We start from the raw sequence: 144179 nt of genomic DNA, 5'->3' as shown, positions 1-144179 counted from the left end.
TCCTGTCCTGGCCGCTGGGCAGGACCCCCGCGGGTCCTGTTATTGTTTGGAGAGGCATAAAATGGAAGAAGAAGTCCACTCTCACTTCCTGAAAAAGAAGGAAAAAAGGAAAAGGGAAGAGAAAATTCATTTGTCCCTGAGAGGAAAAGGAGGAAAGAAATTTAAAGGAAATTCACTTCTGAAGACTAGGACTGTAGCAAAAGCAGAGTTCTCACCCTGCTTCCAATATCCCTGTTAGGACAATTTCATTGTTTTTCCTAAAGAAAGAATGGGAAATGATTTTAATACTCCAATTCAACTACCTTAACATTTAAATAAATTTTTAGAGGCAGGCTTGGAAACCTAACCATCTAAAGAATTTTTTTTAATGCATTGTATATTAAACAAGCATACAAACAAAAACCTTGCAAAGATGTTTTGTAACTTAATTCACCTTTCTGTCTCTACCCAGATGTTTCATATATGCCTCATCAGCTCAAGCTCGAAATGCCTAAAGACATGACAGCAATGCTTGTGAAGGGTTCTATTGAATGGCTGAAGAATGGTGATCAGACATCAGGAACGTATAGCAGAGGAAAGCAGCTGCTCTGTTTTGGAGCCATGGAAATGCTTTGGAATGGTTTTCGAGGAACAGTCACCAAACCTCCAGGTGAGTGTCAGATACTCAGGGCTGCCCTGACCCCAGACAATAAGAATAATGGAGAGTTGTGGACAATTTCAGAGTTGAGAGTGTGCAGAGAAAATCCCAATAAGGCTACCCTTGGCTAGGTGGCCAAAGTTTTACATGTACCAAAACATATTAAACAAATGTGCACATATACCCTCAGCTTGTGACTCTGGGCAGTAAAACTATTAAATTGCAATATTAGGACTCAAGTATATTCACTTGAACTAATTTAACTTATGTTTCAGATAATGAGTCAGTTAAGTTCCTGGAATTTCACTCCTCTTATTTTTCTTTCTTCTGAATTTAAATCCTAGTTCACCTAAGAGATTTCAGTATTCTGGGAGATCTGATTTGTCTAAAATAGATGTAAAGAGAAGCCCTCTATATTTATAACCAGACCAGAGCATGGTCAGTGGTGAGAGAAACATCCCCATGGTTCAACTCTATAGCCCTGAAGACAGCTAAAAGAGAATTTGGGTTGGTAGGCAGCTATCTGTTGATAGAATGATGCACTTAGAAGATCTTCTGCTTTCCATTTGTAATGTTATCTGTTTGGTTGGTAGCCAGTTTGTTGTTTTTCAGGAAAAATTCTGCAGAGATAAACATATGCTTCCATGTTGCTATTCTTCTGGTTTCTACAATCCAGGACATAGGCCTGCCCACTATTTCATTTATCTCCCTTTGGAGACTCAAAATTGATTTATTAAGTTGAATTAGCTTGGGTTGATGCAAAGAAAAGTCAAAAATTGTGATGGAAAAAGGATTCAAAAATAATGGTGGGGGCTTCCCTGGTGGCGCAGTGGTTGAGAATCTGCCTGCCAATAATGCAGGGGACACGGGTTCGAGCCCTGGTCTGGGAAGATCCCACATGCCGCGGAGCAACTGGGCCCGTGAGCCACAATTACTGAGCCTGCGCTTCTGGAGCCTGTGCTCCGCAACAAGAGAGGCCGCGATAGTGAGAGGCCCGCGCACCGCGATGAAGAGTGGCCCCCGCTTGCCACAACTAGAGAAAGCCCTCGCACAGAAATGAAGACCCAACACAGCCATAAATAAATAAACAAATACTTAAAAAAAAAAAAATAATGGTGGAAAAAGGATTAAACAAATCAAGCAAATCAAGATGGCGGGAGAAAAGGAAAAAAAATAAGAAGTGAAAATGATGATTGATGTTGCTGTTGCTGTTTTAACTGAGAATTTAAAGGCTGCAAAGCATTGAGAAATCAAATTAATGACCTGGAAAATAAACTCAGATTAAGAAATGTCAGATTGGAGGATAATCTTGATGGGGTAGAAGTAGGAGAAACAATGACTGTTCCCCCCCCCTTACCCCCCCCCCCACATAAAACATTGCAAAACTGCTTTGGGTGAATAATTTTTAATTCCTTCCACAAGCCATATCTTAATTTTGCTAAAGCTTGATGCCATGACAGAAATCTGTAGTTTATATGTGAGATGAGAAATTCTTACAGGGAAAAGATAAATATCTTAACTTCCTTTGGCCTCTGATGACGTTTTGTTTCTGTGGAGAAGCTGACAGAGCTACTGGCTTTGATTGTTTATGATTATGTAGGGCTTAAACCAAAGTTGTTAAGGGTACTAAACATTATGAGTCAAATGCTTATCTGGCTAACTCCAATTATCATATTTAAGTCACATACTCCCTTGAACTATTATCTTGATAAGTATCTTTTCAAGATTGTGCTGAATCAAAAGAAATTTTGAATAGTAAAGAGAAAATTATTTTAGAGAGGATGTGAGAGGCAAAACGTTTTCTTTGTTCCTGATCCTACTTGGAGATTCCCAGAAATTGTTCTAGAGTCACAGTGGCTGAATGGCCTTTTTTATTAATGGGACTGGGTGTGGTGCGTAATTATTACGCAAATAATAGATAACAGTTGTTGAACCTCTACTCTATGCCAGACATAGTTCTAAGTGCTTTATATGTATAAATTCAGTTGGTCTGCACTACAATCAAAAGTGGAAGGTATGGGACTTCCCTGGTGGTCCAGTGGTTAAGACTCTGCACTTCCAATGCTGGGGGCACGGGTTCAATCCCTGGTCAGGGAACTAAGATCCCACATGCCATGAGGCACCGCCAAAAAAAAAAAAAAAAAAGTGGTAGGTATGATTAGTGTCCCCATTTTAAAGATGAGAAGAGCGAGCTGCAGAGTTAGATCATTGCCCAGGTCTAACAAAAGAGGCAGGATTCGTATCCAAGTTATCCTGGCTCCACAATCCACCTTTTCAACCACAATACTGTGGTTCTAAGTTATTTAAAGACACTGGGATTTTTAAAATAATCTATTTCTGGCCATGGGTGTAAAAATATATTCATGTATCCCAGGAACAGTTTTGTTAGCAAGAGGAAGTCTCTTTTTTGTTACCCATTCATTTTAAGTCAGTTTAAATACAAAACAAGTCAGAGTTTTGCACTGCCAAAAAAGAGTACAGTAAGATGTGGAGAAAGCCAGAGAAGCACGTGTTCAGAGGGACTTTGTGTTACCTTCCTGGCCTGAATGGGATCAAGGTTGATATTTGCCTTTTTAAAAAAGATGGAGCTAAAATTTAAAGAACTGATTTTTCTTGTTTTAATTCATTTTATTTCTTTTGACATTATGGCCTGTTTAAATTACACAGCAGCTGTGAGTGATAAAAGAAATGCTTCAGCTCAGAGCAGGGAAGAAAGAACATGTTTTAAACCATGGAGTCAGAAGGTGAGAGACTCCCGGGTTACCAGGCGCAGAGCTACTCTCAGAAGAATGGGATGAGTTGGTTACTGCACCCCTCAGCGCAACAGGAAGCGCAGTGTCTCCCAACATGATGGAGCTCTCAATACCACAGCGTTGGAAAGAGCCTTTGTTTTTTTCCACCCAAGGGATCATTTTAAATAGTCTCTCAAGATGGTTGAAGTGGCTATAATCTGGTCAATGTTCCTCAAAGTGTGGAGAGTACCCGTGGAGCAAAACAGAGAAGAGATTGGAAGCAGAGTGGGAGAGACGAGCCCCACTTCCAACCCATCCACTACTACACCCATCACTTTTTTCTTCCTGCCTTGCAAGGTACAATGTTGCTACCAAAGTGCAAGAAAGTGTCTTTGTGAGTTTGAGAGCTCAAACAGGTGAGGGGGAAAGGCACCTAAAGTAACAGTGGTAAGAGTTTAGAAACAATATTAAAAGCCGTGGAATTACATCAAAACTCAGTAGGATGGAATTCCATCAAAAGTACACATCTTGGAGCCCACTCCTTGGAGTCAAAGGAAGGCTTAGCTTAGATCTCTATTTTCTACATTGATATTAGGAAAAAGGTATGGTTTCTTTATTTTTACAGTGTTTCCTGGCTACAGAAAAAAAATTCCTCAAAATTTTGCGTGCAGAGAGATGGATTAAATAACTTTGAGTTATCTCTTTTCCAAAGAGAAGGTGTTCTTGCAATTTTATTAATTAATTTATTTATGATATCATAGGTTAAGCCCATACTTAATGAGAATGCTGATCGATGAAACCATGACCGTATGGCGATTATTACAGTGGACCAAGATTCCAGATTTTGTGCTTGAAGACACGGGCAAAGCAGGTACAAGTTCTCTCAGCAGATATTTTTATTTGTGAAATGGGACAACACTTCTGTTTGCTTTTCAGTGGTGAGAATGAATGCAGTGCATGGTACTGGGCTTGACAACCTGTGAGTAGAGATTTGAGGACTTAGGTGCTGCAATGAGCACGGTATTATTATCACTTGTAATTTTCTAAATTATGGAATTATGCAGAGCGGCTCCGACTGCAGATTGCACGTGAAGCCTCTGAAAGGCATTTTACTTCATGCTTTCTGGGGTGGTAAAATTGTGATCAACTTTATGCAGATCCAAAACAAAGAGTAGAGTTTGGGTTAGATTTCATATGAGACACGAGAGTTTGGATGACCCTCATTTTCAATATAGTCAATAAAATTCCGTTTACAACTGAGATGAAGAATTAAAATTCTACTGAAGATTTACCTTCTTACGAGGTGTAGTCTGTATATATTTTCCAAAATTATGTGCTTTATGATTTTGTCATAAAATTAATGCCCATTCATTCAAATATAGAAAAATAGAAATAAATATGTCTCTCTTAAAGAGTCAAGTACCTTGACCAATTTCACAAGTAGTGGGAATGGAAGCCGAGTTAGGAACCCAGGGAGTCTGATTTCCAAGCCAATGCTATCTTTGCAACGTCACAGTTTAGAGTTTAGCTAATTTAATATTTTGCTTTTTGTTTTCACTTAACATTGTGCCAAAAGCATATTTGATGTAAAACTTTCTTAGGGGGAGGTATAACATTCTATCAAGTACCCCAAGAGTGTTTTTGAACATTTTTAAAAATATCTTGCAAATGTCAGTATTCTGGGTGAAGATCAAGGGTGCTGGAAGGTTCGCACTGTGTGTCCTCACCCAGCTGGAAACACAGGCTTACACAACAGCCTTGCCTTCCTCACACCTGGCTGGGGTTTTGCAGAGTCAGTAGGAGGGGGCGATGACCACAGCTGTCTTTATTTCTAGGAAGTCAGACAATGGCTTAGTAGATTTTACTTGGGAGGGAGAAAGAACATTTAAGAGGAATATTTAAATCATAAGAGAAAGAAATGGAAACTTGTTTCTTGGGGAATCACTGAAGAAAGAAAGGAGAAAAATCCCATCTATCCAGCATGGTTAAAGTGGCCCTTTGCACTTAGATGAGTGTATCAGGGTGTAAATTAGTTGTTTCTATGCCTTAGATCTGAAGGGAATGGAAAAAAGTCAAAAAACAAAACAAAGCAAAGGAAAAAGGATAATTCACCATAATACTCTCAAAAGCCAAAGTTGACTAACACTAGCACCCAGGTTATTCTAAGACGTGGATTTTCTGATGACAGGACTGGGAACCCTCCGTTCCTCCTAGGTGTCCCCTCGACCTCCCGGGAGGCCTTCCGCCCACTGCCACTCTGCTCTCTCCCAGGAAGCTGTTGGCTATTACTTCATCTGCTCTTTTCTGGGCTCCCCAGTTTCCTTCCAGCAGATCACTCCACTCCAGCAAACATACAAATCTTCCTTGTCATGGATGCACGTCCTATGTAGATTTACTCTATAGTTAGTGAAGTACCAGATTCATTTTACAGTTCATAAACTAAGTTTGGATTCATGCTCAACCTCGCTACCAAAGCTTTTGCAGCTAAGAGCTGCAGCTCACATCACTTGCCCTGAGTTGCCCCTACCTCTGCGCCTATCACCCATCAGCGAGATCTATTTTCTCTGCAGAAGCACATGCATTGCCCCATGCTGACAGTCACTGGTTTTAACATTGGCTAATCACCAATACCGTTGTGTTAAGTGAGATTCATAGATGCTGATTGCTTTTATTGCATAAATTACTTCATTATTAAAATCAGGTCATTTGAGTCCCCAAACCATTAACATGAAGGTTATTAACATAATTTCATAAGCTAATAAATCAAGCACAGGAAAAGAATTAAAGGGTTCTTAGTGATAAGTGTTTCTTCAGAGATTAAGGAACACAATTTTCTTATGCATATATTAACATTTTACGAGTGGGTTCTTGCAAGAGCAGTTTTTTCTCTCTGCATACGTGACTCACACTCTGTCTTCTTCATACTTAGCCTCTGAAACTCATTTTCAAAATTAAGGTGGTTTTCTTTTCTCCTTTTCAAAGAACTATAAAGCAATTTTCCTTTTTTGATGATGAATGTGTAAGTATACACAGAAATTTTATTTTTTTAACATCTTTATTGGAGTATAATTGCTTTACAATGGTGTGTTAGTTTCTGTTGTATAACAAAGTGAATCAGCTATAAATGTACCTATATCCCCATATCTCCTCCCTCTTGCATCTCCCTCCCACCCTCCCTAACCCACCCCTCTAGGCGGACACAAAGCACCGAGCTGATCTCCCTGTGCTATGTGGCTGCTTCCCACTAGCTATCTATTTTACATTCGGTAGTGTATATATGTCCGTGCCACTCTCTCACTTTGTCCCAGCTTACCGTTCCCCCTCCCTGTGTCCTCAAGTCCATTCTCTACGTCTGCGTCTTTATTCCTGTCCTGCCCCTGCGTTCTTCAGAAGCTTTTTCTTTTTTTTTTTTTTTTAAGATTCCATATATATGTGTTAGCATACAGTATTTGTTTTTCTCTTTCTGACTTACTTCACTCTGTATGACAGACTCTAGGGCCATCCACCTCACTACAAATAGTTCAATTTCATTTCTCTTTATGGCTGAGTAATATTCCATTGTATATATGTGCCACATCTTCTTTATCCATTCATCTGTTGATGGACACTTAGGTTGCTTCCATGTCCTGGCTATTGTAAATAGTACTGCAATGAACATTGTGGTACATGACTCTTTTTGAATTATGGTTTTCTCAGGGTATATGCCCAGTAATGGGATTGCTGGGTCATATGGTAGTTCTATTTTTAGTTTTTTACGGAACCTCCATACTGTTCTCCATAGTGGCTGTATCAATTCCCACCAATAGTGCAAGAGGGTTCCCTTTTCTCCACACCCTCTCCAGCATTTTATTGTTCGTAGATTTTTTGATGATGGCCATTCTGACTGGTGTGAGGTGATACCTCATTGTAGTTTTGATTTGCATTTCTCTATTGATTAGTGGTGTTGAACATTCTTTCATGTGTTTCTTGGCAATCTGTATATCTTCTTTGGAGAAATGTCTATTTAGGTCTTCTGCCCATTTTTGGATTGGGTTGTTTGTTTTTTTGATATTGAGCTGCATGAGCTGCTTGTAAATTTTGGAGATTAATCCTTTGTCAGTTGCTTCACTTGCAAATATTTTCTCCCATTCTGAGGGTTGTCTTTTCGTCTTGTTTATGGTTTGCTGTGCAAAAGCTTTTAGTTTCATTAGGTCCCATTTGTTTATTTTTGTTTTTATTTCCATTTCTCTAGGAGGTGGGTCAAAAAGGATCTTGCTGTGATTTATGTCATAGAGTGTTCTGCTTAAGTTTTCCTCTAAGACTTTTATAGTGTCTAGCCTTACATTTAGGTCTTTAATCCATTTTGAGATTATTTTTGTGTATGGTGTTAGGGAGTGTTCTAATTTCATTCTTTTACATGTAGCTGTCCAGTTTTCCCAGCACCACTTATTGAAGAGGCTGTCTTTTCCCCATTGTATATTCTTGCCTCCTTTATCAAAGATAAGGTGACCATATGTGCGTGGGTTTATCTCTGGGCTTTCTATCCTGTTTCATTGATCTATATTTCTGTTTCTGTGCCAGTACCATACTGTCTTGATTACTGTAGCTTTGTAGTATAGTCTGAAGTCAGGGAGCCTGATTCCTCCAGCTCCGTTTTTCTTCCTCAAGATTGCTTTGGCTATTCGGGGTCTTTTGTGTTTCCATACAAATTGTGAAATTTTTTGTTCCAGTTCTGTGAAAAATGACATTGGTAGTTTGATAAGGATTGCACTGAATCTGTAGATTGCATTCGGTAGTATACTCATTTTCACAATGTTGATTCTTCCAATCCAAGAACATGGTCTATCTCTCCATCTATTTGTATCATCCTTAATTTCTTTCATCAGTGTCTTATAGTTTTCTGCATACAGGTCTTTTGTCTCCTTAGGTACGTTTATTCCTAGGTATTTTATTCTTTTTGTTGCAATGGTAAATGGGAGTGTTTCCTTAATTTCTCTTTCAGATTTTTCATCATTAGTATATAGGAATGACAGAGATTTCTGTGCATTAATTTTGTATCCTGCTACTTTACCAAATTCATTGATTAGCTCTAGTAGTTTTCTGGTAGAGTCTTTAGGATTCTCTATGTATAGTATCATGTCATCTGCAAACAGTGACAGCTTTACTTCTTCTTTTCTGTTTTGGATTCCTTTTATTTTTTTTTCTTCTGATTGCTGTGGCTAAAACTTCCAAAACTATGTTGAGTAATAGTGGTGAGAGTGGGCAACCTTGTCTTGTTCCTGATCTTAGTAGAAATGGTTTCAGTTTTTCACCATTGAGAACAATGTTGGCTGTGGGTTTTTCATATATGACCTTTATTGTGTTGAGGTAGTCTCCCTCTATGCCTACTTTCTGGAGGGTTTTTATCATAAATGGGTATTGCATTTTGTCAAAAGCATTTTCTGCATCTATTGAGATGATCATATGGTTTTTATCCTTCAGTTTGTTAATATGGTGCATCACATTGATTGATTTGCATATATTGAAGAATCCTTGCATTCCTGGGAAAAACCCCACTTGATCATGGTGTATGATCCTTTTAATGTGCTGTTGGATTCTGTTTGCTAGTATTTTGTTGAGGATTTTTGCATCTATGTTCATCAGTGATATTGGCTTGTAGTACTCTTTCTTTGTGACATATTTGTCTGGTTTTGGTATCAGGGTGATGGTGGCCTTGTAGAATGAGTTTGGGAGTGTTCCTCCCTCTGCTATATTTTGGAAGAGTTTGAGAAGGATAGGTGCTAGCTTTTCTCTAAATGTTTGATAGAATTTGCCTGTGAAGCCATCTGGTCCTGGGCTTTTGTTTTTTTGCAAGATTTTTAATCACAGTCTCAATTTCAGTGCTTGTGATTGGTCTGTTTATATTTTCTATTTCTTCCTGGTTCAGTCTCAGAAGATTGTGCTTTTCTAAGAATTTGTCCATTTCTTCCAGGTTGTCCATTTTATTGGCATAGAGTTGCTTGTAGTAATCTCTCATGATCCTTTGTATTTCTGCAGTGTCAGTTACTTCTTTTTCATTTCTAATTCTATTGATTTGAGTCTTCTCCCTTTTTTTCTTGATGAGTCTGGCTAATTGTTTATCAATTTTGTTTATCTTCTCAAAGAACCAGCTTTTGTTCTTATTGATCTTTGCTATTGTTTCCTTCATTACTTTTTCATTTATTTCTGATCTGATATTTATGATTTCTTTCCTTCTCCTAACTTTGGGGATTTTTGTTCTTCTTTCTCTAATTGCTTCAGGTGTAAGGTTAGGTTGTTTATTTGAGATTTTCCTTGTTTCTTGAGGTAGGATTGTATTGCTATTAACTTCCCTCTTAGAACTGCATCCCATAGTTTTTGGGTCATCGTGTTTTCATTGTCATTTGTTTCTAGGTAACTTTTGATTTCCTCTTTGATTTCTTCAGTGATCTCTTGGTTATTAAGTAGTGTATTGTTTAGCCTCCATGTGTTTGTATTTTTTACAGTGTTTTTCCTGTAATTGATATCTACTCTCATATAGCATTGTGGTCGGAAAAGATACTTGATACAATTTCAATTTTCTTAAATTTATGAAGGCTTGATTTTTGACCCAAGATATGTTCTCTCCTGGAGAATGTTCCATGGGCACTTGACAAGAAAGTGTATTCTGTTGTTTTTGGATGGAATGTGCTATAAATATCAATTAAGTTCATCTTGTTTAATGTATCATTTAAAGCTTGTGTTTCCTTATTTATTTTCATTTTGGATGATCTGTCCATTGGTGAAAGTGGGGTGTTAAAGTCCCCTACTATGATTGTGTTACTGTCGATTTCCCTTTAGTGGCTGTTAGTATTTGCCTTATGTATTGAGGTGCTCCTATGTTGGGTGCATAAATATTTACAATTGTTATACCTTCCTCTTGGATCAATCCCTTGCTCATTATATAGTGTCCTTCTTTGTCTCTTGTAATAGTCTTTATTTTAAAGTCTATTTTGTCTGATGTGAGAATTGCTACCCCAGCTTTCTTTTGATTTCCATTTGCATGGAATACCTTTTTCCATCCCCTCACTTTCAGTCTGTATGTGTCCCTAGGTCTGAAGTGGGTCTCTTGTAGACAGTATATATATATGGGTCTTGTTTTTGTATCCATTCAACCAGTCTATGCCTTTTGGTTGGAGCATTTAATCCATTTACATTTAAGATAATTATTGGTATGTATGTTCCTATTACCATTTTCTTAATTGTTTTGGGTTTGTTATTGTAGGTCTTTTCCTTCTCTTGTGTTTCCTGCCTAGAGAAGTTCCTTTAGCATTTGTTGTAGAGCTGGTCTGGTGGTGCTGAATTCTCTCAGCTTTTGCATGTCTGTAAAGGTTTTAATTTCTCCATCAAATCTGAATGAGATCCTTGCTGGGTAGAGTAATCTTGGTTGTAGGTTTTTCCCCTTCATCACTTTAAATATGTCCTGCCACTCCCTTGTGGCTTGCATAGTTTCTGCTGAAAGATCAGCTGTTAACGTTATGGGGATTCCCTTGTGTGTTATTTGTTGCTTTTCCCTTGCTGCTTTTAATATTTTTTCTTTGAATTTAATTTTTGATAGTTTGATTAATATGTGTCTTGGCATGTTTCTCCTTGGATTTATCCTGTATGGGACTGTCTGCGCTCTCTGGATTTGATTGACTATTTCCTTTCCCATGTTAGGGAAGTTTTCAACTATAATCTCTTCAAATATTTGCTCAGACCCTTTCTTTTTCTCTTCTCCTTCTGGGACCCCTATAATTCAAATGTTGGTGTGTTTAATGCTGTCCCAGAGGTCTCTGAGACTGTCCTCAATTCTTTTCATTCTTTTTTCTTTATTCTGCTCAGCAGCAGTTATTTCCTCTATTTTATCTTCCAGGTTATTTATCTGTTCTTCTGCCTCAGTTATTCTGCTATTGATTCCTTCTAGAGAATTTTTGATTTCATTTATTGTGTTCTTCATCACTGTTTGTTTGCTCTTTTGTTCTTCTAGGTCCTTGTTAAACGTTTCTTGTATTTTCTCTATTGTATTTCCAAAATTTTGGATCATCTTTACTGTCATTACTCTGAATTTGTTTTCAGGTAGACTGCTTATTTCCTCTTCATTTGTTTGGTCTGTTGGGTTTTTACCTTGCTCCTTCATCTGCTGTGTGTTTCTCTGTCTTCTCATTTTGCTTATCTTACTGTGTTTGGGGTCTCCTTTTCGCAGGCTGCAAGTTCGTAGCTCCCATTGTTTTTGGTATCTGCCCCCAGTGGCTAAGGTTGGTTCAGTGGGTTGTGTAGGCTTCCTGGTGGAGGGGACTGGTGCCTATGGATGAGGCTGGATCTTGTCTTTCTGGTGGGCAGGACCATGTCTGGTGGTGTGTTTTGGGGTGTCTGTGACATTATTATGATTTTAAGCAGCCTCTCTGCTAATGGGTGGGGTTGTGTTCCTGTCTTGCTAGTTATTTGGCTTAGGGTGTCCAACAGTGTAGCTTGCTGGTCGTTGAGTGGAGCTGGGTCTTAGTGTTGAGATGGAGATCTCTGGGAGAGCTTTTGCCATTTGATATTACGTGGAGCCGGGAGGTCTCTGGTGGACCAGTGTCCTGAACTCGGCTCTCCCACCTCAGAGGCACAGGTCTGACAGCAGGCGGAGCACCAAGACCCGTCAGCCACACGGCTCTTTCAGGTACACCTTGGATGATGTGGACTCTGAAAATCCAAGTTACAGCCGAGATTCCATTCCCCTGTGGTTACTCATCTGGATCACAGACATGTAGGGCCTGTCTGCCCTGATAGGCCACTTCCAGTATCTTCCCCATAAGCATCTTTGCCATAAACATATAAAGCAATTTTCAACTGAATCCATTAGCCTTCTGTGATATGCACTATCTATAAAATTCTTTTTTCACACTTCTTAGACTGCAAAAGCTTTGGGATGGCGGGGAAAGCAAGGTAGAGTTGGAAGGAAAAATATCTTGGATTAGTCTTAGGTAGTGCAATTTTCATTCTAGGTGAATTTCAAATGTATTTCTAGATTTAAGAGGTTCTAATGAAGTTCTAATTATCTCTCTGATTACAACACATACTGAGGTTAAGCGTTCTTATCAAATGGTGCATTAAAAATGGGTTTTATTCCCAGGCTGGATCTAATAGGGTGAGACACTGGCCTGAACACATAGAAATTGGTTCCCTCATTCATTTCACTTACCAGATTGTGAGAGATTCTGAGGGTCGGAACCATCATTATCCAGTGCAATGATGTTGCCTAGAAACGAAGATATGTTCCAATGTAAGTTAGACTATAATAACTTTATCCTTTGTGCAATTTGTGTAATGTTTTTGGCAGATAGCAACTGATGGATCATAATTGAAATACGTAGACTGTTGTTAGCAAGGCATTACGTGTGATTTTACTGGTGAATTGGGGAGATGGATGGGCCAACATTTCTTTCTAAGAACAAGTGTAGTGATCACACCACACTTTTTCCTCTGTAATCTTCAGTGACTATGAATACTCCCCTGAAGAAAGCACAAACTCCCCTGGACCTCCTCCTGCCCACCTGCTTAAAACCTTTCAACAGCATCTCATTGCTCTTAGGAGAAAAAAACATTTCTCAGCGTGGCCCACAACCCCACATGGTCTAGCCTGCACTTATTGGTCTAGCCTCATCTCAAAGCTGGCTTTGCTATTCTGCTTGCTTTCAGTTCTTCATAAGCACTTTTCCCCTTCCCATCACAGGGCCTTTGCACAGGTTTCCCTATCTGATTATAATGTTCCCTGCTCTCTGAACCCATTAACTTCTATTCATTCTTCAGATCTCAACTGAAGAGCTACTTCCTCCAGGAAGGCTTCCCTGACTTTTGTGATTAGGTCAGATCTTTCCTGGCTGTGATAATACCATGAATGGCTCAATTACATGTTTGTCACAATTGCCATTTTTTAAGTTTTATAGTGTGTTTTTTTCTACTGTAAACATGTTTACATGGTAAAAAAAAATCAAAATGAAATAAAAAGATATATACTGAGCTATCTAGCTTTGATTTCTGTTCTCATTTACCCCACAACCTCTCCTTTTATAGACAAACAGTTTTTTTATTAGTTTCTTATATATCTTTCCAGTATTTCTTTTTTGCAGGGACAAGTACAAATATGTATCTTGTTTCTCCCCTTTTTGACACAAAAAATAACATACTTTATGTGTGTTCTACAACATACTTTTTCTTCCCTAACAATGTACTCTGGAGCTTATTCTATATCAAGACATAAAGAATCTCTCTGCTTTTTACAGCTGCGTAGAATTCTACTGTGAAACTCTTCCACTGTTTCTGGAACCAGTTCCTTATGCTGGCAGTTGGCTTGTTTTCAGTCTTTTACTATTACAAATAATGCTGCAATTAATAACCACATGTGCATGTCTCTGTCTTTTCCACATGTGCAAGTTCTATGTAAATACCCACAAATAGGATTGCTGGGTCAAAGGATAAATGCATCAGTAATTTTGATAGAAATCACCACATTACCCTTCCTGTGGGTTGTACCACTTCCCACCTTCATCAGCAAAACATGAGTGTCCATTTCTCCACCGCTTCACCAGTCGTGTTGTCCAACTTTTGATTGGGAGGTAAGAAATTGTACTCAGGGCAGTTTTAATGTGCCTCTGTCTTATTTTGAGTAAGGTTGAGTATCTTTTCATGTGCTTAAGGGCCATTTATAGTTTTTGTGTGTATGAACTGACTGTTCATGTCTCTTTGCCCATTTTCTGTTGGGCGCTTAATCTTTTCATTCCTGTTATCTAGGTGCTTTTTATTAGTTGATATTAACCATTTACCTGTGATGTATGTTGCAGATATTTTCCCCAGTTTGTCACTTGTCTTATGACTTTCCATATTGTGTTTTTCAGATAGATAATATCTCTCTCCTGCTAAGACACCAGGGAGGGCAAGTCCCACAGGTCTTGGGCTACCACTATGTCCCCGAATCTGTTTCTTCATCTGTAAAAAATGTGAACCTTGTTGTAGGGCCCCTTCACCTCTGAAAGTCTATGATTCCATTTTCTCTTCTTACCTTTTGGTTTATTAAGGTTCCCCTGCCTTCCCCTCTCCTCTGCCAACCCCCCCGCCTCCCCCTCCCTCTGCCTCTCTGCACTTGGGCTCAGGGGTCACACATACCATTGGGAAATGTGGAAACTCACATGGTGTTACCTGAGAAGTGCCTAGAAGGGCTCCCTCCCGCATATATCCCACCTGATTTTCATGTGAAATTTCACCATTAGTGATACATTGTCTTCTCAATTCCCACTAACTTTATTCAGCTCTCTGTTACTTCTTATCTGGACTTAAGCTGGTCTCCAAGTGGCTCTGCCTGGATCACTTCTTTTCACCCTTCAGTCTATGTGCTGCCTCCAGATGACATTTCTTATAGAAGAGCTTTCATCAGGGTACTTTCTAACTTTCTTGTATTGTCCATTTCTTTTATTGTTGAAGTTCCAAGTCCCTTCATGATAAGATCTCAAACTGTACTTTCAGCTGCAAGTCTCATTGTGCCCTCCCTGGTACCTTTCCTTCCATCACGTAGGCTACTCACTGTCGCCCATCTCCATCCTCTTCTCAGGCTGGTCCTTCCATCTGACATGTCCTCCTTTCAACCAGGTCTAATTCTACCTACAAAGTATTACCCATTTCTCATCATCCTCCTCTCAAGCTGGGATTAAACTCTGCTTTCCCAGTGCCCTCATAACAGTTTGAATAAAAGATCATACTGCATGTTTTTCTTGGAAGGAATGTTCATGGCTCTCTACTGGAGTATAACCTCTTTGAGGGTATATTTTTTCATCCTCATAGGGTCTGTAAGTAACAGTCCCTAGGGCATTTATTGCCCAGAATTGAAGCAACGGTCACTGCCAGGAACTTTAATTTTAATTTAATTTGTACAGTACTCCTGGGATGGTAGCAAGTTAGGTAAGAGTTAATTAGTTTAGCAGATTTGGTTTTTTCCTCTTAAATTATGGTTCAGTAAAATATTAGTGTATACCTTTGTGTGTGGGCATGTGTGTGTATGTTTATGTGTGTGCACACACACAAATGCCCACACCATTGCATGCTTATGGAAAGGGAACAGTGTTGAAAGAGAGGAAAGTATATAGAGGTGAGAATAGAGGGGAACTGAAGAGAACATTCTTCACTTTATGGTTTTGCCAAAGAGCAACTGCACTCTTTCCTGAAACAGCCCACCTCTTTGTCCTGCCAAATTATATCTTTCCCATCTCTTTGATTTTGGATAAAATTTATCCATGGAAACTTTTCTAGTTAACCCATAACCACCACACCCCTTGCATCTCTCTGATAGGTTAACACATTCTGCATGGATGTGTTAAGACATTACTGAAACAGTCTAGTGTATCTTGAGGCTATCTTTTATCCATCTTATCGCCTCTTTGTCCTTCCTGAGATAGTACTTCCTAATTTAATCTTACAGCCTTTCCAGAGGAATAGCTCATGACTATTTTAGAGTGAAAGAATTCTGCAGGATATTTGATCTGGGTCAGACTCTAGTGCTCATCTCCATAACCCTCTCATTTAGCTGTGCCCATGGCTGCCTGGATTGAAGACTACATTGTTCCAGCCTCCCTTGCAGCTAGCTGTGGCCACGTGACTAAGTTCCGGTCAGTGAGATGTAAGTAGAAGTGCCACATGTAACTTCCAGAAGTGATTTTTAAAGCAAGAAGGTGCTCCCTTTTAAGCCCTCTCTCCTTTCCAGTGGAGAGGAATGTCAAAATAATGGATGAAGCTTGAGGGACCATCTTAGACTATGAGGTGTGATCCCTATGCTAAAACTGGCAATATAGCAAGATAGAGCCTGCGTCTGTGATGATTTTCTGCTGATGCATTTCTAGATACCTTCCCCCAGTCTTCTTTTATTTATTTATTTAAAAATTATTGATTGATTTATTTGGCTGCACCGGGTCTTAGTTGCAGCACATGGGATCTTTGTTGCCACGTGCAGGATCTTCAGTTGCGGCATGCGAACTCTTAGTTGCAGCATGTGGGATCTAGTTCCCTGACCAGGGATCAAACCCAGGCCCCTGGCATTGGGAGCATGGAGTCTTAGCCACTGGACCACCAGGAAGTCCCCAGGCTTCTTTTACATGAAAGAGAAGTAAGACATTTGCCTTGTGCAGGTCTTCATTATTTAGGGTTCCATTATTCACGGCCAAACCTAATCCTAACTGAATATAGTCATAAAAAAGAGCAAGATCTGGAGAATTAACAACAGGCCTCAAACAAGATTGACATATTAAAATCACTTTGGAGTGATAGTACCTCTCCTTATTTAAGACATTCCCAGGAATTTGAAAGAAAGGAGCAAAAAAATTCCAGGCTGGCATGGTTGCACAAAACAACCTACCCAAGAAGGTTCTTGTTGAGAATGCAGTGACGTGGGCATTACATACAGTAGAGAAACTGAGCTCCAGGAAGGAAAGTGACTCTCCCTAGACCACCCACCTCGTTAGTTAGGTTCTGAACTCTCCTTCCTTGAGGCTCCTAGGCCAGTTCTCTTGCCTCAGCACGTTTTATCTGCAAATTTAATCCACTCTCCATCAGGAAAATTGGTTATACCCTCTGAAACTGGGCTGAAGCGGAGTGGAATATTCATCTTAGCTATAAGGCCATGGGTAATCAAACACTGAGCTTTCATCTACCACCCACAAAAGAGAAGTTTAGCTTTCAAAATGTCTGCAAAAAAAGTTCTTTCAAGTTGTGTCTTTCTGACTGTAGGAAATGAGTCCTGCATGAGATGATACATGATAAAACACTTTGTGTGGGGCTGAGAGGTGCAGTGGAAGCCAATACTCTCCTGTCTTCCCCGTGGAGTTAGAAATCTCTGGGTCCCAGGAGTTGACAGGTGGACCAGTCACAGTTACAGTTACAAAGTTGTGCTTGAGATCATGAAATGGAAACATAAATACGACAAACATTTTCTTTGGTACTAGATGACAATTTCCCAGTGCACAGAGCTCTTCAGAAAACAATATTGCTATTAAAAAAAAAAAAACAATATGCTGTTTCTTTCTACTAAATCTTTCTGCATATTTCTTATTCATTGCAAATTTCTAACACCTGTCTGTGTATAAAGGTGCTAAATCCGAGCTGGATATAACAAATCCTCATATAATGGGAGTTGTGCTTTTTCAAAGGCTTTCCTCCCTGTCGTTTCAGGAAAGTTGCCTATCTTAGAATCTCAGGTTTTTAACACTGACAGAAACCTCTTAGTTCAATATATAAAGAATCCAATCCCGTCATTTATAAATGAGAAACATTGAGGTCCTAAGAGAAGAAAGATTGTGCTACAGACTAGCTCAACTAGCTCTAGGTCACAGAGCTAGTTGAAGTTTTAATAAGTATCTCTTCAACTGCTTTTAAATCTTTGCAGAACTGATTAAAAAGATATATAGGACTTCCTTGGTGGTGCAGTAGTTAAGAATACACCTGCCAATGCAGGGGACACGGGTTCAAGCCCTGGTCCGGGAAGATCCCACATGCTGTGGAGCAACTAAGCCCGTGCGCCACAACTACTGAGCCTGCGCTCTAGAGCCTGCGAGCCACAACTACTGAGCCCGCGTGCCACAACTACTGAAGCGCATGCGCCTAGAGCCCCATGCTCTGCGACAAGAGAAGCCACCGCAATGAGAAGCCCGCGCACTGCAACGAAGAGTAGTCCCTGCTCGCCGCAACTATAGAAAGCCCGTGCACAGCAACGAAAACCCAATGCAACCAAAAAAAAAAAGTTTATTAAAAAAAAACAAAAAACAAATATCTTTTCTTCTGTTTTCCAAGCCACCCAGCAGTCCAGATGAGATCTCAGGTTTGGAATCATAAATATGGGACAACAAAGTACTACAATATACAATTCATCAAATATTTTTCTTTTACCCTGAAAGAACAGAATGTATCATAACCATTTATTCTTTCTCACCTTTGTCGTCAGCTTTCTATGCATGGGTTGAACTGGCTGTTCTTTGCACTGAGGTGTGTGTGTGAAGATGTCATGTATTAACAGCTAATTAGGAGCATTTCAGAGCAGAGGTCGGCCTCGCTAACACAACCAAGTTTCTGTGTCACGGTGGTGCTGGATGCAGCTGCTGCTCTTAGGTGTCAACAAAGAAAGCCCAACACAGTGGAGACGTTAGCCTAGGGCTAGAAGACGCCTTCTGAGAGCAGCCAAAGTCCTCATTTGGAGCCTGCCACGTAGCTGTGTTGGCTGTTGGTCTGAGCAAACTGCTAGCTGCCCAGAGGCCCCTAGTAACCCCCTGCTAGCTCCCAGCACCTCTTATATTTACATGGAACAAACTACAGGCCCCCCAAAGGGGCAGCAAATACTTGTGAAAAGAGCCGTAGTGCTAAGAGAAGGAGACTGAGATTGTAACCACCACTCTGCCTCTAACTGGATGATGTTTCCATCCCATTCGCCTGCATTGTCAAAACAGTAGTTGGACAAGCTTTCAGTCCTCAGAGAGAAGTTATCAGGAAAAAGTAAAACAATTAATGAAATAGCATGCTTTGGGGGAAGGAGGAGAGAGAATGACATATTAATATAACATAACTAGGAGGTAATAAAATCTACATCTTCTATACATGATTTATCTGATTTACTACAGGCAGTATCACTAGTATATAAAATATCAAAGTTCTGTTTGATGCATTCCAGGGAATTCAATATTTTGCCTTCATTGAAATTGATTAGGGTGTGGTACTTTTCACTTTTCATTTCAGACATTTAGAATGAGAAGGAGCTGCTTTTCTAGCTTCAACTTAAGAAAAACAGCTAATGAATTCATCAGTATTTATTCAACAACAACTCAGTTTGCACAGGCCTGTGCTCAGAGATATTGGGATTAAAGCTTGGACCTGCCTGATTCTTGGAGTACGTTTTAGGCAGCATGTAATTCATACAAATGCCCTATTGAGCACCTATTCTAGATGAGGCAAAGAAACCTGTTTTGACATTACTATTTTGAGATGGCCACTTGGTAATTGCCATCTTTACTTCCTTTCTTTTCCTTCATAGGGAACACAAAATTTTCAGAACTCTTGTCACTGTTGTTTAGTGAAAACTAATAGAAACTGATTGTCATACAGAACACAAAGGGTATAATTGGTTTCACAATTACTTAGTGCTCCCAAAAAACAAACCATAGGGACTTCTAGCTAAACACGGCAGATAAAACAAAACAAAACAAAACATGACCGAATCTCCATTCCCTCTCGAAGCCCCACTAAGATGACAGAGAATGAAAAAGCACACATCAATAAGGACCATGGGAACAAAAGAGGAAATAGCACTATTTTGAAAGCCAGAAAGCAGATGGATGGGCAATAACTGACTTACTAGACAGGAGAAAGCTGAATGGCAAGAGCCTGTAAGAAGCAAAGCCAAAAATCAGATTTGATGGAGCAACCGAGGCCCCAAGAGTCTCCGCAGTAGAGGCACCAGCTGCCCCCAAAGGGGTGTGGGCAAGACTGACACCAGGAGGAGTGATTAAAAATCTGTTTAAGGAATACTTGGACCTAGATTCCCTATGGTATCCTGCACTGCCAGTGACTATACCTTCTCAACTCAGTACAAGACTGAAGGTTTATTCTCAAAAGAGGTTGAGTGAGACTGCTCTGAATAAGGGAATACTGGACACAGCTGAGGGCATTCGTGACAAATAGAAACCAGGGAGGCTAAGAGGGGCATCTGCAGACCAACTAGTGGCACCGCCAGCAACATTTGAGCCCCAGAATGCTGCATGTGCACTGGCAGGAGAAAGGAGCCTTCCTCTTTGGGTAAATGGACCAGCCCAGGAGACAGTGGCTACAGGTACTGGGGTAACTGTGGTAAGGGTGATGTCCACATCCTAATCCCTGAAGCCTGTGACTATGTTAGGTTACATGGCAAAGGGGAATTAAGGTAGCAGATGGAATTAAGGTTGCTAATCAGCCAACCACAATAGGGAGAGTGTCCTGGGTTATCCAGGTGGGCCAGTGTCATCACCAGGGTCTTTAGAAGTGGAAGAGAGAAGCAGAAGAGGTCAGAGTGATGTGATATGAAAAAGACTTGACCCACTGTTGCTGGCTTTGAGGAGGGAAGAAGAGGGCCAAAGGTCAAGGAATACAAGTGGCTTCTAGAACCTGGAAAAGGGAAGGAAATGGACTCTTCCCTGGAGGCTCCAGAAAGGAATGCAGCCCTGCCGACAACCTAATTTTAGCCCAGCAAGACGGAATCAGACATTTGACCTCCAGAACTGTAAGATAGTAAATTTGTGTTGCTTTAAGCAGCCAAGTTTGTGGTAATTTGTTACCGTTGCAATAGAAAACTAGTGCAGACACAGACTGTTGGGGGAGCCCAACAAAATACCTGATCACCCTACGGTGAATCTCATTTGTTGCAAATCCCACACATACACTTTCATTCCTCAGACAGGAACTTTTTAGGACTTCTGCCACTAACTTTTTAGGACTTCTCTTGAAAATGGACAGCCAAGGAGTAACAGATATTTGAAGGAAATATCTAACATAAAAGGCAAAGTTCAAAATTAATAAACACCACAGAGGGAAGAGACCATTCAGGGAGCCGAAGAAAATGTAAAAAACAAACAAAACTCTCAGAGAAATAAGAGAAGATATTGCATCCATGAAACAAGAACAGAGTGCTCTTGAAAAGGAACATTCACAAGACTTAAAGCACTCTTAGAATTTAAAAATATAATAGAATAAATAAATATTAAATGGAATGGTAGAGAAATAAAGTTTTAAAAACTCCAAAAGAGAGGTCAATGGCAACCCATCGACATGGATCTCTGTTAAAGATATCAAGAATAGGTCTTACTTTAAGAGATACCAAGTAAAATTTAAAAGAAAACAAGAGGGTAAAATTGATTGCTATGCTCAGAAACACTTGGTAATCCAGGACAAAAGTTAAGTACAACACAACCAAATAAAGAATGATCATCCATGTAACCAACAGAGATATCATTTGTCAAATCTCTTATGCCTGAATAGAAGGGCATATGATAGTCTGTGAAGATAATGCTCATGAACTCCCAAAGCATGGTGTGACGGTTGGCCTGACAGATATGCTGTGGCATATTGTCCTGGCCTCCTGCTGGCCCGCAGGCTTCTCAGTTGGTTTTGCAGGGACAAGATATAAATACAATAAGGAAAGCTTTGATGGTCAGCCTGGTACCTTCACCTGCTATTTGAACTAAAATTTTGCCAGAACTACCACTGGAAATAAAGTTTTTGGGGCTCTGAGGGGAGTTGTGGATGGAGGCTTATCAATGCCTCACAGTACCAAATTGTTCCCTGGTTACAATTCAGAAAGCAGGGAATTCAAAGCAGAAGTACCTCAGAAGCACATTGTGGCTCAGAACATTGCAGATGATATGAGTTACCTTATGGAAGATGAAGAAGATGCTAACAAGAAACAATTCTCTCAATACATAAAGAACAACATAGCTGCAGACATGATGGAGGAGATGTACACGAAAACTATACTACTGTATGAGAGAATCCGGCCTATCAGAAGAAGCCTAAGAAAGAAGTTAAAAAAAAAAAGAGTTGGAACTGTTCCAGAATGTCTCTTGCTCAGAAGAAAGATCAAGTAGCTCAGAAGGCAAGCTGCCTCAGAGCTCAGGAGTGGACCACTGAGAGATAAATCAAACCACAATTTTCTATGAAGATTTTTCAGATAAAGACAGTAAACTTATTGACAAAGCAGCTAAAAACCACCACCACCACCAACAACAAAAACCTTCGTAAAAGTGAAACAAATGAAAACAGTTTTTAAAATAAGAGAAAATAAGATTAAAAAAAATAATCTGTAAAGGATATCCAATAGAAGTCCCACAATAAGTAGAAAAGTTATTAGATTGAGTCAACATGCAATTAGATGAATGAAAAAGGAGCCCCACTGAGATATATCATTGTCTTTTTTTTCCCAGAAGTCCAGTAACAGAGATGATTCTAAAAAATTCTAGAGAAGAAAACCTGATTATGGACAAAGGATCAGGCATCAGAAGGTCTCAGAGGTCTTAAAAATAATATTGGAAGTAGAAAAGCAGTGCCTTAACAATTCTGAAGAAAATAATTTCCACCTTAGAATTTCCATCCACGCTGTTAGGTCTGCAGGTGGGGTAGCATTTCAAACATTCAAAGTCTCAAAAAGTTGCTGCCTATGCACCCTTTTCCAGGAACATACTAGAGAATACCCTCCAAAATAAGGAGAAAGAAAGAGGACACCAGTAGACAAGAAACAGGGCGTTCTACAGAAGAAAGTAGCCAAGGGAACCTCAGAGTGATTACTATGCAACAGGGCCAGAGAAGACCAAGTCCAGATTGAATAGAAGGATGGAGGGCTCCAGAGGGATGACTCCAAGGGGGTGGGGGAAGAAATTGATCATTCATCTGTTGTTCTTAGGAAATGTATACTTACTGCAGAGTTTGGAGCTGAATAACTGGCAAGCACATAGAAAAGCTTTGGCAAACAACTCAAAACAAGACAATTATTTACTCTGAGGATCAGAGCAAAAATCCTCATGTAAGAAAGAAAATATAATCCTCGTTCACTATGAGATCTAGTTACAAGTAAACGTCCATCATTATAATAGGGTCAATATTAAATACTCATTTAACTCTGACTGGTGATATATGATATGTCTATGTAAAGAGAATGGTGGCGAGGGAAAGTACCTATGTGTACATATACTACTTGTGTGTAGTAGATTGCAAAAATGGCCACAATTTTCTTCTCCCTATATCCTTCACGATGAGACTTTATAGTATCTCCCGTCAAGAGGTGGAGTCTATTCCTCTTCTACTCAAATCCAGCTGGCCTTGTGAGAGAATGAAGTGGGAGTACCAGAAAGCCAGTTCTGAGCCTGGGCCTCAGGAAGCTGCATGTGCTTCCACTTGGACCCTCGGGACCCTGCCCATCCTCTGTGTGAACATGCCTGGCCTCACCTGCTAGAGGATGGAAGACCATGTGGAGAATGGAAGAGCCACCCTAGCTGAGGCCACTCTGGTCAGCCAGCCCCCAGCCACCCCAGTAACTGACCACAGCTGACCATGAGCTCAGCCAAGACCAGAATTGCCCAGCCCAGTCCAGTTCAAACGGTTGATCCACAGAATTGTGAGTATGTAAATGGCTGGTTTAAGCCAGTACATTTTGGGATGATTTGTTACACAGCAAAAACGAATTGATACTATGCGTATGTGTGCCTGTATGTCTACAGGAGGATGTTAATGCAGTAAAGTGAAGTTTTTGTGTTCTATAGTGGGAAATCATTACATCTATCTAAATCTGAAAAAGCAAGCAACACAAGAGAAGCAGGTTGTTTAGAAACATGACGACAAAAGCAGTGAATGGATTTTAAAATGGATATCCAAGGAGTGTAAATCAGGGGTCGGGACGGATAGAGGTTTTCATTACAGGCTGTGTAGAACTGTTTGATTTTTAAAAATTAAGTACACATTTCATTTTGATAAAACTGCAAATTAAGCGGAAATAAAAAAGAAAAATAACTAAACTTCCCAGTTATTGGTAGTCAGCTGGTGTAGCGCATCGGCCATTGCCAGCAGTAGTCATGTGTTCAACAAATGCCCCAGCAGCTGGAGGAATTTCCTACTAACACCTTAAGCCACAACCAACCCAGTTTTCCCTTTTGATTAGTATTCAGTCTTCTCGCTTGCATACTTGTGGTTAGTACACAGTGGGAGAATTGAAAAAAAAAGCACATGAAAAGTTAGACGCCGAGCCTCAGACACTGCAGGTGTTCTTCACGTTGGTAGCCTCCATCCTAACAGAGTCAAATAAGGACCACAAACATCAAAACATAATGGAAAACTAGCTGCAACCAAAAGCAGGGCATGGAAGAACTACCCACTAAAAATCATTCTGTGGTAACATTGTTGAATTGGCCTGGGGAAAAGATGGAGCAAATCACCGTGCTCAACACAGCGAAGTGGCACTATGAAATCAAAACACACACAACTGCAGCAACAATATCTATTGTCAGACAATCACCCTCTTCTTCCCTCATAGTATACTTTCTGTGCTTTAAATGTACTTTTTTCTTTGCAATGATTCTTTTTAAGTCTGTTTATAGAATTCTCTTTCCTCTGTTACGTTGGGAGAAAGTAAGTGATATTTTGAGAAGACACAGAAGGTAAAAATAAGATACTAGATACTAAGTGATGTGTTTATTAGTCATAATAGATAGATGCTGTAGTAATGAAAACCCCAAGTCTCTAGGACTTAACATCACAGGCTACATCTTCAAAGTTAGGTCTTCAGAAGAACTCTGGTTATCTAATTCACTCAAGATCCGAGCTGATACACCCTGCCGTGAGCACTTCCTCTCAAAGCTGACCGGAAGTGACACTCATCACTTCTGCTCGTATTTTTTTAGCCGTCTTCACATGGCTGTGTCTAAATTCAAATGGGTGGGAAAATGCAGTTCTACCAAGTACCCAGAAGGAGAACTGGAGTATTTGTGACATATGCCAACTCAATATGCTATTCTCCCTGCTGTTCAACATAGTCATACGTCACCTAGAATATAAATGAGTTATGTGTATTTTTAATCCAAAGTATAGGAACTTTTCCTCGATGTGTTTTACTCTGGAAAATTATTGTGCTTTAGAGGCAGATGATGCATCTGACTAAGGGGGAGGGCCTGGGAGGTTACATGAGGTTTGAAAGTTATGTAAAGTAATGTGGTTTCCTTTTTTTTTTCTTCCTGCGGTTTAATGATGCAGCACAGTATTTGTAGACCAATCCTGGTCTTCCTCAAGTGGTTTCTATGACAAGATAATTTTCTTTCACCCGATCACTAACCAATTTGCTTTTGCTTCCAAGTAGAGCCTTATTTTTGCCTAAATTTTGGAGACTGTGACTATAAGGGCACACCACTTTGTGCCTGTTTAAGAAATAATCGGGGGGCTTCCCTGGTGGCACAGTGGTTAAGAATCCGCCTGCCAATGCAGGGGACACGGGTTCAAGCCCTGGTCTGGGAAGATCCCATGTGCTGCAGAACAACTAAGCCCGTGCACCACAACTACCGAGCCTGCGCTCTAGAGCCCACGAGCCAAAACTCCCGAGCCCGTGGGCCACAACTACTGAAGGCTGTGCACCTAGAGCCTGTGTTCTGCAGCAAGAGAAGCCACCGCAATGAGAAACCCACATGACAAAGAGTAGCCCCCGCGCAGCAACGAAGACCCAACGCAAACAAACAAAAAAATTAATGAATTAATTAATTTTTAAAAAAAGAAATAATCCGAGGTGGCCTGGATGTAAAAATGCTAATGCATGCATGAGAAAACTTTATTTATTTAAATCTCAAAGCAACAGTTGCACTTTGAGAAGGAGAGGTTCAGGTGAGCAGAGCCTGTGGATCTGGAGGAACAAAGTAGAGTTTTCAGATGAGACACTGGAGTGGGGAAGGTGGGGAGTAGGTTTCCATCCCTGGGGACAAAGGAAGGAAACTTATTTTCCTAATGTTTTTTTTTTTTTTTTTTTTAATTTATGGCTGTGTTGGGTCTTTGTTTCTGTGCGAGGGCTCTCTCTAGTTGCGGCAAGCGGGGGCCACTCTTCATCGCGGTGTGCGGGCCTCTCACTATCGCGGCCTCTCTTGTTGCGGAGCACAGGCTCCAGACGCGCAGGCTCAGTAATTGTGGCTCACAGGCCTAGTTGCTCTGCGGCATGTGGGATCTTCCCAGACCAGGGCTCGAACCCGTGTCCCCTGCATTGGCAGGCAGATTCTCAACCACTGCGCCACCAGGGAAGCCCCCTACTGTTATTTTTGAAGAGCTTCAGGGATAAGCACTGGGCTTCTCTCTTGCATCAGGATGGAAATAGAGAAGTAAGGGTTCTAAATATTTAGCCCAAGTCCCCAAACCCTTTGATCCTACAGCTTCAAATATGTCATGCGTCGCATCCAAGTATGGTTACACTTCCTTGCTAAAATCCAAACATCCAGAAAGCTGAAATAATCAGAACTCTTTATTGCCTGGCAGTAAGAAAAAAACACATGGCAAGTAAATCAGTTGAAATCAGGCACACCTTCAAAAGAAAAGCAATTATCAGAATGCTACAGGGTTGGGACTGATTTCAGCCAAATCTCTTAACTTCTCTAAAACATACGGCACATTCAGGCAGAAATAAACTTCGCCGAGATGAACCATTTACCACATGTGGTTCATTTTGAACTCTAAAATCTTTATTATGGAGGGTTCCATCTAGTCAGAATTATAAGCAATAAGTTCTTTAACATGAGACCTAAGGGGATCTGTTGTGAATATTTGTTGTGGATACTCAGACCCATAAGTATGTGCCTTAAACTTCAAACCATCTATTCAGGGGTCTGAGAGAACCCTCTAGTTCTTACTCATGAACATGCTGGTGACATGTGACACCCAGGGGTCTGAAAGAGTGATCTGAGCTGGTCTGCTAAAATCGCCTCCATCTGAGAACCACGGGACTAGACCCCTGCTGTCTTACAGAAATATGATGCAGGACGTTAAGTGTGGGCCTCAGAAGTAATTTTAACTTTTCTAATAGCTACATTAAAGAAAGGTAAAAATAAACTAGCAAAGTAAATTGTAATATTTTTTATTTAACCCAGTATATCCAAAATATTATCATTTCAACAGGTAACAATATAAGAAATTATTCATGAGGTATTTTCCATAGTGTTTTTTTTTTTTTCCCTGCTAAATCTTTGAAATTTTCTGTGTAATTTACACTACAGGACATCTCAATATGGATGAACCTCCCTTCAAGAGCTCAGTAGCTACACGTGGCTAGCGGCTATCTTGTTGGATAACACAGGTCTAGATGGCTGTTAAGGACTTCGTGTTTCTCCCTCCAAAATTTATGTGTTGAAACCTAACCCCCAGTGGACGGTATCAGGAGGTGGATTTGGGATGTAATTATGTTTAGATAAGGTCATGAGGATGGAGTTCCCCGGCCCTCACCCTGCCGTGCTGGGTTAGTGTCCTTATAGGAAGAGACTAGAGCTTGTTCTCTCGGCCATGTGAGGATACAAGGGGAAGACAGCTGTTTGCAAACCAGGAAGAGGGCCCCACCAGACACCAGTTTTGCCAAAGCCTTAATCTTGGACTTCAGCCTCCAGAACTGAGAGAAATAAATGTTGTTTAAGCTCCCCCAGTCATGGTATTCTGTGATAGCAGCCTGAGCAGACTAAGTCAGTGGCTTTGCTTTTTTCCACTATCAGTTTGAATGCCATGGTTCTCTGTCTCTGTAGTTAGAATGTAAGTATTAGAAAGGCAGGGACCAAAACTTATGCTCACAGCCGTAAATCCATTGCCTAGCACAGTGCCTGACGCAAAATCAGCACCTATTCTTAAATGAATATGAGTACATGTATGCACTCTCTGTCAACTGTGTCCTCTGCTTGCTGTGGTGATGGAAACGGCAGATAGAACACAGGCATTTCTGCTTAGTCACTTCATGCCAGTTTTGTGTGGGTACATTTGTACCTAAAGAATTGCCCAATGAGAACTAAAGATATGACTTCTTTGATTTTTCAAAAAAAATTATATTCGGGGGGAGGGTGAAATAGGTAAAGGGAATCAGCTGTATGATGATGGATGGAAACTAAATTCTGGGTGGTGAGCCAGCTGTAGTGTATATAGAAGTAGAAATATAATGTTGTACACGTGAAACTTATATAATGTTATAAACCAGCGTTACCTGAATAAAAAAATAAATTTAAAAATTATATTCAGAATATGTTTACTGTTAAATACATTGTATGAAACAGTAAACATCGTTATTGCCAATTTATCACAATGTTGGGTTAATTCAGATTCTCTACCAAGCATTCTGGAGGAATGGTAAATTTGTAATTTTGCTGTTTTGTTTCATCATATTAGGTTTTTGGATGAATCCTATTCTAACCCTGGTTAATAGAACTGTGTGCAACAAAGAGGGTAAAAGAAACCTCAGTGATGGCCATTCTTCCCTGTAAAGACCTTTTTTTTTTTTTCCATTTAAGAGTACCATTTAGAGAATTAAAACAGGTCGCAGGGTAACACTTGAATATGAGCTAGCATAGCTGGGTCTATTTCTTCCTCGGTACGAATGATCTCTTCTTTGTATGTGTTTTCCTTTGTGTTGTTTCATCTGTGAATCTTCTTTCCCAACAACCGTCTCCAAAAATGCTGATGAAATGATAAGACACCTCCACAGCAAATGATTTTCCTTTAATTCTTTCATTCTAAAACAGAGAGTTTTAGAAATTTTTTAATATCATCTCCTTTCCCAGTCTTCAAGATCATCAAACTTCTTTGGGGTGGGGAGCTTTTTAAAAAGATTAAAGGGACAGAAAATGTAGACAATGGAAATGACAAAAAATATAATAAATAAAGAGGAGTATGAGATTCGGGACATTTCCAAACAGGAAATAAAAAGCAATATGGAAGTGTGTCAGGCAGTTGATTAGTAAACATATGTTATTTTTCTTGAAAAAGAAGTCTTAAAGAACTTCACCTCCAGAGATTATATTTCATTGGCTCTGGTGTGGGTCCTGATCATTGCATGTTTTAAAGTCTCGTGGGTGATTTTGATGATCAACCATAGTTAAGAACCAGTGGTTTAATTTCCTATATAAATTAAAAGTGGGGGTATGTAATAGGGAGATATATCCTAAAATCCATTGTTTTTCTCTTGTGAGACCTTCTCTGGGCAAAGTGAGGTCTTGTCCAGTAGTGGGTCCTGGACATAAATGAGGGTTAATGAGAAATACTTTGAGCTAAAAGTGAAGACAGCTAGGTTTGATTTTGTTACTGACAACCTGTCTTTAAACAAGTCATTTATTCTTGCGATCAGTTTTTCTACCTGCAAAATGGATTTTGCAAGCAATGGCCCTTACTTTATGTTTGTTGAAAATGTGATTTGAAATGTATTTAGGCTGTGGAAGTTACCTTAATTAAAACTGTTATATCAATAATTACTCATTGGTATATAAAACAAAAGATCAGACTTGCTTCTCAGTATTTCCCCCCAAACATTTTCTTGCTACTTTATTCATTGGTGGAAGATCCTTTTTAATGTTCTCATGAGAAATCATCCTAAAACTTAGTCTAAGGATGGAGGCATAGACAAACACAGCAGGATCACAGATACATAACAGAGATAGGCACAAATACACATGGTTTCTCTGATCTCTAGTAAAATCTCAAATTAACACAAAATTAGTTCCAAAAAATTATTTCTTTATTGTTTTATAGTATATTTTCAAATATATGTGTTTTTTTCTTATTTGGATAACATTTCATAATTAATGCATAAAAATTTAAAGCATTTAAGGCATTCTTTTGTTAATATTTTTTAAATGGTAGGGCTAATTTCAATGAGACATAAAAGAAAACTGTGGTTAATAACTAAGTATGAAAACATGGCTAGTTAGAATTAATTTGCATATGTAAACTTAATGTTTATTTTATTCAAATCGAGAAATTTGCATAAAAATGGAAGGGCATTTCTTTTATGTCATGTTTTCATTTTGTTAAAGCTCTGATACTTTATAAATATCCCAATGGCTCCAAGCAGTTATTGTTCTGATATTACAGGGTGTTATAGTGATAGCTCAAATTTTGTGGTGAATTCATTTTCGTGGAAAGCCAGTATTATATACTCCATCAAGTGTGTTTAGGATCTATCTTCAGAGAAGATAGATAGAAAAAACACATACTTACGTATCTATGTAAAATCAGAATGATCTAGAAAGATGGAAGGTAGTATCAGCCAGCATTGGGCTGTCTTGCCAAGAGGATACTCCTCTGATTGGTTTATCACTCATGAGAAGAGGCGCACACGTGGAAGCCATCTCAGATCGAAGCCAGCACATATGCCTCTTGTAAAATACCACCCTCTGAGGCAGTGGAGAAAAGCTCTTTATTCCCATCCCCACCCCATTTCCTGCAACTTGTGAAGTCACAGAATTTGGGGAAATAGTGACGCTTCCTGGCCTAGATTTAGCACCATCTGGGAACTAGAATGAGCTGCCTGGTGCTGCTGCCACCACCGCTTTCATCTGCCACATTCTCGGAAATTCATCACCCATAGGGTGATTCTAGCCAACGCAAGTCACTCTCATCCACGGGGAAGAGAAAGAAAGACTAGGAAGTGAGTCCTGCCCAAGACATCCTCCTGGCTGCTTCTATGTGCTACCACATCCTGTAAAAAGGCCTTAGGCTGACTTCCAAGGCCACCAGTGATTTGGCTCCACCCTGCCCGCTTCTCTCCACTGCCAAATTGGTCTCAGTGATCTCTGAACAGACTCCTGTCTGCCTCTGTCCTTACTGAGATTGCTGCTCTTCCCTGTTATCCTTCCAGGGGGCAGCCCAAGTCTCAAATCTCCGACAAGTCTCCCCTGATTCCTCCAGCTCACACTACAGTTCCTCCCTTCTGACCTTACAATTTTGTCTGTAACAAGTAAATTAGAACCTAATTACATGCTAGGATGTATTGTCTTTTGACTGTTTCATGTGTTAATTTTAGTTCCCCAATTAAATTGTAAGCTCCAGAGGATAACTTTTGTGTCTAATGTCTATTTGCTAAACTCTCACTTTCCCTTTCTTCTGGTAACCATCGGAGTTCTAAGTCCTTAATAGGTGTTCAATAATTCATAGCATCTTAGAGTTGGGACTTTTAAATCCAGATAATAGATGGGCAAATAAACTCTGCTGTATTAGAGAAATAACCACTTCCATAATGCTTTGCCCTCTTCCTTCCTCCCTTCCTTCCTTCCCTCCCTCCCTCCTCCAGTCTTTCCTTTCTTTTTTCCTTCCTCCTTCCCTCCCTCCTTCCCTTGCTTCCACGTTTATGCTGAGTTGAAATCTCTCCACCTTTAACTTTTATTAATTTATTCATTCAACCAAGATTCTCGAGCACCTACTGGGAGGTGGACCTTGCCAGGCTCTGGGGATATAAAGGTGACTATGACCTGGCTTAGTCTCCTGGGAAAGGCAAACCAGTGAACACAGGGCAATGTGAAAAGAATTATGCTGGAGGGAGGTTTAAAGTTGCTGAGACAGCACCTACCTCCCCCCCTGAGGTCACAGCTTTGCAGTCTTGCAAGGTCAAAACAGATCATTACTAAGGTTTAACCAGCATTGATTCAATTGTGAAGACCTACTACAGATTCTTAGCAGGGAAATGGCTAAGGCTGACTTAAAATCATACAAGGAAGTTTGCAAATTATGTACCAGTTGTTTTTGCATCATTTTCTTGATAGAAGCGGCAATCTGGGAGATGTTGTTTTGTCACCAACTTCTGCAATTTCTAAGATATTTTATCCCTTCCTGGGTTATCATAAAGAGTAGAGGTAATGTATGTAAAGTATCTACTGCTGCAGTAATGACAATTATGAGTAAAATAAATTTAGTATTATTAAGGGCTTACTATTACTATTGGATACTATTAGATATTCGCAGAGATAGATGCTATTTTAAGCTATTTATCATATTAGCACTTTTAATTCTCACAAAATCCCAATGTACTACTATTACGGCTGATTTATAAGTGAGAAACTGAGATTTAGAAGGTTAAGGAAGGTCACTCACTTACTACGTGGCAAAGCTGGGATTCAAAACTGGGCAGTCTGGTGCCAGAGCCCAGCACTCTGGCTTTTGCTACTATTGTCTGTAGGGCCAGTAGAACAGACATTTAAAATAGAAACTGTCTTAGGAAATTCGGTACACATGCTCTTGGTAGTTTCCAGTGGGTGGGCTAAGGAGAAGGGACAGAGGATCACGTGTGAACGTGTAAGAGGGGCGAAGTGGGGATTAAGAGGACAGCTATTGGGCTAGCACCGTCTGTCATGTACTCCAGCCCTCTTGCCCTTGCTCACCCATGGCCACCAACTCACACACAAACTCCTGGGGCCTACTTGAGCTCCTAGGCAACGCCATTTCTCTTCCACCCCGCTGGTCTGCTATCAAACTTCCAGATTTCGCTTGCCTGGCTTTTAGAAACCAGGGTTCCTTTCTTGTTTTTTAATTCTGCCATCTTTACAGCGAACACACAGCAGTTTGGGAATTCTGTCTTCCCCCTCCACACTTTCATCTTCAATTTCAACCAGGAACAGAAATAGATTCATTAGATAATAAAAGCTAATAGCATGTTATTCCCAAACACCATTGTTTAAAGTAAAAATTACAGTTGTCCCTTGGTATCCACAGGGGACTTGTTCCAGCACCCATGCAGATACCCAAATCCAAGGATGCTCAAGTCCCTTGTATAAAATGGTGTAGTATTTGCATATAACTTTTACACATCTTCCCTTAATACTTTAAATCATCTCTAGATTACTTATAATACCAAATACAATGTAAATGCTATGTAAATAATTGTAAATACAATGCATATAATTTTTAGCACATGGCAAATTCAAGTTTTGCTCTTTCGGAACTTTCTGGAATTTTTTATTTTGCATATTTTCCATCCAAGTCTAGTTGAATCTTGGGATGCGGAACCCACGGATATGAAGGGGCTACCATACTCTTTTATTTTAGTAAAACCCCAGCTTCAGGGTACCGCTGAGGACTGGCTGCCAGAACAGAGGTGAAGAAGCTTCGGGGGCTTCTGGAAAGTGGAGCTGTGGGGTGGGCCTTAGGTGAAGATGAGGAGGCCATTGCAGGTGGGGTGGAAGAGAAAGGAGCGTCTGGTTTCTCTCTCACTCTCCTCCCTTCGCCCCTTACTTTTATCTATTCTGATGTCATAGACGCTGCCCTTGCCCAGCCGGGTGAGATAAGGGGTCATGCCTGACAGTAGCAGCCAGAGGCTGGCGAGGGCAAGGGGCCGGGCGGCTGCTCTAGGTCTGCTTATGTGCAAGGAACAGATAAAAACTAACTGGCCCAGTGAATTGCACTGGCCTGCATTTTTCTTTTTTTTAACAAAATTCAAATGCCCCATTTTAACGTTTAGAAATTACACATACAATGCAGAATCACTGTAGGAAAATCAGGATGACTGTTAATCTAGACAGCACTTTTTCTGATCTTTTTTTTTTTTTTTAGTTAATTAATTAATTTATTTTTTAAATTTTTTTTTTTGGCTGTGTTGGGTCTTCGCTTCTGTGCGTGGGCTTTCTCAAGTTGTGGCAAGTGGGGGCCACTCTTCATCGCAGTGCGCGGGCCTCTCACTATCGCGGCCTCTCTTGTTGCGGAGCACAAGCTCCAGACGCGCAGGCTCAGTAGTTGTGGCTCACAGGCCCAGTTGCTCCGCGGCATGTGGGGTCCTCCCAGACCAGGGCTCGAACCCGTGTCCCCTGCATTGGCAGGCAGACTGTCAACCACTGCGCCACCAGGGAAGCCCTCTGATCTCTTTTTGTTACATCCAAATAGTGGAATCTGTGGTCATCTCCGCTGCCCACTCATCATTTGTGGTTTTATGCTAACTTCAGATTTGAGGGATAATCTTAGATTTATTTATTTATTTATTTTTAAAATAAATTTATTTATTCATTCATTCATTCATTCATTCATTGGCTGCATTGGGTCTTTGTTGCTGCACGCGGGCTTTCTCTAGTTGCGGTGAGCGGGGGCTACTCTTCGTTGCGGTGCACGGGCTTCTCATTGCGGTGGCTTCTCTTCGTTGCTGAGCACGACCTCTAGGCGCACGGGCTTCAGTAATTGTGGCATGCCAGCTCAGTAGTTGGGGCTCGCGGGCTCAGTAGTTGTGGCACGCGGGCTCAGTAGTTGGGGCTCGCAGGCTCTAGAGCGCAGGCTCAGTCGTTGTGGTGCACGGGCTTAGTTGCTCCGTGGCGTGTGGGATTTTCCCGGACCAGGGCTCGAACCCGTGTCCCCCACATTGGCAGGAGGATTCTTAACCACTGCGCCACCAGGGAAGTCCCATAATCTTAGATTTAGATCGCCCTGGGTTCATGAATATAAAGGACTTGAATAACTCCTTTACTCCTAGTCCAGGCTAGAAACAGAAAGTAGAATAAAATCTATCAAAATAAAAATAACAAGGCAAGACCAACTTTCAGAACCAGGATTTTAGTTTTTTCAATTGAATGTATTCACAGCCCAGTTTCTTTCTTTCTTTCCCTTCCCCCTCCCTCCCTCCCCTCCCTTCCTTCCTTCCCTCTTTCTCTATCCCCCTCCCCCCCATCTCTCTCCAGCAATGATTTTGCCAACCTGTAGAGAAACGAGTTGTCTCAGGAGCATTAAATATTATAACTGATAACAGTGAACTATGAACAGGGAGTTGGGCCAGAATTTCATACAGCTGAAAAATAATTCCATGGAGGGCTAGATAATGTGAGGACAGAGGAATCCTGAAGTGATAATGGGAATTGTGTTCAGGTAACCTTGAATCTCAGAGAGCGGCTTGCAAGGAAAGTCTGAAGCTGATGACTGCCTTTTATGTGGAGAGAAAGGGAAAAGGGATTGATTTACTGCACAAAGTTCACTCATTCCTTGGCCGGCCACTGGGCAGAGTTTTGGGGGACAGGACACCTCGGGACTGGAGTTTTGGGGATTCCATACACCACATCTGTATTGTGCTAGGTGCCATGGTGGATAAACACTAGAGCTTGCCTTCTTCTTAAGGAATCATAGTGCCCCCAAAGTGCCTTCTGGTTCTTGGTTTGCCAAGTAAATGTGTAGAACTGTATCCTGTGAATGTGAAGATGGGGAGGGAAATCAACAAGGGACCTAAATTCTAAGCCACATGCCCAAAGGAAATGGTCTAGAGGCAGAATAATACAAAATTAACAATCACAGAGACCACTTTAAGGGGAAGTTCCTCCCCTGGTTCCTTTATTTGTGTATTCCACAGCTGCTTTCCCATTGCTCAAAAGGTAATTAAGAGGTGATAATGATATGTATCCCCCTTATCAAAGTCATTAACACATTATTATTGTTGTGAGCAGGCTAGCTATTGCTTGGTCCGTGGAGATGCCACTTTAGGAGAAGAGTCTTTATTGCTCTACCAGAGATTTCTGCTGTGATGAAGAAATTACAGTTTGGGGATGAATTAGCAGGTTACATTCTCTGTGACTCTTGAGTGTCTGATTTCCCCAAACCTTGTGGGTTTCTGAGAACCCCCAAGGCCATTCTGACTCTCAATTTAACCGACAGCTTTCCTCCTTTCCAAGCTGTTCTCTGCCAATCAGGGATGGAACTACCTCCTATCCATCAAATTGCACATCTATTGTAGTTGAAGATTTGGCTCAAACCCCCCTATCCTTGGTGCCTTCTCTGAATCTATACTCAGATAAAGACTCGACAAATTCTCCTAACATCAGTTGGTTTCCCTGCTTTGGTGAGCAAGTGCTACCATGTACAGATTCACTCAGACTGCAGTAAAGTTTTGTAATTATGTAATCTCTTAAACATCTTGGGAAAATGTGGGAGTATCTGCTTATGGAGCTTCTCACATTTTAAAGATATCTACAGATTGGAGAGGAGAAGGGGCAAATGCATTCAGATTGGTTCTGAAATCTCCTAGGCTTTGTTAGATTAGAAAATGGTCTGTATGATTTTTCTCAGATTTTCTCAGATTTGTGTTTAAATTGTACGATCCTTAAGGGCAGAAGTGTATCCGATTTGTTGATCATAAACCTCCTTAGAACCAGAGTTACGGCAGCTTAAAAATAACTTCAGATGTATCCAAATAAATGTATATATTTTAAGAGTCAAATATTACTAAAGTGCTTTAAAAAATAAAGACAAAACCCACAGTTATTCTCCTGCCCCACCCCCTTTACCACTAGTCCCTGCAGGTAGCTACTTTAAATTAATTTTAGCAGTTTCTTCTGGTATTTACTTCCATACTTCTAAGTCATATATGTGTCTGACTAGATCATTATTTAGTGACTGTTACAGTTGGGGAGGACTTAAGTCTCCTATCCCACAACACTGCTTCCTCTTGTTCCCTTTTTCGGTTAAATCAATATTCAGGATTTATATTATTATAACTGTAAAAATAATATTCACTACTGAGCTAACATTACACTATAATTACCTTTCCTTTCTTGTACAACGTTTTGTTTTTCTTGGAGTTAATAATTGCCTTGTTTTTTCCATCAGCCTGGCTTTGTATTTAACTATCCCCAACTTTCAACAGTATCCCCCAAACTTTCCACATAGTAATATAGAACAGGGAATCTATCAGAGTCTAAATACCTCCTTTCTGGGACCCTTGACGTCTTTTTTCCAACCTAGACTGGTTGTTCTCTTGGGCTCCTCTACCACTGTTCTCCCAGGACTTCCGCTGCTGTCATCTTGTTGATTCTCTTCACCTCCTTCCTGTGCTGGAGCCTCTCCTTCTTGGTTCCTTCCTGGTTTTCCTCTTTCTTGCTTTTCTCCCTCATTTTGGTGGCACACCCTTCCTGAGAAAGGGTGCATGTGAGGTAAATTTACTGAGAGCTTTCCTGCCTGAAAATATCTTTATTCTACCCTTGCATTTGTTTGATAGTTTGGCTGAAATTTGAATTCTAGGTTAAAAATAATTCTCACTCTGAATTTAAAGGCATTGCACCATTATCGTCTAGCTTCCAATGTTTCCATTCACAAGTCTAATGTCATTCCGATCCCCCCATGATTTTTATGTGAGTGTTGTGTAGTTCTGTAGTTCTGAAATTTCAAAATGATATGCCTTGGTTGTGTCTTATTGTGTTGGTCATTAAGTGGTCCTTTTAATCTCAAATTCCGCATCCTTTTGGATCTTTTAATCTAAAGATCCATATCCTTCAGGTCTATGAAATTTTCTTGTAGTGTTTCTTCAATAGTTTGTTTCTCCCTATTCCCCAACCCCCCTGATTTCTCCTGTGGAACTCTTATTGGTCAGTTATTGACCCTTCTGGATTAATCTCACGTTTTCTTATCTTTTCGCTCACAAATGCCTGCTTTATCTTTTTGTTTTGCGTTCTGGAAGACTTTACCTACTTTGTCTCCCAAACTTTCTACTGATATTTTAAAAATATCAGGGCCCATATTTTTAATTTCTAGGGAATTTTTCGTGTTCTAGGATTGTTCCATTTTTTATAGCACCTGTGCTATTTTATAGATGCAATATGTTTTTTTAACCTCTCTGTGGATGTTCATCGTACTTTATTTGAAGTGTTCTTCTAATCCCTGCATTGTCTCTCTTCCCTCTGATTTTCTTGTTTTCTGTTTGCTGGTTTTGTCTCTCATGTTGGAGGTTGTCCCTCAAATCTTGTGATCCTTGGCTACAAGGGAATCGCATGTGAACTGAATGCTCTGTGTGTATGTAAGGCTCACCAACTGAGGGATTCACTATAGAATGATGGGGCAGTAAGCCAACAATTTTATTAGTGTATCCCTGAATTCTACAGGTCTTTTCCTTAAGCCCTTTAATTTCTCAACAGTAGGACTTTCCAAAGCTCTTTCTGGGGATTATAAACCTGGCTGTGGCCTTCTGGGTGGTAGGTGGGAGGAGGCTAGAAGAGTTTGGTGATGAGACTTTTGCTAATGGCCCCTGTTTCTCTGTCTTCTGTGCCTTGGGTCCCTGGTCCTGAGCCTGTTTGGTTCAATTTTTTGAGAGAATAAGTTACCTGTCTCTGGAGGTGGGAGGTAGGTGATGATGAGACCTAAGGAGCTAGCTGCCTTATGTTGACTTTCAGTCACCCTTGACCTCATGCCTGTATCTTCTGCATGCCCCACACCTCCAGTTCCTGAGCCTTCCCAGAGTTCAGAAGGATGGTTAGCTTGTTCCTCATGGGGTTACATAGAATCCAGCCTTTTCTGTTCTGCTTAAACTGTTATCATTCCTCTAGTAGTTTTCATTATAGCAGATATTCGTTGCCATCCTCATCCACTGATGTCCTCTTTGCTGTTGTATTTCTTGTGGGTTTATACTTTTGTATTCTTTTACTGATATGTGAGTGGGTTTCCAGGAGGAAGTGGAGATAAATATATATGTATGTATTCAGTGTCTCACATTTAGTTGGATATGAATTTTGTAACTTGATTGATGATTACTTCTGAGTTATAGCTTATTTTTAAGGAATGTCAGACCTTATATTGATAAATGAAATCAGAGTGGGAATTTAAATATCATATTAACATAGCATTTATTTCAAGGTTAATACATGCAGACCCAGTCTTCCCTTATAAATTAAACAATATGTGAAAGTTGGATGTGCTAACTAGGTTAGACCAGGACCAGGGTTTGTTTATTCGGTTTTGTATCAACCATTCTCCTAGGAGTTAGTTAGCCCACAGACTTTTTTTTTTAATTTATTTATTTTCATTTTATTTATTTTTGGCTGCATTGGGTCTTTGTTGCTGCACTCAGGCTTTCTCCAGTTGTGGCGAGCGGGGGCTACTCTTCGTTATGGTGCACGGGCTTCTCATTGCAGTGGCTTCTCTTTTTGCGGAGCATGGGCTCTAGGTGCACAGGCTTCAGTAGTTGTGGCACGTGGGCTCAGTAGTTGTGGCTCCTGGGCTCTAGAGCGCAGGCTCAGTAGTTGTGGCACACGGGCTTAGTTGCTCTGCGGCATGTGGGATCTTCCCAGACCAGGGATCGAACCTGTGTCCCCTGCATTGGCAGGTGGATTCTTAACCACTGCACCACCAGGGAAGCCCAGCCCACAGATCTTTAACGAATAAACTTAAAAACAACAACAACAACAACAATGAACTAATACAGCTGCAGTTTTCTTCTTTTCTTCACTAAACATTTTAATGATCAAGTAAGTGCAATAAACTTCTGTATGAGCTGGAAATATCATGATGAAGGAAAAAGAGTCCTTAGCCTGGAGAGCTTCCCAGTCTAGCAAAAGAGACTGTCAAGAAAACAGATAAACATTAGGCAATGTAATTCATCTTAGTTTAGAAATATGCACCCAATGCAATGGGAGTACCATTTCCCCCTAAAGATGATAAAAATGCCTAGGTCAGTTTTTCTTGATACTCTTTATGTAGGATCCAAGGCTCTGGCTAGTGTGAAGGTTGGAAATGAGTCCATATAGCTATGTGCTCTATCCTAGATATATAGCTATATATGATAGATGATAGATCAGATAAATAGACAGATAAACAGATAGCTAGACGCTATATTTTAGCAGGCCCTGTACCCTAGAGGAGCATCACCAGAGATGGATAGAAGCTCTAAACACATCTTCTCCTCATCATGGAGAGACTCCCCAGGTTATGCCCTTCAGAGTTGATCCAGTGGTGTGTATGGGTTCAGAAATGCTCCTCAGTGCTGACAAGAATCCTAGGTAGGCCTTGGAAGTGATGGTATTATTACAATAATCATATCATTGTTATTATTTCTAAACATGTCTGTGATTAATCTTTGAGGGCAGGTTGAAGGTCTTCTTCATTTCAGGAGGCCCTGTGGTGCAGTGCAAAGAATATGGTCTTTTGCAGGGGAGCTGGGTTTGAATTCCACATATTGGCTGTGTGACTTTCATCAATTACTCAGTCTTGCTATACACCTAAACTTACTGCTATATCAGATTGAGATAATAATACCTAACTCCCAGATTGGTTGTATTAAATGAACAAAGCCAGATAAAGGGTTATGGGCATTTCTTGATGGGAAGTAGGTGAGGTGCAGAATAAATGGTAGATATTATTTTTTCTTCCTTCGCCATCAGGGGGTGAACCTCTCAAATGGAGAGACCATATGCTCTCTTACATGTAGCCCCACCCTTCATGCAATGCTGGGCATGAAGTTGGCACTTAATGCATATTTAATGAATGAATGAATAAATCAAAGAATGTTTGGATTATACGAGTTGAGATTATTTTCCTGACATATGAATCATCATCATTTGCTATTTTCTTCCTTTAGAATGTATTTTCTTAACTATTTGCTGATCCTAATAAACCACTGTTCTTTTCTGAGCTCCTGGATTACTGGTTCTCTAGTGCTGCAAATAAAGCTAAGTGCTAAGTGCTGCTAAGTGCTAAGAGCTAAGTGCTAAGAGCTGCAAATAGAGCTAAGGAACACTAACATTATTTTTAAATGTCCAAATAGCACTTCAAATCCAATACCGTGGTGGTTCGGAATGAAAAGAGGCAACAGATTGTCTCCATTCTTCATTTAAAAGACCCTTTGGCAATCACTTCCTTTGGCAGGTCTGCAGATAAGAGTCTTTGGCTGTGAGAATCTGCAATGAGAATAAAGGGCGAGAGGAGATGGTGTGATGAAGAGTTCATGTGTCTTTTTTTTTTTTAATTTTATCATGTGTCTTTTCATACACTGGTAGCTTTCATCCACAGAGCTGGAGTGGGGCATTTCCTGTCAAATCTTCCATTCACTCTTCCATTCATGAATGCAGGAGCAATGTTTGGCTAAACAGCCTTCATCATTTTCTAGCTTGGGCAATTACATTATATTAGGGCAATTTATTTTTAAAAAGTTCTAGCCTCAGGGTCATCCTTACTGCAGCAATCTGGGCAGCATCTGCTTTTGGTCTTTGTGGGGTCTAGGGCTCCTTGGCAGCCGGCATCTTGGACCATCGTAGAACCTCCCACCTTCTATAATTGGCATCACGCAATTTAGCTCTGAGTTGGGTCAGCTTTGTCCTCCCAGTTATTGTTAGAAGTCCTTTGTGTGCCGAAACCATGCCTTCCCCATTTCTTTCCCACTGTGCTTGGCACACGCCTTGCTCCGAAGGGATCTACCAGCCAGCGGCCTCTTGTGTTAGTGTTTCCTTGAACTCTGCAACATCTGACTCCGTGAAACACCTTTTTAGATTAAACTCTTTTACAAGGACTTCTTTGAGCTTACGCTTTTTGATTCACCAATATTATTGCTGATCATGTCTCTTTCATTTCTTTCCCCAGGGGAATCTCATTTACTTCCAGGGCTCTAATTATGACTTTTATGATAATGACAGCTAACCTACACACTCATCTCCACCTCTTAGGAAATTCACAATCAATACACCTAAAATGGAATTTATTACCTTTTTGCACAAATCAGTATTCCTCTCTTTTGAAATTTATTTTATTCTACTTTGTATTTATTTAGTTATTTTAGTATGTTTCACTTGATTTTAAACTCTCTCTCTCTCTCTCCGGCTATACCTGTAGATTTAAATGTATGTCTATATGGATATCTCTATGTATATTTATCTCTATACCCCTCTATCACTTGGCCTCTGTAGATGCCTAATGAGTGTTCGATGGTTTGTCTTGCTTCACTGTTCTGGCCTTTATATTTAACTCAGGTTAGGTCAGAAGGGCAGTGCTTTGAGCTGAAGATCCTTCCAATCCATGGGAAGGAACAGATCCAGTGTGTTCTCCAGAGATGATTATAGGGCTTCAGAGCAGGAAAATTAAAAATTAAGTCATAAGGACATAAATACACAACATTTTTAAAAAGTTGATTTTATAAAGGAAATCATTAGGCCATGACAGTGCCATATCAACTCAACAGGAGTGTGTAAATTAGCTCAAGGTTGGATTTTTGAGGCATCTGGGACTTGAGATTAGAAGAATTTTGTGCAATATTATAGGAGACATGACTTAAATCATCTTTTTCAGAATAGTCTTGGAGAATACAAGTTTTCTTTATTTCCAAGAGATTTCAGGTGTGGTCCTTGAAACACAAGGATAGATAGGGAGGTTGTCCTTTAAGTTCAAGAGTTATACAGACTCATCTTATCACAAGCACATGGTGGTAAGACCACAGAACACATCATCTCCAGTGGATGCTGTCACTTCCCCGCCTAGATGAGATGGAAAAAGCCCACTGAACTTGCTAGGCCGAAGGCAGGTTAGACCATCAGAGTGGTTCACGGCCGTAGAACCTTCCCAGTGAATCTCTCCTCTTGCCTGCAACCATCTCTTGTGGTGCTTCAGATTCCCCTGTGTTTCATATGCCCAAACATCCCAACCAGGCACAGACTTACAAGTGAGGGAATTGGAATCGTCCATTTCCATTCTGAAGTGTCTCCCTGGAGCCTCCATTCTGGTCTCTGTTTAGACTGGACCTCAAAACGCTAAATGTGCTTTTTCTCCGCTAGACACTTGGAAAAGGAGCTGTGAAATTTACAGTGCAATTCATATCACGGCAAGAATATTTTAAAACAGTGGTTTACGGTGTTTAAGCAAGCTTATTAGTCAGCAGGGATTTCTGCTGATGGCCCCTGGGATATCGAGTTAAGAATAGCTGGCTACATGTCAGTGTGTTGGGCTTTGAAATGCTTTGGTTTCTTGGGCCACGTTATCGCAGACTTCACCGCATTTTCAAACAACACACATAATAAATGACGTCTCCAAGAATCCCTGTACAGCTTACCTGGATCCCTCTCCCCTTGTTTTGCACTCACTCCATCGTCTGTTGCTTACATTTCAAAGCCTGCTGGAGACTGTTTTTCATCTAGCTCACTAGAGAGGAGTAGTTTTTCATGAAGAATTGGGTTGTTGAAGTGGTTGTAATTCTTCTTCCAACAATCTTGGCACCGGAGTCAATTTAAAAATGTATACATTTAGCTGGGTTGCTTTGGCTTGCCCTGTTTACGATGGTGGATTTTGGGTGAATTCTCAGGCCTGTGCATGAATTCATATGCCTCAGTGCTTTGTATTAAAACTAGCGTTTGCGTCTACAAAGTCTCCAGTTAGATGCAATAATATTTAATTTAGTTGGGGAAATTAGAAACAACAGAACTTCACACATGACATTGAAATCAGAGTATCTGAAGATACTCGTCTTCAGGCAGTGTTTCTACAAGCAGTCCTATGTGACGGTAACACTGCCACATGGTTAAGTAAAAAGGCTGATGGACTTATAGATCTTTTGAGTTCAGTTAGCACAGAGTGCATTTCTCTGCTTCTTTGAGACTCATGCTGTCTGTAACCAGACATAATTAAAAGATTAGAGAGACATTTAGAAATGTGAAGCTGGTCACTTTTTAATCAGGGAGATTGATTTTTCCAATCCCAATGTGAAGGTGGAATTTTAAATAATTTATAGGGTAGAAATCAGTGGCTTGTCACAACTTGGCTGAAAGAATAAAGGCAAGGGGAAAAGAGGGACTTAATTTTTTCTTCTTCTTGAACTGCCTTACAGAAAGGAGCATAAAAGGGAGTGAGCCATGATTTGGTTGTTATGGATGAGATGTTTCCCAGCCTCTGTATCTCTGCTGGAAGAATGAAGATTAGTTTGGTTCCTTCCCACCCTCCTTCCTTTTCTCCCTGTGGCCGGAGGTCTGGACAAATTCTCTTGACTACTCAGCAACATTTCTCTTTTATCCTGCAGATACCAGTCAGGTTCCAATCGGGTTTAAACCAGAGTCTCCTAAAGAGGGATTGTGACTGCAGTACAGTGATGCCTCCATTAGCCAAGAGGGGCATTCCAGGGACACGTATTATCAGAAACTAAACAATCAGAGTCAGAATATAGGAGGGTTAAACGGAGGGCTCCACGGGGCTACGTCAGGGCACATCTGGCATTAAAAGAAAAAGAGTCATCCGATAGTAATGTAGGTTCCAGTAATATGTGCAAGAAGATATTAAAAATGTGTTTCAGAAACCTGGGTGTTAAGGTTGATTGATTGATTGTCCAACACCAGAAGAAAGCTTGCAGGGAGCAGATAGCTAGCAGAGGCTGTTCTTTTAAGGGTATGGATTGTTCAGGAAGGATTGAAAAATACTTCTACTCCCAGGTTGGCCAAGTTGGTAGGTCTTCCCTAAGTCAGGGGGTGTCAGGTAACAGAGGTTCACTGCTGGTCCCTTCTGAGCATGCACTGATCATGACACCTCTCCTCTTTCCCAGATGAGTTTTCAAGACCAAATCAGACTTACCTTCAGACAAAGCAGTAGGCTTAGTGAAATTTTCAAATTTGGTTTGCCCTCTCTCAAGATTTCTCTGCTGCTTTTAAAGTCTAGAGTGGCTTTGCCAAAGTGGAAGGTGGAATGGAGAAATCCTTTTATTCCCCAAGTACCCTATGAAGTCGTGGTTGCTGTGGATGAGTTGCTATTAAAGTGCATTGATCGGTAACGGGAAGTAAGTGATGGCAGTTCCTTCTGTGCCAGCTCTTAGTCACCTGCTCTTGCTCTTGGGAAAGGAGGGGGTGGGATGGAGAAGAAGGTGAATAGGTGAGGGCTAAAGAGTGCACACTGTGCTGGAGGGGCGGTGGGAGGGAATTACTCTCATCAGAGGGAAGGAAATACGGAAGAAGCTAGAGAAGAAGATGGCTTCTCATGGCATCTGTCTGCCATGAATTTGGCTGGAACAGTTAGAAGCTGGGAACTAAGACATTCTTGCCCTCATCAAGATCCATCAATTGAGTGATTTATTTATAGGAAATTGCCTCCCATAGAACTTACTGATTAGAGGTATCACTGAAACAGGGGCCCAGAGCTTCTTAAAACGAATTGGCTAAGATTCCTAACCTTCTCCTTCTGGCTTCTGAGATGGTGATGAATAGATTAAATGTAGAGGCCAAAAACCAACGCGCCAAATAGCAGACTGTGGGGTTGGATGTAACGATGAATTTCTGAAGATGAACAACATTCAGCGCCTCTTTTTGCCTTCGTGCTCTATATCCATGCATTCCTGTTCCTGTGCAAGATGTAACTAGAAATTACTACATGACAGTTCTGTCATTTCTACAATCCTGGCTACTCACCTATAACCCTAAAGCAGGGATTTTCAACTGCAGCACAATTGATATTTCAGGTTAGATCGTTCTTTTCTGGAAGAGGCTTCCATGCGCCTTGAAGGATGTTTAGCAGCATCCCTGGCCTCTACCCATTCAATGCCAGTAACACCCGCTCCCATCCCCTACTTGTGACAAACAAAAAGGTCTCCAGATATTGCCACTAACCCCTGGGAGGATGGGGCAAAACTGCCCACAGCTGAGAATCACTGTCTTAATCAAAACCTATAATCTATATTGAATTAGTAGGCCAATTACAAATCAGGTTGAATCTTCACTTATTTATTAAGCTTTCCTACAAATACATAATAAATAATAAGACCACATTAGGCATGAGCCTGTGGGTTTGAGCCATACTGGAAATCATTCTCTCATAATCACTACCTACCCTGTTTACACCAGTGTTGCAATACAATCCTTAATAAGGCTCTCCGCACACAAAGTTGTACGTTACCACCTTCATTTCAACTCTCTTCCCCTTTGCCTCTCTTTGTAATTCCCCACCACCACCCTCTTAACCACCAACTGACTTAAATACGATACCTCTTTGAAGAATGTTTTCCAAAAGGCAATGTGTACTGTAAACAAATGATTCACTCGCAGTGGAGTTCCAGGCAGCAGGGCTCAGGTGGCCTGGGAGGGGGTTCTGCATGGGAGCCTCTCCCCCGTCCTTAAATCCTACCAGGCAGCAGCCCCCCAGCCCCTCTCTTTGTACGGTTAGCTCTGCCAGGGCGGATTATGTTATGAGTGTCCACTGACAACTGGCAATAGCAGCCAGGGGTTTTGGTAGCTTTGCTAGGAAACAGATCTGGTTTTGCTGTGAAGGATATTGTCTTAAAGGAAATGGAAGCTTTTTGCCCCAGGAAAGGAATAAATGCAATCAACAGTTCTTACAGGGATCCTGGTCCAAGCAGTTTTGGTCAGGTTCGGTGTGTCAGCAAATTGAACAAAAGTGTTACCACTGTAGATTATGAAATGCAGAGTCTAACTTTAATAAGGTAACCAGTAAATGTGGGAGTTCTGGGTCAATAATGGGGAATTCTGGGTGAGTGAGAACCAAAGAAAAATTAGTAAGACAGACCAACCAACAACAACCTGCAGGGTTACCATAAAGAACTCTTCACTTGAAAACTAAATGAGAACAGGCAGTATAATTTCTATCTGTGAAACTGAGGGCAATCATCAGTTAGATCCCTTAAACTATAGCTTAATTAATTAAGAAAGAATATCCTGTAACCTGCCTTCACTGACTAATTGTTCTTGCAAATTGCATACCCTCCTAGCTTCACATAGCTTAGGCAATATATATCACACGACTCCTTTAACTGCCCCCTATAGATAACACTTCTGACGTAGGGATCGCCGTGGTAATGGTTGATCAAGTTGTTTTTCAGGAACTAACTTGGAGTCAGCTGCTGTCCAGTTCGAATCTGAGCCAATTAAAACTGGCTGGGACCACCAACCCGCCAACTGGGCATGCGCAAGTGTCCGCTCAGTAACCTTTTGACGTCAGAGGGTCACAAACTCCACCCTCAGACATGCTAACGCCTCCATTTCCTGAACATGCATCCCATGAAAAAGCGTGTAATTCAGACAGGCCTGTGTAGAGCAGCGATTACCTCACCTTTTTCTGTACCTCCAAACACCTTATACTCTCCAGCCACAAATACCCCAAGCCCCTCGCCTTGGTGAGGCAGATTTGAGACTTGTTCTCCCGTCTCCTAGTTCGGCTGCCTCACGAGTAAACCCTTTCTCTGCTGCAAACCTCAGTGCTCAGTGTCTGGCTTGCTGCAAGTCGGGCAAATGAGTTTGGTTCGGTAACATGTGCACTAGCGTAGTGTTGCAAATGATGTTTGATCACCAGGTACATGTTGGGGGGGCGGATTCCTGTCCTAAGGGTCTTCTAGCACTTAGGCCAGCTGGAGGGGGGAGTGGGCATTTGGGGCCACTGATACCTGGTCTGTCTGAAGATGGAGCCCTGAATAACAACCAGTCCCTCTGACAGCAAAAGTTGGTCTATTCCTTACCTTTCCGCTAGCTGAAGAGAGTGAAAAAGAAATGATCTTGCTGGTTAAAAAATCTCATGCTAAAAAAAAAAAAAAATCTCATGCTATATATTTTGAAAAGTTTCTCCAATTACTGGAAACACAAGTGTTCATTCAAAATAATAAAATGGAACAAAACAAGATGGGATAAACTCAGAGGCAATCCACCCCGTGCTTCTAGCTTTCTTGAACTGGGATACAGTTCCTGTTAAGAACACAACATCCCTGAAATCTGTAGAGCAGAGCAGGCAGGGCAGCAGCAAGCTGTGATCCACGACTGTCCAGTCTCTCCTGCTTAAATCAGCTCCTATCTGTCTTTGGAGATATGCCACCTTTCCTGTCTGTACACATGTGTTGACTCTTTCCTGAACCATTTTGAGATGTCTGGTGAAAACTGGATCTGGCATGTAAATGCTTGCTGCGTTTCCAAGCTCTGTAACAACTGCTTCCCTCCCCACATAAATGATCTGCTCAGCATAAGGCTCAGGGCTGTCTGTTTCTTACTTGACTTTCAAACATTGGGTAACTCACTCCTAGGTGATCTCATTCAGTGTCAGGGTTTAAATACCATCTGTTTGCTGATGTCTCCCAACTTGCTATGTCCTCTAATCCAGAATTTCACCTGAACTCCTGCTCCTTATTTCAGGATCACAACTGGGATGTCTCTTGGGCATCTCAAACCTCACATGTTCAGAACCTTGACCCCTGATTCCCATCCAGCAAACCTGTTCTTCCTGCAGTCTTCCGCATCTCAGCAAATGTCAACTCCACTCTTCCCCACGATCAGGCCAAAACCTTGGTATCATCCCATCCCTCATTACCCACATCTAATCCATCACAAAACTGTTGGTTCCACCTTCAGAGAACATCAATCCAGGATCAAGTCATTTCCTGCCGCCCCTACGTCTGTATCTGGCCCAAGCCCCGCCTTGTCTCTCGCCTGGTTAAACGCAACAGCTTCCTAACTCATCTTCCTGCTTCCCCTCTTGTGCCCTTTCATCTGCTTTCTCAGCACAGCAGCTAGAGGAGCCCTGTTTAAATTGCTGCTCTGCTTAGGATCGTCCAGAGTCCTCCCGTCTTAGAGTCAAGCCCGTGTCTTACGGACGAAAGGCCACACTGATGCTCCCGGTCGCATTTCCTGCCCCTCTTCCTCTTACCCACTGTGTTCCAGACCTACTGTCCTCCTTGTTTTTCCTTAAGCCCGCCAAGAATTCTTCTGCATCTGAGTCTCTGCACTTGCTATGACTGGCCTGGACTGCTGTTTCCCTAGACAGCAACCCGACTTCCACCCTCACTAACTTTGGGTTTCTGCTCAAATATCAGCTTACTAGTGGGGGAGTCCTTGACCCGACTGTCTAAAGCTGCACTTGGACCTTTGCTCCCCACATACACCTCTCTACCCCCTTACCTATCTTATTTTTCTCCATGGCATTTATCACTTATACTTGTATACTTACTTGTATCCTTTGTCTCTCCTACGAGGATGTAAGGTCTATGAGGGCGGGACTTCATTTTGTTCACGGCTGTGTCCCTAGGGCCTGTACCAGTGACTAATACCTTCTAGTACACGTTTGTGGAATGAATGTCACCTTTTAATTCCATTTAAATGTTACTTTTGTAGGAAGCCTTCCATGATCCTCTAAGTCTCTGTGAACCGTCCCACAGCTGTCTGTGCTTTCCCTGTTACACTACTTCTCGCACTGCAGGGTGATTTTTCATGGTTAATTTATTAAAAACTCCTGTAAGAGCTGTATCTTTTTCACTGATGAATCCCCAATAGTTGCAAAGTGGTTAGCATATCATTGACACTCATATCATATTTGTTAAATTGAATGCAACTTATATATATATTTATATGCATATATAGTATACATAATGAGATTGGATTATAATTTGAGTGAAAACTCACATAATATAGAATTAACTGTTTTAAAGTATACAGTTCAGTGGTGTTTCATACATTCACCATGTTGTGCAGTCATCACCTCTATCCAGTTTCTAAGCATTTTCATCACCCCAAGAGGAAACCCCACCCCCATTAAGCAGTCCACCACCACCTCCCCCTCGACTCCCTCCCTCACTCCAGCCCCTGGCAACTACTCATCTTCTTTCTGTCTCTATGGATTTACCTATTCTGGATATTTCACATAAATGGAACCCTACAATATGGGATTTGTTTTTGTCAGTGAGGTTTCAATATATGTGACTTAGAAAGTCTTTAGTAAAGCAAGACTGTTTTTAATCCTATTGGCATGTGTAGCAATAGGTCTAACCTGTATCTCTTTCTTCCTTTCAAGTACATACCACCTTGAAATGGCTAAATAAATGAATGTGAAACACTTTCTTCCAAGGTTATCACTGTTATTTTACCAGAAGCCTTTTCTAGTGCAATGGCCAACCCTTCAAGCCTTCATCTTTCTCCGGCTCCCGCATCCTGTGTCTTTTATTCCATTCTCCCCCCACCCCCATAGTTTACTGTCTTCTCTCCCACCTCTTTCTTGATGCCTGCTGGGATGAAAGTATTGGCGGTAAAAGGCTAAAGCTGAGGGGAACTGATGAAAGTCCACAAAATCATGAAAGGTAGAGAAAATCTGTGTAAGAACTTGTTCCCCAAATCTCAGAATCTTTTTGAAGCTTAAAGGAGCTAGTTTAAGGGAAAAATAGAAAAGAGGTTCTATCTTATGTAGTAGATTGAATACATACAGAACTTGTTATCCCGGTGAAAAGATAAATAGCTTTAGGGTTTAGACAAATATACAGACAATAAATCAATAATAGGCTGTTGAGAGGAAGCTGGGGAGAGGAGTTCACATCCAAGGGCAATTTCATTCCCTCCCACAAATGCCCCCTCACGGGGGCAGGACTGGGCTGATGGGCCCCGGGTGGGCCCCATGGTGACAGGGTTAACTGGAGCCTCCTGAACTGATCAAGTAGACTGTCTCTTCCTCAGAAATCTTCCTGGAATTGCAGTCGGCTTCAGATTTTCAGAGGCAAATTGCACAAACCATCAGTTAACTGGCCCTTGGGTTGGACATTAACATATCTCTGACTTTGGGCTATTTCAGAACTTGGAGGTGAGAGGGTGACAGGGGAAAAGAAAGGCATGGAAACCAATACATTATTTTCCTTGTTACCAAGAATGGATTCAAATTTTATCTTGGAGGAGGCAAAAGCAAAGGTTTTGGATTACTTTAGGTTTTCAGTAGCCCGGTTAATTACCATGGAACACTTGAGAATTAGATGAATAGTTTCAAAATTTTACATTTGATTAAACACCTTATTGAAGAAACAACACTTCTCTTTTATGCTTTGACATCAGCTTGTTTTTACTTTTAGACTTTTTAGTAATTTGGGGAGGGGGCCATATCAGCTTGAACGTATTGTATATAATTCAGTCTATCGTAATATTCCAATGCAATGGTCTGAAACCGATTTGGTCCCAAAATACTGCATTTTTTCTAGACTAATGTTAATATGTATGGTTTAAACTGGGGTATGACAAAGTTTCTCTGAAACAAATAAATGAACAGTAACCAAATATTGTTTCCTTTTGCCAGTGAAAATAGCTGGCTCAATGGATGGGCCAAAGAGAGCTAAAAGCAATGCGGTGAGATTTCTTTTCAAAAGCTTAGGCCTCTGAAATAGGGGACTAGAAAAACTCACAGGAGTTTTGACCTCTGAAAATGAGGGTGTGCTTTTCTTTCAAAAAGAATCTGGTGAAATTTAGCGTAAAAGTGAAAATAACGTCATGGCTTCAGGCATGATGCAGAGATTATTAATCTGGGAACAAAGGGCACTTGGCCAGTTAAAATAGTAATGATTTTAAGTAAGGACTACAACTTTCCCAGCAATGGCTGAAGCCCAATTAGGTCTTTCCAACTGGACTTGTAGTACCTTCTTCCAGATTATGCGGTTTGGCATAATACAGAATGAGTAAACATTCTTAGATGGGGAAAATATAATCAAAAGAAAATAATATCGTAGAGTAGCTTGCCCTGAGCCAGTATTAATGAGTGGGGAGGGTGCATTTGCTAGTTAAAGAGTATATGCTAAAGCCTAGGGGTAGGAGGTCCCTTGAAAAGAGATGACAAATCAGAAGACAAATGTTTTCAATTTGTGTGGTTTCCAGTAGGAAATAACTGATCAACTCACATGTGTTTGTTTAGGACCTACTTCATGTCTAGCCCTGTGCTGGGGATTGTTGGGTCTGCAGGAACTTAGCTCATTTGGGATCCTTGCGTCCCTCCTCCTCCTCCTCATCAACACAGCCACCGTGAAATGAAATACGCATCAGGTACTGTGAATTTGTTATTTCGTTGAATGTTGGCAAATCCCCTGCACAGGAGATATTATCTTGCCTATTTCACAAATAGGAAAACTCATGTTCAAAGAGATTAGAAAACTTGCCCAAGGTCTTTTATCAGTGGCAGAGTCCAAATCCAAACTTCTACATTTTCAATATCTATAAATCTTATTTGAATGTACTGAATTTTTTTAAATGTACGTTAAATCTGGTTAGTTTTAGTTCTTGATTATCTGGAGGAAGTTTTAGTTCAAAGCAAAGTTGAAATTTCCTTTTTCCACAAAACAGCTTAGTTTTCCAACTATTTCCACATAACTATATTATCAGTATGTGCGACAGCTATTTAAGTCGTTTTGAAAGTCCCCTTTGGAGCTTTAAAATTATTTTTAATGTACATACATATTAATGGAAAGGAACAGACCTTTTGTTCCCCCAAAGACGTTCCCTAATAAACAAATACAGCACATCTGAAATTATTTTGCTTTTATCTTGGCTAAAGTTTATTTAAGGGACCTACATTTTTTTAGGGACATTTAATTCACATACCATTAAATTCACTCTTTTAAAGCATACAATTCAGTGGTTTTGAATATACTCACAAAGATGTGCGACCACCACATTCTCACTGTTCCAGAAAGAAACCCTAGCCTATTAATGGTCACTCCCCATTCCGCCTTCACTCAGTCTCTGGCAACCACTAATCTATTTTCTCTTTTTTTTAACTTTTAATTTTTTTAATTTTATTGGAGTATAGTTGATTTACAACGTTGTGTTAGTTTCAGGTGACAGCAAAGTAATTCAGTTATACATATATTCATTCTTTTTCAGATTCTTTACCCATATAGTTTATCACAGAATATTGAGTTCCATGTGCTTTACAGTCAGTCCTTGTTGATTATCTATTTTATATATAGTAGTGTGTGTATGCTAATCCCAAACTCCTAATTTATCCCTCCCCGCCATGTTTCCCCTTTGGTAACTAAGTTTGTTTTTGCAATCTGTGAGTCTGTTTCTGTTTTATAAATAAGTTCATTAGTATCATTTTATTAAAATTAGATTCCACATATGAGTGATATCACATGATATTTGTCTTTCTCTGTCTGACTTACTTCACTTAGTATTATAATTCCTAGGTCCATCCACGTTGCTGCAAATAGCATTATTTCATTCTTTTTTATGGCTAATATTCCCTTGTATATATGTACCACCTCTTCTTTATCCATTCCTCTGTCGATGGACATTTAGGTAGCTTCCATGTCTTGGCTATTGTAAACAGTGCTGCAATGAACAGTGGGGTACCACAAATCTATTTTCTGTCTCTATAGATTTGCCTGTTCTGGACATTTCATATAAATGGAATCATACAATACGTGATCTTTCATGTTTGACTTTTTTCATGTAGTGTAATGTTTTCAAGGTTTGTCTGTGGTGTAGATGTATCAGTAATTAATTCCTTTTTATGGCTGCATAATATTCTATTGTATGGGTATACCACATTTTGTTTATACATTCGTCAGTTGATAAACATTTGGTTTGTTTCCACTTTTTGACTATTATGATAATACTTCTATGAACACTCATGAAAATGTTTTTGTGTGGAAATACGTTTTCAGTTCTCTTGCATATATACAAGAATAAAATGGCTGGGTTGTATGGTAATTAAGTTTAACTCTTTCCTATAGCAACTGCACCATTTTACTTTCCTATCAGTAAGGTAAGAGGTTCTAATTTCTCTGCATTATACCTAATACTTGTTATTGTCTTTTAAATTTTTTAAATTATAGCTATTCTAGAAGGTGTGAGGTGGTATCTCTTCAAGGTTTTGATTTGCATTTCCCTAATAACTAATGATATTGAGCATCTTTACCTGTTGGCCATTGTATATCTTGTCTGGGAAAATATCTATTCAGGTTCTTTGCCTATTTTTTAATTGGGCTGTTTGTCTTTTTGTTGTTGAGTTTTAAGAGTTCTTTATATATTCTGGATACTAGACCTTTATCAGATATATGATTTACAAATATTTTTTCCTATTCTGTGGATTGTCTTTGAACTTTCTTGATACTGTCATTTGAAGTGCAAAAATTTAAAATTAATTTTTTTCTGTTTGTGCGTTTGGTATCATGTCTAAGAAATCATTGTCTAATGACAGATCAAAAAGACATATCTTTGTTTTCTTCTTGGAATTTTATAGTTTGCTCTTACATTTAGGTCTTTAATCTAGTTTTATATGTGGTGTGAGGTAGGGTTCCAATTTCAGTTTGTTTTTCCATTGCTAAAATGAAATGTCTGGGCAGAATAGCAGAGTGATTAAAAGCTCAGGCTCTAGCATCTAATTGCTGAGATTTAAATTCCTTTTCTTCAGTTACTAGTTGTATGATCTTAAGAAAGCACCCTATTTTCTCTACGCTTCATCTTTCTCACGTAAAGAGGGATAGAGTAGTAACTGTTCATTAGTCTGCATTAAAATTCAAATCATAGAATTGTCATAAGAATTGAGTCTGTGCATTTAAGGTGCTGATGGATGGTAAGCACTGACAGATAATAAGTTATCATCATCTCTGGCTCCATGAACTCTCTTTACATTTAGGATTATCTCAGCATCTCCTCTAGGTATAAGTTTTCAATGGCAGACTTGATAAGTGTCTCATCAAGAACAAGACTTAGATAGATTTTAATATACCTCAAATGATCCAACAGGGTTGGATGTGGGCTGAATTTATAGTTGTAGCTCACCACAAAAAGAAGCAAAGTATTTGGAGAAAGGCATTTCCAATCTTTTACAGAGCTTCACACAAATAAAGAGACTAAAGCAAGGCAAATGTACTAGTTTGCTAGGGCTGCTGTAACCAAGTACTACAAATGGATGGTTTAAACAACAGAAATTTATTTTTTCACGGTTCTGGAGGCTGGACATTTGTCTCCAGTTTCCTCTTTTATCCTTTTTGGTGGCCCTGCCCACCACAGCCCCCCCTGGGGGGCCAGTCCTCTCATCCGGCTAGCATCAATTTGATCACACAGAAAAAGCCTAATTCCTGCCATCGTGCAAGCAACTTAAAATGTTACCTGTCGATCCAATAATGGACTTCTTACGCAGGTAGTACCACCAAACTATGAACTATTTGACTCCCAACAGGAGGAAGATCTGAAAGCCCAACTTATTTACAAAAAAGGCTGCCAGCCCTGATTTGACCTTCAGTACCCTGCCAGGAGCATGTCTTCTGCTACCATTTGTCCCATGGATCCCCGCAAAACTAAGCTTCGTGCTGCAGGGCCTTGGCGGGGGGGGGCCTTCTGACCTGTCTCTGCTGGGCCCCCCCCACGTGAGTGGGTTCCAGTAAGAACCAGAAGTTACTTCTTCTAGGCATGGTACATTTTGATGCAGAAGCAAAGGCAACGATTAACTCTAAAACTGATGTATTTGTTGTGATATTTGCAACAAGCCAGTGAAGGCAGTGCATTGGAGAGGAACACGTTTTGCTAACTCTCTAATCTTTTCAAGTAGGGAACAAACTGCCTTCAGAGCACCATCAGTCCTACTGAGATGAAAGGTCCTTAATTTGGTAGTTTGTAGAAAATATTTACCAGGAAACTTTCAGTTCACATAACAAGAAGCTTCTAGGTAATTTAGAGTTACTTGTTTTCTAATGTGAACTCAGTATTCTTAAAAAGACAAGGCAAGGGTTAGTGCTTCCTGGGATTTGGCTTCAAGTAAATTAATACACGATTGCTGCCTTCGACAAGGGACACAGGCATGGGGTAAAAGTGTTGCCTTAGGGAGACTTTTGTCAAATGGATAATTCAAAAAAGTCATTCCTTTTGAGCTTGGAGTCATTAACTCCTCTAGTTACCAACTGTGAGAGTTATGTTTGAGCTTGTCTTGAAAATTACTTTAGAAAAGGAATAGACAAGGGGCTGTTGACTTGGCTGCCACTTTATTTACACGTCTTAAGCAAGAAGCTGCATATACTTGTTTTAAGATCCATTTGGAATCCTACTGGCACTCTCCAGTTATCTCATAGAAGAGTCTCGTCTGTGTTAGAATCAGCCCCTGCTACAGTGCGGGTCAGACTCAAAAGTTGTTACAGACCCTAGATAACTCATTCCTTTTTCTTTTTAATTCAGGAAAAGTAATATTCAAATACTTGTTCTTACATACTCAATCATTTGAGCAGATCAACTCAAAGGAAACTCTTTTAGGACAAGCTCACTGTCCGGTACTTTGTTCAGAAAGTGAAAGCTCATCAAAGTGCTGTCAGTTCTGTTGGTTCTTAGTCAATGGGATGAACACGAGGAAAGGAGAGGGAATTCCAACTATCATAGTATTAGGGGTGTGGGGTAGGTATTTTAGTTTCTTAGGGCTGCTGTAACAGAGTACACAGACAGGGTGGCTTAAGTAACAGAAATGTATTGTCTCACATGTTTGGAGGCTGGGAAGTCTAAAATCAAGGTGTCAGCAGGGTTGGTTCCTTCTGAGGGCTGTGAGGGAAGGATCTATTCCCAGCCTCTCCTTGGCTCATAGACGGCCATCTTCTCCCTACGTCTTCCTTCTATAAGTGCTCTGTGTCCAAATTTCTCCCTTTATAAAGACACAGACCATATTGGATTAGGGCCCATCCTAATGACCTCATTTGAACTTGCTTACCTCTGTAAAGACCCTATCTCCAAATAAGTTCACATTTTAAGGTATTAGGTGTTAGAACATCAACATATGAATTTGGCTGGGAGGGGGATGAAATTCAGCCCATAATGTGGGGGAAGTGTGGCATCAGTGAAAACCCGTGTAAGGAGCACCCACTGCTGGTTTCTGGTAGCCTCACTGATACGCTCAGTGCAAAAACAAATGCTTTCAGTGTCTCAAAAACAAACCTCCTAGAAGCAGTCAGATTAAGTTCACTGTGTTCTATTAACCAATACACAGAAGTGCCCAGGACCTTTTGGAGAGATTTTCACCACAAGGTATATAAACCATTAAAAGACTCGGTATTTGAAGGAACATCGTTTTAATTATCAGTGACTTTAACTTATATGTTCATACCTCACTCACTGATTTTTTTTTTTTTTTTTTTAATTTTATAGCTACTTTATTTATTTATTTATTTATTTTTTTTGGCTGTGTTGGGTCTTCAGTTCGTGCGAGGGCTTTCTCTGGTTACGGCAAGTGGGGGCCACTCTTCATCGCGGTACGGGGACCGCTCTTCATCGCGGTGCGCGGGCCTTTCACTATCGCGGCCCCTCCCGTTGCGGGGCACAGGCTCCAGACGCGCAGGCTCAGCAGCTGTGGCTCACGGGCCTAGCCGCTCCGCGGCATGTGGGATCCTCCCAGACCAGGGCTCGAACCCGCGTCCCCTGCATTAGCAGGCAGACTCCCAACCACTGCGCCACCAGGGAAGCCCTGATTTTTCATTCTGAATAACTGAGGTTCCTGTATTTAAAATTTTGCTGTAGCCTATTTCATTCTCATCCAGAGGATGCCTAGGACAATGTGTCTTTAGCATGGAGTAATGAAGACAATTTTAATGACACTTTTGTTAAGACTGATATATCTGCCTCTTAAAATAGGGATTACTTTGGACAGGTGACTTAATCTCTCTGTGCTTCTCTTTCGTTGTCTGTAACATAGCTTAGTAATAGAGCTGAAGAGTCAGATGAGATAATGGCAGGTAAGCTCTTAGTTTGGGACCTGGCACATAGTAGATGCTCAATAAATCATAGCTGCTCCAACTTTATTATAGTTTGTATCTTTATAAACCAAGATTGTGGATCAGAGGCCAGGTCTTCAGTGTCGACAGGCTGAGAGCAGGTGGGGAGGGCCACCTATCATGAAGGGGAGCTTCCTGAGTCGGAGGGGGTACTTTAAAAGCTGGGTGATGCTGAGGAGAGGGAAATGATAAAAGGTTGTGATGTGACCCGCACTCCCAACATCCTGCACGTCTCTATAAAGTGCACACATCACAGTATCACTGATATGACTGGACTTCCTGTGGAAGTTAGCATGAAATGGTGGTTGGCACCAATCTGGTATTAGAGTACAGGGTTGAGACAAAAAGTCAGAAGGGAGGAGAAAAAGAGGAATCCATGAGTAAATAAGAGCTGAAATTCAGAGTATTCAACCCTTTAATCCCCTACAAATAAATAAATGATTGAGTGAAGCCCATGTTGTTTATGATAAGATGTATCTATTGATAGAAAATGAGAAAACTCTCCTCAATCTTGTTGCTTTCAATATTCTCTAGAATAATCAATCCCTTACTTAATTATCAATTTTCCTTCTATTCTCTTGGCTTTCTTCGGTTCTCTTGGTTGTTTGGGTTTTCATCCATAAAATTAGTCTCCCTGTGTAACTTTCTCCCATACAGTGTATGCAACTATACCTATTACTTTCCTTATATTTCTGGCTGCTTTCAATCACTTTTAGTCCAACTGGGGAGATATTGCTTAATGGTGAAGTTCACCCTGATCAGCAGACAATTCAAGACCACCCAGAATGTTCCTCTAAACCATTTTTCCAGCCTCATTTACCATCATTCCTTACATCAAACCCTTTAATCAGGGCAAATAAGTGACTTACTGTTCCCCCTGAGTTCCCATTTTACATGCTGTTGTTTTTTTCTCCCTGGAATAATCCTATTTCTTTCCATCTCTTCTTCACCCTTTCCTCCCCACTTCCCACCCAATGCACACACACAAAACTGGAGCCTCCGACTTCCAGCTCAAAAAACACCACCCCTGCCCTCCCAAGAAGAAATAATTCCACTGGTTCTTCCATGGTATTTCCTTCAGATGCCATCCCACACCTCATCTAACAGTATTTTCAGTCTTATTCTTAATGATTTGCATGGTGAGACTGAAGGTCCCCACTCCCCGGAGCCTAGCTCACTGCCTGACATAGAGGGGCAACTCGATACAGGTTTTAATAGAGGGAGAAATGAAGGGATGGGAGTGAATAGTAACAGGGAAAATCCCAAACATCAAATAATCCCAAAGTAATCTATATATGACTTTGGAATGTATTTTATACACACATTCAGAGAACATCAAACACAAAACTTCAAACACAGCAATGAAGCCAGCCTGTACAGATCCCAGTTGGGTGGGGTGGCCTGGAAAAAGGGTGGGAATCCTAACAGGAAGGGAGGAACATCTCACCAGGCAACTGCCCTTTGCCAGCCTCAGTGGCTTATCTAGAAATCAGAGAGACTCCACATGACTTAGCGCTCAAGGGTATAGGGCTGGGTAATTAATAAATGACTGTAATGCCTTTGGAAATGGAAGTGCTATGCAAATGCTAAATGATAATGGAAAACAATCATCTTCCATTATCTTCTTTAAAGATGTCAGTGACATACTCTTAAATCTAAAGTGGGTTCAAGAAACAGCAGTTAGTTTAACAGGGAGGTGCACCAAATGATCATGCAAACCCATTCAGCTTCCTAAAGGCAATTATAGTGCTGACCATCAGCCCTGAAAACAAATTACAGTAGCTAATGACAGGGAACGGTAATTAGAATGTTTTTAGAAAATTACTTGGAAACAAAATTGTCAACAAAGACCACTCAAATATAGCTGTAAACAGCTTAAATAACAGAATATTGCAGTGGCCTAGGCCCCAACTGACATGAAGAAGATGTTAAACACATTCCGGGTCCCAAATCACTGTCTTCCAAGTGCTTATGTACATTGTTTTTAACCTCAGTCTTTCTGGGTCATTCTAAATGAGGTGGAGAGCCAAGTGCCCTTGAACATTCTGCTGTTTAGTAAAGTCTTATCCGGGTTCACTCATATATTCTGGATAAGTCTCCCTTTCCCCTCTCCTTTGCAGTCTTTGTTATCTTTGGCATTCGTTTTTGAAAAACATGCGCCTCACTTGGAACAAATCCATTAAAGCAAACAACCTTAAAACTTTCCCAACAGACCCCACTGCTGCAATCCGCAGGTGGCCCCGATCCTGGGGAACCCAGCTCCCAGGGGTTACAATGCTTGCAGAGATCCTGGGGAAAGAGTTTCTTTTTAGCTATAATAGAATCTGACATTTACATATCTCAATTTTAATTCCCTGCAGACTAGTGCAGCTCAAGCCTGTGATAAGCAAGTGGGGGGATGGAGTATAGAGGAAAAAAAACAGGCATGGGTAGAGGAGGGTATGGAACGGGAGACAAAGGACACCCTGCAAGCCTTGAAATTGAAACATGTTCTCATCCTGTTTCATTAGTAACAGAGCAAAACCACAGAAATTTGAGGAGGGAACTGCTTCTATAAAAAGTTGCCACTTTTTTCTTTTTTCCAGAAAAGCTCAAGTTTAACTCCTCATTTATTGCCTGTAATGGAAGACTGAGCAATTCCTTGCAGTTGTGTGTATCTGTGTGTGTTTTAAGGCAAAACAAGTACCAAAAATATTTTTTAATAAGAAACCATACTCAGTGGAATTCTTTCTGAAATGTGTATTCCACATGCTTCTCTGACTAGACAGCATCCCAAAGAGGGTAAGTGTCCTGCAATTGAGGGCTCCAATGTCATTATTAGAGCCAACTGCCATAGAAAATGCTGGAATATAGTTATGCTTGGCACCTAATATTAAATCATTTTCAAAATGTTTTAGTCCACTTTGGGGTGGTTTTCTCTACCTCTGGACTTTACTGTCAGGCTGGCAGATGTCACCATCCACTTTTCAATTTCCTGCTTCTCACATGCTATGGCCTAAAACTCTAACTTGTTAGAATTGTGGCAGGAATGAATCTTGCTGGCTTTTAGTAGGAGCCTGTGAGTTAAGTGACATTCACTGCTTGCTAGAATCCTTTTTACTTTTATCTGCCTCCTGACCACATTCCAAAGACTTGAGCTGACTGTATAAATGGGGTACCACTGAAATTAATAAAAGGTGCTAATTATAGCACAGAATTTAGGCATCTGATAGAGATTTATATGAGATACCCAGATTACACATAACTTTTGTTCAATTTTCTGGCTTTTAATTTCATATTTTCAGGATGATACAATATGTTAACATCCTATTTATTTTTAATTAATTTAATTTGTAAAATTTCCACTAATAGGATGAATATAATTCTATTACAGAGAATTTGTTATACAGAGAAAATAAACAACAACCCCAAAACCTGTAGTTCCTATCACCCTAACACTACCATGCTTTGCACTTTGGTGTACTTCTTTTGACATACATGCTTTTCCTATGCATGCTTTTGCAAACATACTTATACTGACATTTGCTGTACAAGTTTACATCCTAGATTTTTTTTTAATTTATTGAAGTATAGTTGATTTACAATGATTCAGGTGTACAGCAAAGTGATTCAGTTATACATGCACATATGTACTTATTCTTTTTCAGATTCTTTTCCATTATAGGTTATTACAAGATAGTGAATATAGTTCCCTCTGATACACAGTAGGTCCTTGTTGTCTATTTTATGTATAGTAGTTTGTATCTGTTAATCCAGGATTCCCAATTTATCCCTCACCCCTTTCCCTTTGGTATTTCTGTTTTGTAAATAAGTTTATTTGTACCATTTTTTTTTTTTAGATTCCACATATAGGTGATACCATATGATATTTTGTCTTTCTCTGACTTCACTTAGTATGATAATCTCTAGGTCCATCCATGTTGCTACATTCTTTTTTATGGTTGAGTGATATTCCATTACATATCTATAGATAGATAGATAGATAGATGTATATATATCTTTTTTATCCATTCATCTGTCGATGGACATTTAGGTTGCTTCCATGTCTTGGCTCTTGTAAATAGTGCTATGAACTATTTACAAAAGATATGTGCATCTTTTCAAATTAGAGTTTTCATCTTTTCCAGATATATGCCCAGGAGTGGGATTGCTGGATTGTATGCTAAACTCTATTTTTAGTTTTTTAAGGAATCTCTATACTGTTCTCCATAGTGGCTGCACCAATTTACATTCCCACCAACAGTGTAGGAGGGTTCCCTTTTCTCCACACCCTCTCCAGTATTTATTGCTTGTAGACTTTTTGATGGCGGCCATTCTGACTGGTGTGAGGTGATACCTCATTGTAGTTTTGATTTGTATTTCTCTGATAATTAGTGATGTTAAGCATCTTTTCATGTGCCTGTTGGCCATCTGTATGTCTTTCTTGGAGAAATGTCTACTTAGGTTTTCTACCCATTCTTTGATTGGGTTGTTTTGTTTTTTTGATATTGAGCTGTATAAGCTGTTTGTATACTTTGGAAATGAAGCCCTTGTCAGTCACATTGTTTGCAAATATTTTCTTGCATTCTATAGGTTTTCTTTTAGTTTTGTTTATGGTTTCCTTTGCTGTGCAAAAGCTTTTAAGTTTAATTAGGTCCCATTTGTTTATTTTTGCTTTTGTTTCCATTACTCTAGGAGAGGGATCCAAAGAAATATTGCTGTGATTTATGTCAAAGAGTGTTCTGTGTTTTCCTCTAGGAGTATAGTATCCAGTCTTACATTTAGGTCTTTAATCCATTTTGAGTTTATTTTTGTATATGGTATTAAAGAATGTTCTAGTTTCATCTTTTACATGTAGCTGTTCAGTTTTCCCAGCACCACTTATTGAAGAGACTGTCTTTTCTCCGTTGTATATTCTTGCCTCCTTTGTCATAGGTTAATTGACCATAGGTGCGTGGGTTTATTTCTGGGCTTTCTATCCTGTTCCATTGATCTATGTGTCTGTTTTCATGCCAGTACCATACTGTTTTGATGACTGTAGCCTCGTAGTATAGTCTGAGGTCAGAGAGCCTGATTCCTCCAGCTCCACTCTTCTTTTGCAAGATAGTTTTGGCTATTCAGGGTCTTTTGTGTTTCTGTACAAATTTAAAATTTTTTGTTCTAGTTCCATTGATAATTTGATAGGGATTGCACTGAATCTGTAGATTGACTTAAGTAGTATAGTCATTCTGACAATACTGGTTCTTCCAATGCAAGAACACTGTATGTCTTTCCATCTGTGTCATCTTTGATTTCTTTCATCAGCATCTTATGGTTTTTGGAGTACAGGTCTTTTGCCTCCTTTGGTAGATTTATTCCTAGGTAATTTTATTCTTTTTGATGTGGTAAATGGGATTGTTTCTTTCTCTTTCTGATCTTTTGTTCTTAGTGTATAGAAATGCAACAGATTTGTGTATATTAATTTAGTATCCTGCAGCTTTACCGAATTCACTAATGAGCTCCAGTAGTTTTCTGGTGGAGTCTTTAGGATTTTCTATGTGTAGCATCATGTCATCTGCAAACAATGACAGTTTTACTTCTTCCTTTCCAATTTGGATTCCTTTTATTTATTTATTTTCTGATTGCTGTGGCTAGGACTTCCAAAACTATGTTGAATAAAAGTGATGAGAGTAGACATCCTTGTCTTGTTCCTGCTCTTAGAGGAAATGCTTTCAGCTTTTCACCATTATGATATTAGCTGTGGGTTTGTCATATATGGTCTTTATTATGTTGAGGTAGGTTCTGTCTATACCCACTCTCTGGAGAGTTTTTATCATAAATGGGTGTTGAATTTTATCAAAAAGCCTTTTCTGCATCAATTGAGATGATCATATGCTTTTTATTCTTCTATTTGTTAATGTGGTATATCACATTGTTTGATTTGCAGATATTGAAAAATACTTGCATCCCTGGGATAAATCTAAATTTTGTAGTGTATGAGCCTTTTAAAAAATTTTTATTTTATTCAAATATAGTTGATTTACAATTTTGTATTAATTTCTGTTGTACACCAAAGTGATTCAGTTATATTTACATTCTTTTTCATATTCTTTTCCATATTCTTTTCCATTATGGTTTATCACAGGACATTGAATATAGTTCCCTGTGCTACACAGTAGGACCTTGTTGTTTATCCATTTTAAATGTAATAGCTTGCATCTACCAACCCCAAACTCCCAGTCCATCCCTCTCCCCCCCGCCCAACCAGCTGGCAGCCACAAGTCTGTTCTCTATGTCTGTCTGTTTCTGTTTTGTAGATAGGTCCATTTGTGCCATATTTTAGATTCCACATATAAGTGATATCATATGGTATTTGTCTATTTCTCTTACTTCGCTTAGTATGATAATCTCTAGGTCCATCCATGTTGCTGCAAATGGCATTATTTCATTCTTTTTAATGCTGAGAGTAATATTCCATTGTATATAAGTACCACATCTCTTTCTTTATCCATTCATTTGTTGATGGACATTTAAGTTGTTTCTGTGTCTTGGCTACCATAAATAGTGCTGTTATAAATATAGGGGGTGCATGTTTTAATCTTTTTGAATTACGGTTTTGTCTGGATATATGCCCAGGAGTGGGATTGCTGGATCATATGGTTATTCTACTTCTAGTTTTTTGAGGAACCTCCATACTGTTTTCCATAGTGGCTGCACCAATTTACATTCCCAGCAGTGTAAGTGGGTTCCCTTTCCTGGATGAGCCTTTTAATTGATTGTTGGATTCAGTTTGTTAGTATTTTGTTGAGGATTTTGCATCTGTGTTCATCAGTGATATATTGGCCTGTAATTTTCTTTTTTTGTGGTACTGTCTGGTTTTGGTATCAGGGTGATGGTGGCCTCATAGAATGAGTTCAGAAGTGTACCTCTGCCTGCAATTTTTAAAAATAATTTCAGAAACAGGTGTTAACTCTTTTTAAAATATTTGGTAGAATTCACCTGTGAAGCTATCTGGTCTTAGATTTTTGTTTGTTGGGAGTTTTTAAATTACTGATGAAATTTCAGTACTGGTGACTGGTCAGTTCATATTTTCTATTTCTTCCTGGTTCAATCTTAGGAGACTGTACCTTTCTAAGAATTTGTCCATTTCTTCTAGGTTGTCCATTTTATTGGCATAGAGCTGATCACAGTAGTCTCTTATGATCCTTTGTATTTCTACATCCTGTTTTTAAAATGTACTATCTCATAACTATTTTCCTTGTTGCTATATATGTATACATCTTCATGGTTATCCTTTTAATGACAACAGATTATTCCACTGAGTAGCTATATAATCATTAACTTAAATATTTTTTTATTATTGAAACTTTAGATTATTTTCAATTTTTTACTATTATAATAACCCTGCCATAAACACCTTCCTGAACACAGCTTTTGCTTGATTGATTGATTGACTTGGGATTTTATCCTTAAGAGTCTCAGAAGTAAAATTACTTAGAAAAAAGACTATGACAACTTAGAACCACGTCTTAGAAAAGGAAATTTTTGGATGGGTATTGGTAACCATGGACAGCAACTGAGAGCAACTCCAAACAAGGTGGCATGAATCCCAGAGATGAGAGGTATTGGGCTAGGGAAGTGTGTTTCACAGCGCTGCTGTTACACTTCTCAAGTATACATACTGCTCTACAATGGTAACAAAGGCTTTGGAATGTTTTAAATAAGATAATGTGAAAAGCATACTTGAATCATTGTTGAAATGTGGCAGCTATGTGGAGAAATCTGTATCATAGCAGCAGTACACCTGTGTTCAGGTTGATTCATGGGAGGGAAAAAGGGAAAGAACTAGGTTGAGAGAATTCTTACATAAGGTAAGAGTTCTTTCTGGATGAACACTTAAGGCTAATGAGCAATTTCCTTATACTTTTGTCTTTACTGGATGCCACATGAATGCACTGGGACGATTTTGGCAAGTAACAGAAGATCCAAATAAAAGCCTAAACAGGAAGGGGTTTATTATTTCACATAACAAAAATCCATAAGGAATAATATTAATAATAATTTATTCAAGAAATAACATTAAGGACTAAGTCCCAGGTATTATGCTATGCTCTTAACATGTATTAACTCATTTATTCCCTTTTATAAAGCTCATGATGTGTCCCCACCTTGAGATGAGGCAACTGAGGCATGGAAAGTTTAATTATTATTAAAGTTTACACAAATATTAGGTGTAAGATCCAGAATTTAAACCCAAGCTGTCCAGCTCCAGATCCTACTCGTTTAACTATTCTAATAGGACTCTTCTCAAATAGTTAATTCATTGGTTCTATAATTTCATAAATGATAGAAAACACAAATTCAAGCATACCACTTGATTTACAGTTGGTGTACATTCTGATTGGTTGGTGCCTGTAGTGTACTGGTTTTAACTATTTGCTCTATCACCCCTGGACCTAGGTAATTTCCAGCTTTCTACTTTGCCATCTTTATCACATTGACAGTGTCTTCCTTCATGGTTGAGAGAAGTTCATTAATTTGAAGAATCACAGGTATGATGATGTCCAGCAAAGATGAGTTAGACATTTTCTTTCTCTTTCTCTTAGAATTTATTACTTAGCTTCTTAAAAGGTATAACATACATACACAAATCTTAAACGGTCAGAGGATTTAATTCTTTTCTGGAAGGCAGAGAGCCAACACAAATTGACCTGAAACTATCCTAAGGGTGGATCCTAGGCTTTGTTAGGCTTGATCTTTTCATGGTTTGTTCTGACTCTCATAGTAGAGTCGTCTGGGGTCTCAACAACATTAGGGGCCTTCAATCATGTTGGGCCTCAAATTTCAACCTCTGTTTTCTCATCCTCTATGGAAATGCCAAACCTGAACTTTTTCCAGGCCAGAGAGATCATCTCTGTGCTGGCTGTCACTTTCTGCTCCGCCTTCACTCCCCACACCATTAATGTGTAGAATTAGAGCATCTTGATGGAGAAAAAAAAAATGCAGGGCTTCTTTCAGTTGGTCTCCTCTCTCTCCAGAAATTTGGCCAAGCAAGTCCTATTTGCCTTCACTGTTCTTTTATGGCTTTCAATGGATGGTTTAAATATTTTGTTCAGCCTTCATAAGGAGGGGAAAGTCTAACCAGAATACCCTCAGCAGAATACCTCTTGAGTCCCAATGGCAGGGATTTCCTAAGTGAGTCAGTGACAAGGGGAAGAGACCATCGTATATAGTTTAGACCAACTTGGGCACATGGGACATCTAAGCCAAACTGAGACTCTGTCAGAAAAAATGAGGGGATCTGGGATTCCAGACTGTCTACTTACATGATGATGGCTTTCCTTACAAGGACTATCATATGTTGGGATTATATGGGGCTCTCCACAATCTTAATCTTCTCCAGATAAACCCACCTTCTGATATAGAAGCTTCTTCTCTGCTTTGATTCTATTAGTTTACAAGCTCCTCTGGACTGGTGCTCTGCCTCTCTTTGTATCCCAAATATAAAATATGGCTAAAATCTAGATAAGGGAGGTTCCATTATGACTCATTTGATTTTAAATGCAAGTTTCATATATGAAACCAAAATAACATTAAAAATTGTGTTACAACGCATCACAAAACATGAAAATAATAATTTCCTCCTCAATACCAATAACTCCAAAAGCTATTTTAAAAATTTCTATGGGAAGTTTATATTATAGAAACCTATATAAATTATTTACAATTGGTTATATGTATACTTTTGTTTTTAAAAAGTAGTTAGTTTCCTGGACAAGATGGTGGAGTAGAAGGAACTTGAGCTCACCTCCTCTCACGAGCATCCCAAAGTCACAACTAACCACTGAACGAGACTGGAACCTACCAAAAAAGATATCCTATATCCAAAGACATAAGAAACCACAGCAAGACAGTGGGAGGGGCACACTTGTGATATAATCCCATATCCCCCAGATGGGCGACCCACAGACTGGAGAATAATTATATTGCAAAAGTTCTCCCACAGGAGTGAGATTTCTGAGCCCCACATCAGGCTCCCCAGCCTGGGGGTGTCTGGCATTGGGAGAAGGAGCCCCCAGAGCATTTGGCTTTGAAGGCCAGCAGGGCTTCATTACAGGAGCTCCACAGGACTGGGGGAAACAGAGACTCCACTCTTGGAGGGTGCACACAAGGTCTCGTGTGCACCAGGACCCAGGGAAAAAGCAGTGATTTCATAGGAGCCTGGGCCAGACCTACCTACTGGTCTTAGAGGACCTCCTGGGGAGGCAGGGGGTGGCTGTGGCTCTCTCTGGGGTCATAAAAGCTGGTGGCAGACATATCAGGGAGTGTTCATCTACTGAACTCTTGTTGGAGGCAGAGGGCCTGAGATAATATTGGAAGAGATAATAGCTGAAAACTTCCCTAACATAGGAAAGTAAACAGCCACCCAAGTCCAGGAAGTGCCGGGTGTCCCATACAGGATTAACCCAAGGAGGAACACGCCAAGACACAAAGTAATCAAACTGCCAAAAATTAAAGAGAAAATATTAAAAGCAACAAGGGGAAAGCAACAAATATCATACAATGGAATCCCAATAAGGTTATCAGCTGATTTTTCAAAAGAAACTCTGCAGGCCAGAAGGGAGTGGCATGATACATTTAAAGTGATGAAAGGGAAAAACCTACAATAAAGAATACTCTACCCAGCAAGGTAGATTTGATGGAGAAATCAAAAGCTTTACAGACAAGCAAAAGCTAAGAGAATTCAGCACCACCAAACTGGCTTTACAACAAATGCTAAAGGAGCTTTTCTAGGTGGAAAGAAAAGGCCACAACTAGAAACAAGAAAATTACAAACTGGGAAAGCTCACCAGAAATGGCAAACATACAGTAAAGGTAGGAAATCATCCATACACAAATATGATATCAAAACCAGTAATCATTAGAGGAGGAGAGTAAAAATACAGGATATTTAAAATGCATTTGAAATTAAGAGACCAGCAACTTAAAACAATCGTGTGTATATACATATGCGTATGTATATACATATATATATACACATATATATATGTGTGTGTATATATAGAGGTGTGTGTGTATGTATATGTGTGTGTGTGTGTGTGTGTGTGTGTGTGTGTGTATATATATATATATATGCTGCTATATCGAAACCTCATGGGAACCGCAAAACAAAAATCTATAATAGATATACACAGAAAAAAGAAAAAGGAATCCAAAAACAACACTAAAGATATCATCAAATCACAAGAGAACAAAAGAGGAAGAAAAAAGACCTACAAAAACAAATCCAAAACAATTAACAAAATGGCAATAAGACCAGACATACCAATAATCACCTTAAATGTAAACAGATTAAATGCTCCTACCAAAAGACACAGACTGGCTGAATGGATACAAAAACAAGACCCATATGTATGCTGTTTACAAGAGACCCCACTTCAGATCTAGAGACACATAAAGATTGAAAGTGAGAGGATGGAAAAAGGTATTCCGTGCAAATGGAAATCAAAAGAAAATGGAGTAGCAATACTCATATCAGACGAAATAGACTCTAAAATAAAGACTGTTACAAGAAACAAAGAAGGACATATTATCCCTTGATAATGATCAAGGGATCAATCCAAGAAGATAAACAATTGTAAATATATATGCACCCAACATAGGAGCAACTCAATATATAAGGCAAATATTAACAGACATAAAATAAGAAATTGACAGTAACACAGTAATAGTGGGGGACTTTAACACCCCACTTACATCAATGGACATATCATCCAAATAGAAAATCAATAAGGAAACACAGACCTTAAATGACACATTTCACCAGATGGACTTAATTGATATTTATAGAGCATTCCATCTGAAAGCAGCAGAATACACATTCTTTTCAAGTGCACACAGAACATTCTCCCAGGATAGATCACATGCTAACACACAAAGCAAGCCTCAGTAAATTCAGGAAAATTAAAATCATATCAAGCATCTTTTCTGACCACAACACTACGAGATTAGAAATCAACTACAAGAAAAGAAACTACAAAAACACAGACACATGGAGGATACTATGTTTTAAAATATGCTAGTAAACAACCAATGGGTCACTGAAGAAATCAAAGAGGAAATTTAAAAATTACCTAGAGACAAATAAAAACGAAAACACGACAATCCAAAATGTATGGGATGCAGCAAAAGCAGTTCAACGAGGGAAGCTTATAGCAATACAAGCTTACCTCAGGAAACAAGAAGAATATCAAATAAACAACCTAACCTTACACATAAAGCAACTAGAGAAAGAAGAACAAACAAAACCCAAAGTTACTAGAAGGAAAGAAATCATAAAGCTCAGAGCAGAAATACATGAAATAGAGATGAGGAAAACAATAGATCAATGAAAATAAAAGTTGGTTCTTTGAAAAGATAAATAAAATTGATAAACCTTTAGCCAGACTCATCAAAAAAAAAAAACAACAGAGTGCTGAAATCAATAAAATTAGAAATGAAAAAGGAGAAGTTACAACTAACACCACAGAAATACAAAGGGCCATAGGAGACTACTACAAGCAACTATATGCCAATAAAATGGACAACCTAGAAAAAAATGGACAGATTCTTAAAAAGGTACAGCCTCCCAAGACTGAACCAGGAAGAAATAGAAAATATGAACAGACCAATCACCAGTACTGAAATTGAAACTGTGATTTAAAAACTTCCAACAAACAAAAGTCCAGGACTAGATGGCTTCATAGGTGAATTCTATCAAATATTTAGAGAAGAGTTAACACCTTTCTGAAACTATTCCAAAAAATTACAAAGGAAGGAACGCTCCCAAACTCATTCTATGAGGCCGCCACCACCCTGATACCAAAACCAGACAAAGATAGCACAAAAAAGAAAATTACAGGCCAATATCACTGATGAACACAGACGCAAAAATTCTCAACAAAATACTAGCAAACCGAATTCAACAACACATTAAAAGGATCATACACCAGGATCAAGTGGGATTTATCCCAGGGATGCAAGGATTTTTCAATATCTGTAAATCAGTGCAATACACATCAACAAATTGAAGAATAAAAACCATATGATCATCTCAATAGATGCAGAAAAAGCTTTTGATAAAATTCAACACCGATTATGATAAAAAGTTTACAGAAATTGGGCATAGAGGGGACATACCTCAACATAATAAAGGCCATAAATCACAAACCTACAGCTAACATTATACAGATGAAAAGCTGAAAGCATTTCCTTTAAGATCAGGAATAAGACAAGGATACCCATTCTTCCTACTTTTATTCAACATGGTTTTGCAAGTCCTAGCCCCAGAGATCAGACAACAGAAAGAAATAAAAAGAATCCAAATTGGAAAAGAAGTAAAACTGTCACTGTTTGCAGATGACATGATACTATACATAGAAAATGCTAAAGATGCTACAGGAAAACTACTAGAGCTTATCAATGAATTCAGTAAAGTTGCAGGATACAAAATTAACACACAGAAATCTCTTACATTGCTATACACTAACAAAAGATCAGAAAGAGAAATTAAGGAAACAATCTTATTCACCATTACATCAAAAAGAATAAGATACACAGGAATAAACCTACCCAAGGAGGCAAAAGACCTACTCTGAAAACTATAAGACACTGATGAAAGAAATTAAAGATGACACAAACAGTTGGAAAGATATACTGTGTTTTTGGATAGGAAGAATCAATATTGTCAAAACTATATGACCATACTCCCCAAGGCAACCTACATGTTCAATGCAATCACGATCCAATTACCAATGGTATTTTTTGCAGAACTGGAACAAAAAATTTTTTAATTTGTATGGAAACACAGAAGACCCCAAAAAGCCAAAACAATCTTGAAAAAGAAATACAGAGCTGGAGGAATCAGGCTCCATGACTTCAGACTACAAAGCTATAGTAATCAAGACAGTATGGTACTGGCACAAAAACAGAAATATAGATCAATGGAGCAGGATAGAAAGTCCAGACATAAACCCACGCACCTATGGTTAACCTATGACAAAGAAGGCAAGGATATACAATGGAGAAAAGACAGTCTCTTCAATAAGTGGTGCTGGGAAAACTGGACAGCTACATGTAAAAGAATGAAATTAGAACATTCTCTAACACCATACATACTCAAAAATACCCCTCAAAATGAATTAAAGACCTAAGTGTAAGACCAGATACTATATAACTCCTAAAGGAAAACACAGGCAGAACACTCTTTGACATAAGTCACAGCAATATTTCTTTGTATCCATCTCCTAGAGTAATGGAAACAAAAGCAAAAATAAACAAATGAGATCTAATTAAACTTAAAAACTTTTGCGCAGCAAAGGAAGCCATAAACAAAATGAAAAAACCTATGGAATGGGAGAAGATATTTGCAAACTAGGACAGACAACAGATTAATCTCCAAACAGCTCATACAGCTCAATATCAAGAAAAAAAAATCAATCAAAATATGGCCAGAAGATATAAAGACATTTCTCCAAAAAAGACATACAGATGGCCAAAAGGCACATGAAAAGATGCTCAACACCGCCAGTTATTAGAGAAATGCAAATCAATACTACAATGAGGTATCACCTCACACCCGTCAGAATGGCTATCATCAAAAGGTCTACAAATAAGTTCTTGAGAGAGTGTGGAGAAAAGAGACCACTCCTACACTGTTGGTGGGAATGTAAACTGGTATAGCCACTATGAAGAACAGCATGGAGATTCCTTAAAAAACTACAAATATAGCTACTATATGATCTGGCAATACCACTCCTGGGTATATATCTGGAGAAAACCATAATTCGAAAAGATACATGCACCCAAATGTTCATTGCAGCACTATTTACAATAAAGACATGGAAGCAACCTAAATGTCCATCAACAGATGAATGCATAAAGAAGATGTGGTATATATACACAATAGAATATTACTCAGCCATAAAAAGACTGAAATAATGCCATTTGCAGCAACATGGATGGACCTAGAGATTATCATACTAAATGAAATAAGCCAGAGAAAGACAAATATCATATGATATCACTTATATGTGGAATATAAAAACTGATACAAGTGAACTTATGTACAAAACAGAAATAGACTCACAGACATAGAAAACAAATTTATGGTTATCAAAGTGGAGGGGGGAGGATAAATTAGGAGTTTGGGATTAACATATACACACTCCTATATGTAACAGATAACCAACAAGAAACTATTGTATAGCAGAGGGAACTATACTCCATATTTTGTAATAACCTATAAGGGAAAATAATCTAAAAAAGAATTATATATATATATACACACACACATATATATGTGTGTGTGTATATATAAATATGTGTATGTATGTATGTATGTATATATATATATATATATATATATATATATATATATATATATATATATATATAGTGAATCACTTTGCTGTACACCTGAAACACAACATTGTAAAATCAACTATACTTCAATTTTAAAAGAAGTACTTGGCCATTATAGGATGTCTGGAAAATTACAGAAATGCACAAAGAAGAAAACAAAATTAACTTCAATCTCACCATCTTGGGATATACCTTGTTAACTTTTGGAGAATATCCATATGACATTTTTTCCCTTGTCTCTGTGTGTGTGTGCACACAATTAAAATAGTTTTAACACTGTGGGCATTTTATACACTTTGAAAACAAACTCTTTGTTTAAATCTTTATTGATTTTTTTTTCTTGAAGATATAGACAAAAACTACAGTATTAGATTATCTGAATATTAGGGCTTTTCATATAATAAACACGTTGTAAAAGTGATAATTCCTTGATACTATTTTGACAGTGTTTTTCTCCATTTAAATCATATGATCACACATCCTGGGAGTTTTGAAGAAAAAAATAAAATAAAATTTTATGAGAGTCAGGTCACAATGAAAACAAACAAGGAATTCAAGAATAATATGTGGGGCTTCCCTGGTGGCGCAGTTGTTGAGAATCTGCCTGCCAATGCAGGGGACACAGGTTCGAGCCCTGGTCTGGGAAGATCCCACATGCCGCGGAGCAACTGGGCCCATGAGCCACAACTACTGAGCCTGCACTCCGCAACAAGAGAGGCCGCGATAGTGAGAGGCCCGTGCACCGCGATGAAGAGTGGCCCCCACTCGCCGCAACTAGAGAAAACCCTCGCACAGAAACAAAGACCCAACACAGCCAAAAAATAAATTTAAAAAAAAGAAAGAAAGAAAAACATTTTAAAAAAAAGAATAATATGTGGAGTTTCACACTGTCATGCTTATGACTTCACAGCAAACCTTTGAGATCAAATCGTGACATTTCCAGACTGAGAATCCAGAGCTCTAAACCCTCCTCCTGTTCTATTTCGCTAATATCTGAAGAATGTTGGTGGTCTCATAAGGGAAACCTGGATAGAGAGAGGAAATAGACAACATCAGGGAATATCCTAGGAAACGAAAAACATGATCTCCTTTCTACCAGAAAATGTAGCTGCTCAGCCAAATTAGTCTTTGCTTGTGCAAACCAGTTATTGGGGTGGGAAAAGAAAATATTAAAACTTTATTTTTATTTCTTCATTTAAAAAATTTATATTTTCTGTATATATCATATATATTAATACAGTAGGATATATGCATACTTTATAAATTAGTATGTATATGTATATTGGGGTTAACTAAAATTTGTGTATATTTACACAAAAAATATAAAATACAAAATATTTTTGTGATAGGAGTACACAATTAAAACATTTAGAGATCACCATTTATCATCCTTCAAAATCACTTCTTTATTGGAGTCTGAGATTTTAAGTGCTGGAGAATCATATATATCCTCAATGGAAAATACACTGTTTAAAAATTTTATGTATGTTTTTTAACAACTGAACTAATTACTGAATGGAGTCAAAGGAAGAGGACCTTCTTTCCCAACCCCTTTGCTCTGCTAATGGAGAACAGATTCATTCACTCGTTCAGCATGTATTGAGTGCCACTCTTTGGAGAGCACCATCCTGGGCACAGTGAAGGGGACAGAAAGGATTAAGACATGGTCCAGATGATAATCTATCATTCAAGGAGAAGTAAGGAGGGAGCTCTTAGTTCAGATTGGGGATACTGGGAAGACGGTTTCCAAGGGGGAGAGATTTCCATAGGCAAGGAAGTGCCAGGCAGTCATAGATGAGGAACCGAGCAGAGCCGTGGAAGTGCAGAAAGTATTTGGTCTGTCACAGAAAGCCAGTCATTCAAAGAGACAGGATCTCAGGGTACTCAGAGTGGTAGAAAGAGTTGTAGACTGGCCTGGAAAGGAGACTATTAACAGTTCTTGGAAACTGTGCTGAGTCTGAGCAAAAAGCCCGGTAAAACCATATTACCATCCCCATTTTTATACTCAGAGAAGCCTGGTCACAAGGTTGGTATAGACCAGAACTGGCTTCCAAGCTAACGTTCTTTTCACTTTTCATTTATAACTCTTAGCCATATAAAAAGAAAAATGCACCACCTCCTAGATTCATGAAAATAAAAACAAAAATAAACAAATGAGAACTAATTAAACTTAAAAGCTTTTGCACAGCATAGGAAACCATAAACAAAATGAAAAGAAAACCCACAGAATGGGAGAAAATATTTGCAAACAAAGCAACCGACAAGGGATTAATCTCCAAAATATACAAACAGCTCATGCAGCTCAATATCAAAAAAACAAACCACCCAATCAAAAAATGGGTGGAAGATCTAAATAGACATTTATCCAAAGAAGACATACAAATGACCAAGTGGCACATGAAAAGATGCTCAACATCACTAATTATTAGAGAAATGCAAATCAAAACTACAATGAGGTATCACCTCACACCAGTTAGAATGGCCACCATCAAAAAATCTACAAACAATAAATGCTAGATAGGGTATGGAGAAAAGGGAACCCTCCTACACTGTTGGTGGGAATGTAAATTGGTACAGCCACTATGGAGAACAGCATGGAGATTCCTAAAAAAACTAAAAACAGAGCTACCATATGATCCAGCAATCCCACTACTGGGCATATATCTGGAGAAAACTGTAATTCGAAAGGATACATGCACCCCAATGTTCATTGCAGCACTATTTACAATAGCCAGGACATGGAAGCAACCTAAATGTCCATCAACAGAGGAATGGATAAAGATGTGGTACATATATATAATGGAATATTACTCAGCCATAAAAAAGAACAAAATAATGCCATTTGCAGTGACATGGATGGACCTAGAGATGGTCATATGAGTGAAGTAAGTCAGACCGAGAAAGACAAATATCATATGATACTGCTTATATGTGGAATCTAAAGAAATGGTACAAATGAACCTATTTACAAAACAGAAGTTGAGTCACAGATGTAGAAAACAGACTTGTGGTTACCAAGGGAGAAGGGGGGAGGGATAAATGGAGAGATTGGGATTGACATATACACACTACTATATATAGGATAACAACTAAGAACCTACTGAATAGCACACGGAACTCTCTTCAGTACTCCGTAATGACCTATATGGGAATAGAATCTAAAAAAGAGTGGACATATGTGTATGTATAACTGACTCACTTTGCTGTACAGCAGAAACTAACATTGTAAATCAACTATAGTCCAATTAAAAAAAAAAGAAAAATGCAGTATGAAACGCTTTTCTGCTTTATTGCTTAATTGTCATGTGGGTTTAGTAGAGGTAAGTTGAAACACCTAATAAGACTGTACAGCCCTTTTCTCCTTTTATAATATCAGTCCTTTTAAGTCAATATGTTTGAAAACTTGCTGTAGCGCTCACAACGGCAGTCATTAAAGCATGAATGACGGAGACCGAAACCTCTGTACTTCTATATCCCCAATGTCTGACATAGTGCCTGGGCCCTAGCAGGTACCTAACAAATAAGAAGGAAATAAAACCAGGTTTTCTATTTTCATTTTAAAGTCCATTAAATTTTATTTCAATCAAGGAAGTTGATTAGGGAAGCATGCACACAAATACATCTGCAATCGATTTACGTCCCTTAACTGTGGATTTGGAATTTTATTTATGAAAACTAGGGTTTTTAAATTTCCAGTTGACAACTACCTAATTGTAGTATTGGACAGAGCACAGTGACGGAAAGTATACAGGACTTACGAGTTAGACAAATTCAGGTAAAATCTTGGTTCTATGCTTTAGTTAACCATGGATTAGACTTTATTTAACCTTAGATAATTTCTGTAAGTTTCAGTGTTCTCCTCCGTGACATCAGAATATTAATACTGTTTTGCAGGGTTGTTGGAAGGATGAGAGGTATAAACTATGTATATATATTAAGTCTCTGTCAAATAGTAGGCACTGAGTAAGTTGTTGCTATTACTGTTATTTTCTATTTTAATTTTTAAAAACTCTGTTATACTTCCTGACAAATAGTCATTTTGTTGGATGGAATTCCAAGCTTGTGAAATCTGCAAATATGTTCTACAGCCATGTAATTTTTTCAACTTGTGTACATTAAATTTAAATACACACTAATCCTGGGTAGCTTCAGCTCAGTTGTTTCCTATCTGTGAAAATATCACCATTTATTTAATAACATGTCAGAATACGGTTAAGGCAGCCTACAGAATAGTAGTGAAATTGGGTTTAAACAAATCTGTTTATATTTAATTCTCTCCACTTACTGATAGAATGACAAGTTTTATTAGAAAATAATCAGCGTGTGGATCTCTTTTTTCCTACATTCTCTCCACCTGCACTACATAGACCCTCTTAATCTCAGTGATTCTTGTTGAGTTGGGTTCTTAACAGATAACAATGAATTTTAAGCATGGTGTTTACCGCACTCTTCATTCTCTGGGGAAATTGATTTGATGGGAACAACAGATTTGGAGTTCCAACCTGGGGCAATGTGGAAAATTTACAGAAAAAATAGATAACTCGGCAGAGTAAACAATATCTTTAGAGAACTTATCATCCCCTCTCCAGAAAAGGCTAGCAGAGTGATTCTCTTGCTATGTATCTTATTTTGCTAGAGACATAAATCTCAGTTATAAAATCAGTTGAGGACTCTGCTGTGCAACTTTATAAAACACATGCTTGTGACAGGACTTCCCTGGTAGTCCAGTGGGTAAAACTCTGCACTCCCAATACAGGGGACCCGGGTTCGATCCCTGGTCAGGGAACTAGATCCCACTTGCATGCCACAACTAAGATTCCACATGCCGCAACTAAGAATCCACATGCCACAACTAAGTAGTCTGCATGCTGCAACTAAAAAAGGTCCCGCATGCCACAATGGAGATCCCACGTGCCACAACTAAGACCCTGCGAAGCCAAATAAATAAATAAATAATAAATTAATTAATCAATTAAAAAACCAAAAGCAAGCAAACAAAACAAACCACATGCTTGTGTCTTAAAGCTCCTACATACCCAGAGCATCCTACTCATTCCCATTCCCTCAGGAATTTTTCTTTAGAGGCTTGAGACGTGAGTTAATAGGGTTCACGATCTCCATTCTGTTTTTCCCGTAAGCAGGTCTCCTAAGAGTATTAATTTACGCATTCTACTTCAGTAGAGACTTTCACACTAAAAATGTCCAATTATTACCCACATAATTTTTGTCACTTATTAGTGAAGTCTCAGTTGTCAAGTCCCCCTTCACCTGAGAAGTTCGCAGGAGATGCGTTCCAACTTCTCCACAGGCATCCTGCTGAAATTCAGCACTCTGCAAATTCTGTGTGCAAATCTCAACCTGTAGCAAACAGTACCTTTTAACCTTCCACTTCTTCAATAAAGACAAGTTGCGTCCTGCTTGGTAGTAGATATTTGTTCAATTCTAACAGTCCAATCTCCTTCTGCCTTTTTATCAGCCATACAAATTCCCCAAATTGTTTGCTTTTCTAGTCAAAAGCAATTAAAAAAAAAAAAAAAGGAAACATCCCATATGGTAATGAGCTCTTATTTTGTGGCCAGAGTCCAGAGGTCTTTACAGAGGGTCCCTTGTAGTTTGCTGGGCCTCAGCCAGCCTCCATGGAGGAAAAGCAGAGTGGGAGGACTCTCGGCCTCTTCCCTGCTTTCCTGCTGCAGTGGAACAGGCAGCCTTAGGTCAAGGCGTGGGCCCTACAGAACTCCACATGAGAACCCTGATTTGGGCCCATTCTCCAGTGAATCCCTTGATTTATGAGAGGTTTTCCCTGACCTTATATAGGGCGATTAAGAATAGGTCCAGAGAGAAAGTAGAACAGTGATTGCCAGGGAGTGGGGGGAGAGAGAATGGGGAGTCATTGTTTAACGGGTACAGAGTTTCAGTGTTATAAGGTGAAAAGAGTTCTGGATGGTGAGGATGGTTGCACAACATTATGAATATGTTTAATACCACTGAGCGTATACTTAAAATTACTTAAGGTGGTACATTTTATGTTATGTGTATTTTACCACAATTTTTTAAAGTGGGGAAAAAAGAGTAAGTCCAGAGATATCACCCCACCTTTAAAGGAAACAGGCTCAGTGCACCTTCAGAGTCGGAGCCAGGACAGCGCTGGCTCAAATGCCCTCTTGATCATTCTCATGATAGTCTCCTCAGGTGGCAGCTCTTGGCCTCCAGCCATTGGTCAGACTCTCAGCAGGAGTCATTACCTCTTTCCTCCTGGGGGACCCTCTGTGCAGCTCACGTTTGAGGGTTGGAGAGAAGAGCCGCAGGGTGGCTTGGTGACTCCAAGTCCCCACTGCTTCTCTCTGGGCTTTGTTGGACTGGCTCAGCCTCACTCCTCTCTGTGTCCAGGCCTCCATTTTCAACACAATTTGGAAACTGCTCTATCTTGGGGAACTTTCATTTCAGATGGTTTTCTACTGAGGGTGAAGGTGAGATAAGTGCTTTGATGCTCTAAAAATTCAAGTACCCCAAACTCCAAAGCTTTTGTCACCCCATGACTTTTTCCCTAAAGAGCCTCTCCTCGCAAACATGCCAAGGGAGAGAATAGCTCTGACTTGAACTGCAAGTTCTCTCCCTCCCAAGAAGAAAGGCCTCCTGAGATCAGATCTTTCAGGCTTCTGCTTCATACCTTTCCATGGTTTCATGTAATTTCCTACACTCTTCCCATCCTCCTTCTCTGCTTTATTTTTAACCTTAGCACACTCATGACTGCCTGATGTACTATGTAGTTGGAAAATGTATCTTATTATCCGTCTGCCTTTTAAAACATAAACCCCATGATGTCAAATCTTCCATCCTTTTTGTTCGTTCCTGTATCTCTGGCACCTAGAATAGTGCATGGTTACATACTCTGTGCTCGGTGGACATTTGTTGAGTAAATGTGAAGAAGGAACAGACTGAGGGCAGACCCAGGGCCATTTACTGCCATCCTGACTACCCTCAGCCAAGGAAACCCAGCTCATCCTTTCTCAGGGGCCACATGGTTCTCAGTGACGGCACCTCTACAGTTGATCACAGGTGCCCCACAGACTCTGGTTGTGCCCCTGAAAGCCTGAAATCTGATGGATCCCCTTTTTCATTGGTCAATGACCTGGTAAAGGGTGAATAGTGAGGGGGCTCTTTGTAGGCGTAAACTGAGTATCTCAAGCCTCATCCTTCTGTGGAGACAAAGGAGATTATATATACATTGAAATATAAATCTAAGCGCTCTCAGCTCCCATCCCCTGTAATTGCAGGCCCTCGACACACCTCCCTCTCTGTATTTCTGCCATGTTCTTCCACACCAACTTGGCCAAGGCACCTGCCCACCATCTCTGCTGCCGGTGCCCTCTTGAGAAAGGTCCTCAGGATGCCAACCACCTGAACCACTTGGGGGTCTCCTCTCCTCAGGCCTGGAGCTGCTCTGTGGGCTCTGGGGGAGTGAGGGGAGGAGGGCAAGCAACTCTGCATCTGTCTCAAGTCTTCAGTGACGACAGTTGCTTTGGGGTCTGGGTCTGCGGGTTTTATGGGCAACTTCCAGGCTGGTGGGGGAGTTGGGAACTTGCTCCCTTTTCTTCTCCTTCCAGGTGCTTCCGCAAAATAAACACCCCTCGACTCCCGCACCCAACACAGATGTCTCTGCAAACGGATTCTAGGGATTGGGCAGCTGGAGTCGTCACCCACGGGCCAGAAGTTTCCAGCCTCTGTCCTAACAGGACCCCCTGTAGCTCATCCTCATTCTATTTAGAGGGTCCCCTAGGGTGCCAGCCCACCCTCTGTTTCTGACTCAAGTTCACATGCTGTGGCTCAGGAGACAGTTCTTACTCTCCCCTGCTGGGAACACAATACCAGTTATCTTGAGGGTTTCTGGGAAAATCTGCTGCAGGTTTCTGTGCACAAACCACATCTTTCTTTCTTTATACACATGCTTCTCGTTGAACGAAGCACAAACCAGCACAGCCCTAATGGATTTAGGGCCACTTGCCCTAAATTCAAAAATTAGTATTCTTGCACATCACAAGTAAGAGTTCCCTGGTAGAGAAAAAAATATCATTCTGAAGTCATCCTCATAATTCAAAATTATGCCCTTTTCATATCTTTTCCATGCTTTTAAACCTCTCCCTTGCTCCACACAAAGCCTTGATCAATTTGTGACACTACAGGCCTTGGGTTTGAAAAATACGGATTTTTAACAAACTAATGTACATCCTTCGAAAGGGAATATGCTGTTTTCAGCATCTTTTAATGATCTGGTTGTAGCTAAAAGACGCCTGTTAGATGTCACCAGTGGAAAATATTATTGTCTAAAGTAACCAAAGTTTGGTGCCCACCTCTGAATCATGAAGGACGATGGTCCTAGAGTTATAAAGAAATCCTCATGTGAGCTTCACATGGCTGCTCCCGGGACCATGAGGCCTTAAGGCCGCTCCCAGACCCCACCTCACTCTGCCACTGTCTCCGTGCCTTGGACTTGCTGAGTCTCCTGTTACTCTGCACCGTGGCTTTGCACACTCACCCTACTTTGCTATCCCTTTAGGACAAACAGGAGTTTGCTTAAGCTCCCAGCTCATGCTTCTCTTTAAAAATGGCTCAAAGCTGAAAAAAACACTGAGGAGCAACCGTTCTCCGAGGAAGAAGAAAATATGGAGGGTTTGTCGCTGCCAGGAAAAGCGGCACTAAACTTTCACCCGGAATTATATACTATCCTTTCCCAAAGGCTGTTTTTAAACACCCCGGCTGGTTCTCACATAGCAACAAGACAGTCCGCCCAAATGGGGTCGTGGGCAGCTTCTCAATCTCTTCTCCAGGAACCTGCAGGCCTCAGGCCAGTTCCAGGTGAAGTTCTTTGCTAGATAGTGGCCTGGTCTGCTGTCTTTCGGGCTCAATTCAAAGTCCACAATTCTTATAAATAAAGGTTTCTTGTGGAAAGGGTGTTTTAAGGTTGCTGCTTTGAGAGTCTGTTTTTCCAGAAAATGTGAACTGTTTTTATTATCAAATGTCTTTTAGCCCTGTGACCTGAAACAAAGTATCACAAAGGTTTGAATGTCATAAACTTATAAACAAAAAAACCTGCCTACGCCAGCATTTTAATAAGTGAAAATGTCAATTTGTAATTAAGGCTCAAATTTTCAATCGCCTAAGTGGCTGACACTGATTCTACTTGGAATCACTGTTGATCTATTTATCCTGGAATAAATGCAATGCCATTATGTCTTGGTGACAACAGAAATAAGCTTTGGCCAGGTCTGTGCATAGTTTGGGGATGATGAAAATAAGTTTTGAAAGGCAATGGGCATTGCTGATTATAGATTTTTATTAGGAACAGATGTAGGGCTATGGCTTTGAGTGGTAGACAAACTGTTATTGAAACAAGCAGCTAAGAACCATAATATCTTCTTTTTTAGGACAGAGAAATATTAACAAATTGAATTCATCATCTTTTTCTTCAAGGAGTCACCTAACCATCAAAAACAAACTCTAAGATATTTATTTATGCATATGTTGAACAGTGTACAACAAATGGGAGGACTGTTTTTGTTAACATATCTCCAGGCTGAGGCAGCGGTTTAGAAAGTAACTATAAAGATTCCTTTACCACTGTGCTTCAGATCACTTCAATCTAAATTTGTTTATAGCTGCCCCTTTCTAACAGTTTCATCCTCTTAGGGCGTTGCAATACCAGTGCTAAGTTACATACTGTATGATCATTTTGTGTATTGCAGGCCTATTTCCCTCTTCCTTTAAGAATAAAGTGAGCATTCTGGATTACTTGCTGCTCAGTTTGGGGCTGGGTCAGCTAAGGGAGAGACTTTAGCCATTACAGATTATTTCCATGTCTCTCTGCCCGCCTCTTTTGTCCCAAGTCATATATTGAGACCCCCCCGCCTTTCATTTAATAACACTTCCCAGAAATGTCAAATGATGCTTCCAATCACATACCATTGGCCAGAACTTATTCACATGTCCACACTTAGCTTCAAAGGAGTCTGGGAAATGGAGATTTATTCTGAGTGGCCATGGGCCAAGTTAAAGAATCAGGGTTCAACTTTGTAGAAGTGAAACAGGCTGGGACCTGGGACCCTTTGCTGCAGTGCTGCAATGCTTTCACCTGGACAGATGTCTCCTTGAGTACTAAAAATAACTGTGTACATGTGCAGTTGGGGCAAATTCTGGACAACAGATACAAAAAAACCCCAAAAGCCCAACTGCCATTTCTGAAAAGCTGGGAACAAAAGCAGAGGGTTGGGAGCAAAAGCAGGGTACTGTGCATGTGCCCTGCACACACCACCACCAAAGGGGTGGGCAAACCACCTAAGCCACGCCTCCAGCCAGACCCCTGGACACATCCCTACCCTCACCCCATACAAGGAACCAGCTCGCCTCCCCCCTCAGCAAGCGAGCAAGCAAGGGAACCTGTGGTTTGTTCTCACTCCCCCCTGCTGCAGCAGGGTCCCCAGTAAAGCCTTGCCTGAATTTCTTGTCTGGCCTCTGATCAATTTCTATTGATTAAGGAGGCCAGGAACCCTGGTCGGTAACAGAAGAAGGGAAAATGGATATTGGGATAACTAGTAGACTATACCAATGTCTTGTACCAATTTACACACCTATCATCAGGGTATGAGAGTTCCTTTTCTTACATGTTTTCATTAAAATTTGGTATTGTCAGACACTGATTTTTGTTAATCTGATAGGTACTCGTTTATTTTAAAAAAACTTTTATACCCATAACGTACTGCCATTCCCTCCCCCTCCCAGACAACCGATCTAATATATTTAATATATATCTGTTTATATTCTGCAGGATGGGTAGTATTTGGTATGTATCTACTTTTAATTCTGTAGTTCATAAAATGTTTGCATTATATGCCTTTTTTCACTAAGCACTGTGTTTTCAAGGTCTTGCTATGTGTGCAGCTATTCTATTGCTCAGACTGCTACATGATATTCTGTGATTTTCACCCACACATCTTACTCGTCCATCCTCTCATTGATGGACACTCAGGTTGTCTCTAATTCCCCAACATCACTTATGCCTCACAGCAAGCCTGTGTGACAAGTATTATCGTTCCAATTTTACAGATGAGAAAACTGAGGTTCAAGGAAGTTAAAAAAATTTGCCCCCCAAAATTATGAGTGGTAGATTAAAGTCTTATATGTTAGGTTAATTTTCCTGAAGCTGATCATTGTATTGGGATAATATAAGAGATGTTCGTATACTTAGGAAATATACATTGAAAGATTTAGGTGTAAGGGGGCATAATGCCAACAGCTTAACCTGAAGTGACTCAGAAAAATATGCATATAGAGAGAGAATGATAAAGCAAATGAGGCAAAACGTTAATAATTGGAGAATCTGGGTAAAGAGTATATAAGAGTTCTTTCTACTATTTTCCCAACATTTTTGTAAGTTTGAAAATGTTTCCAAATTAAAATGTTCTTAACCATCCCCCCCCAAAAAATAAAGTTTTCTCCTCAGTTTAAAAAAAGATTTGCCCCAAGTCCACAAAAACTGTCATATAGATCAATGGAACAGAATAGAGAGCCTAGAAATAAACCCACACACCTATGGTCAATTAATCTTTGACAAAGCAGGCAAGAATATACAATGAGGAAAAGAGAGTGTCTTCAGCAAGTGGTGTTGGGAAAGTTGGACAGCCGCATGTAAACCAGTGAAGTTAGAACACTCCCTCACACCCTACACAAAAATAAACTCAAAATGGCTTAAGCACTTAAATATAAGACATGACACCATAAAACTCCTAGAAAAGAATATAGGCAAAACATTCTCTGACATAAATCGTACCAAAGTTTTCTTAGGTAAGTCTCCCAAGGCAATAGAAATAAGAGCAAAAATAAACAAACGGGACCCAATCAAACTTACAAGCTTTTGCACAGCCAAGGAAACCATAAGCAAAATGAAAAGACAGCCTATGGACTGGGGGAAAATATTTGCAAATGATGCAGCCAACAAGGGCTTAACTTCCAAAATATACAAACAGTTCATACAGCTCAATATCAAAAAAAAAAAAAACCAATCAAAAAATGGGCAGAAGACCTAAACAGACATTTCTCCAAAGAAGACATACAGATGGCCAATAGGCACATGAAAAGATGCTCAACATCACTGATTATTAGAGAAATGCAAATCAAAACTACAATGAGGTACCACCTCACACCAGTCAGGATGGCCATCATTAAGAAGTCTACAAGTAACAAATGCTGGAGAGGGTGTGGAGAAAAGGGAACCCTCCCACACTGTTGGTAGGAATGTAAACTGGTGCAGCCACTATGGAGAACAGTATGGAGGTTCCTCAAAAAACTAAAAATAGAGTTGCCATATGATCCAGCAATCCCACTCCTGGGCATATATCCAGACAAAACTATAATTTGAAAAGATACATGCACCTCTATGTTCATAGCAGCACTAGTTACAATAGCCAAAACATGGAAACAACCTAAATGTCCATCCACAGATGAATGGATAAGGAGAGTGTGGTTTTTGTATGTATATGTATGTATGTATACACACATAATGGAATACCACTCAGCCATAAAAAAGAACAAAATTTTCCTATTTGCAGCAACATGGATGGACCTAGAGATTATCATACTAAGTGAAGTAAGTCAGAAAGAGACAAATACTGTATGATATCACTTATATGTGGAATCTAAAATATGACACAAATGAACTTACCTACAAAACAGAAACAGACTCACAGACATAGAGAACAGACTTGTGGTTGCCAAGAGGGAGGGGGTGTAGGAGGGATCAGTGGGAGTTTGGGGTTGGCAGATGTAAACTATTAAATATAGGATGGATAAACAACAAGGTCCTGCTGGTATAGCACAGGGAACTATATTCAATATCCTGTAATAAACCATAGTAGAAAAGAATATGAAAAAAGAATGAAAAAATTTTTAATTAAAAAATAATTGCCCCAAGTCCCATAGCTAATGTACCCTACAGCCTTAGGCTAATGGTCTCTAGAAAGAGTGCCAGAGAAAATCCACTTGTAAGTATAAAAGGTAAGCGTCTGGTGTAATTTCAGAGATTCCAGGTAAGCCTTTCTGCTCCAAAATCTCTCTTCCAACTAGCTCCAATGATGCCTCAAAGTTAAAAGCAGAGATTCCTTTCTTTGACCTAATGATATCTCTCTGATGAGAATCTTAATAGATTGTAAACCTCATTGGTTATTTAGGCCTTGTGATTCACTAAGTTTTCAGCCCCTTTTCAGAGGTAAAGGACTAGGTAGCTGTTTGGCTCTTGAGGGCTTAGAGGGCAGTGTATCAGTTGGGACTGTACTCAGCTGTGAATATATAAAGACAGTGGCCTCAACAGATAGGAGTTCAGTTATCCAAGTGGTTCTCAAAGGCTGGTCTCTGACCCGCAGAATCAGCAGCACCTGGGAACTTGTTTCAGGCCCCACCCCAGACCTTCTGAATCAGATACTCTGGGGGAGGGGCCCAGAAACCTGCGTTTTAATGAGCCCTCCAGATGATTAAGATGCCCACTGGAGTATGGGAACCACAGGCGTTATCCTCTCTTACAGGAAGCCCGGGGTTGAGCAGGCGGGGCTGGTACCCTGGCTCAGCAATGCAGAGGAGGCCGACTACTTCTCTCCCCCGGCTCCGACATCTTCAGCATCTTCGGCATGTGACTTTCATCTTCCTGGGAGCAAGATGTACTCTATATGCCGTATCTGCATGCCAGGTAGGGAAAAATGGGTGAATCCAGAATGGGTGGGGCCTCTATCTTTCCCAGACATCCTCTGCTGGTATCTCCTTGACAATAAATGACACACAGCCATGCCCGGATGCTACAGAGTCTTGCTGTAAATGTGTGTTAACTGTGTACATTGCCGTTGTCCCCTTGCCCCGAAGCTGGGATTCTGTTAATAAGAGGAACAGGGGGATGGATGCTGTGTGCAGGGAAATTGGCAGGTTCTGCTACTGGCACTTAAAAGCAGAGATGGGAGACACCAAAGTAGAGCAGTAAGTGGTCAAGATGGCCTTAACCTGTGTCATAATTGTTCTGGAGGCTGGCTTAATATGGAGAGAAGAGGTCACCACCCTCTACAAGCTGGTACACTGGAGAGAGATTGCTATTTCACCTTGAATGAACAACAGTCATTTGGGTTTGTGGCCATCAGTCCCCTCTTGTCCTCAGAGATCAAGAGATGTTCCATAATTCACAGTAACTAAATCTGAAACCCTAGCCTCAGCACCAAGAATGCATTCTGTCCTGCAAAAACTACACAAGCGATTAGCAGCGGGACAGAAACAGATTAAGAAAGGCTTGTTATGATGAGTTTGTTTACATGAGCTCCCTGCAGCCCAGGAGAGGGGATGATCATTTATTTTTGCTTCTCGGCCTTGAGCCTGTTTTTTTTCCTTGAGTATCTCTGCCTGTTGACTTACTCTCCAGCTTGGGGAGTTTTTCACTTACTTTCTAGGTGTACTTGGGAACAAGCCCCCTGATTGGGGAAAAAAAAATAATTATCTTTATTTTAGTCCTCTCAGGGCCATCGTTTGAAAAAGGAAAGCCAGAGCTGCCTCTTCTTAAGCCTGGGGGAGGCTGCAAAGTGCAAGAGAGATGCTTTACCCAGAAGTCCTCAGGCAGGCTTGCTTCCTCCAGCCTTCTGCCTGGGACGGCCAGGGCCGCCACAGCTCACTGGGGACCTTTCATGTTTCCCTGCTCCTGTGAGTGGGTTGTGCCCATCAACACTACAGGTGGGTCCCGTGCAAGTGCCAAACGAGCAGCTGCACAGCCCAGGGACTTTGAGCTGTTTGCAGCTCTCCTCTCTTTGTATCCCTGCCAACTCGCACACACCTGGGACCACACCAGCTGCCTACCTACTGCAGCCCCCTTTCCCCCATGTGACCTAATCCTCACGACACCTGCTCCTCTCCAGGGCTTCGAGACCCATCCCCTCCTTGCCTCAGTAAGGCCTGGGGAGGTCTGAACAAGACCTAGGTTTTTCATGCCTAGAGCAGTCAGCTCCCACTAATTTCATGGCAAATTAGGAGGGATTAAGGTTTACAGTGAAGAAAGGCTGGAGCTGACAGTTAATCAGCTTGGTCATTTGGGGATCTAATTAAATTGGACCTGAGACCTCGGCTCTAAAATGGAATCAAATTCTCTCTTTGGCATGATGTGTGTTTTGGACCAAGATTACAAACACACACTGTCCCCATCTTCCTTCTTTGCCTATAGATGTTGGTTTGCAATTTTAAAACACAGCAAGGGGTGAGGCAAGTACTACAGTTTGGGTTGTTGAAGTGGATGCAGGGCTTCAGTTCAGCAAAGTCATTTTGTCTTTCTTTTGTCTAAGAAGTCTCTTGGATGCTGGGGGCAATAAGTCTGTATAATCTCAGATCTGTGTCCTCATGGAGGTCAAAATCCAGTAAAGGGTATGGAAATGCTATAAATATAAATGTGACTATCTAGCACTAGAAGTATTAGAAGCTATAGAAACTATCAATTCTGACTGGGGACGGGCAATGGCTTTACAGAGGAAGTGACATTTGAGCTGACTTTTGAAAGATGGGTGGTAGTTTTGTACTTTCTTCGCATAGACACTGGGGAGTGACCTACCGTCAGGATCTTTTAATTGTGTCTGACATTGTTTCGTACCATTATTGCTCCTAACATTCTGGGCATGACTACAGTCCAAGGCTAAAAGTGGCAATCACCTTTGGAAACTGCCAACAAACATGAATAACTTTTCTGGGGCCAGCTTTTCTCGAGGAAGTAATAAATGTACCCTTGTGGCCAATGACAAGTCAGCATGAACGTCTCTTTCTGGCTCCCTCACTGCCTCGTGACTTTGGGCAGGAAACATATCAATTCATTGCCCTTACAAATGTGATTTCTTTACGATGGTTTGAATTAATCAACAGATGAGTTGTAAGCACTCACTATGTGCTTGGTACTATTCATTGCCACTTCTCTTAGTCACAAAAGTGCAGAAAAGATGAAAAATGGGGAAGAGAAAGCATGCTAATGGCAATATAAGTAAAGAAACAGCCTTGCTATTCTGAAACAGAATATCATTCTCAGAAACCACTGTAGTGGCCACTAAAGGTTTTATATAGTTTGCGAGGTTTAGAATTCTACTAAGTTTTCTAGTAACTTCTAGTAACTTTTAGCCGCCACCCCAGTGCTCCCTCGGTTAGAGATCATTCACCACGGCAGACTGACAGGCATCAGCTGGTCCTCTTTTTGGGAACACAGAAGGTTGCATTTCTTTAGCTCCTTGAGTGTAGGCATGGCCATATATCTTGGTTTTACCAATGGAAAGTGAGCGGACATGGCATTTCATATCTGAGTCAAATCATCTAACCACCGGTCCTCAGTTACAGGACCCTCTTCTCCTTCCTCAGTGTCATGGAAACCTACTTCCATAAGGAGGCATCTTGCTGAGCCATCGAAGGAGGATAGCTTCCCTGAAGAGTCACAGAGACCTGCAGTGGCCTTTGCTTAAGTGGAAAAAAAAACTGTAGTTTCTTTTTGAAAGCCAGTGAGACTTAGGGATGGCTTGGTACTGCAGCATAACCTAGCCTCTCCTAACTTATGAGACAATGATTAACCATTATTAACTGTGTTAACATGTAAGAGATTGGAGCAGATTAGACCACACACACCCTAGGTAGGATTGACACACAGGAGTCACCTCAAGGTTTTTATTTCTCTGTATGCTAAGACCGTTTATATACAGACCTGCAGCACATCACATAAATGATCTCACTTTAATCCTTACAATAGCACTATGTGATAGATATTACTACCCACATTGCACAGGTGAGAGGACCAAGAATCACAGAGTTCAAGTAACTTAGCCAAGATCACATAAAAGTGGTCAATGTGAAGCCCAAGTTCTTTCCTTTATCCTTGCCACCTCTCAGGTTGCTTATCTAGATCATTCCCTCCTGATTGTATTATTTTATCCATATTCACATAAATCTGAAGTCCACATGGACCAGGTAATTAGCTTCCCTCTTTTTAATGGTCTCTACCCTAAATCTGTCTTGAATTCTGAATCAAGTGTCTGATGATGTCAGTTGTCAAAGAAACCAGAGAGGAGAATGTGGACAGAATGTTGTAATCTATCCCAACTTCTGGAAAAAAGCAAACCAGACAATTAGCCAATGAAGTCATTATTATGTTTGAAAACAAGAAAGATTTTTATGTAATACACAGATGAAACAAACCAAAAAAAATTTTAAAGCTCTAAAAAGGTTGTCCACTGTTTTTCCAGAAAAGGTGACCATAACCCAACCAAGGCATGTGTAAACACTCCTCCACTGTCAGTAATCTCCAATAAAGTTTTCACAATTTCATGTAGTAATTTGTTTTGCTAGTACCCCTGACTATGGGTAAGCTCCCCAGTTCCCCCATATTTCCATATGGCTTGCAGTCCAGCATCGGGTTGTACACAGGACAGAGTGAGGCTCTATGAGGGCGGGGACCATGATGATCCCATTAACTGATAGATCTCAGTGCCTAGTTTGATACCCAGCAGGCAGTAAGCCATTAGAGACATTTGGTAAACAAATAGATGAAGTTAAACAACCCATGACCACTGACAAAGATGACAAAATAAATACAGAAATTAGAATGTGGTTTTACCAAAATGAAAGAAAGTTTTGCTTTAGCCAGGGACATGAAAGACCGTCGCCTAAGATCTGCTTGTGCGACCATAACTAAGTTGCATGGGTTTATTTGAGGTCTAAATTCAGAAATGGAAAATGATACCTCCCTGTACATTTAAGCTGAAAACCTTAGATTTTTCTGTTTCATGCATATTAATTTAATATTAATAAGAATTCTATTACTATTCTGAACATATTCCTTTGGTAAAGGATGAAATTTAAACTGGGGGCTTTTGCGTTCCTGGGGTGCACTTCTGGTGACCCCAGAGCGGCCAGTGTGCAGGTCTGACAGACAAGAAGGAGTCAGCAGAATCTGCGAGGGGCCGTGGGGTGGACCGTGCAGAAGCGGTGAAAAGTGGATGCCTGGCTGCAGATAAAGCAAGTGCTCATTCCACAATTTTCTCTTCTTCAGCTGGGATAAAGCCATCATAATTTGTTTCATAAGAACACTTTTCCATGAGCTTTCAGTGTATATAAAAGATCCTGGGAAAAATCCAATCTTGGGAGACGGAGACAAGATGGTGGAGTAGAAGGACGTGGGCTCACCTCTTCTCACAAAAACAACAGAATCACAACTAACTGCTGAACAACCATCAACAAAAAGATGCTGGAACCTACCAAAAATGATACCCTACATACAAAGACAAAAAAGAAACCACAATGAGACAGCAGGAGGGCTGCAACTGCAATAAACTCAAATCCCATACCCGCTGGGTGGGCAACCAACAAACTGGAAAATAATTATATCACAGAAGTTCTCCCACAGGAGTGAAAATTCTGAGCCCCACATCGGGCTACCCAGCCTGGGGGTGTGGCAATGGGAGGAGGAGCCCCCCAGAGAGTCTGGCTTTGACGGCCCATGGGGTTTGATTGCAGGAATTCCACAGGTCTGGGGGAAAAAGTAACTCCACTCTTGGAGGGCACACACAAGGTCTCGTGTGCACCAGCACCCAGGGCAGAAGCAGTGGCCTCATAAGAGCCTGGCCAGACCTACCTGCTAGTTTTGGAGTGTCTCCTGTGGAGGTGGGGGTGGGGGCAGCTTTTGCCCACTGCAGGGACAAAGTCACTGGCGGTGGTAGCTCTGGGGAGTACTCACTGGCATAAGCCCTCTTGGAGGCCACCATTTTATCCCCAAGACCTGGCCCCACCCTACAGCCTGCAGGCTCCAGTGCTGGGACACGTCAGGCCAAACAACCAAAAGAGTGGGAACACAGCCCCACCCATCAGCAGACAGGATGCTTAAAGTCTTTCTGAACACACAGCTGCCCACTAAACACACTGCTTGACACGGCCCCGCCAACCAGAGGGGCAAGACACAGCTCCACTCACCAGTGGGCAGGAACTAGTCCCTCCTACCAGGAAGCCTTCACAAGCCCCTTAGACAGCCCCATTCACCAGGGGGCACACAGCAGAAGCCAGAAGAACTACAACCCTGCAGCCTGCGGAACGGAAATAGCAATCACAGAAAGTTAGACAAAATGAGACGGCAGAGGAATATTTCCCAGATGAAAGAACAAGATAAAACCCCAGAAGAACAACTAAAAGAAGTGGAGATAGGCAATCTACCCAAAAAAGAATTCAGAGTAATGACAGTAAAGATGACCCAAGATCTCAGAAAAACAGTGGAGGCACAGATCGAGAAGATACAAGAAATGTTTAACAAAGACCTAAAAGAACAAAAGAACAAACCAACAGAGATGAACAATACAATAACTGAGATGAAAAATACACTAGAAGGAATCAATAGCAGATTGAGGCAGAACGGATAAGTGAGGTGGAAGACAGAATGGTGGAAATCACTGGTGCGGAACAGAATAAAGAATGAAAAGAAATGAGGACAGTCTAAGAGACCTCTGGGACAACTCTAAATGTACCAACATTCGCATTATAGAGGTCCCAGGAGGAGAAGAGAGAAAGAAAGGACCTGAGAAAATATTTGAAGAGATAATAGCTGAAAACTTCCCTAACATGGGAAAGGAAATACTCAGCCAAGTCCAGGAAGTAGAGAGAGTCCCAGTCAGGATAAACCCAAGGAGGAACGTGCCGAAACACACAGTAATCAAACTGACAAAAATTAAAGGCAAAGAAAAAACATTAAAAGCCACAAGGGAAAAGCAACAGATAACAAATAAGGCAATTCCCAAAAGGTTATCAGCTGATTTTGCAGCAGAAACTCTGCAAGCCAGAAGGGAGTGGCACGATATATTTAAGCAGTGAAAGGGAAAAATCTGCAACCAAGAATACTCTACATAGCAAGGCTCTCATTCAGATTTGATGGAAAACTCAAAAGCTTTACAGACAAGCAAAAGCTAAGAGAATTCAGCACCACCAGACCAGTGTTACAACAAATGCTAAAGGAAATTCTCTAGATGGAAAAGAAAAGGCCACAACTAGAAAGAAGAAAATTACAAATGGAAAAGCTCATTGGTAAAGGCAAACATACAGTAAAGGTTGGAAATCATCCTCACACAAATATGATATCAAAACCAGCAACTGTGAGGAGGGCATAAATGCAGGATATTGGAAATGCATTTGAAATTAAAAGGCCAGCAACTTAAAACAAACTTTTTTATATACAGACTGCTGTACCAAAACCTCATGTTAACCACAAATCGAAAATCTACAATAGATACACACAAAAAACAAAAAGGGATCCAAACACAACACTAAATTTAGTCATCAAATCAGAAAAGAGAACAAAAGAGGAAGGGAAGAAAAAGTACCTACAAAAACAAATTCAAAACAATTTTTTTTAAATGGCAATAAGAACATACATTTCAATAATTACCTTAAACATAAACAGATTAAATGCTCCAACCAGAAGACAAAGACTGGCTGAATGGATACAAAGACAAGACCCATGTATATGCTGACCCAATTCAGACCTAGGGACACATACAGACTGAAAGTGAGAGGATGGAAAAAGGTATTCCATGCAAATGGAAATCAAAAGAAAGCTGGAGTACCAATACTCATATCAGACAAAATAGACTTTAAAATAAAGACTGTTGCAAGAAACAAAGAAGGACACTATATAATGATCAAGTGATCAATCAAAGAAGAAGATATAACCATTGAAACTATATATGCACCCAACATAGGAGTACCTCAATATATAAGGCAAACACTAATAGCCAGAAAGGGAGAAATCAACAGTAACACAATAATAGTGGGGGACTTTAACACCCCACTTTCATCAATGTATATATCATCCAGATGGAAAATCTGTAAAGAAACACAGGGCTTAAATGACACACTACACCAGATGGACTTAACTGATATTTATAAAGCATTCCATCCAAAGGCAGCAGGATACACATTCTTTTCATGTACACATGGAACATTCTCCAGGATTGACCACATGCTGGGCCACAAAACAAGCCTCGGTAAATTTAAGAAAATTGAAATCATATCAAGCATCTTTTCCAACCACAATGCTATGAGATTAGAAATCAAATGCAAGAAAAAAAACTCTAAAAAACACAAACAGGTGGAGGCTAAACAATATGCTACTAAATAACCAATTGATCACTGAAGAAATCAAAGAGGAGATAAAAAAATACCTAGAGACAAATGAAAACAAGAGCACAATGGTCTAAAACATATGGGAAGTGGCAAAAGCAGTTCTAAGAGCGAAGTGTACAGCAATACAATCTTACATGAGGAAACAAGAAAACTCACAAATAAACAACCTAACCTTACACATAAAGCAACCAGAGAAAGAACAAAACCCAAAGTTGGCAGAAGGAAAGAAATCATAAAGATCAGAGCAGAAATAAATGAAAAAGAAACAAAGAAAACAATAGAAAAGGTCAATGAAACTGAAAGTTCATTGGTTCTCTGAAAAGATAAACAAATTTGATAAACCTTCAACCAGACTCATCAAGAAAAAAAGGGAAAGGGCTCAAATCAATAAAATTAGAAACAGGGCTTCCCCGGTGGTGCAGTGGTTGAGATTCTGCCTGCCGATGCAGGGGACACGGGTTCGAGCCCTGGTCTGGGAAGATCCCACATGCCGCGGAGCGACTGGGCCCGTGAGCCACAATTGCTGAGCCTGCGCGTCTGGAGCCTGTGCTCCGCAACAAGAGAGGCCGCGATGGTGAGAGGCCCGCGCACCGCGATGAAGAGTGGCCCCCGCTTGCCGCAACTGGAGAAAGCTCTCGCACAGAAACAAAAACCCAACACAGCCAAAAATAAATAAATAAATAAATAAATAAATAATTCCCATTAAAAAAAATAATAATAATAAATAAAATTAGAAACAAAAAAGGAAAAGTTACAGTGGACTTCACAGAAATACAAAGAATCATAAGAGACTAATACTGGCAACTATATGGCAATAAAATGGACAATCTGGAAGAAATGGACAAATTCTTACAAAGGTGCAATCTCCCAAGACCAAACCAGGAAGAAATAGAAAATATGGACAGACCAATCACCAGTACTGAAATTGAAACTGTGATTAAAAATCTTCTAGCAAATAAAAGTCCAGGACTAGATGGCTTCATAGGTGAATTCTATCAAACATTTAGAGAAGAGTTAATACCTATCCTTCTGAAACTATTCCAAAAAATTGCAGAGGAAGGAATACTCCCAAACTCAGTCTATGAGGCCACCATCACCCTGATACCAAAGCCAGACAAAAAATAGCAGAAAAATAGAAAATTACAGGTCAATATCACTGATGAACACAGACCCCAAAATCCTCAACAGAATACTAGCAATCTGAATTCAACAATACATTAAAAGGATCATACAGCAGCATCAAGTGGGATTTATACCAAGGATGCAAGGATTTTTCAATATCCACATATCAATTTGTTGATGTGGTGTGATACACCACATCAACAAATTGAAGAGTAAAAACCATATGATCATCTCAGTAGATGCAGAAAAAGCCTTTGATAAAATTCAACACCCATTTATAATAAAAACTCTCCAGCGGGGTCTGGGCAAGATGGCAGAAGAGTAAGACGTGGAGATCACCTTGCTTCCCACAGATACAGTAGAAATATATCTACACGTGGAACTGCTCCTACAGAACACCCCCTGAACACTGGCAGAAGACGTCAGACCTCCCAAAAGGCAAGAAAATCCCCACGTACTTGGGTAGGGCAAAAGAAAAAATAAATAACAGAGACAAAAGAATAGGGACGGGACCTGCACCAGTGGGAGGGAGCTGTGAAGGAGGAAAGGTTTCCAAACACTAGGAAGCCCCTTCGCGGGCAGAGACTGCGGGTGGCAAAGGGGGGAAGCTTCAGAGCCACGGAGGGGAGCGCAGCCACAGGGGTGCGGAGGGCAAAGCAGAGAGATTCCCGCACAGAGGATCGGCACCGACCAGCACTCACCAGCCCGAGAGGCTTGTCTGCTCACCCGCCGGGGCAGCCGGGGGCTGGGAGCTGAGGCTCGGGCTTTGGTGCTAGCCGGGAGGGAGTCCGGGAAAGAGTCTGCAGCTGCCGAAGAGGCAAGAGACTTTTTCTTGCCTCTTTGTTTCGCGGCACGAAAGCAGAGGGGATTCAGAGTGCCGCCTAAACGAGCTCCAGAAACGGGCGCGAGCCGCAGCTATCAGCGCGGACCCCAGAGGTGGGCGCGAGCCGCGGCTTTCAGCGCGGACCCCAGAGACGGGCAGGAGACGCTAAGGCTGCTGCTGCTGCCACCAAGAAGCCTGTGTGCGAGCACAGGTCACTCTCCACACCGACCCTCCCGGGAGCCGGTGCAGCCCACCACTGCCAGGCTCCCGTGATCCGGGGACAACTTCCCCGGGAGAACGCACGGCGCGCCTCAGGCTGGTGCAACGTCACGCCGGCCTCTGCCACCGCAGGCTCGCCCAGCATCCGTGCCCCTCCCTCCCCGCGGCCTGAGTGAGCCAGAGCCCCCGAAGCAGCTGCTCCTTTAACCCTGTTCTGTCTGGGTGGGGAACAGACGCCCTCAGGCGACCTACATGCAGAGGCGGGTCCAAATCCAAAGCTGAACCCTGGGAGCTGTATGAACAAAGAAGAGAAAGGGAAATCTCTCCCAGCAGCCTCAGAAGCAGTGGATTAAAGCTCCACAAACAACTTGATGTGCCTGCATCTGTTGAATACCTGAATAGACAACGAATCATCCCAAATTCAGGAGGGGGACTTTGGGAGCAGGAGATATTAATTTTTCCCCTTTTCCTTTTTTTGTGAGTGTATATGTGTATGCTTCTGGGTGAGATTTTGTCTGTATAGCTTTGTTTTCACCATTAGTCCTAGGGTTAGGTCCGTCCGTTTTTTTTTTTTTTTTTTTTCACTTAAAAAAATTTTTTTTCCTAATAAATGTTTTCTTAATAATTTTTTCCTTATTTTCTATTTTTAGAAATTAAAAAAATTTTTTAATAAGTTTTTTCATATTTTTTATTTTAAAAAAATTAAAAATTTTTCTTAATAAATTTTTTCTTAATAATTTTTTTCTTATTTTTTATTATAAAAAATTAATAAATCTATTTTTAAAAATTAAAAAATTTTTTTCTTAATAAATTTATTCTTAATTTTTTTCTTATTTTTTATTATAATAGCTTTATTTTATTTTATTTTATCCTCTTTCTTTCTTTCTTTCTTTCTATTTTTTTCTCCCTTTTATTCTGAGCCATGTGGATGAAAGGCTCTTGGTGCTCCAGCCAGGCATCAGGGCTGTACCTCTGAGGTGGGAGAGCCAACTTCAGGACACTGGTCCACAAGAGACCTCCCAGCTCCACGTAATACCAAACGGCGAAAATCTCTCAGAGATCTCCATCTCAACATCAAGACCCAGCTTCATTCAACGACCAGCAAGCTACAGCGCTGGACACCCTATGCCAAACAACTAGCAAGACAGGAACACAGCCCCATCCATTAGCAGAGAGGCTGCCTAAAATCATAATAAGGCCACAGACACCCCAAAACACACCACCAGACGTGGACGTGCCCACCAGAAAGACAAGATCCAACCTCATCCACCAGAACACAGGCACTAGTCCCCTCCACCAGGAAGCCTACACAACCCACTGAACGAACCTTAGCCACTGGGGACAGATACCAAAAACAACGGGAACTATGAACCTGCAGCCTGTGAAAAGGAGACCCCAACCACAGTAAGATAAGCAAAATGAGAAGACAAAAAAACACACAGCAGGTGAAGGAGCAGGGTCAAAACACACCAGACCTAACAAATGAAGAGGAAATAGGTAGTCTACCTGAAAAAGAATTCAGAATAATGATAGTAAAGATGATCCAAAATCTTGGAAATAGAATAGACAAAATGCAAGAAACATTTAACAAGGACGTAGAAGAACTAAAGAGGAACCAAGCAACGATGAAAAACACAATAAATGAAATTAAAAATACTCTAGACGGGATCAATAGCAGAATAACTGAGGCAGAAGAACGGATAAGTGACCTGGAAGATAAAATAGTGGAAATAATTACTGCAGAGCAGAATAAAGAAAAAAGAATGAAAAGAACTGAGGACAGTCTCAGAGACCTCTGGGACAACATTAAATGCACCAACATTCGAATTATAGGGGTCCCAGAAGAAGAAGAGAAAAAGGGACTGAGAAAATATGTGAAGAGATTATAGTTGAAAACTTCCCTAATACGGGAAAGGAAATAGTTAATCAAGTCCTGGAAGCACAGAGAGTCCCATACAGGATAAGTCCAAGGAGAAACACGCCAAGACACATATTAATCAAACTATCAAAAATTAAATATAAAGAAAACATATTAAAAGCAGCAAGGGAAAAACAACAAATAACACACAAGGGAATCCCCATAAGGGTAACAGCTGATCTTTCAGCAGAAACTCTGCAAGCCAGAAGGGACTGGCAGGATATACTTAAAGTGATGAAGGAGAAAAACCTACAACCAAGGTTACTCTACCCAGCAAGGATCTCATTCAGATTTGATGGAGAAATTAAAACCTTTACAGACAAGCAAAAGCTGAGAGAGTTCAGCACCACCAAACCAGCTTTACAACAAATGCTAAAGGAACTTCTCTAAGCAAGAAACACAAGAGAAGGAAAACACCTACAATAACAAACCCAAAATATTTAAGAAAATGGGAATAGGAACATACATATCGATAATTACCTTAAATGTAAATGGATTAAATGCTCCCACCAAAAGACACAGACTGGCTGAATGGATACAAAAACAAGACCCATATATATGCTGTCTACAAGAGACCCACTTCAGACCCAGAGACACATACAGACTGAAAGTGAGGGGATGGAAAAAGATGTTCCATGCACATGGAAATCAAAAGAAAGCTGAAGTAGCAATTCTCATATCAGACAAAATAGACTTTAAAATAAAGACTATTATAAGAGACAAAGAAGGACACTAGGGCTTCCCTGGTGGCGCAGTGGTTGAGAGTCTGCCTGCTAATGCAGGGGACGCGGGTTCGGGCCCTGGTCTGGGAGGATCCCACATGCCGCGGAGCGGCTGGGCCCGTGAGCCACGGTTGCTGAGCCTGCGCGTCTGGAGCCTGTGCCCCGTGACGGGAGGGGCCGCGATGGAGAGAGGCCCGCGCACCGCGATGAAGAGCGGTCCCCGCACCGCGATGAAGAGCGGTCCCCGCACCGCGATGAAGAGCGGTCCCCGCACCGCGATGAAGAGTGGCCCCCGCTTGCCGCAACTGGAGAAAGCCCTCGCACGAACCGAGGACCCAACACAGCCAAAAATAAATAAATAAATAAAATAAATAAATAAGAAAATCCTTTAAAAAAAAAAAAAAAAAAAAAAAAAAAAAAAAAAAAAAAAGAAGGACACTATATAATGATCAAGGGATCGATCCAAGAGGAAGGTATAACAATTGTAAATATTTATGCACCCAACATAGGAGCACCTCAATACATAAGGCAAATACTAACAGCCATAAAAGGGGAAATCGACAGTAACACAATCATAGTAGGGGACTTTAACACCCCACTTTCACCAATGGACAGATCATCCAAAATGAAAATAAATAAGGAAACACAAGCTTTAAATGATACATTAAACAAGATGGACTTAACTGAGATTTATAGGACATTCCACCCAAAAACAACAGAATACACATTTTTCTCAAGTGCTCATGGAACATTCTCCAGGATAGATCATATCTTGGGTCACAAATCATGCCTTGGTAAATTTAAGAAAATTGAAATCGTATCAAGTATCTTTTCCGACCACAACGCTATGAGACTAGATATCAATTACAGGAAAAGATCTGTAAAAAATACAAACACATGGAGGCTACACAATACACTACTTAATAACGAAGTGATCACTGAAGAAATCAAAGGGGAAATCAAAAAATACCTAGAAACAAATGACAATGGAGACACGACGACCCAAAACCTATGGGATGCAGCAAAAGCAGTTCTAAGAGGGAAGTTTATAGCAATACAAGCCTACATCAAGAAACAGGAAACATCTCGAATAAACAACCTAACCTTGCACCTAAAGCAATTAGAGAAAGAAGAGCAAAAAAGCCCCAAAGCTAGCAGAAGGAAAGAAATCATAAAGATCAGATCAGAAATAAATGAAAAAGAAATGAAGGAAACAATAGCAAAAATCAATGAAACTAAAAGCTGGTTCTTCGAGAAGATAAACAAAATTGATAAACCATTATCCAGACTCATCAAGAGAAAAAAGGAGAAGACTCAAATCAATAGAATTAGAAATGAAAAAGGAGAAGTAACCACTGACACTGCAGAAATACAAACAATCGTGAGAGATTACTACAGGCAACTCTATGCCAATAAAGTGGACAACCTGGAAGAAATGGACAGATTCTTAGAAATGCACAACCTGCCGAGACTGAACCAGGAAGAAATAGAAAATATGAACAGACCAATCACAAGCACTGAAATTGAAACTGTGATTAAAAATCTTCCAACAAACAAAAGCCCAGGACCAGATGGCTTCACAGGTGAATTCTATCAAACATTTAGAGAAGAGCTAACACCTATCCTTCTCAAACTCTTCCAAAATATTGCATAGGGAGGAACACTCCCCAACTCATTCTACGAGGCCACCATCACCCTGATACCAAAACCAGACAAAGATGTCACAAAGAAAGAAAACTACAGGCCAATATCACTGATGAACATAGATGCAAAAATCCTCAACAAAATACTAGCAAACAGAATCCAACAGCACATTAAAAGGATCATACACCATGATCAAGTGGGGTTTATTCCAGGAATGCAAGGATTCTTCAATATACGCAAATCAATCAACGTGATACATCATATTAACAAATTGAAGGAGAAAAACCATATGATCATCTCAATAGATGCAGAGAAAGCTTTTGACAAAATTCAACACCCATTTATGATAAAAGCCCTGCAGAAAGTAGGCATAGAGGGAACTTTCCTCAACATAATAAAGGCTATATGACAAACCCACAGCCAACATTGTCCTCAATGGTGAAAAACTGAAACCATTTCCACTAAGATCAAGAAAAAGACAAGGTTGCCCACTCTCACCACTATTATTCAACATAGTTTTGGAAGTGTTAGCCACAGCAATCAGAGAAGACAAAGAAATAAAAGGAATCCAAATCGGAAAAGAAGAAGTAAAGCTGTCACTGTTTGCAGATGACATGATACTATACATAGAGAATCCTAAAGATGCTACCAGAAAACTACTAGAGCTAATCAATGAATTTGGTAAAGTAGCAGGATACAAAATTAATGCACAGAAATCTCTTGCATTTCTATACACTAATGACGAAAAATCTGAAAGTGAAATTAAGAAAACACTCCCGTTTACCATTGCAACAAAAAAATAAAATATCTACAAATAAACCTACCTAAGGAGACAAAAGACCTGTATGCAGAAAATTATAAGACACTAATGAAAGAAATTAAAGATGGTACAAATAGATGGAGAGATATACCATGTTCTTGGATTGGAAGAATCAACATTGTGAAAATGACTCTACTACCCAAAGCAATCTACAGATTCAATGCAATCCCTATCAAACTACCACTGACATTTTTCACAGAACTAGAACAAAAAATTTCACAATTTGTGTGGAGACACAAAAGACCCCAAATAGCCAAAGCAATCTTGAGAACAAAAAATGGAGCTGGAGGAATCAGGCTCCCTGACTTCAGACTATATTACAAAGCTACAGTAATCAAGACAGTATGGTACTGGCACAAAAACTATAGATATATAGATCAATGGAACAGGATAGAAAGCCCAGAGATAAACCCACACACATATGGTCACCTTATCTTCGATAAAGGAGGCAAGCATATACAGTGGAGAAAAGACAGCCTCTTCAATAAGTAGTGCTGGGAAAACTGGACAGCTACATGTAAAAGTATGAAATTAGAACACTCCCTGACACCATACACAAAAATAAACTCAAAATGGATTAAAGACCTAAGTGTAAGGCCAGACACTATCAAACTCTTAGAGGAAAACATAGGCAGAACACTCTATGACATAAATCACAGCAAGATCCTTTTTGACCCAGCCCCTAGAGAAATGGAAATAAAAACACGAATAAACAAATGGGACCTAATGAAACTTAAAAGCTTTTGCACAGCAAAGGAAACCATAAACAAGACCAAAAGACAACCCTCAGAATGGGAGAAAATATTTGCAAATGAAGCAACTGACAAAGGATTAATCTCCAAGATTTACAAGCAGCTCATGCATCTCAATAACAAAAAAACGAACAACCCAATCCAAAAATGGGCAGAAGACCTAGACATTTCTCCAAAGAAGATATACTGATGGCCAACAGACACATGAAAGAATGTTCAACATCATTAATCATTAGAGAAATGCAAATCAAAACTACAATGAGGTATCATCTCACACCAGTCAGAATGGCCATCATCAAAAAATCTACAAACAATAAATGCTGGAGAGGGTGTGGAGAAAAGGGAACCCTGTTGCACTGTTGGTGGGAATGTAAATTGATACAGCCACTATGGAGAACAGTATGGAGGTTCCTTAAAAAACTAAAAATAGAACTACCATACGACCCAGCAATCCCACTACTGGGCATATACCCTGAGAAAACCATAATTCAAAAAGAGTCATGTACCAAAATATTCATTGCAGCTCTATTTACAATAGCCAGGACATGGAAACAACCTAAGTGTCCATCATCAGATGAATGGATAAAGAAGATGTGGCACATATATACAATGAAATATTACTCAGCCATAAAAAGAAATGAAATGGAGGTATTTGTAATGAGGTGGATGGAGTTAGAGTCTGTCATACAGAGTGAAGTAAGTCAGAAAGAGAAAAACAAATACAGTATGCTAACACATATATATGGAATCTAAGGAAAAAAAAAAAAGGTCATGAAGAACCTAGTGGCAAGACGGGAATAAAGACACAGACCTACTAGAGAATGGACTTGAGGATATGGGGAGGGGGAAGGGTGAGATGTGACAGGGTGAGAGAGTGTCATGGACATATATACACTACCAAATGTAAAATAGATAGTTAGTGGGAAGCAGCCGCATAGCACGGGGAGATCATCTCGGTGCTTTGTGACCACCTAGAGGGGTGGGATAGGGAGGTTGGGAGGGAGGGAGATGCAAGAGGGAAGAGATATGGGAACATATGTATATGCATAACTGATTCACTTTGTTATAAAGCAGAAACTAACACACCATAGTAAAGCAATTATACTCCAATAAAGATGTTTAAAAAAAAAAAAACTCTCCAGAAAGTTGCCATAGAAAGAACATAGCTCAACATAATAAAGGCCATATATGAAAAACCTACAGCTAACATCATACTCACAGATGCAAAGCTGAAAGCATTTCCTCTAAGATCAGGAACAAGACAAGGATGTCCACTCTCACCACTTTTATTCAACATAGTTTTGAAAGTCCTAGCCATGGCAGAGAAGAAAAAGAAACAAAAGGAATCCAAATTGGAAAAGAAGAAGTAAAACTGTCATTGTTTGCAGACAACATGATACTATACATAGAAAATCCTAAAGATGCTACCAGAAAACTACTAGAGCTCATCAATGAATTTGGTAAAGTGACAGTATACAAACTTAATACACAGAAATCTGTTGCATTTCTATACACTAACAATGAAAGATGAGAAGGAGAAATTAAAGAAACAACCTCATTTACCATCGCATCAAAAAGAATAAAATACCTAGGAATGAACCTACCTAAGGAGGCAAAAGACCTGTACTCTGAAAACTATAAGACACTGATGAAAGAAATCAAAGATGACACAAACAGATGGAAAGATATACCACGTTCTTGGATTGGAAGAATCAATACTGTTAAAATGACTATATTACCCAAGGCAATCTACAGATTCAATGCAATCCCTGTCAAAATACCAATGGCATTTTTCACAGAACTAGAATTTTAAAATCTTAAAATTTGTATGGAGACACAAAAGACCCCGAATAGACAAAGCAATGTTGAGAAAGAAAAATGGAGCTGGAGCAATCAGGCTCCCTGACTTCAGACTATACTACAAAGCTACAGTCATCAAAACAGTATGCTACTGGCACAAAAACAGACACATAGATCAATGGAACAGGATAGAAAGCCCAGAAATAAACCCGTGCACCTACGGTCAATAAATCTATGACAAAAGAGGCAAGAATATACAATGGAGAAAAGACAGTCTCCTCAATAAATGGTGCTGGGAAAACTGGACAGCTACATGTAAAAAAATGAAATTAGAACACTCTTTAACACCATACACAAAAATAAACTCAAAATGGATTAAAGACCTAAATGTAAGACTGGATACTATAAAACTCTTAGAGGAAAACATAGGCAGAACACTCTTTGACATAAGTCACAGCAATATCTTTTTTGATCTGTCTCCTAGAGTAATGGAAATAAAAACAAAAATAAATAAGTGGAACCTAATTAAACTCAAAATTTTTGCATAGCAAAGGTAGCCATAAATAAAATGAAAAGATAACCCACATAATGGGAAAAAATATTTGCAAACGATGTGACCTGCAAGGGATTAATCTCCAAAATTTACAAACAGTTCATGCAGCTAAATATCAAAAAAACAAACTACCCAATAAAAAAACGGGCAAAAATCTAATAGACATTTCTTCAAAGAAGACATACCGATGGCCAAGAGGCACATGAAAAGATGCTCAACACCGATGATTACTAGAGAAATGCAAATCAACCTACAATGAGGTTATCACCTCATACCAGTCAGAATGGCCATCATCAAAAAGTCTACAAGCAGTAAATGCTGGAGAGGGTGTGGAGGAAAGGGAACCCTCCTGCACTGTTGGTGGGGATGTAAATTGGTACAGCCACTATGGACAACAGTACTGAGGTTCCTTAAAAAACTACAAGTAGAGCTACCATATGATCCAGCAATCCTACTGCTGGGCATGTATCTGGAGAAAAACATGGTTCAAAAGGATACATGCACCCCAATGTTCATTGCAGTGCTGTTTACAATAGCCAAGACATGGAAGCCACCTAAATGTCCATCAACAGATGAATGGATAAAGAAGATGTGGTACATATACAATGGAATATTATTCAGCAATTAAAAAGAATGAAATAATGTCATTTCCGGCAACATGGATGGACCTGGAGATTATCATACCAAGTGAAATAAGTCAGACAGAGAAGACAAATATCATGTGATTTTGCTTATATGCAATATCTAAAAAAATGATACAAATGGACTTATTTACAAAACAGAAACACACTCACAGACTTAGTGAATGAATTTATGGTTACCAGGTGGAGAAGGGTGGGAGGGAGGGATAGACTGGGAGTTTGGGACATGTACACAATGCTATATTTAAAATAGATAACCAACAAGGACCTACCATATAGCACAAGGAACTCTGCTCAATATTCTGTAATAACCTAAATGGGAAAAGAATTTGAAAAAGAATAGATACATGTAAATGCGTAACTGAATCCCTTTGCTGTACACCTGAAACTAACTCAATATTGTTAATCAACTATACTCCAATGAAAACTAAAAATTTTTTTTAAAAAGTGGGGGCTTTTGAGAAGTTTGATTGGGGATGTGCTAGCATCTAGACTTGGCTTTTACAAGTGGAAACAAATACTCAATTGAGTAATTAGTGGACATACCCTGCAAAGCAAGGTGCCAAAGTAGCAAGAGGCTGTTTGAAGAAGTGCACATTCCTCTTTTAAGTGTAATCATCTGCTGGCTCAACATAACCCACTGGGCCACTGGACTGTTAGAAGTATCCATGGCTTTAAAAAACAAACAGTTCCTTATTTGGTAAGTCTAATTTCAATGTAGGTGTCATCATTCCATAGTGAAGGTAAAAGATAAAAGTCTCCAGAGAGATTTTTATCAAGTATAAATAGACCCATGTAGTAGATATTACAAAGATGCAAGATAGAGCATACACATACAAATGCACGCCATGAGCATCCAACTCTAGGAATCTACAGCTTGCTGTGAATATGCTGGCTTTCTTTTGCGTTAAGTCAACTCTGAACCCATAGCTCAATTTCCTTTCCTCTCTGCAGTTAGTCATTAACACGTAGTTTTAAGGAGAGGTTTAAATAAATGCTTTGTCCACTAGAATCATACATAATGGGATTGTGGTTAAGCGACACGCATGTGTAACCAGCTCATGAGTTCCTTGCAGGCAGAGTCCACATATGACTACACTTGACCCTTGAACAATGTGGTGGGTTAGAAGTGTTGACCCCCCATACCCCACTACCCACCAGTCAAAAATCCACATACTGCTATCTCTGCCTCAAAACAAAGGAATTGATAAAATGATTCACCCACGGGCAAGAAGCTGAAACTGTTTGGATAGAATCAGGACTCAAACCCCAGTTCTTTTGATGCCACATACTGGGATCTCTCATCAAACACAAACTTTTCCCCACACTTAGTTCATTTAAAAATCTGTAAAATGAACGTACAGGTGCTCTATTTATTGAAAAAAAAATCAGCTTATAAGTGGACCCACACAGTTCAAACCCATGTTGTTCAAGGGTCAACTGTAGTTTTAAAAAATCCTTACAGCACTTGGCCTGGCATTACATTGGTGTCTAGCACATGTCTGTCAAGCAAGCCCAGTATATACAGATCTTCCTCAAATTATTATGAGGTTACATCCAGATAAATCAGTTCTAAGTTGAAAACATCATATGTCAAAAATGTATTTAATACTCCTAACCTACAGAACATCATAGCTTATCCTTAAATGTGCTCAGAACACATTAGCCTACAGCTGGACAAAGTCATCTAACACAAAGCCTATTTTATGCTAGTGTTGAATATCTCATGTAATGTATGGAATACTGTATTGAAAGTGGTAAACAGAACAGTTGTCTGGGTACAGAATAATTGTATGTCTATCAGTTGTTCACCTTCATGATCGTGAGGCTGACCATGAGCTGTGGCTTGCTGCTGCTGCCCACCATCACGAGAGTATTGTACCACATACTGCTAGCCTGGGGAAATGATCAAAATTCAAAGTACAGTGCTACTGAATGCATACCACTTTCATGTAGTAGGCAAGAACAAATCTGACTCCATATTGGATCTGTTTCTTTTACTTTCACTTTTGTATTCTGTTGCTTTTGCTACAAGTTAAGAATGTTCCCTATAACCTGAAATATACAAGAGAGCTCATTCTCAAGTCTCTGACCTTTAAAGGTATAAAACTTTTCTGTTCATATAAAGATAAAAAGTTGCAGAACAGAGAATAACATTTGTCTTGTTGGAGGTTTACAGGAACTTCATGACCTGACCTAGGGATAGATGCAAGAACAAAGGGTTCTTATATCCAGAAGTTTGCAACAATCAGCCACACCCTCTTCCCTTTTGGTATAAAAGCAGCCTTAAATCTAACTTGGTTAGATGGTTCTTTGGGACACTAGTCTGCCATCTTCTCAGTCTGCTGGCTTTCCGAATAAAGTCACTATTCCTTGCCCCAATAACTCGTCTCTCAATTTGTTGGCCTGTAGTACAGTGAGCAGTATGGGCTTGGACTCAGTAACATTCATACCACCATAAAGTTGTAAATCATCAGTCTAACCATTGTAAGTTGCGGACCATCTGTACTTGTATCCCATAATAAGGCTAAGTTTATATTTGTGCAAACCCCACAACACATAAGTTGCTGTTCACACTTTATTATTCTTATTAAAGACTTCATTTTTTTTTTTTTAGAGCAGCGTTAGGTTCACAGCAAAACTGAGAGAAGAGTACAGCAATTTTCCGTATACCTCCACACGTGCATAGCCTCCCCCATTATCAACATCCCCTGCCAGAGAGGTTCATTTGTTCCAACTGATGAACCTACATTGATACATCATAACCCCTCAAGGTCCATAGTTTACTTTAGGGTTCACTCTTGGTGTTGTACACTCTATGGGTTCGGGCTGTCAACTTTTTGATAAAAGCAAAATCAAAAGTTTTCATTTAAGATTAATTTAGTTTGGTTTTAGACTCATTTTAAAAGTCCCGGGCTTCCCTGGTGGCGCAGTGGTTGAGAATCTGCCTGCCAATGCAGGAGACACGGTTTCGAGCCCTGGTCTGGGAGGATCCCACACGCCGCGGAGCAGCTGGGCCCGTGAGCCACAATTACTGAGCCTGCGCGTCTGGAGCCTGTGCTCTGCAACAGGAGAGGCCGCGATAGTGAGAGGCCCGCGCACCGTGATGAGGAGTGGCCCCCGCTTGCCGCAACTGGAGAGAGCCCTCGCACAGAAACGAAGATCCAACACAGCCATTAATAAATAAATAAAGCACACCTAGTATAGTGTAATTTAAAAAAAATTGATTTTAAAAGTCCCATTAGAATTTTTTAAATTTCAAAATAATCATAAATTTACAGAAGAATTAGAGCAACAGTACAAAGAACTTTTCTTTTATGAACCATTTGAGGGTAAATGCTGCTCAGATGCCCCATTACCCTGAATATTCTAGTGTGGATTTTTTCATACTATTTTGGACATTCTCCTACCTGACACAATACAACCATCAAAGTCAGGAAATTAACATTGATACACTGCTTCCCTCTAATCCTCAGAGCCTATTCAAGGTTCTTCCATCGTCTTATCAATGTCCAACTTTATAGCTAAAAGATCTAGAGTCACACGGTGCCTTTAGTGATCACCCATCTTCACTTTTCTTCTGTCAGAAACAGTTCCTCAATCTTTCTCTGGTTTTCATGAGCCTGACGTGCTTCTGAAGTGTACAGGACAGTTTACTTTGTAGAATATCCCTCCACGTGGATTTATCAGCTACTGTCTCATGATTAGATTCAGGTTATGCAAGTTTGGCAGGAATAACACAGAGGCAGCACTCTGTTCTCTTTGCATCCTGATAGGTGGTGTATGATTACACCTTGTCCCCTTACAGGCATTGCTCAGTTTGATTGCTTAAGGTGATGTTTGCCAAGCTTCTCCACTGCAGTTACTCTTTTTTCCCTTCTTAGTAAGTATTTTGTGGGGTGATATTTTGTAACCATGTAAATATACCATTCCTCATTTGAGTTTTACTTTATTTATTAATAATGTAAGGATTCATTATTTCCTATTTTAGTTGCTCTGTTAAATCTATTTACATAATTATTTAACTTAATGCTCAACTTATCCCACATTTGGCCGGCCACAATAGGAGTCTGTTCAAGCTGACTTCTGTGCTTTTTTACATGACATCATTTTTTGAGCACTTCCTTAGTTTCTGGCACAAAAAATGTGTTTCAGGCTCATGTTGTACTTCATCTGACCTGACCATGGAATTGACCATTTCTCCAAGGAGCTCTGGTTCCATTTAGTGGAGAGGCCAAGATCTGGACCCTAATTGTGTTTATTTCCCAGACACTGTCAGTGGACAGAGCTAGGGAATATATATACAGATACGTGTTTACACATACATTTAAGTCTATATTTCTATATCTATCTATATATTGGAAATCCTGAGTTCATGCTAATTTCTCCACTCCCAATCCAACCCCACAGGTTAATTCTAGTTTTCTTCCATTATACTTCCCTTCTCTGGTAGTGAGGAACATGATACTATGGATGGAACTATATCCCCCCCCAAATTTATACATTGAAGCTCTAATCCCAAATATGATGGTATTTGAAGATAATGCCTTTGGGAGGTAATTGGCTTAGATGAGTTCATGAAGGCAGGACCCTTGTGATGGATTTCTTCCTTTTATAGGAAGAGGAAGAGACGCCAGAGCCCTCTGCCATGTGAGGACACAGAAGCCAGCTATATGAGAGCCAGGAAGAAACCTGCACCAGAACTGGACCATTCTAGCATCCTGACCTCAGATGTTCAGCCTCCAGAACCATAAGAAAATAAAGTTCTGTTGTGTAAGCCACTCAGTCTAACATATTTTGTTATGGCTGCCTGAGCAGACTAATACACGTGGTTTCCGTCACTCTTAATATACTTATTTGATCAATCTCCTTCATTTGGGGTCCAACCTTCCACACTTGGCTACCCTTTCCTCTATGCGGACACCCCACTTGGGCTCCAATTTCCCATTCTGGGCCATCCTGTCTCCCTCTCTCCCCACACCATGAACTTCTACTTTCCTCTACTTCATCTAATGGCTTTGGGACTGAGTTACACAGGAAGAGAAGGAAATGATTTTGTTTAGTTCCCCAAGATCTCACTTGATTATTTGGAGAGATGTGTTTTTATCAAGCACAAGTCTGAAAAGTTCATTATAATCATAAATTCGAAGCTAGAAGGAAACTTAAAGATAATCTAACTCAACCACCTGATTTCATTTAGTAACTAATTTCTAGGGATAATTTTTCTTATTCTGACTAATGAGAAATTAAGTCTTATAAAGGAAAACTTTTGCATTAATGAAACTATGATTATAAAAATGCTTCTGGTGTCAAAACCACTGCTTTAAAGAACCTCCTTTTTATTTATAGAAGCTCCATGGTTACCCGGAATGATGGAAGAACTGATGCTATATAACATTTTTGAAGTAATCCATGGCTATTAATGTCATTTCTTCATGTCATTCAAAGTATTTATCCTGCCTCTCCTTTGCATTTCCAGTAGAGGGACTTGGAGAAGCAGATGAACAATTGAGACTTAGCAGGAAAGTCTAGGTAACACAGTGATCACACATAAGTGTTTTAGGGATGAGGGCAGAGTGGGAAGTAAACCAAGAGTAAATAGAGATAATCAAGACAGTATGGTACTGGCACAAAAACAGAAATATAGGTCAATGGAACAGGATAGAAAGCCCAAAGATAAACCCATGCACCTTTGGTCAATAAATCTATGACAAAAGAGGCAAGAATATACAATGGAGAAAAGAAAGTCTCTTCAATAAATGGTGCTGGGAAAACTGGAGAGCTACATGTAAAAGAATGAAATTAGAACACTCCCTAACACCATACACAAAAAATAAACTCAAAATGGATTAAAGACCTAAATGTAAGGCCAGACACTGTAAAACTCTTGGAGGAAAACATAGGCAGAACACTCTTTGACATAAATTGCAGCAAGATCTTTTTTGACCCACCTCGTAATGAAAATAAAAATAAAAATAAACAAATGGGAACTAATTAAACTTAAAAGCTTTTGCACAGCAAAGGAAACCATAAGCAAGACCAAAAGACAACCCTCAGAATGGGAGAAAATATTTGCGAACGAAGCAACTAACAAGGGATTAATCTCCAAAATATACAAGCAATGCATGCAGCTCAATATCAAAAAAACAACCAACCCAATCAAAAAATGGGGAGAAGAGACTTCCCTGGTGGTCCAGTGGTAAAGAATCCGCATTCCAATGCAGGAGATGCGGGTTCGATTCCTGGTCGGGGAACTAAGATCCCACATGCTGTGGGGCAACTATGCCCATGAGCCACAACTCCTGAGCTTCTGCACCTCAACTAGAGAGCCCAAGTGCTGCAAACTACAGAGCCTACATGCTCTGGAGCCCACACGCCCTGAAGTCCACGTGCCACAACTAGAGAGAGAAAACCCACAAGCCACAACTAGAGAGAAACCTGCGCGCCACAACGAAAGATCCCGCATGTCCCAACAAGGATCCTGCGTACTGCAACTAAGACCCAATGCAGCCAAAAAAAAGAAAGAAAAGGGCAGAAGACCTAAATAGACATTTATCCAAAGAAGACATACAGATTGCCAAGAGGCACATGAAAAGATGCTCAACATCACTAATTATTAGAGAAATGCAAATCCAGGGCTTCCCTGGTGGCGCAGTGGTTGAGAATCTGCCTGCTAATGCAGGGGACACGGGTTCGAGCCCTGGTCTGGGAAGATCCCACATGCCACGGAGCAGCTGGGCCCGTGAGCCACAATTGCTGAGCCTGCGCGTCTGGAGCCTGTGCCCCGCGACGGGAGGGGCCGCGATAGAGAAAGGCCCGCGCACCGCGATGAAGAGCGGTCCCCGCACCGCGATGAAGAGTGGCCCCCGCTTGCCGCAACTGGAGAAAGCCCTCGCACGAACCGAAGACCCAACACAGCCAAAAATAAATAAATAAATAAGAAAATCCTTTAAAAAAAAAAAAAAAAAAAAAAGAAATGCAAATCCAAACCGCTATGAGGTATCACCTCCCACCAGGCAGAATGGCCATCATCAAAAAATCTGCAAAAAATAAATGCTGGAGAGGGTATGGAGAAAAGGGAACCCTCTTGCACTGTTGGTGGGAATGTAAATGGATACAGCCACTATGGAGAACAGTAAGGAGGGTCCTTAAAAAACTAAAAATAGAACTACCATATGATCCAGCAATCCCACCCCTGGGCATATACCCAGAGAAAACCATAATTCCAAAAGATACATGCACCCCAATGTTCACTGCAGCACTATTTATAATAGCCAGGACATGGAAGCAACCTAAATGTCCATCAACAGAGGAATGGATAAAGAAGATGTGGAACATGTATACAATGGAATATTCCTCAGCTATAAGAAGGAACGAAATTGTGCCATTTGCAAAGACATGGATGGACCTAGAGATGGTCATACAGAATGAAATAAGTCAGAAAGAGAAAAATGTCATATATTAACACATACACGTGGAATCTAGAAAAATGGTACAGATGAACCTATCTGCAAAGCAGAAATAGAGACACAGACATAGAGAACAAACATATGGACACCAAGGGGGGAAAAGGGGGGGTGGTGGAATGAATTGGGAGATTGGGATTGACATATATACACTACTATGTATAAGATAGATAACTAATGAGAACCTACTGTATAGCAGAGGAAACTCTACTCAGTGCTCTGTGGTGACCTAAATGGGAAGGAAACCCAAAAAGGAGGTGATATACGTATACATATAGCTGATTCACTTTGCTGTACAGCAGAAACTAACACAACATTGTAAAGCAACTACACTCCAATAAAACTTTTTTAAAAAAGAGTAAACACAGAAAAGTAACCAAGGAACCAGTGCCTTCATGAGCGTGCATTGATTGGGGAAGGGAGGAACTTATAAAAGTGCAGTGGGAGAACAGAGTCTGCCTTGAGAAGCTGAATGGATTTGACTCTTTGGCCACATGAAATCTTTTAGATAATGAATTTCAGATAGCATTGAGGTCAATTGCAAATAGTAGAAAACCCAGCAATAGTGGCTTAAAGGAAATAGGGGTGGATTTTTCTTATCAGAAGTTTGGAGGTTAGTGGTAGCTGGAAGTGGTTCAATTGCTCAAAAAGGTAGGACCAATGTCTGTGTGATTCTCTTGGCCTTTCCCTCATGGTTTCAAGATGGCTACTGTAGCACCAGGCATCACATCTGCATTTAAGACAGGAAGAAAGGAAAAGGGTATCACAAGACATATTTGTCATGTTTTATCAGGACAACAAAAGTTTATCCAGAGCCTTGCTTCATCACCACCCGCAGCATATATTCATTTGCTGAATATTAACCTGAAATTTTGCAGCATTATTTCTATCTACAAAGGAAGTTGGGAAAGTGACTGGTTAACTTTCCAAGATTCTATAGTGGAGACAGAAAGGGAAAAAGTGATAGGAATGGGTGTTGGGTCTATCAATCTATGTGTCTTCCACAAGAAGTCTGATCAGTTATTTTTATCATTTAGATGACAAAAGAAGTTTCAGTTGGATGCAGAAAAAAGTTTTTAGCCCTTAGTCAAGTTATTAAGGCAGACAGCAATGTCTCTATCCTTCAAGATCTTGAAGTTGAGAGATATTCATTACCACGTATCTTAGAAGATTTAGACATTCTGTTGCCTGAAGCCTGGAGATTGGATCAGGTGATCTCATTAGGTCTATGATGATTTGATTCACTATTTCAAAGCTGTACATTCCCTACCTTTCAAAGCGCTGTGAAATACCAAAAAAAATACAAGGACACCCTTCTCCCCCTCCATCTACTTCACTGGAAAACTTCCAACAACACTTCGCTTTTAGAGGTTCTAAGGTTAATACAGTTCCTCTTATTCAAAACTAGTTTCAGGTATGTCAAGGAAAAAAAAAAAAGAGAGAACTGGATAAATGAGGCATAAGTAAAAGATCAGGAAATCAAGATATTTGGATAAAACTAAAAATTGATCTGAGATCGTATTAGGGAGATGTGAAGCCATTACTTGAATATGATGTGGGCACTTTAGAGTCATAAAACTTCCCTCGACATAATATCATATAAAATTATGTGTTATGCTTACTTTTTAAGTAAACACATTTGTAAATCACTTGGCAAACATGTCAAGAGCCCATGGTTTATTTCTGCTTCAATACTACACTGTAGTCTTGGCTATACCAAGTTCCGTCATGGCAACAACTAACCTTTTTTTCCAGACAATCCTCATACCCTGGAGCAGAGAAGACAATGCCCCATTGTGAACTTACACAAGATTTGCAAATATGGTGCAATTTTGGTGTACCAGTGGCCTGAAGTTCACAAACCCACTGAAGATTCCAGCAAGTCTATACTTGTCAGCCGGAAAGCATGAGGAAGACTGGGGCAAAGTCCCTTTTCTTAACCATGTTTCAAGATGATCTAAAAGACACTTTCTGATATTGAGCTGCATGAGCTGCTTGTACATTTTGGAGATTAATCCTTTGTCAGTTGTATACATATAGCTGATTCACTTTGTTATACAGCAGAAACTAACACAACATTGTAAAGCAATTATACTCCAATAAAGATGTTAAAAAAAAATAAAAAATAAAAAAAAAAAAGCACTTTCTTCCCCTCCAGTCTCTTAAACGACCAGAACGAGAGTTGGTATTGATTTCACAATAACCAAACAAATCATCTCTTTCATACACATTTATTTTTATGCCATTGCTAGATTAATTTAAGGTAACTTATTCGCCTCTGGTGCTTCTGTAGAGCTTTGATAGCTGAAAGCCCTTGTTGTTTTCACCAGGCTCCAGACTCCACGTAGGTGCACCATATGTATCTCAAATTCATTTCATCCAATTCAACAGATTTTTTATCAAGCATCTACTAATGAACTGGTGTTCTAAGTGTTGGAGGGACATGCTACTCCGTGAACCCTCACAACATTACAAGGTAGTTATTATTTACATTGTAAAAATTAAGAAACTAAGGGCCCAGAGAGAGTAAATAACTTCTCAAGGTCACACAGCCAGTCCATGGCAAAGCTGGCTTGAAAGGCAAGTCCGTTTCACTCCCTATTCCATGCTTTCCACCCAGTATCTTGCTGCCTTCCTGCTATCAACTGGCCTTATCATAAAAGACCCGTCATTAGAAATGCATGAAATCTTTTTTGCGACTACAATTCCTGAACGTTTACAATTATTCTGCCAAAAGAGTTAACGTTCATGGTATGAGAATGGAAAGGGGGACTCTGCCTTTGAATTGGGTCTGAAAGTTTTCACTCAGTCCTTTCCTCCCCAAACCACTCATCTTCAAAATTTGATTTCAGAAGCCTTGAAGTTGTATGGAATGCTAATTCATGCTTCCGGGAATTGTCCTGGCAGGCTAGCCTTAGACTGGGCATCAGGTGAATCCTGGTCAGAATATCCTCAGAGAGGTGAGCAGAGAACCTGAGTCTGCAGTCAGGAGCTGAGTTTTGGATCTGCTTGCTCACCATCTGGATGACTTTAAGTTGTTTCAATTCTCTATGCTCCAAGTTCAGGGTCATAAGAAACAAATGAGATAACACAGCTGAGAGTGGTTTGAAAATTGGAAAGTAATATATAAAGAATGGCCATTATCCTAACTCACAAAGCAGAAGGGACTGAAAATTAAAGGTAGCACAGAAGAGCACATCAGCTTAACTCTACAACGCTTCTAATAAAGCATCATTTAATTATCAGCCTCCAAGGAGGGATAATGAAATTAAACGTTGTCCATCACAGCTCCTTTGTTACTGGTATCTGGGGCATGAAATTCTGAAGAGCATTCGTTCTTCTTGAACATAAATGCAACCGTGGTCAAGAGTGGCTCCTTCCTGCCTCACCAATCTTCTAAAAACCAAGAAAGGTAACTAGTGGGGTATCAATTACAGCTTCTGAATGGCAAGTTCAGAGTATAGCAGAGGAAAGCAGGCAGCTGATTTCCATCCGGTTGATGGACCCCGAATCAGCTCCACGTGCCCATGGGTGAGAATCACAGAGGCAGGTTGTAAAATGTCCTGAGCACCGCGATGAAGAGTGGCCCCCGCTCGCCACAACTGGAGAAAGCCCTCGCACAGAAACGAAGACCCAACACAGCCAAAAATAAATAAATAAATAAATAAATTTAAAATGTCCTGAGGCCTCAAGAAGGAAAGAGAATCAAAATGATTTGTGTTGGCCTCAAGCCCTCTGGAAAAGTGGATGGTAAGTATTCTGATCCACTTTTCAAACTCAGAGGTGGGTACATCACCCTGGGGGGTCCATTCTCCCACCTTCCCAAAGCACCTCCACAGAACCCGGGTCCTCCTGTCGACAGATGAGTGGATGAAGAAGATGTGGCCCATATATACAATGGAATATTACTCAGCCATGCAAAGGAACGAAATTGAGTTATTTGTAACAAGGTGGATGGACCTAGAGTCTGTCATACAGAGTGAAGTCAGAAAGAGAAAAACAAATACCGTGTGCTAACGTACATATATGGAATCTAAAAAAAAAACAAAAAAACAGTACTGATGAACCTAGTGGCGGGGCAGGAATAAAGACACAGATGTAGAGAACGGACTTGAAGACACGGAGCGGGAAGGGGAAGCTGGGACGAAGTGAGAGAGTAGCATTGACATACATACAGTACCAAATGTAAAAGAGATAGCTAGTGGGGAGCTGCTGCATAGCACAGGGAGATCAGCTCGGTGCTTTGGGACCCCCTAGAGGGGTGGGATAGGGAGGGTGGGAGGGAGGCTCAAGAGGGAGGGGATATGGGGTATATGTACACATATGGCTGATTCACTTTGTTATACAGCATAAACTAACACAACATTGTAAAGCAATTATACTCCAATAAAGAGAAAAAAAACCCAAAAAACCCTGCCTCTTCTGTCTTCCGTTCCTTCATCAGCTACTCCAGTTTTCCAACCAGCTCACCTGTCTCCGGGATTTACGTTGCTGTTTCTAACCTTCTTTTAACTCCGACTTGGAGAGATCAGCCCTTAGTCAAAAGCACAGACAGTGTCTTATAGAGACTGCTCTAGAAAGATGGAGCTGTGTAATGCAAAAACAAAACAAAACAAAACAAAACAGAACCTGGCCAGGAGAAGAGGCACTGGGCTTCGGTTCTTGCAGGCTAGGTCTCCTTGGGTAAGAGCTTTAACTTCCCTGAGTCTCCGTTTCCACATCTATAAGAGTGGGAATTATCCCTGCTTGTTTGGTCCATAGAAATCAAATGAGATGTTTGTGGAAATGCTCGAAAACACTACGAATATAAATGGTCCCGTTCTTCCCCTGGTGATCTTGTGACAAATGCAGTCATTCAGCACATGATTATTGAGGATTTATGATGGGCCACACTGGGCTGGGCCCTGGAGATACAACAGAAAATCTAGCATGTTCCCTGACCTTGGGGAGCTTACCTGGGGGTGGGGTACAGCAGCGTAAACAAGCAATTAAAATACACTCTGCCACATCTCATAAGTGGACAGCAGAGGGGTGCCCAGCTCAGGCTGAAGGGCTTTGCAGGGAGAGGGATAACACAGGAGCTAAATCTCGAAGGATGATAAGAGAATTCGCTAGGAAAAGAAGGGAGTCAAGGTCATTCCAGGCGGAAAAGCAGCATGTACAATTGTAGGCAAGACAAATGAGAGCAGGGCAAGGTTAGAGCATAGCAAGTATTTCAGTAGAGCTGGTGCCGGAGGTGAGGGGAGCAGGAGCGGTGACACTGGGGATTCAGGAAGGAGGTCCGCCTTGGAGGGCATGCTGCGTGCTCTGATGATGACATTTATAGAGTACTCACCAGGTGCCAGGTACTCCTCTAGTGTATCTCATGTATCACCACTTTTAATTCTCCCAATCACCCCAAGAAGTCAGTCCTATTATTACCCATTGCTTAGAGAAGAGGAAATTGAAGCTCGGAGAAGTTAAGTAACTTGCTCAAGGTCATACAACTGGCAAGGGTGCCAAGGAGTTGGGTTTTTAATTTCTTGACAGTCTGCATAACTGATAAAGTGCATGTCACTTGCTCATGTGGGAATTTATGTTGTTTGCTTAAATACTTAATGATTAACTATCACTTGGGCTTATCAATAAAGTAATCCAGTAATTGAAGTCTTCTGAGATGGGGAAGATTATAAATGGAAATTTATACTTAATGATCAATTAGCTTGGCTAATTTTGCTTTTCCCCCTTTCCCTAACAACCCTTTGTGAGAGATAAATAGAAGAATCAGTGGACTTGAAAAATACAGAAACTTATAAGACACGGGATATACAAAAAGCCTTCAACTGGACCCTTTTTTTTAGTCATTGCATTTCTAGGAATTTATACTAAGCAGATCATCAGGCATACTAAGTTATACATACAAGAAGTGTACCCGAGACTTGGGTACCATATCATCTTTCCAAACAATATTAAGGCTAGTATATCACCACCAGCTAGAGTTGGTGGGATGCTTAGTTATTTTCCGAGTTCTAGTTTTCCTCTTGCAGCCCTTGGGGTTGTGGAGAATCCTTGGGCTTAAGCAGTTGAAGAATCTAGGGAAGGCAGTTCCAAGAAGTTTTACTCTCTAGGCTTGCATGCATTTTGTCACGGCCAGAGCCTCTGCTAATGACACCACAACCCTCTGGATCCACCTCAGCCACAGGAATGTAGAGTATTCCCCAGGCAATCCCACAGTCCCCCATTCAAAGTTCTGCACCTCCAGGATGCCACCACCAGCTTGATGCCACCACAGCCTCCTGATGGTTGCCTCCTCCTGAGGAATCCACCCCTCATTCTGAATCTTGGAATAGTCCACCTTTTGCTTCCGGTCTGGCCCTTTTCCCTCTTGACTCTAGAAGTTCAAAGCCTCCAACGCTTTCCTATGTAGGACTCTCAGTTGACTCATCTCCCTGAACACACACTTTTGAAAACACAAGGGCCTACTGACTTGCCCCTAGGGACCAAGGAAAGTATAGATAACCATGACTCAAAGGCCTATGCAGGTCCTTGGGAAGAGGAGGAAAGAAAGACCTTGGTTGCTTCTGAATGTATTCTGCCACGTTAAACTTTTAATGTTTCCAATTACATCTATAATAGTAGAAATCTGGAAAAATTTAAATGTCCCACTAAAAGGATTGTATATTGGAATAATATACAGCAATTAAAGGGGTCTGTTCTTGATATACTCATTTTTTAAAAGGTTACAAAGCAGGATATGCAATTTAAGTCCAATCTTTATAATTTATTTACACACACACAATTGTATCATATAGACAATCAATGCTTGTCTTAAGAGGAGTGGGATTATTGTTGAGGTTTATTTTGCTTCTTACGCTTCTGTGCATTTTCCCAATTTCTTTCATATATTTGCATTATTTTTGTAACGAGACTCACTGCACCATACAATGATGGGATGTGTATGTGTGTGTGGCAACGGCCCTTTTTCTGGAGTACTTAACGCACTGGAGTGAGGTAGTAAGCTCTCTTGATAGATTACTGGCTAGGAATAAGAGTTAACTTGAAAAGGGAATAACAATTTAAAAAACAACGTTTAAATACAGAAAGGGTAGCACAAAAACTTTCAAAATATATCAGGATAATGTACTACAGTATTTTTTAAAGTTCCTTTTCCTTCTCCTTTAGATATCTAATAAGTGACACAAATAGATATTTTTATTTTGGCCAAAATCAGCTCTTGGGCAATGTGCCACTCTCAGAATCAGGCCTGATATTTGAATATCTGTGTTGGACGGTGGATCTTTTATTAATTCACTGTGTGATGGGGAACAAGTTAATAACTCCTCTTGACTTGAATTTCTTCATCTTCCATTTTTACTCTGTTATTTAACAAATGCTTCTACAGCATCTCCTCTGTGCCAGCACTCTCCTAAGAGTTCTGCGAATATTAACTAAGTTAATCCTAGTTCCTACCTTCCAAGGAGGGCACTTTTTAAAATATTATTTATTTTATTTTATTTATTTTTGGCTGCGTTAGGTCTTTGTTGCTGTGTGCGGGCTTTCTCTAGTTGTGGTCAGCGGGGGCTACTCTTTATTGCAGTGCACGGGCTTCTCATTGCGGTGGCTTCTCTTGTTGCAGAGCACAGGCTCTAGGTGCACGGGCTCAGTAGTTGTGGCTCATGGGCTTAGTTGCTCTGCGGCATGTGGGATCTTCCTGGACCACGGCTCGAACCCGTGTCCCCTGCATTGGCAGGTGGATTCTTAACCACCGTGCCACCAGGGAAGCCCAAGGAGGGCACTATTATCCCTAACTTTACGTATGAGGAAACTGAAAACCAGAGGGGTTAAAAACTCAAAGTTCACACAGATGGTAAAGCAACAAAATCAGGATTCAAATCCCGGCTGACTGGCTCCAGACTCGGCTATGTTAGCCCCTGTGTTTTATGCTGGACTAAATGACATTTAACACGTCTATCATTTACTGTGTGTAAAACACCCACAGCCCTGGGCATATTCCCTCTCCATGCTTCCCAAATCTCTTTTTGACCCCTGAATTTTCTTTTGGAAGTCCAATTTTTAAAAAATCATACATACTCTAGGATTTATTTTATGAAACAGGGACTCTCCTACTGCCAGGTATTAATTTTTTAACTTATCTGTTTTCAACTCACATCTTCAGTACCGAATATCGTAGTCAGTGCAGTGAAAGAGAGATCATGTCTTTAAGTAGCTCAATAAAATGGCGACTTTGGGTCCATAGCCTCTAATGCACCAATCCTGCCCAGCCCCCTATCTAATTCAGTTAGCTGCTGGCTTTCTGGCTAGGTCAAGTACAAAAAACCCGTTTAAGTAGCCCCAGCTCACCGCAACTGGAGAGAGCCCTCGCACAGAAACGAAGACCCAACACAGCCAAAAATAAATAAATAAATTTATTTTAAAAAAACCCGTTTACCTCTTTAATATGTCAGTAGAGAGAATCATTAATCATTTTCACTTTTTTTTTTTTTTACCCACAGAATGTTCTATACATAAATACAAAATGGAACTTTGATACTTTCTGAATTTACTAACTTTCAAAAACTTTGGGGATTAAAAACCTCAATTAGAGAATGAGCTTCCTAGATTTGAGTGAGCCAACAGCCTTTTTCCCTTTGTACTAACAGTAAAGACTGACTTGTCCACGAACACAATAACGGCCAACCAATCAGGTTTCGGGGGGGACTGAGCCTCCAAAAGCGAGCTCAGGTTCAGGCTTGACCACCATGGGCAGGGTCTGGGCAAGAGTACAGACAGAGGCCTCCACACCATCTCTAAATACTTAAAAGGTACAAATAAAGCCAACATGTTGTTAAAGAAAATAAATTCTACTCTCTTACCTTGACAAATCCTCCTTCCCAAGACCGGAACGGAACGTGGGGTTCATTCCCTGCTCCGGGTTTCTAGGCCAGAATGTGGCGGCGGTACAGGCAGCAGCCTCTGGCCTGACCAGCACCTCTGCCCACTTCCAGTGCTTTCTTGCGTTAGGAAAGGCGTCTCCCACGTGTGTGGACGCTCCAGCCCACCTTGTTACCCAACCAGACTTGGGTCCTCTCACCCACGCGCAGTGAAGCCAAGTTACTGACGCCTGGTTGTGGTGAAGGAATGTGCAGCGTTTACTGCAGGGCACCAAGCGAGGCGTCCAAGACAGCTAGTGCTCAAAACACGCAACTCCTCCGTGGGTTTCAGCAAAGTATCTTTAAAGGCCAGGTGAGGGAGGGGCGTCCCAGGGTACGTGATCAGCTCGTGCACAATTCTCTGATTGGTTGATGGTGAGGTAACAGGCGTCACAGGGGTTAACGTGATCAATCCTTAGGCCCCAGTAGGCGTGAGGGCTACGTGCTCATGGTCATCAAGCAGTTAATGTCTTCCACGTGGTGGGGGTTTTCTCATCTGTAAAACAACTCAAGAAACGTGCATCAGATACTGTTACCTGGGCACTTGAGAGAGGAGCTTCAGCAGAGGATATGGGGGAGGGGTCTCTCCCGGGAAGGCCCCACAGGGTCCTGCTCGGTTACACCCTGAGGCTGCTCCCCAGCGGCCTCCTCTGCCCGCCTCTCAAGCCTAGGAGTACAGACACTGGCAGCATCCTTCATCCTCAGCCGCGGATGTTTACACAGGGATGCTTATGCAGGAATTCAGGATTCCAGGAAGCATGCTCTAGGAGCGAGGGGAAGCGCAGGCTCTGGATGGACGAGTCCCCTTGACCCACTGACTTTGCCCTGTGGGGGGTGCTGTGACAGGGCATGACAGCAGAGGGGCAGAGCAGGGCCCTCTGACGTGCAGCTCTCAAAAGCATGGTGCCCAGGGCAGAGGCCCCTCTTGCTGAGCCTAAAGGCTGTGTTTCTCTGGTACGTCCTCAGTCATCTGCTATGTTTTGCAGTGATGTGGTAGGAAATTAATCTTCCACAATTCTACCTTTGACCCTCCTAGACGGAAAGACCCTGTGTCTCCCCCTTTTGTTAAAATTAAATTAAACCTATGCTTGCACATATTCCACAATTTGACTTTGCAATGTAGAATTCTGAAAGAAGGAGGGCGGTCTCATGCGGAACAGCTGAGGAAAACCTGGAGCCCTCACCTGGAAGAGCTTGATCATTCAGCGAGTTCTATTGGTTGTTTTTGCTCCACACCAAACTGAAAGCTGGGGGGAGGGGCCTTCTTAGACCTTAAAAAAAGGGGGAAATTTAATGTGAGGTCCATTAAAATAAGCAAATTTGGACATGGTAAGAGAGGGCAGTCTGCTAGGATCTATTAGAGCAGGGGTCCCCAACCCCCGGGCCACGGACCAGTACCAGTCTGTTGCCTGTTAGGAACCAGGCTGCACAGCAGGAGGTGAGTGGCGGGCAAGCGAGAAGCTTCATCTGTATTTACAGCCACTCCCCGTCACTCGCATTACTGCCTGAGCTCCGCCTCCTGTCAGATCAGAGGCGGCATTAGATTCTCATAGGAGCGCGAACCCTACTGTGAACTGCGCATGTGAGGGATCCAGGTTGCGCGCTCCTTATGAGAATCTAATGCTTGGTGATCTGAGGTGGAGCTGAGGCGGTGATGCTAGCGCTGGGGAACGGCTGCAAATACAGATTATCATTAGCAGAGAGGTCTGACCGCACAGGGACCAAAATAAATCAATTGCTTCGTATAATTATTTCATTATATATTACAATGTAATAATAATAGAAATAAAGTGCACAATAAATGCAATGTGCTTGAATCATCCAGAAACCATCCCCCCACCCCACCCCAGTCCGTGGAAAAATTGTCTTCCACGAAACCAGTCCCTGGTGCCAAAAAGGTTAGGGAGCGCTGCATTAGAGAACCCAGACTGATGGAGGGCCAGCTGAGTTCTAGGAGGATGGTACCTTCGGTAGATACGGTGATGATGGTGGTGATGGTGATCATGATGATAAGGACATTAATATATACTGAGCACCAAGTGGGTGCCAAGCATTGTGCTGAATACATTATATACACTTAATAAAATGTCATATAATTATATATATTATATAATATATACATTTCATTTATATATAAATAATATATAATTATAATATAAATAAAAATTTATAAATATATAAATTAGGGCTTCCCTGGTGGCGCAGCGGTTGAGAATCTGCCTGTCAGTGCAGGGGACACGGGTTCGAGCCCTGGTCTGGGAAGATCCCACATGCCGCGGAGCAACTGGGCCCGTGAGCCACAATTACTGAGCCTGCGCGTCTGGAGCCTGTGCTCCGCAGCAAGAGAGGCCGCGATAGTGAGAGGCCCGTGCACCGCAATGAAGAGTGGCCCCCGCCTGCCACAACTAGAGAAAGCCCTCGCACAGAAACGAGGACCCTACACAGCCATAAATAAATAAATAAATAAATTTTAAAAATATATAAATTAATTATAATTTATATATTATTTATATATAGATAATATGTATATGTTATATAATATATAAATGTAATTTAATATTCACAGCAACTCTTTGAAGAAGTGAAGCTCAAAATGGTTGAGTAACTTGGCTTAGAGTAATATTGCTAGTTAAGTGGCAATACAGATTACAATCCAGGTTTGTCTAATTAACAAAACCTAAACTTTTAACTGGTCTGTTACAACCAACTAGTACTTTATAAAAATAGGCGAATTGGTGGCAATCCAGCCAAAGACAGACCCAGCCACAACGATCTAATGATCTTTTTACCTAATATCTAATGAAAGCTTTAGGCATGCTGAACTGAATGAAGAAAGATGGCCCGAGGGAGAAGCCACCTAGAAAGTGCCATGTGTACATGGACCAAAGATTTGAGAATTTCCTCATCCTGGGGGGTCAAGGCCAAGCATAATTTAAGAGGCAGGCCTTGTGCTGCTACTGATGGAAATGTTATGGACCAGAGCTGGTGACCAGAAGCTGAGTCTATGAAACTTAGCAGATTTGGGAAGCAGAGAGAATGTCCTTATTCTTAGGAACTACACCAGTACAGATTATAAAGAAGCTTGCGGGCTTCCCTGGTGGCGCAGTGGTTGAGAATCTGCCTGCTAATGCAGGGGACACGGGTTCGAGCCCTGGTCTGGGAAGATCCCACATGCCACGGAGCAGCTGGGCCCGTGAGCCACAACTACTGAGCCTGCGCGTCTGGAGCCTGTGCCCCGCAACGGGAGGGGCCGCGATAGTGAAAGGCCCGCGCACCGCGATGAAGAGCGGTCCCCGCGCCGCGATGAAGAGTGGCCCCCACTTGCCGCAACTAGAGAAAGCCCTCGCACGAACCGAAGACCCAACACAGCCAAAAATAAATAAATAAATAAATAAAGTAGCTATTAAAAGAAGCTTGGTCTAGGGTTCAGTTAAGAGAGGATTGGATAAATCTCACCCACAAGACTGCATTCAAGAGATGGATACATGAAGAGGTCTTGAGAGGGCAATCCTTAACTCATTTATGTTTTTATAACATAAATGACCAATCCCTTTAAGCGTTCTTGTGATTCTTTAACTCCCTACCTTTGCTTCCGTAATCATTTCCCTGAAATTGCATGCAGAAGAATGACTTGAAAAATGAAGAGATTTCGTTTTTTGTTCTGAGAAAAAAAAATTGGGAGTCAGAAGGAAGTGGAAAAGGGAAAAACCAATTGGGAAAAGTAGGGGAGGAAAGGGAAGAGGCAGAGAAGAACCCAAGTAAAAGAACAGCTGGTAATTGTTCAAGAGGCAAAGGGGTTACTTTTCAAGGGCCTGCAGATAAAAGAAGGGAAAGCTGGTCCAAGAATGGGGATAGACCTTGGGAATTAATTATGTATGCCCTGAAACCTGCTCCATCCCAATACGGATGCTGAGTTACTAGTGGTCCCCGGGCTCAGCGGATGAAGGCTCACCTGGGCGATGGGGATTGAGATTGGGAAGGGCTTCTTTTGCTCCACCATTAATGGGGGATTTGTACCTTTAAAACATCGGATCATAAGGGTTTGCAGGCAGTCACTCATCACGTTAAAGAAATAATTAATACCACGTAAGAAAAAACAGTATGTTGTTTTCAAAATTCTATCTTCATCATATATAAATTTTACTTAGGAAAACACTATAAACAAATGTTGAATTCTAGTTAAACATTTCAGCAGGCATCTCCTTAGGGGTAAAGTATACTGATGCCTGCAACTTACTTTGAAATGCATCTAAACAATAAGATGGATTGATGGATAAACAGAAGGGTAGATAGTTGGATATACTTGTGATGAAGCCAGTACAGGAAAATGGTATTTACAGAGTCTAGAGGGTTGGTATCTGGCTGTTTACAACTTTTCAGCTTTTCTGTATGTTTGAAATTTTTCATAGTAAAATGTTGGAAAGATTCTCTTACTAGAGAGAAGAGGTTCTTTAAAAAGACAGTGCACAGACACAGTACACAGACACAAGATTTTCAATCTTTTTGATCATGCTATTTTTTTTTTAAAAAAGCCTCACTGAATAATGTGAGTGCTTTTCTTTGATCTTCACCTGTTTCTTTTGTCTCACCTGCCTTTTTCTCTTTGGCAGCCTAGGATAGCACAAATATTTGTACTTGGTAAAAGCATGTTTCATTACTACACTCCTAAAACTTAGGGAAAACTATACTCTGCCATTGTCCTTGTAGCATATGTTAATTAGAGACATCTCATATCAACTAGGAATATTCTATTTGACTATATGTGAAATGCATCTGTTCACCAAAGTATCTGTATTGCAGAAAAGACTGCAATTATTAAGTGATAAAGTTTGCACATCCTATCTTAAAATACGAGGCATTCTTGTGGATTCTATAAGTGTGGTTCTGGTGTTTACATTTTAAATCATTCCTGCTAACTGTAGCTGACGCTCTGTAGTGATTGGGGGTTAGGAGTTAGGAGGGAGGGGATAACTTTTTACCTATCTTTCTCACGCCCATACCTATCTTTCTCACGCCCATCAAAAAAAAAAAAAGGTACAAAATAGTGTTAAGCCATGACAGTATCTGAGATTCACCCAAATTAATCCCTACTTTACAGTTGATTCTTTAATTTTTTCAAATTACTTGCAATTGTAAAGTTATCCTGGTAGTCTTTTTCAACTGTTATGCTTATCTACAGCATTATAAGTAAGACATATCCATAGTGAAAAAAGTTGTCAACAATGGATTAGAAATTATCTAAAGAACTTATTTTATAATACCATGATCATTTACATTCAATGACTTAAATATAGTTTGAAAAGAAAATTTAATTTTAGAGAAATACTGGAGTTCAAGATTTTTAAGTTAGCAGCTCTAAATGTTGAACCTTTTCTTTTTTGTGGCAAAACAAGGGAATTTCAATATCATCAATATCATCAAGCACTAACACATGATAGCACTAGTGGCACTTGCATCCTAACAAAATAAAACAAACCTCTCATTTTCCAAGAATATGAAGTACAAATACTTGAATCATAAAACCATCAGTTTCAAATTTGCTATTTTATCAAGTGAATACAATTAGTTTCTCATTCCCAAAAAAGTAACAAAAATCTGATTTCCAATTATTCTTATAGAATTTTAGGATACCTATTACTACTTAAATATCAGACTTGTAAACCAGTTTGCTCAATCAATGATTAATTACCCTGCTCCAATTTTGCCTATTGGAGAGCTTTAAAATGCCAGGAATTTCAAACCTTGTGCAGAATATCAAGACTATGTTTCTTTCTTCCCCCCGACCCCGCTACAAAATAAAACACTTTGGCACCTAGGCAGTGTGGGTTTGTGAAAAGCCCTTTGTCACTAAGAGCCAAGCTTCTTCCTCGAAAGATAAGAATAATAGGTTCAGTATTAGAAATGTGAGCTATCTCACAAAACAATATGGTAACAGAACTGATCTCTAGTGAATTGCTGCTATTTTTAAACAAATTATTTACAATGTAAAACTGTTTCCCCCTTTCCTTTGGAAAGCCTTAAAACTTTGTATGTATTCAGACAAAGGGGAAAAAAAAACTATATTTAAATCACTTTTTAAAAGTACCATGTTTCATTTGTATTTAGAAAAAACACAGGGAAAAAAAGTTGTTTATTATCCCAAGGTTAGTGAGAATAACAATAAGTGGAAAGAAAGTATAACATAAAAAACATATACCCACTGAAACCAGACAACAAGGAACATCATCGACTATAGAAATGATTAGAAATACAACTTACCTCCTTCTGCCAAAGGTGTTTGCAGGGGTGCAGGAAGAGGTAAAGCTGGGATAATGGATTAAGAAATATACCAGAGCTCAGGGTCTTCAGCAAACAACTCGGAACATTAGACAGGTATGTTTCAACCCTACCTTCCTCCGCAGAGATTGTCATCCCTCGGAAACCCTACCTAGAGAGTCAAACTTAAATCACTTGACTAGCAGAAGCCCACATACTGTCTGCTACTGAGGGTGAAATTCCACAAGTGCCTGTGCCTATCAAATGATCACAGTCTGTTCTCCACGGAGGCTTGAAGAACTCTCTCAGGTGGCACAGTGACCCCTGAGACAAAACCTGCAGCACTTATTTGGGTGAGACTTCTACTTGGAGAGCGAGCAGACACAAACACAACCAAAGTCTAGGACCAAAGCTTCCTGTACTCACTCAGGCACACATGCTCTCAATAAGGGCTGCACAGAGTTATTACTGGATGTCTCTTGAGCTTCTTCTCAATCTGAAACGTTTTTGTTTTTGTTTTTTTTTAAACACATCACACCAGGATTATAATTCCCTGAAAGGCTCTCTAACCTGAAAGCAGAGAGGGGTTTCAAAAAAGAAACAAAGACGAACACTTCATCTTGGCTGCATTTTTAAACTCCTCCTAGAACAGAATCTTCCCTCCCTTCTGGTAAACACATGCTTGTATACATTAAAATTAAAAGGGTGTATAAATTAAGAAGTCTGTGCTCTCCTGTATCCAAGAATCAACCCCAAATACACAACACGTTCACCAATTCCCCAAATGGACATTTGGGGTATAGGCAATGGAAACACACACACACACACACACACACACACACAAATGCAAACCCAACGTAAGAGACGTTGTAACCTAGGAGAATGTTCTTTGCTTTGGGAGTTAAGGTATCACACACACTGCCTCACTTTTGTTTCGGTGCAAGAGAGATTCCGGGTGCCCGGCAGGGTGACATACAATGGGCGTTAAAAGCACACAGTCTTAGCAAATTAGGTAAATTAGAGATCATTTGACGGTATTCTACTGTTGCTATTGTAATCACAGTAATTTTCACTAGTAATGCTGCTTCGTGATGAAGTGCAGTCCTCACAGGATAATTGTGAAAGATACCGAAAGATTCAGGGATGTAGCATCTGGTTTTAAAAGCTCTTCAGATTCAAACTGGCATTTTACTTTATCTGGAAAATTTATTAGAGATTCAGATCATGCCGGTTTAAATGGAAAGGTGAAAGCAGGGTAATTTCAATCTATGAATTATTCAATTTCAGCCTGGCGAAATTGCCATCCAGGAACTGATGCTCTGACAGTCCTTCCACAGAGCCTCCATTACGCTTGTCATTTTTATTTCTTTATCTACGATCTCTTTCTCAGTTACCCAGCTTGTCTCTTAGGGCTCGGCTTCACAAACCAAAGTATTTCAAATTGGCAATAACCTAAATGTGCAGCTGTCTCAAATCGCTGTCTCCACAGGCTGCCTTTTTTTCCAAATCATTTTTAAAAAGGCACACATCCATGATGATATCTGTTAGGCTCTTCGATTAGATGAATTAAAACACACACACAAACACACAAACACACGCACACACACACAGAGGAGGGCATCATTGCGAAGAAGAACAGTTATGTTCCGCTAACATCACAAGAGAAGATAAAGTGATGCTTTCTGCTTCCTTCTTTGTTGTCAGTGTGACCCATCCTAGTTGAATCACATCACGCAGGAAGGAGCCAGCACTAAACAGTCTTGCCTGGCACCCTGATTTCCAACCAGCGCAGACGAAGACTGTGTGGAAGGCAGTCTAATCCAGGCAACTGTACACTTAGCGAGCACAATTATTTAGGAAAATAAGAAGCCATCGGAGGACCGCAATTAAACTGTCAATCTCCCAGGCTCCACCTGCACCCAGACTGCAGTCGCAACGATTCTCCACTTGATGGCTGGCTGTGTCACTGCTAGTCGACAGCTGTCCCCGCATCCAGAGAGGACTGGGATGGATTTAGGTCAGTGAGTCTGGTTTCTCCTTTAAACCGTGTTCTAACTGAGGAGCAGGGATCTGCTCCAGCCCCCGTGACCAGCCCGAACTGGGAGCTGGGAGAGTCACACAGCATCAGTTCAGTGGAGTCTGCCCGCCCAGGCCCCAGCCAGACAAACGGCATCAGCATCTCCTTTGTCCTAGCCTTTATTCCCGCAGGTAGAGCGGCGCGGCGTGAGAAGCCCGCACGCTATTCCCACAAGTGCTGGGGACCCAGCCGCGCTCCACCAGGGGCAGTCTGACCACCAGGCTCCAAGCAGTACCTGCTCTGCTGGAAATGCACGCTGCCAAGTGTGAAGCCATTGTGTGCATTCAGACTGCTTCTCTGCTCCTGGCTAAACAAAGGTAAGTACTCCTCACGGAAGAAATGCTAGGTAGCAGCAGGAAAAGAACACTTTCCAACTGTCGCTTTTTGCCTAGTTGTATGCTTTGCGATGAGGAAACGGCAGGAACCAGGGCTGGGGCAGTGCGATGATGCAGAAAGCAGCAGCGATGACACGGCAGTCAGCTGACTTGCAGGGTGTGATCGTTCAGTGTCCTCTACAGAACCGGGCCCGTTGCTAAGGTGGCACCAGACGACCTTGACTGTGAAGCGGAGTTGCAGGAGGGCAGCCTTTCTCCGTCCACACCTGGCAGTGCTACCCCACACCTGGCAGGCACACCTCACATTGAGTGTCTCTCAGGCAGAGTTTTTAACTCACAGCCTTCGGGACTTAACTATTTCTGTCCTGCTTGCTAAGAAGGCAGGTGATTCTTGGGGTGACCGTCCCAATGCAAAAACAGGTGAAAATCTTCACAGTCCTTATTATTTGGGTTAGTTTCGGCATCAAAAGAAGAATGGTGGGAGAGCTCTCGCCTGCATTTTGGTGTTCAAAAACACACTGCTTTTTTTTAGCAGGTAGAAATTGCCTTAAGCTACTTGTATGCTGTAATTAACTTGTAAATTGTACCTAACGGAATGGCAAGAGCAATAGGAAAAAAACTCGAAGATAAATTAGTCCAGCAGTAGCCTTAAATCATGGTCCGGCTGCTCTAAAGCTGTGTGCAGGCTCTACTGCAAAAGGCAGGTTGTGCATCCCAATTAATCTGACAATGGAGCAACAGCCTTATATGGTATTACCCCAGTGATTTGAGGAATGCTAATAAGAAAGCATTCATTACCAGGCATTTGTTTAATGACTGTAATCATACAGAATTAATTTTTGTTGCAATGTTTAACAGAAAGTCAATTATAAATTTGTGCTAAAAGAATAACGATACTAGTATCCCCGTGGCACCTTCCTCTGAGGCGACATCCCCTGAAGATGATCTCATATCCCCAACATTTACAGAGCACTCAGAATGCGCTAAGTGCTCCACAGAGCAATCCACGCCCAGCCTCTCTGAGGAGAGGCGCTTATGGTTCTGAGCCAGAAGGACACATATATCGATGTATCATGCAGGTAGCATATAGAGAAGCACCACCTTGACCAATGCCAGTTGTTTTGTAAGGATTCAGTGATTTTTCTCCCCATTTGTGCCTTATGAATTTTATTTTTCTATTTGCTTCTTATTTGGTTCTCTTGACATGAATCCCACTTGAAAGAGGAAGTTTTTCCATAGCAAAACTGGATAGAAGAGCATCTTCCTGTCATTAGGGAACTACGAAGAGTCGTAAGTGACATTTAAACAAAGCAGTGATTCTACTTTGAGGTGGTCAGTGGGTGCAGGTCCATGCTGAGGGATGCCACCTGGAGAGAACCAAACAGACACTTTCTCTTCCTGTACCCTTTTTCAGCTCTCAGTCAAGAATCCAAATCTCATAAATTCACCTTGCCGCCTTCTTTCAAAACCTGCTCTCAGGAAATGAGCCCCCGGATGGTACAAATAACCAATAAGTTTTCGTGTAATTCCTCAGAGGCACTTACGTCTTTGAAGAACACAAGACTTCCAGAAAAGCCACGGCTATCTAATGGGGGCATTTCAAGCACCAGCGCTCCAGGTGGGAAATCATTTCCGTGGGGCAAGGAGGCCTGCCAGGGAGTCTGCACCTCCATCATATGGCAGGTCTGTGCCCATGGTGCTAACCTGCCAGTGGAGCAGGTAAGGCTTGGTCTGGAGCCCACTAAAGCCAGCATGTGCCCTCAATATGTATGGTCAGTGTGGGTCATGGGGGCAGGAGACACTCTGGCAACACCTCTCCCCCCTCAAGGGCATCCCATCTTTCCTCGTGATTTCTCTCAGGTCCTTGCCCGCCAAGGAAAAGTGGCCCACGCATTTGTATTTTTAAAAAGCTCCCCGCCACCCCTGCCATCAGGTCATTAATTCTACGGTGTATCCAACATGGAGAACTACTGATTAAATAATGCAATGTGTTCCTTTATGCACATGTGAATTTTGTTTGGAAATTCAAATACACAATATATATTTTAGTTGAATATGAGAATTAAGCAATAAAAATGAGTCCTTAAATGTGTCTATCTTTACTGTTAAAATTCTGTACAAATCAATAAAAACTAACTTTAATCGAGGACATCTACGCAGCTGCGATATACCCATATGTCCTCTGTAATTGTCTGGCCACTTGTGGAGGTCACACCCTCCCACAGCAACTTGTTCCTTCCTCTCTTTCAGCACCTTGCATTGTGACTTTTTGCTCACCTAGTGTCTTCCTCCGTGGACTTAGCTCTTCAATGGCAGGGGCAGGGGACATTTGTCTTAATGGCCCCAGTGCCTTCACTCTGCCTGGCAAGTGGTATGTCCTCAATATTTGTGAAAGGAATGAGGGAATGCTAAAGGATGTCTTCCTGTTAGAGAAGACAGTTCAGCGATACCCAAGTTTCCAACACAAGAAGATCAAGCTTTTCCTTCACTGTAGATTATCCTGAAAGAACATGCTTCCCAATGACTGAAAGAATGTTCATTCTCAACTATAAATATTGACTCAAAGCCAGTATTTATAGTTGGCTTTGAGGAAAGATTAAAAAAGGGGGGTGGTGGTGGAAAAATGGACGACATGCTTTATGAAAGTCAATCAAAATCCCATTAGTATTTAATGGCTAATAAATTTCAGTTAAATTTAAATATTCAGAAAAGTAAGGCACATGTTTTACTTTCCTTTTCATTTTGGAGAGTGAGGCCAATGAAGTGGTGGCTCCTCATGCCTTTGCTAGAAATCTGCCCTCTCCCAGCACAGATGAGGAAAAAAAAATTCTGTTCCTAAGCCCTCTGGAACTCTCCATTTGGATATGTGCTTTTTTTTTTTTTTTTTTTTTTTTTTTGCCATACACTCTCCGGTAGTCTTGTAAAGTTTATGGATCATTTCTCAAGGATGCTTTTATATGCATATACAATATAATAAATGGGATTACAGGGCTTCCCTGGTGGCGCAGTGGTTGAGAATCTGCCTGCCAATGCAGGGGACACGGGTTCGAGCCCTGGTCTGGGAAGATCCCACATGCCGCGGAGCAACTAGGCCCGTGAGCCACAATTACTGAGCCTGCGCGTCTGGAGCCTGTGCTCCACAACAAGAGAGGCCACGATAGTGAGAGGCCCGCGCACCGCGATGAAGAGTGGCCCCCACTTGCCGCAACAAGAGAAAGCCCTCGCACAGAAACGAAGACCCAATGCAGCCATAAATAAATAAATTAATTAATTAATTAAAAAAAAAAAAGAGAGAATAATGCATATAAAAAAAAATAAATAAATAAATGGGATTACAAAGAAAACTAATTGTCCTAAATATCCTAGCTGAAGAACTTGTGCCTTAGAAAATCAAAATACTTCCAAGGTAAAATTGCAAAGTGACTTTGATTGTCTTTCCTCCAACAATCACCCAATAAGAAAGCAAAGTTCAAGAAGAGCCTAGACAATGAGAATTCCTTAGCGGTCCAGTGGTTAGGACTCTGTGCTTCCTTTGCAGGGGGCACGGGTTTGATCCCTGGTCGGGGAACTAAGATCCCTCAAGCTGTTCAGGGCAGCCAAAAAAAAAAAAAAAAAGAGCCTAGACAAGATAAAGGTGGAGGGAGGGAAATAGATGACTGTATTTATTGAACTTCATTAAACTTGAAACTTAATGTTTCTTCTCAAAAGTGACCTTTTTAGTGACTAGCAGATTCCTCATTTTCACATTAAAAAAACTATACTTTCCAAACTGTCAAGTCACATTATAGAGACCCTTCCTGAGGCTTAAAAAAAAGTGAAGGTAGTGGATTCTTTTTTTTTTTTTTTAAATAATGAAACTCTCTAGGAGTTAAGCCAGCATTTTATTTATTTATTTATTTATGGCTGTGTTGGGTCTTCGTTTCTGCGCGAGGGCTTTCTCTAGTTGCGGCAAGCGGGGGCCACTCTTCATCGCGGTGCGGGCCTCTCACTATCGCGGCCTCTCTTGTTGCGGAGCACAGGCTCCAGACGCGCAGGCTCAGTAGTTGTGGCTCACGGGCCTAGTTGCTCCGTGGCACGTGGGATCTTCCCAGACCAGGGCTCGAACCCGTGTCCCCTGCATTGGCAGGCACACTCTCAACCACTGCGCCACCAGGGAAGCCCCAAAGGCAGTGGATTCTATTTTTTGTTTTATAGATGAGGGAGGGCACTGAAGTTCAAAAAAGATTGAGTCTTGCTACAGCAGCATGTAAGTAAAGAGGGAAGACAGCCCAGGACCCAACTCTCCTAAACCTACAGCAAACCCTCTCCCATTTCGTACTGATATTTAGTCAGTGATGTGCAGAGATTTTAAAAACTGGGTACTTGAACTTAGCCACACTGGGAATATTTACACCATGGAAACGGACAAATACTAAAAATTTAGGGTTGTTGCTTTTTTCTGGAGAGCTGGTTGACATGCTGCAATATATTTAATAATGCCAACTTGTAATCATATGTTCCTTTATTTCAACCCCAGAATCCAAAATGCTTAAGGATATAAACCACAATGGTTAAGCACAAAACTCTCAGGTTAGAGGGCCTACCTTTGAATCCTGTACCACTTATTATCTGTGGGACCTTGGGTAAGTTCACTCCCCTGAGACTCAACTTCCTCTTCTATAAAACAGGGCTCATAATATTGTGTGCCTCACAGGTTGTTTTGTATATTCATAGAGTGGTGCATATAAGCTGCTTAGCATGGATTCTCACACAGGCTAAGCTCCCAGTGGCTGTTAGCCATGATTATTTTCCCCTTCTTCTTCCTCCTCCTTCTTTTTCTTATTCAATTGATCATCATGGCAGATTGACATTGTTTGCCCTGAAATAACTGACGAGATTTTTAAGGGATTACAGGCAGAAAACAAAACAAAAAAAACCATATACAACCAATTCAGGATTCTGGAGAATGGAGGGTTCCCCTGAGGTTCCTGACTCTTGTGGATAATAGAGATTTGAAGGGCTGGTGTTATTTTTGCATAAATTGTAGAAGCTAAGAAAGTACCACAGTTCAACAGAGAAATTATTGATGGATGTAATTTCAGCATGATTTAGAGATTTTAGAGAAGCCTAATTAAAACTATACACTGTATTAGGGATCACTGTACACAACACATGCAATCAATCAGGCCTCTTGCACCTATAGTCCTACAGCCTCATGAATGCGTTTTCACTTGTAGAGTCTAATGGCCAATTTGCACACCTGCTGAAACATACCGTATTTTTCAGAATTAAGAACTCCTCTGTTAACGAGATTGAGCTTTGAGGGAAGACCCTTTGCCTGGAGGCCAGGGAAGACTTAGTTCTCAGAGGCCCAGGAGTTGGAACATCAAGTCAGCTCTATCCAGAGCGTTACAAGCCAGGGAGACACTCCTCTCCCCATTTTCTGTTGGCACTGGCATGTCCTTGGAATGGGTCTCACAGGTCTGTCCCATCCTTGGGCCTCTCTGCAGTCAGTGTCACTGAACACAGGACCACTATTATAGGGAGAGGGTGGAGAGGCAGTTGAGAAGAGGTGGGGGCAGAACCCTGCTTACCTCCACCCATCCCAGCCCAACCACAAAAGAGCGAAAAGGGGATAAAGTTATCACCATGGTACCCTTAGCGCTAATAAAATCCCAAGGGAATACAGAACAAATGCATGCAGTTCTTACAGACTATTACAGGTAGTAAGTTCTGTCAATTCAAAGAAAGGACGGGTCACCAGGCTCTCCCTGCTCTGCCTGCTTCCACGGGTTGTGGGTCTCCTAGCCCAACCACTTGGTGCTTGTCCTTTTTTTTTTTTTTTTTTTAAAGGATTTTCTTATTTATTTATTTATTTATTTTTGGCTGTGTTGGGTCTTCGGTTCGTGCGAGGGCTTTCTCCAGTTGCGGCGAGCGGGGGCCACTCTTCATCGCGGTGCGGGGACCGCTCTTCATCGCGGTGCGCGGGCCTTTCTCTATCGCGGCCCCTCCCGTCGCGGGGCACAGGCTCCAGACGCGCAGGCTCAGCAATTGTGGCTCACGGGCCCAGCCGCTCCGCGGCATGTGGGATCTTCCCAGACCAGGGCTCGAACCCGTGTCCCCTGTATTAGCAGGCAGATTCTCAACCACTGCGCCACCAGGGAAGCCCGGTGCTTGTCCATTTTTAAAGCTGAAGGTCCACTCCCAGAAAATGGCATCCGATGTGACAACAGAGACTGTCCAAATAGCCAGGCTGTGGCCCAAGAGACATCAGCCTGCCAGCTGCTGAAGAAAAAGGTGTTTTAACCCAAATGCCAATTCTGTCTAATAATGGAACTGCAAAAAGAAGAAGAAAAGCAATTCCCATTTAGTGAGTGTCTACAGTGTGCCCTGTGCACATGATCGTCTTCCCAATCGTAAGTACAATAATAGAGACACATGTGGGGCCTTCTATGGCCAGAGTTCCAAATGTTTTACATATAACAACTCATTTAATACCTCCAGCAGCACTTTAAGGAAGATATTAGTATTCGTACAACCACTCCATTAGGTGGGGAGCTATTATGCCCCTTTTACAACCCAAAGCTTGACAAGGTGTTATTCAAATCACACATCTGGTAAATACAGGCTTGTGGATTCCAACCCAGGTTGTCTGACCTGGGTTCAAATTCAATTCTATGCTCTTACCTGTTCATATTCAAATACAGGCTTCTTACAAATTAGTGTTCGGTTGTGATAGTCTCTTGAGGGTTGGAAGAGCTAGAGAGAGAAGGAAGGAAGGGAAGCGAGACTTGGAGTCACTCAGAGGAAGGCTTAAAGTCTGAGAGTTGATGAGTAGGGAGACCCTGTCCCATACAAATTATTAGAAGACTGGGCTTCTCATTATAGTGTTCCTTTAACGATACTTGAACTCAGTGGCATGCTGATAAATTGGCTTGGGTTGGGGCTGGGAGCCCTGGCTTGCAGTGTTTGCCGATTTTCATGGTGTAAATACTCCCACTGTGGCCAGTTTCAAGATTCCAACAGTAACAACCTGTTCCCAAGATTCCTGAATATTTAACAGTTGGTTCTAGCAAGCTTATAGGAGTAGCCCTCAGCGCACCACAGTTTGGGCTCAAGCAGCGGCTTCCCTTGAAGCCTCCAAAAGCCATATCATTTTATAATGCCTCTACTTTCAGGACAGTCTTCACCTCTCTGATTAAACCCCAGCTCTCTGCTGCTTCAAGGTCTTAGATAGTCTCCTGTATCTTTCTTGTTCTCCCTCCCAAACTGTGTGCCTGTACTTCTTGTATTTAATGAAAGATGTTTTTACTTTTGTTATTCTTGATTTTAAAGGAAGGTGAGACATTTGTATTTCTCTTCCCTTGACTAATAAACGTAACAAATGCGTGTAGCTTATTAAGTGGGAGTGACCCTTGATTGGGTAAAAGGTTGCTCACTCCAGGAATTGGTCAGCCTTTGCGAGAACAAAGGAGCCTGCAGGTGTATGTTTGCATGTGCTCCCCCTCACACGTGCATTCAATAATATTTATTGCAAGCCCTGTAGAGCCAGGAGCACGTACAAACACACTGCACTCACCATTTTGGATTCGCACCTGTTCCCAAGCGCTTTCCCATACTTTAGCCAGTGCACAATACTTTGAGGCTCCAACAGCCACGCAAAGTCACCCTGTAAGTACATGAATACCATGAGGTCATGATAGGAATTCAGACCCAGCAAATTAAATTGCAATTACCCTTTGAGAAACCAAGTAACTCTAAGGATAATCACCATGTTCTGTGTAATATTTTTTTTAGATCTTTGGGGGCACTAATTTGTAAAGCACATATAACCAAATGAGCAAGGAGCTACAGCAAGGGGCTGACAGGTAGTTACTAAATAACTGCATGCTACTTGAAAACATGGTTTAATAGAAGATGAAAACAGGTTTAATAGAAGATTCCCCTAAACTGTTTCTTGTACCTGTGGAACACTTTAAAGTTATTCTTTTTTTGCCTTGGTTCTGTTTAATGCTAAGCCATAACTCTTTTGAACAATGTTGTCTGGTAAAATATACTAGAGTGTAGGCTCTAAGTACAGGTTAGAACTCAATACGAAATGATTTCTTTTTCCTGCATTATGTAGAGTAAAGGTTATTAGCTTTTAAAAGTTGATCGTAGGGCTTCCCTGGTGGCGCAGTGGTTGAGAATCTGCCTGCCAATGCAGGGGACACGGGTTCGAGCCCTGGTCTGGGAAGATCCCACATGCCACGGAGCAACTGGGCCCGTGAGCCACAATTACTGAGCCTGCGCGTCTGGAGCCTGTGCTCCACAACAAGAGAGGCCGCGATGGTGAGAGGCCCACGCACCGCGATGAAGAGTGGTCCCCACTTGCCGCAACTAGAGAAAGCCCTCGCACAGAAACGAAGACTCAACACAGTCATAAATAAATAAATAAAAGAACGTGAATTTCTAAAAAAAAAAAAAAAAAAAAAAAAGTTGATCGTAAATGCAGTCTATTTTGGAAAAATACATAGCTGTGCAAGCTTCTTGTTTGTTTATTAATGTAGGGGTCTTTCTAGCATCTAGATGTGCTTGCAGAATGCTCCCCAAGTATCACTGCCTTCTTATTCCATTTTATTCTAATAACAAGTCTGGCTGTATTTCTTTCTCCCTCTGTCTCCTTTCTCATTTCGGGAATGGAAGCTAAAAGAGATGAGATGAAAGTAAATAAGTGCTTGCCTGTGGCATGGGGGAGAGAGGTTTTTGAGCTAGGAGATAGAAGACATTGGGCAAATCACTTAACTTCTCCATCTCAGGCTTATTAATTTTAAGCTGAGAATGAATACACTTTGTGAGTAATGCACACAAATGCATAACGCACGTGAATGTGCTTTAAAAAGTTGGAAGTGCTACTTTAAAATACAGGCACTAATGTAACAGTATTCTTTAAATTTTTGAGTAAATTCTAGTAATCGCACATGATCTGGTTGTATACCACTGCTCACTCTCCACGCCCCCCCCCCGCCCCCGCGCTGCTCCTAGACCCTGCCTCTCATTCCATCCTGTCTTTGGCAATTTCTTGTTCTAATCATGCTTTGCAAATGGTCAAAAACAAAAAGCTGCAAAAAGCCAAATCTTGTAGAAAACTTGTTCTTTGTATCTTAGCAGGATATGAAGTTAATTACTATTTTCCTTCTACCTTTAGGAAATTTTAGGATTTTCCCTTGAAGGATATTGCTTGCTACAATCCACTGAATACAGAAAGAGTCCAAGAGCTAAAATCGGTAAGAAATAGAACTTCTGAACACCACCAGTATTCCTGATATATTCTAGATGGTGGAAGTTGAGAAATATGATTCTATTATGCTTGCAATTAAAACCTAAGGTTTTCTATGCCATCGTGAAATTATCTGCTTACAAAGCATTTTGCCAAAGGGACTCATGTCTCTTCCCTTCTCAGAGGACGTGGTGCTGGGCAGTGCCAATCCCAGGGTAGATGCAGACAGTACATTTTCTTTTCTCAGGTCCTTCACGTCACTAATGCTTATTGCACTGATAATTCAGAATGGATCCAGCCAGTTTTCATTTACTGTATCACTCAACATACCACCATTTCCATAGTACATTAGTGTTACAGCCATAAAAATTATTTCCTAAGTATGAAAGAGCTGAAGTAGTCAGCCTTGTTATGTTAAGAATAATATAATAAGAAAACCAATAACGAGCCAATAAAATCATGCAGTGTTTAGGTTCAGTTTCAAAGTGAATTAAAAGTCATCCTGATTTAGTAGGAGAACACATTTGTGAAAACTAGACTTCGTAACAGATTTATGAATGCTTTCTGGATGCAAATCAGATACATGAGCAGCCCTTAACGTACAAGAATCCAACAAGCATCCGGTTTTTCAACTCCTTTGACTTATAAACACGGCTGCCAGTTGTATGTGCAATGGCTGGTGACGTTCAACATAGTTGGAAATTGAGGAAGGTGTGAATGGGAGGCAAAGAGGTAGAGACAGCATATGTGAAATATTCTTTTAAGAACTATGGTTAACAAAGACTCATTAGAAGGAGTAGTTTAAAAGGTACATATTTGGGCTTCCCTGGTGGCGCAGTGGTTGAGAATCTGCCTGCTAATGCAGGGGACACTGGTTCGAGACCTGGTCTGGGAAGATCCCACATGCCGCAGAGCAACTACGCCCGTGAGCCACAATCACTGAGCCTGCGCGTCTGGAGCCTGTGCCCCACAACAAGAGAGGCTGCAACAGTGAAAGGCCCGCGCACCGCGATGAAGAGTGGGCCCCGCTTGCCGCAACTAGAGAAAGCCCTTGCGCAGAAACAACGACCCAACACAGCCATAAATAAATTAATTAATTAATTTTTAAAAAAAAGGTACGTATTTCTACACATGAGATTTGGGGGGGGGGGTATTTATTTAGGATAGAAACTTTAAAAATAAAGTTATTGGCTGAGGAAAAATAATTAGTAGAAAGTGGTAAACTGGAGATATGGAAGATAGAAGGGTTAAATGATGGAGTTCCAAAGAGACACAGGATGAGGCCGAGTACATCCTTGGAGGAGGAGCTGGCCTTCAGCATCCTTCTTATCCTCTGACACCGAAGCGAAGATGGTATGGGTATACGAGGGAGCTACTGGCTCCTGTCTGTCTGACTGTGGTTTCCAGAATTACGAGCAACACTGCAAACACGTTCTGATCAGAAAAGACAGACTATTATCTTCCTAGACAGAGATATTGTGAAACTATGAATGTAGTCCACAACCGAATTAACTTTAGACAGTAGATCACTTTTCCTTAGGAAACAGTATACTATAGAGGTAATTCATAAGAGCCCTGGCCTTAGGTTCAAATCCTGGCTTAGCCACTTACTAGCTATAGGACTTTAGTCAAGTCCCTTGTAATTCTCTGTTTTCTCAAGAATAAAATAGGGATTGTAATAATAATAAATCTACCTCAGAGGATTACTATGAGAATTAAATGAGATAACTAATAGTAAACATTCAAGAAATGTAAAATATTATTTTGATTGCTGTTACTACTCGTGGTAAATTTAAATTAATAGAGATTTTTATAGGGTGCTGTTAAGAAACATTTTCCCATTCTATCCGTATACAGTTGATTCTTTTAGACTCAGGGGTAAGGCTTTAACTCTACTGAATTTTGCATGTTAGATTCATTTTTTTCTTCCATTCTCCTAAGATCCTTCTGTGTTCTGACTTCTTCAACGTATTTATTGTCCTCCCCAGACTGCGTGATCTGTGAATCTCAGGAGAAGCCTGTGACACCCACTGCTACTATATACCAATATCCATTTTTCATCTTCTTCTTTACTAACAAATGCTTGACTGCGTTAAATTGTAGCAATGGGTTCAATTAAAGTACACTTGACCCCTAACAACATGAGAGTGAACTGTGCGGGCCCACTTATACGCAGATTTTTTTCCATAGTAAATACTATCGTACTACACGTGGTTGGTTGAATCCGAGGCTGTGGAAGCCCAGATACGGAGGGCAGACTATAAGGTTACACAGGGAGTTTCGACTGTTCAAGAGTCAACTGAACTCTATGTCCCAGCATCACTTGCAGCTAGGGGTGGTTATGTGATACAGTTCTGGCCAGTGACGTAAAAGCAGAAGTCACTGGGAAGGCTTCCAGGCAAGCTTATTAAAGAGGCCAGATCCATGAGGATGAAAACCGGATTCTAAGAAAGATGGAGAGGAAAGAAAAGTAGCCTGGGGCATGATGCCATTGTGTAGCAGCTGCACAGGCCCTTCACTAGGCATCCCCAGAGTCTTTTTGTCTTGTGACAAAAACAACCCCTCTTTGGTTAAGCCTCTGTCGTCAGGGTGCTGTTGCATTTAGCAAATGCGATTTCTGTGGGCTCCAGATGCCATCTGTAGTCTCATCTAAATATTTGGGGGAAATAAAAGATACTGAAACAGAACAGAGCTAAAGACAGAACTATGGCATATCACTACAAACCATCCTCCAGCTTGATTGTTTTTTTTCCAGATTTACTGAGATATAATTGACATATAACACTGTGTAAGTTTAAGGTGTACAACATGATGATTTGATTTTACATATATATATATATATATATATATATATACATATATATATAGAGAGAGAGAGAGATTGTTCTTACATTAATATCCTTGTAAAAAATTCATGTCAACAGCTCATTGTTTCACCTGTGCTAGTCTTGTCTACATTATGAGCACTATGAGAGCATATGGATTATGTCTTATTTCTTTTACATTTGACACAGTGCCTAGCCCTCTCCCGGATGAGTGGTATGCATTCAGTATAGATTTGTAAAACGAAAGGAGTCTTGCAAAGATCAACTTCTCATGGTACAGATAAGGAAACTGGGGCTCAGAAGCCTTGTCCCAACTCAGGCTTCCGGCAAGTCCTAGAGCCTGTGCTCACTCTCAGATTCTCAGCCAGTGTTCACTGCATTGCACCACCCCATTTGAATAATTCATACAAAACTTCCTTTTGTCTTATACTCTCTCTCTTCAATATCTCATTTTACTGAACCCAGAATTATATTATTAACCTTTTAAATACCCTTGGGCGTTCACGAGGAATTAAAGAAAATTTTTGTCTTCCAGGTAAATATACTTTAGCTCTGAGACCTGAGTATCCTGTCCATGATTACAGAGAACAAGTGGCAGTAAGAAAAGTACACGTAAAGGCTTTTGCAACTATAGGGGCCATGGTTCCAAAAAGGAAACAGACTGATAAAAGGTCTCAAATTTCCATTTGGACTTGGTTGCCTCATCCTCACCCCCATTGTTGAGATCTCAGTAAAAATAGCTTTTCCCCAGTGATGACTGTCACTCTTTCTAAATGGAAAACAACTTGTACATTTCTCTTACCTCCCTAACTGGGACAATATTGGCACAAACATTTCCTTGATATTTCGTAACTCCCTAACTCCCTCCAACTGCTGCAGCTGTTCCGCGACAGACACAGGGAGAGATTAGATAGGGCATTTGCACCTGGCCAGCCATAAACTGTTTCTTAGTTGCACATGAAGGTTAACAGGCCCAATTCCCTTCTCTCCTCAGACCCAGAATGTGGAAACATGAAAGAGAGCTGTAGTTATTTATAAACAATAAAAACTTCTGTGGAGTGTATAAAGTGAATGGATTTATTTGCCTACTCAGAGGAGAAGCAGACGTTTTCCGGGTAGTTGACAACTTGGTGCTGTGCTCGCCCTTGCCTAGTCCTTTATGTTCAAACGTTAGACTATAGGTTTTGTTTCCATCAGAGGGTAGGAGTGGACTCAACACTGATTGTGTGCTCCCTCTGCTAGTTCGAGATTCTATCCTTCAACAAGTAGGACGTTTTCTCTTTGCAACTTGGCCTTGGTACTTTCTGGTACATCTGCCTCCAGCTGGACTCTGCCCCCATCACTCAGCATCAACCCTAAGTGGGGAGAAGTGGAGCTCAGCTTGGGAAAGGGGGTGGAGTTGGGTGCATTTCGTGGAGTCCTCTCCTTAATTTGATTCAGTGGATGCTGGCTGGCAGGAAGCACGATTAAAATGAGTTTATAGACCTCTGCAGCCAGCTGTCATCTACTTAGCCGCAATGTGGTAATTTGAGAGCATTATGGGAAAAAAAAAAAAGGCTTCATATTAGATCATTTGAATGTGCTCCTTTTTCCCCCCACAAATCCTAATACTCTACACTTCTGTTACCAGTGTGTTATATAAGCGTGATTCATTCTTAGACTTGAATAACTCTTTGACCATGTGCAGTTCAGAGGTAAACAAGGAACTTCGATTCAAATGGAAATGTGCCATATTCGAGGCACTTTCCACTCCTTTTTTCTAGTAGTTTCCAATCTTTTCAAGTCTGGGAGCCCATGTTTTACCTAATAATAGTTTTGTTTTAGTCCCTGTTGACTGAGGATACCAAAAGCTACCATGAAAGCAGCATATTTTGTAGTATTAATCATTACAACAGCAACTTACACATGAAAAATAGTAGTGTGTATATTCCAATGCATTATTTATTCTGTCCTTGATAGTACTTGGTATAAATATAGATTCCAGGACTCCCTAAAGTAACTGCAAGTGTTCCCAGGGGTTCAAGGCCCAAATTATAAATATAGTCACTCTTTGAAAAAAGGAATGACTCTTGCAGAAGGAATTTAGAGGGAGGGCTGTTAAAATCATCTTGCAAAAACTTGCAGAATAAGATCTTTGGTACACCATGTTCCACAGGATAAAAGAAGAGAAAGCTAGGAAGATAGCATTTGAATTTCCAGCAATAAATTTAGGTGTTATGATTTTGCCATTTAGCAAATACTGTATATTTTTTTAATGGACCAGTGTAATTAGACAAAATTCCTAAATCAGCTCAAATATTTTTATCTTCTTATAGTGTGTAACCCTTAACCGGTATACTCACTGTGATTAGCAATAAGGGAACTGTGCTTGAAAATCCCTATTTATTAAAACTACATTAAGTAAAATATAGAGTACATGATACACAATCTGATTTAATTTTTATATGAGATTATTA

The 144179-nt window shown here is 40.6% G+C and overlaps 1 long non-coding RNA gene and 1 pseudogene across 3 annotated transcripts; one reads left to right on the top strand and one right to left on the bottom strand.

Annotated features, from left to right (window-relative positions):
* Window positions 1-21190: 21190 nt before the first annotated feature.
* On the top strand, window positions 21191-22039 carry LOC103017825 (60S ribosomal protein L5-like; annotated as a pseudogene).
* Window positions 22040-38271: 16232 nt separating this feature from the next.
* LOC103005812 (uncharacterized) lies at window positions 38272-130562 on the bottom strand. Of its 3 annotated transcripts, XR_009009455.1 has the most exons (6): window positions 128378-130562; window positions 127252-127296; window positions 122178-122264; window positions 120937-121489; window positions 40347-40502; window positions 38272-39167 (listed from the first exon to the last, which is right to left on the bottom strand). It is a non-coding gene; the product is annotated as an uncharacterized LOC103005812 (long non-coding RNA). The 3 variants fall into 3 exon arrangements; XR_452451.2 differs by having other exon boundaries at window positions 127252-130562; XR_009009456.1 differs by lacking the exon at window positions 122178-122264 and having other exon boundaries at window positions 127252-130562.
* Window positions 130563-144179: the final 13617 nt, after the last annotated feature.

Source organism: Balaenoptera acutorostrata, chromosome 10 (genome assembly GCF_949987535.1).
Source record: "Balaenoptera acutorostrata chromosome 10, mBalAcu1.1, whole genome shotgun sequence".
In the NCBI taxonomy this organism is placed as follows: Eukaryota; Metazoa; Chordata; class Mammalia; order Artiodactyla; family Balaenopteridae; genus Balaenoptera; species Balaenoptera acutorostrata.
This window is presented reverse-complemented; position numbering and strand designations above follow the sequence as displayed.